At 46.4% G+C, this 118,962-nt stretch overlaps 2 protein-coding genes and 1 pseudogene across 12 annotated transcripts; 2 read left to right on the forward strand and 1 right to left on the reverse strand.

Annotated features, from left to right (window-relative positions):
• The first annotated feature begins 22,786 nt into the window (after positions 1–22,786).
• Positions 22,787–69,189, forward strand: ZMYM6 (zinc finger MYM-type containing 6). Of its 10 annotated transcripts, none has more exons than XM_008273706.5 (16): positions 22,787–22,977; positions 24,094–24,255; positions 33,304–33,388; positions 33,927–34,179; positions 38,964–39,138; positions 39,240–39,431; positions 42,908–43,058; positions 44,409–44,524; positions 46,024–46,302; positions 46,462–46,612; positions 47,507–47,679; positions 49,987–50,134; positions 51,646–51,783; positions 52,209–52,246; positions 65,112–65,256; positions 67,235–69,189. In XM_008273706.5, the coding sequence occupies exons 2-16, from the start codon at positions 24,163–24,165 to the stop codon at positions 69,064–69,066; spliced, it is 3,969 nt and encodes a 1,322-aa protein (XP_008271928.2). In that variant the 5' UTR covers positions 22,787–22,977; positions 24,094–24,162; the 3' UTR covers positions 69,067–69,189. The 10 variants fall into 10 exon arrangements, with proteins under 10 accessions (XP_008271928.2, XP_089157168.1, XP_051688116.2 ...); XM_070078778.2 differs by having other exon boundaries at positions 22,840–22,977; positions 23,859–24,255; XM_089301041.1 differs by having other exon boundaries at positions 22,841–22,977; positions 42,908–43,082.
• A 935-nt stretch (positions 69,190–70,124) lies between these two features.
• On the forward strand, positions 70,125–78,905 carry TMEM35B (transmembrane protein 35B). 2 transcript variants are annotated; one of them, XR_016211124.1, is made up of 4 exons: positions 70,125–70,261; positions 70,821–71,001; positions 77,255–77,490; positions 78,123–78,905. XR_016211124.1 is itself a non-coding variant. In XM_008273709.5 (3 exons), exons 1-3 carry the CDS (start codon positions 70,157–70,159, stop codon positions 72,053–72,055), a joined length of 468 nt encoding a protein of 155 aa, XP_008271931.2. In that variant the 5' UTR covers positions 70,125–70,156; the 3' UTR covers positions 72,056–72,404. The 2 variants fall into 2 exon arrangements, 1 of the variants encoding a protein (XP_008271931.2); XM_008273709.5 differs by lacking the exons at positions 77,255–77,490; positions 78,123–78,905 and adding an exon at positions 71,874–72,404.
• A 3,591-nt stretch (positions 78,906–82,496) lies between these two features.
• LOC127487242 (RNA-binding protein 7 pseudogene) lies at positions 82,497–83,170 on the reverse strand (annotated as a pseudogene).
• Between the last annotated feature and the right edge of the window lie 35,792 nt (positions 83,171–118,962).

Below are 118,962 nucleotides of genomic sequence, written 5' to 3' on the forward strand. Positions count from 1 at the left end.
TGTCTCTCTCTCTCACTGTCCACTCTGCCTGTCAAAAAAAAAAAAAAAAAAAAATAGGATTCTATAGCACACAATGTCTGGCCTGTGACAGCTACATAGAGAAGGTTTTTTTCCTTTTTTTTTTTTTTAAGATTTATCTATTTATTTGAAAGGCAGAGTTAGAGAGAGGCAAAGGCAGACACACACACACACACACACACAAAGAGAGAGAGAGAGAGAGAGAGAGAGAGAATCTTCCATCCACTGGCTCACATAATGGCCAGAGCTGGGCCGATCCAAAGCCAGGAGCTAGGAGATTCTTCAGGGTCTTTCATGCAGGTGCAGTGGCCCAAGGACCTGAGCCATCTTCTACTGCTTTCCCAGGCCATAGCAGAGAGCTGGATCAGGAGTGGAGCAGCCGGGACTCAAACCGGTGCCCACATGGAATGCCATCACTGCAGGTGGCGGCTTTACCTACTACACCACAGTGCCAGCTACCCTCCTTTTTAAAAAAGATTTATTATATTTATTTGAAAGGCAGAGTTACAGAGAGAGGGAGAGACAGAGTGAGAAAAAGATCTTCTACCCACTGGTGCATTCCCCAAATGATCTCAATAGCCAGAGCTGAGCCAGGCCAAAGCTAAGAGCCCAGAACTCCATCTGGGTCTCCCACGTGGGTGACAGGGGCCCAGGCACTTGGCCATCTTCTGCTGTTTCCTGGGAGCATTAGCAGGGAGCTGGATGGGAAGCAGAGCAGCCAGGCCTTGAGCTTCTGTGTCTTAACATAGGGGCCTTTCTCTCCTTCCGTAATCATCTCAGGCTGGGATAATGTTTCTTCCCTCCATTCTCCCACAGCTGCCCCCTTCCGTAATAGCCACTGCACTGTAGACTACCAATCTGTTTCGCTGTCTGTCTCTTTTCAGAAAGTGTACATGCCTTGGTCTTCCAGTCTTTCAGCCAACTCCTCATTCCAGTCCCCCATTTATTCTCCTTCTTCCTAAGAAATAGTAAATGCGGCCAGCGCAGTGGCTCGCTTGGCTAATCCTCCACCTGCGGTGCCGGCACCCCGGGTTCTAGTCCCGGTCGGGGTGCCAGTTCTGTCCCGGTTGCTCCTCTTCCAGTCCAGCTCTCTGCTGTGGCCTGGGAAGGCAGTGGAGCATGGCTCAAGTCCTTGGGCCTCTGCACCCACGTGGGAGACCTGGAAGAAACTCCTGGCTTCAGATTGGCCCAGCTCTGGCCGTTGTGGCCATTTCTGGAGTGAACCAGTGGATAGAAGACCTCTTTCTCCCTCTCTTTCTCTCCTCTCTCTATGTAACTCTGTCTTTCAAATAAATAAATAAAATCTTAAAAAAATGAAACAAAACAAATAAAAAGTCCTGAACCAGGCAGTGCTGTCCAAGAGCCGCTTTCGGGGCAGGCAGCCCCTCCTGGCTGCCAGGAGCTTTCTCTGCTTCCTTCAATAAGCTTCCATCAATAAGCTTCCATCACTTTGCTCACTCTTGCTGTCTGTGTGCCTCATTCTTCACGGTCACAAGACAAAGAACCTGGCAGAGAAGTTGCAACACAGAAGATTGTACCATTCCTTGAGGAACCTGGCAGAGAAGAGAGGTTCAACCCAAGAGGAGAGGGAGGAGAGGCAGTGACACAAGGATCTGTAACACACAGAGCTGTAACGTGGGAGTGTTGTCATTTCTAAAGCATCCAGAGAAAAGAAGACTCTGCTACATCTCTAGGGGTTGACACACAGACCCCAGTCATTGGAGTGGTGGACTCCTCCTGCAACAGTCTCACCCCAATCTGGACCTCTTTGTTTAGAGAGGTCAGTTACCCTGTAATCCTCAGATCCTTCCAATCACTGGTTGCTTTGGAGATGAGATAAATTACCTCCTTGGGAGATAGACCCAGGGGCCGGATCATGGAAGCCAGAGCAGATGTGCAACTTCTCCACCAGTGTCTCCCATGTACTGGGTGGTAGCTGGTGTCAAATGAAGACAGGTGCAGGATGGCCAAAGGAAGTCGTAACCTGGCCTCCTCTGAGCCAAAGCATGAAATGTCTTGCGTGTTTGTTCTTCACAGATAAACACATTATGGCCTATAGTCATCACTAAACAAACACCAGTTCAAATGCATACAGTCTTTCACTCTGGTAAATCTTTGGTCAAGATGGATATTTGGTGAGAGGTTAAGACATGACTTGTGACGCCCCGTCCTGTGTCAGAGTGCCTGGGTTTGAGTCTCTTCTACTCCCAGTGACAACTTCCTGCTAACATGCAGCAGGTGACGTGCAAGTACTTGAGTCCTGCCACTCACGTGGGAGACCCTTTGGAATTCTTGGCTCTTGGTTTCTGCCTGACCCAGCCCGTCTGTTGTGGACATTTGAAGAGTGAACCAGCAGGTGGGAGATCTCCATTTGTCTGTCTCTCTACCTTTCAAATAATTGAAATTAATAATACAAAATTTTAAAACAAAAACTGTTTCACCCATTGCCTCCAGGCCCAGTAAACTCTGTAGCTCGATCCTCTTGGAAATGGCCAGGTAGCCCTGTAGGGCGACAAAGGAAGGCCTGGTTGTCTTGTGATGGATGAGATTAATTTACTAAGTGGGAGAAACTAAATAATTAAATTCCTGATCACCCCCCAAACCAGCGAGGTCAGTACAGCCGTGGAAGGAAGAGTGTTCTGATTCCAGCTCAATAACCCAGAGAGGAGGCGGTATTGGGAAGAGGCACAGACAGAATCCACTAGACGGAGGAACACCAGCAGGGAAGCAGCCATGCTTGACCATGACCACAGCTGAAAACAGACAGAAAGCCATCTGCCATTGGCTGAAACAGGGGGAGGGGAGGGTCTGGACCCTCTTCCACCCTCCCCAGAGCACCTCCCTGGGGTGCATATGGGGCTGGTGTCCGGGACTCACAGACTGCGTGAAACCTCGGCTTCTGTCTGACACAGAGCAGCATTTCCTGGCATCCTTCCCAGCTCTGGTCCGACAGGCCTGTTTCCTGGGGTGAGGCGGGAATGACTCCTCCACAGTCCCCCTGCTTCCCTCAGAAAGTGAAACAGAGGAAGGTATTGGGGAGTAGAAGGGACAGAACTAAATTCTGATTGAAAATGTCTTCTGTGGGGCCAGCACTGTGGTGTGGCAGGTTAAGCTGCTCTGTGTTGGAGTGCTCATTCCAGTGCCAGCTACACTACGTTCCTGCTAATGTGCCTGGGAAAGCAGTGGAAGATGGCCCACGTACTTGGGCCCCTGCCACACACGCGGGAGATGAGGATGGAGTTTCTGGCTTCTGGCTTCAGCCTGGCCCAGCCCTGTCCGTGGCTGCCATTTGGAGAGTGAACTCAGTGGATGGGAAATCTCTTCCTCTCATCCTCTCTGTATCACTCTTCCTTTCAAACCAATACATAAATAAAACAAAGAAAAAGAAAAAATTAGCACATTTCTCCATGAGTTTCATTAAAACATGAATAGCGCCCAGGAGGGCACTCATCAGACAGAGGTAAATTTTAAGGTGAAAGGGAAAAAAAAAAACAAACGAAGACTAAGGATCAGGAGAAACAGTGAACAGAAGAAAATTACTTAAATGTTTACCAACTGTAATTAACATACTCAAAGAATTCAGAGGATTTATACTTTTATAAAACAAGAACCAATGCCCTGAAAAAAAAATGGAGCAAGAGAGTAATAAAGAGCTCTGGGAAATTAAAATTGTTGTAATCGATGCTAGAAATTCAATAGAGGTGCTGGGAAATAGAGTTAGGAAATCGTTGAAAAAGGAGAACAAGAAGATAATATCAAGCCAGCTGCATCTTCCCTCCCAGAGGACAGCCGTGAGGAAGGCTGAATCCAGAGCAAACTTATCCCTGTCAAAACCCCGGTGACTGTCTTTGCAGAAATGAGCAAGAAGACCTTAAAATTCATTTGGAAATGCAAGTGGATCCAAAATAGTCAAAACAATCTTGAAACAACAACAAAGTTGAAGGATTCACACTTTTTGATCTCAAAACTTGCTACCAAGCTGCAGTAATCAAGGTGGTGCTTAGACACACAGATCAGTGAAATACAGCCCAGAAAGAAACCCTCACTTTGCAATCAATTAATTTTGACTAGGATGCCAAGATAATAGGTAAACTGCTGTCTGTGGTGCCAGCATCCCATGTGGGTGCTGGGTAGGATCCAGGCTGCTCCTCTTCTGATCCAGCTCCCTGCCAATGTGCCTGGGAAAGCATCGGTGGATGGTTCAAGTGCTTGGATCCCTGCACCCACATGGGAGACTCAGAAGAAGCGCTTGGCTTCCAGCTTCAGACTGGCCCAGCTTTGGCCATTGTGGCCATTTGGGGAGTGTCTCCATCTCTGCCTCTGCCTCTCTGTAGCTCTACCTTTCAAATAATGAATGAATCTTGTAAAAAAAAAAAAAAAAGATGTCACTTGGGATATCCTCATCCCATATCAGAATAACTGGGAGGCAGTAGGTGATGGCTCAAGTTGGGTACCTGCCACCCACATGAGAATCCAGGATTGAGTTCCTGGCTCCTGATTTCAGCTGGCCCTGGCCTAGCTATTGTGGGCATCTGGGGAGTGAACTAGTGGATAGGAAATCTCCCTGCCTTTCAAATAAATGAAGTAAATAAATAGCATACTCAAAATTTCAAAAGATGCCAAGATAATTCAGAGGGAGAAATAAGTCTTTTCAATACATAGTGATGGGGGCCTGGCACTGTGGTGCAGCAAGTTAAGCCTCCGCCTACATTGCTGGCATCTCATATAGGCTCTGGTTCTAGTCCCAGCTGCTCCTCTTCCAATCCAGCTCTCTGCTGATGGCCTGGGAAAGCAGTAGAAGATGGCCCAAGTGCTTGGGCCCCTGCATCTGTATGGGAGACCCCGAAGAAGCTCCTGACTTCTGGTTTCAGATTGGCCCAGCTCCGGCCACGGCAGCCATTTGGGTAGTGAACCAGCAGATGGGAGACCTTTCTCTCTGTCTCTCCCTCTCACTGTCTATAACTCTATCTCTCAAATAAATAAATAATTTTTTTAAGATTTATTTATTTATTTGTAAGGCAGAGTTACACAGAGAGAGAGGAGAGGCATAGAGAGAGGTCTTCCATATGCTGGTTCACTCCCCAATTGGCCGCAATGGCCGGAGCTGCGCCAATCCAAAGCAGCCAGGATCCAGCAGCTTCTTCGGGGTCTCCCACGAGGGTGCAGGGGCCCAAAGGCTTGGGCCATCTTCTACTGCTTTCCCAGGTCATCAGCAGAGAGCTGGATTGGAAGTTGAGCATCTGGGTCTCGAACCGGCGCCCAATGGGATGCTGGCACTTCAGGCCAGGGCGTTAACACACTGCACCACAGCGCCGGCCCCAATAAACAAAATATTTTAAAAAATACGTAGTGGTGGGACAACTGAATATCCATATGCAAAAGATTTAAGTTGGATCCTCTACTTCAAACCTATTCAAAAATCAAATCAAATGGATCAATGGCATGAAGATAAGAGATAAAACTATAACAAGTTTAGAAGTAAATGTAGCCATAAATCTCTGACTTTGGATTAGGCAGGGATTTCTTTGATATTACACCAAAATCATAAATAATAGAAAAACTAAATTGCACATAACTGAGATTGAAGACTTTTGTGCTTTAAAGAAAACTGCCAAGAAAGTGAAAAGGTTACCTAAAGAATGAGATAAAATTTTTGCAAATCATGTATCTGGTAAGGGACTTGTGTATAGAATATAAGAGGAACTATTAAGTGTCGGTAATAAAAAGACAACCCGCCAGCACTATGGTTCACTAGGCTAATCCTCCGCCTTGCAGCGCCGGCACACGGGGTTCTAGTCCCGGTCGGGGCGCCGGATTCTGTCCCGGTTGCCCCTCTTCCAGGCCAGCTCTCTGCTGTGGCCAGGGAGTACAGTGGAGGATGGCCCAAGTACTTGGGCCCTGCACCCCATGGGAGACCAGGAGAAGTACCTGCCATCGGATCAGCGCGGTGTGCCGGCCGCGGTGGCCATTGGAGGGTGAACCAACGGCAAAGGAAGACCTTTCTCTCTGTCTCTCTCTCTCACTGTCCACTCTGCCTGTCAAAAAAAAAAAAAAAAAAAGACAACCCAATTAAAAATGGACAAAGATTGCAAATAGACATTTCTCCAAAGAAACAGATGCACGAATTGCAAATAAGCACATGAGACAATGCTCAACATCATTAATTATAAGTGAAATGCAATCAAAACCACAGATACACCACTCCACACTCACCAAAGTGATTGTAATAAAAACGAAGATAATAAAACTGTTAATAAGGAGAAAATAGAACTCTCATACACTGCCAGAGGGAATGTAAAATAGGGTAACCATTTTCAAAAATAGCCCAGCAGTTCTTCAAATGGCTAAAAATATAATTACTACAATGCCATTTCTAGGTATACATCCAAGAGAAGTGAAAACATGACTGCAGAAAAGCTTATACACAACTACTCATAGCATAACATGACAGCCAAAAAGTGGAAAGAATCCAAGTATTCATCAAGAAATGAATGGATAAAAATGTGGCATATTCATATGGTGAATAAATACAATATAGCAACTACTGTTTCTTTTAATTAGAACTGATGGATAAAAGGTATGCTCATTTTCTTTTTTAAGATTTCTTTACTTGAAAACAGAGTTATAGGGAGAGAGGGGGAGATACACATAGAGTGAGAGATCTTTGGTCTGCTGGCTCACTCCCCAAATGGCTGCAATGTCCAGGCATGGGCAAGGCTGAAGCCAAGAGCTACTCTTCCAGGTGCATTAGCAGAGAGCTGGATTGGAAGTGGAGTTACCAGGACTCGAACTGGTACTCATGTGGAATGCTGGCTTTGCAGGCCGTGGCTTAATCCACTGCACCATAACTCTGGCCTCATCCATATTGTTTGGTGATAAAAAGAAATAAAATACTGATATACACTATAACATAGGCTGAGGCATCCGTCACAAAGAAGAAATTAGTCACAAAGGATCCACTTTTATGAGATGTTCAGAATATACAATACTTTTTTTTTCCTTTTCAATTATCTTTATATAAAGAAAATTGATTTAGTATATATTAAGTAAAGATTTCATCAGTTCGCACCCACACAGAACATAAAGTGTAAAATACTGTTTGAATACTAGTTATAGCATTAATTCACATTGGACAACACATTAAGGACAGAGATCCCACATAAGGAGTAAGTACACAGTGACTCCTGTTGTTGACTCAACAATTTGACACTCTTGTTTATGGCATCAGAAATCTCCCTAGGCTCTAGTCATGAGTTTCCAAGGCTATGGAAACCTCTTGAGTTCGCTTACTTTGATCTTATTTAGACAAGGTCATAGTCAAAGTGGAAGTTCTCTCCTCCCTTCAGAGAAAGGTACCTCCTTCTCTGATGGCCCATTCTTTCTATCTTTCTACTGGGGTCTCACTTGCAGAGACCTTTCATTTAGGTTTTTTTTTTTTTTTTTTTTGCCAGAGTGTCTTGGCTTTCCATGCCTAAAATACTCTCATGGGCTCTTCAGCCAGATCTGAGTGCCTTAAGGGCTGATTCTGAGGCCAGAGTGCTGTATAGGACATCTGCCATTCTACGAGTCTGCTGTGTATCCCACTTCCCATTTTGGATCGTTCTCTCCTTTTTTTATTTTATCAGTTAGTATTCGCAGACACTAGTCTTGTTTGTGTGATCCCTTTGACTCTTAGACCTATCAGTGTGATCAATTGTGAATTGAAATTGATCACTTGGACTAGTGAGATGGCATTGGTACATGCCACCTTGATGGGATTATATTGAAATCCCCTGGCACATTTCTAACTCCACCATTTGGGGCAAGTCCGATTGAACATGTCCCAAATTGTACGTCTCCTCCCTCTCTTATTCCCACTCTTATATTTAACAGAGATCACTTTTCAGTTAAATTTAAACACCTAAGAATAAATGTGCTGATTACAGAGTTCAACCAATAGTATTAACTAGAACAAAAAAAATACTAAAAGGGATAAAGTATTAAATTGTACATCAACAGTCAGGACAAGGGCTGATGTCATAGTGTCCCTTTCACTTCAACAGGTTTCCTTTTCAGAATATACAATTCTAACAGAGACAGTGTTAGTGAAAATAGTGCCATCTTATCTGAAGTGCCATCTTAAATCTTGGTCTCCATTTTAGGCTCTGGCCCAGTTGCCATCTTGTACAATAAGTTTTTTTTAAGGATTTATTTTTTTATTTATTTGCAAGTCAGAGTTATACAGAGAGAGGAGAGGCAGAGAGAGAGGTCTTCTATCCGCTGGTTCACTCCCCAGGTGGCCGCAACTGCCGGAGCTGCTCCAATCTGAAGCCAGGAGCCAGGAGCTTCTTCCAGGTCTCCTACTTGGGTGCGGGGGCCCAAGGACTTGGGCCATCTTCTACTGCTTTTCCAGGCCATAGCAGAGAGCTGGATCAGAAGAGGAGCAGCCGGGATGAGAACTGGCGCCCATATCGGATGCTGGCTCTTCAGGCCAGGGCGTTAACCCGCTGCGTCACAGCGCTGGCCCCCTACAATAAATTTTGATCTCAGTTCCTAAGTCCAGTCTGGCTCACTAGAAGTCAGGTGACCAAATGGCTCAACCACAAGAGTGAACTCCACCCCTACTCTAACGGGATTCACTGCTCCCACTTCCTTACCCAGGCAAGGCTGGTTTTTCCACACAGGCTCTGTCTCTCACCCTTTCTCCTCAGCCTGTTGGGTTCTCCCCCCCAATAAACCTTTTCCCTTACTCTGGTGTTTGATGTGTTTTGTGGTGGCCTTTCAGGTAGGAAGTAGATTGGTAATTGCCCAAAGGTTGGTGACAAATGGGGAGTGACTTCTAACAGTTTTGGGATTATTAAAATGTTCTAATAATGACTGTGGTAATGGTTGCACAACTTCTGCCCATATAAAAGCCTATTGTTGTATACTTTAAATGGGTAAACTCTATGGTATGTGAGTTACAGCTCAGTAAAGAGGAAACCTTTGGGGCCAGCGCTATGCCGTAGCAGGTAAAGCTGCCACTTTCAGTGCCGTCATCTCATATGGGCACCAGTTCAAGTCTCGGCTGCTCCATTTTCGATCCAGCTCTCTGCTATGGCCTGGGAAAGCAGTAGAAGATGGCCTAAGTCCTTGGGCCCCTGCACCCACTCCTGGCTCCTGGCTCCGGATTGGCACAGCTCTGGCCGTTGTGGTCATCTGGGGAGTGAACCAACGGATGGAAGACCTCTCTGTCTGCCTGTCTGTCTGTCTGTCTCTCTCTCTGTGTAACTCTGCTTTTCAAATAAATAAATAAATATTAAAAAAAAAAGAAGAGAAGAGGAAGTCCCAGAGAGAGCCCCCCATGAGATCTTTTCTGGCCAGTGGAGTTAGAGGACAAAAAGGTTTCAATTCTAGGGGCCGGATAATGGAGTCAGTCTGGTGACTCCTCAGTCAGAGAAGTACAGCTTAATACCACAAAGGATCTCTAGGGGGTGGAGAGACTGGCATTGTGGCATAGTGGGATAAGCCACTGCTTGTGACACTGGCACCCCATACCGGAGTGCTGATTGAAGTCTGAGTTGTTCTGCTTCTGATCCAGCTCCCTGCTAATGGCCTAGTGGATGGTCCAAATACTTGGGCCCCAGCCACCCACGTGGCAAACTTGGATAGAATTCCTGGTTCCTGACTCCAGCCTGGCCCAGCCTTAGCCATTGCAACCATTTGGGAAATGAAACTGTGGATGGTTGATCTCTCTGTCTTTCTGCTTTCAAATAAATTGATAAATCTTAAGAAAGAAAGAGGAGCCAGCGCTGTGATGTTGCAGGTAGGTCCGCCGCCTGCAGTGCCAGCATCCCATATGGGTGCCAGTTAAGAGTCCTGGCTGCTACACTTCTGATCTAACTCTCTGCTATGGCCTGAGAAAGCAGTGGAGGATGGCCCAAGTCCTTGGGCCCCTGTGCCCACATTGGCGACCCGGAGGAGGCTCCTGGCTCCTGGCTCCTGGCTTTGGATTGGTGCAGCTCCAGCTGTTGCAGCCATCTGGGGAGTGAACCAGCAGATGGAGGACTTCTCTCTCTCTTCTTCTCCTTCTCTCTCTCTGTAACTCTGACTTTCAAATAAATAAGCAAATCTTGAAAGGAAGGAAGGAATGAAGGAAGGAAGGAAGGAAGGAAGGAAGGAAGGAAGGAAGGAAGGAAGGATCTCTGAGACCCAAGGGGGAAATTGTTAGTAAAATGGTGCGATCTACATCCTGATACCATCCTAGGCTCTAGCCCCCGCTGCCATTGCTGGAAGCCAGGTGGCCACATGGCCCCAACCCCGTCCTAATGGGATTCATTGCTCCTACTTACCTGCCTGCCTCCCTTCCACAAAGTTTTAAAAGGACCTGTTCCTGAACACAAGCCCCATTATCTCTGTCTCTGTATCTCTCTCTCTCTCTCACATTCTCCTTGCTCTTTCTCCTTCTTCGCCCCTTCCCTCCTGTCTGTCGGGTTTTCTCCAATAAGCCAAACTTTGCCTTGTCCGGTGTTTGGTGTGTTTTGTGGCGGCCTTACAGAAGTCATCTCCTCTTTCTGTGATGGAGGAGGTGACAAGGGCAAGGAAGTGCCTTCAGGCTGAGTGCTTGGGGGCCCGAAATCAAGAGAAAGAAATGATGGAAACCTCATTCCTGAGACCTGTGGGGCAAGGGAGGATGCAGGCAAGACTAGGCAGAGTTCAGGGGGGTTCAGGGCTAGGGTGTGCAGGTGTGTGCAGAGGCTGAGGACCTGGCCAGCCCTGGTCACAGGTGGGAGACCAATCAACGGTTGGGGCTAAGGGAGAGTATAGCTGCGAGAGGTCTCTGGGAATCAATGCTTCTGGATTAGACCTTGAACCAGTTCTGGGGATCATCAGAGTGTTTGTGGATGGGAGTGGTTAACTCTGAAACATCAGGACTGGGCATTGTTGACCCTGATGGAGGGAGGGAGAGACCGAGGCAGGTCAGGTGGTGGCTACTGAGAAGGTGCACAGGTCCTGGCACAGCAGGCAGTCAAGGCCCATCCAGCACTTGAGGCCATGTATTCCTAGCTGCACTCTTCCCCATTCTGGGTTGGGAGCGGGGCTCTGGGTCGATTCTTTGAAGTCTGGGGAATTCCTAGCACGGAGGCATGCTGAAAATATTGAAGGGACACACTCCTCTGGGGCTCAAGTTCCTGGGATGTTTCACATTCAGCGTCTTACTCTTCCTGAGATGCCTCTGGGTCCAGCCCTTGCACTGACCCGCAGCTTAGTGCAGAACTGGGCTCCTTTACCTGCATCTCTAGGGCCTGTGTTGGGTCACGTGACCTTTGTGTTACCACCACTGTTCCTCGATATTCTTTTTTTTTTAATAAAGATTTATTTTATTTATTATTTTAAAGTCAGAGTTACACAGAGAAAGGAGAGGCAGAGAGAGAGAGAGGTCTTCCATCCGCTGGTTCACTCCCCATTTGGCCGCAATGGCTGGAGCTGCGCTGATCTGAAGCCAGGGGCCAGGAGCTTCTTCTGGCTCTCCCACATGGGTGCAAGGGCCTAAGGACTTGGGCCATCTTCTACTGATTTCCCAGTCCACAGCAGAGAGCTGGATAGGAAGTGGAGCAGCCAGGTCTTGAACTGGCGTCCATGTGGGATGCCGGCACTTTAGGCCAGGGCATTAACCCACTGCACCACAGCGCCGGCCCCTCCATATTCTCAAGTCTCCTCCCTGATGTGGTTGCCAGAAGACAATGTATCTTCCCAATCTAAAATTTAGCACTCACAGTAGAGGGATTCCAAAGTTCTTTCCCCAGCAGTGGGGTTCTGGGTCAGGATATCCCATGTCTTTGTCTGGTCAGTGGTTAGGAGACAACTTCCTTTTATAATTATTTATAGAGCTGCACACTTAGGATTTGTGCACCTTTCTGATGATCCTGACTCTCCTACCAACATCTTCTGAACTTCTCTGTAAGAGACGCTAAGTTATTGCTCTCAGCTTGTCAGAAAATGGGGTTATGTAAAGTGATTATTAATGAAATCCTCATCTTTTCCCCTTACTGGTATGGGTAAAGGGAGGTGTTAATTTTTTTACTCCAGGCTCTTGTCATGCACAAAGACAAGAATTCTAAGTGCTGACATATATAAGGCAAATTTTATTCGAAAGTTGAACACACACACACACACACACATACACGTGAGCATGGGTTGCCCCACACAGAAATACCCAACACAGTGGCCAGAAGATTTGCCCCAAAGGAGATGGGATGGGGAAGGGGAGAGAGAAAGAAGACCTGACAGCCTCTCCAGGATGTTGTGAGTGCCACTTGTCATGCAGCTTGACAAGGCGAATGTGACATGTCGGAGCAGGGGGAAGAATCACCCAGAATTGTGATAGTCTTTTCAATATAATTTATTCTTCAATAATCAATACCACTCAATATATATATTCAATGCACACATCTAAAGGTCAATACCACGCAATATATGTCATTAGTCCACAGGTCATAAGACACATCTAGGAGTAAGGCAACTTCCAGAAATATCCAGCAATAGTATAACACATACAAAGCATATAAGCATAAAAGCATAACCAATCTAAGCACTCAACGCTAAGGGTGTAATATGAATGCTGCGTTCTCAAGGTTCATATCACGGTCACAAAAAAGTCAAAGTCCGAAGCCCAGAGTCCAAAGTCTCCATTACCACTCTGAGAGACCGATCTCAGAACAGTCACTTACAGGCAGGAGTTGTGGGATGACTGGCACTCTGGCAGTAGGCTCGAAGTTCCAAGATGGACAACAAGGTGAAGGGTTGGAAAGGTCACCTGATGAGAGGTCTGGTCCGGCTCCGATGTCAGGTCCTCAGCAGCTGGGATGTCCAGGCAAGGTGGCTCCAGCAGGGTGGCGAGCAGAGCTTCAGTCAGTGGAGACTCGGGCAGAGTTGCACTTTCACTGAGCCATGGTACCCCAGGGATGAAGAGCAGGTGTGAGGCTGGCCTTTTCATCCCCCCTCTGGGGTCGGGGGGCGGTGCAGGTGCCCTGGTGTGTCACCAATCACAAGCTCACCTTTTTAGGTGTCACCAACCAGATGTCAGTGTCTGGGTGTGACCAATGGTGTTTTAGGGGTCTTCTGGGTGTGACCAATCATGGTGCAGTGGTAAGGATGAAGTAATGCAGTAGCCAGCTGGTTAGCTTCTTGTAATGTAGTGTCCCGCGGTCCTTATCAGGCCTCACCACCTGTGTCTGTCTGACAGACGGTCTAGGCAGTTCCTGGCCTTAGCTCAAGTAACTCCATTTTGGTTTTGCTTAGGTTAAGTAACTCCATTTTGGTTTTTCTTTTTCTCTTTCTCTTTTGGGTTAGTGGTGCTCTTAACTCTTTTGGGACTCCTGTGGGATTCCCCACACAGGAGCAGTTTCCAGGGGAAGAGAGACCCCCCTCCCAGTTGTTGGGCTCTTCTATGAGGATAGGGTGGTGCCTCTCCATGTGTAAAACCAGCAGGGAATTTCATGGCACTTGCACAAGTTCCATGTGGAGCTCAATATCCATATTCTCAAGGTGTCTTTGAAGTCCAGGATGAAGCAGAGGCATTCTGGGAAAGGGGGTATTTTGATTGACAAACAGGAAGATAAGATTATACTTGGGGGCTTGTGACCTCCAGGTCAGCAACCCTAAACTAACCTCCTACCTATTTAACCCACATCATTACCATTATAAATAAAAACTTCACAAGAAAGTAGAAGTTTAAACTTGAATCCACAGGTCCATCATCCCACACTCCTGAATCCAAAAATTTCCCAACTGGGAAGATTTTCATAATTCAGCTGGCAGCATATGACCTCACTTGAACTCTTAGTGGCAGCAAAGCCTGATCTGATGCTAGGTTATTTTCAATTTTTATTTATTTTATTTTAAGATGAATATTCATTATATTTTGCTTTTAAAAACACCATATTTGGTTAAGAGTCCTTGCTAGTTTTTTTTTTTTAAAGATTTTATTTATTTGAGAGGTAGAGTTACAGAGAGAGGGAAAGACAGAGAGAAAGATCTTCCATCCACTGGTTCACTCCTCAAATGGCCACAATGGCCAGAGCTGGGCCGATCTGAAACCAGGAGCCAGGAGCTTCTTCCAGGTCTCCCATGTGGATTCATGGGTCCAAACACCTAGACTATTTTCTACTGCTTTCCCAGGCCATAGCAGAGAGCTGAATCAGCAGAGGAGCAGCCAGGATACCATCCGGTACCATGTGGGATGTGGGTGCTACAGGCGGAGGCTTAGCCCACTATGCCACAGCACTGACTCCGCATTGCTATATTTTAAAGAATGTTGTTGGGACATGTTGGACAACCCTTTAGTTCCTGAGCACAGTGCAAGGTGTGAGAGCAGCAAGTGTGGAAAATCCTAAAGGAAATGTGAATAAAGAAAAAGGCTTATAGGATTCCAACATGAAGAAGAACATTTTCCTTACAAAGAGAAGAGAATTAGACTGGCTTGGGACTTGTGAAATACTAACGGAGAGACCAAAATTCAAGAATCTCAGCTAAGACACCTTTCTTGGATAGGTTGCTGACATTTTTTGGAAATAACATAGAAGAAGAGGTAATGGGGATTGAAAACCTTTCTTTAAAATTCTATCTGTAGGGGCCAGCGCTGTGGCATGGCGGGTAAAGCTGTGGCCTCCAGTGCCGGCATCCCATATGGGTGCTGGTTCTAGTCCCAGCTGCTCCTCTTCTGATCCAGCTCTCTGCTATGGCCTGGGAAAGCAGTAGAAGATGGCCCAAGTCCTTGGGCCCCTGCACCCATGTGGGAGACTCGGAAGAAGCTCCTGGCTTGTGGCTTCAGATCCGTGCAGCTCCAGCCATTGCAGCCATCTGGGGAGTGAACCAGAGGATGCAAGACCTCTCTCTCTCTCAATACCTCTGCCTCTCTGTAACTCTGCCTTTCAAATAAATAAATAAATAAGTTTTTAAACAAAATGTGTAAAATTCTATCTGCGGCCCACAGAACAAGAGTTTGGGGGCTCCATTGCTCTGGGTAACCAGGCAAAAGAGCAACATTTCATCAAAACATTGTCAGCCCAGATGGAGGAGACAGGGGGTGTTGAATGACACATGAATCTAGCTGCAACCAGTCATGACCGCATGTGCAAATGAACACCGTCTGGGCCCCCCATGTGGGTGGCAGAAGCCATAGCACTTGAGCCATTACTTGCTGCCTCCCCGTATGCATTAGCAGGAAGCTGGATCTGAAGCAGAGGAACCGGGACTGGAACCAGGCACTCCGAAATGGGATGTGGGTGTCTCTAGTGGTGGCTTAACCCACTGAGATACAACACTCACAGTACTGCACTTCAAAAACAATTAGACCCTGTGACAAACGGGCGGCCCCCATGTTTGAGGACTGTGGATGCCACTTGCCTCTTACCGAGGAACGCAAAGCATTAACAACCACAGTGCTGATGATGAACCAGTCTGTGATGGCATGGACCCCTTGTCAGGTCTCTAGTCTGCAATGCCAGCATCCCACATGGGTGCCAGTTTGAGTCCTGGCTGCTCCACTTCCGATCCAGCTCTCTGCTGTGGCCTGGGAGGGCAATACAAGATGGCTCAAGTCCTTGGGCCCCTGCACCTGCGTGGGAGACCCAGATGAGTCTGCTGGCTCCTGGCTTCAGATCAGTGCAGCTCTGGCCATTGTGGCCAATTGGGGAGTGAACCAGCGGATGGAATACCTCTCTCTCTCTGCCTCTTCTTCTCTCTCTGTGCAACTCTGACTTTCAAATAAATTAAAAAAATCTTAAAAAAACCCATACAAGATATATTAAAATAACCCCTTCCTGCCCATTCCTAGTAGTGGCCATTCTTTTCCTTTTGAACTTTTGCTCTTCAAGCCCTGTATATTTAATTGCTTTGTATAGTTTGGGAAAAATAAACAACTTAAAGCTATAGAAACTACAGAGGTTTTTTACTCAGAAGCATAAACAATTAGGGGTTGTTCCTGGGGATCTGCAAGCCTCTCTTAGGATAACAGGTTAAATTTTCTACTCCTCTGCCAGGCCCTAGAATGCCAACCAGTTCTAGCAGAAAACAGCTACCAAACCATGGGCCTTCACCCCAGGTCTCTCAAAAGTGAGGAGCAAAGTAGCTCATGTAATGAGAGTGGGAGGAACCCCTCCTTCTAGGTAACCAGGCAAAAGATAACATTTCACTGGAAATTTTCTTCCAGGTCTAGACAGAGGAAGCAGGTGGCTTTAACCCAAGAAACAGGTGGCTTTGATTGACATGAGTGTAGCTGGAACCATTTGTGATCATAGCCAGGACAACTGAGCATGCGCACATGTCCAAAATGGACTGAGAGTAAATCCTTCCCCAGTTTTCATGTCAAGGTCTCCAGCCAGAGACTTCAGCATGGTTAGCATAACATGCGATGTATGTCTAAGCGTGTTTCTAGATTACACCAGTGTAAGCTTGTGCCCAGCCTTCCGTGGGTGACAAGTTCACCTCTTCTCTTGCATATCTACTTCTCCTGAGATGAAAGACTCACTTCTCTGTGCTTTAAAGGTGATTACTTATGGTCTCCTTATCTGCTGTAAATAAATTTCTTTGTGTGACAATAAGTTCTGATAGAGGTTTTGATTTCTACTCAACAAGAAGTGGGCCCACACCTTGGGTGAGTAGCAAATCTTCCCCTTTTCTGTTGAATTATAATTATAGCCTTGAACATGACACTTCAGTTCTCAGGCCCCTGTGCAGTTCCCTGTGGCCACATGGACTGAGCTGTGTCTAACAGAATGGGATCAGATGTGTTAGGGACCATTTCTGCTCCCTGTGGCTTAAGACCAGGGCAAGCCTCCTCTACTCTCAGGAAGATGTGCCTGGGACCTAGTTTCAATGCTAGAGAAACAAGATGGGAGAATATGGAGTTCATAAATGATCAGGGAGAAGAACAACTGTTAATGCCCTATAACAGATGTCCTGAACAGCAACAGGAGAGCATAAACTTGATGTTTTATTTGAGCCATTTCATTTTAGAACTTCATTTTCATTGTGTTTGTCAGTTTTGTTACTATAATGAAATACTTGAAGCAGCTAATTTATAAAGAGAAAAGGCTTATGTAGCTCACACTTTAGGAGGTTTAAAAAGTGCAAAGAAGGCCAGCGCTGTGGTGAAGCAAGTTAAAACCCTAGCCTGCAGCATTGGTATCCCATACGGGCACTGGTTCGTGTCCTGGCTGCTCCACTTCTGATCCAGCTCTCTGCTTTGGCCTGGGAAAGCAGAAGATGGCCCAACTCCTTGGGCCCCCGTAACCGCGTGGGAGACCCAGAAGAATATTCTGGCTACTGGCTTCAGATCAGCTCAGCTCTGGCCGTTGTGGTCATTTGGGGAGTGAACCAGCGGATGGAAGACCTCTCTCTCTCTCTCTCTTGCTCTCTGGCTCTATCTTTCTCTTAACTCTGTTTTTCAAATAAAGAAAATAAATCTTAAAAAAAAGTAATGGAATGATAAGTGGCCCTACTTTGAAATAAAAAGTGCAAAGGGCATGTGCAGGTTTTGGTTCTGGTGAGGGGCCCATGGAGGATGGTGGTGTGTGTGTGCAGAGATCACATATGGAGTCAGGTGGGCTCACACTTAGGCTCTGTAACAACCCTCTCACTGGAACTCAAGAGGTCACAGGAAGACTACTTTTCAAGGCCACACTTCCAACAACCTAAGTACCTCCCACTAGGCTCCACCTTCTACAGCAGTGGTAGACAATCTGCAGCCCACAGGCTATATAAGGCCTGTAAAATCATTTAGTTTGGCCCTGCCAAGGCAACTGTAGGTTAGACTTGAAATTTATTTAATAAATATATAGCAGGCTAATGTTTTTAAAAAGATGTATTTATTTGTTTGAAAGGGGGAGAGAGAAAGAGAAAGAGAGAGACATTAATCTTCTATTCATTGGCTCACTTGTCAAAAGGCCACAATGGCTAGGTCTAGGCCAGGCTGAAGCCAAAAGCCTAGAACTCTTCCCAGGTCTCCTCCCTGTCAGGAGCTGAAGCACTCGGACTATCTTCTGCTGCTTTTCCAGGCACATTAGCAGGGTGCTGGATTGGAAATGGAGCAGCTGGGACTTGAACAGGTGCTCATCTGGGATGCTGGCATCATAGGTGGGGACTTAACATGCTGCACTACAACACCGGCTCCCAGGCTAGTGTTTAAGTTGACGATTCTGTGTGGCTCCCAAATGATGTTATAAATATCCAAATGATCCTTGGCATGAGAACAGTTCCCCACCTCTGTCCTAAATGTTCCACTACCTCCCAATAGTAGGGGAAAAGGAAAGAGAGAGGATGGGCCAGGCTGAAGCCATGATCCAGGAACTCCAGTTGGGTCTCCCACATGGGGGGCAGGGGCCCTAGTACTTGGGCCATCATCTGCTGACTTCCTAGGCACATTAGCAGGAAGCTGAATTGGAAGTGAAGCAGCAAGGACTCAAATCATTGTTTCTGTGATATGGGACGCTGGTGTTACAGTGGCGGCTTAACCTCCTGCACCACAACCTCGGCCCCTCACCAGCACCTATTTACATGGTGGCTCCAAGAGAGGAAAGGCAGAAGTTCCCAATGCCTATGACTGATACAGTGTACTTTCTCTGCAATCTATTGGTCAAGGTAAGTCAGAGTCCAGCCAGATTCCACTGGAGGGCAAACTGACTCTTCTTGATGGGAGAAGCATCAGGTACATAAAAACATGGAGGAGGGCAATTGTAGGCAGTCTTCTTTATCAACGATCTCTCACCTTCTGGCTCTAACAATTCAGACTCCTTCCAAACCAAAATACATTCATCCCATTCACCAAAAACCTCAAACCATTATGGTACTGGAGCAAAGCCTAGGACCTCACCACCTACATCAGGCCCACGAAAAAGAAGCTTCTAATATGTATTTCATTGCATACAGACGCTCTGGTGCAATTTCTTCAGCCTAGATAGCTAGCAGTGAACTAAACAGACAAGTTACTGCTCCCCCTACTACCCAGTCCCTATCACTACACATCCAATACACTTGACAATGCAGAGACAAAAGGATTCATTGGACACTCTTGTTCACAAAGGAGAACAGAAATCACATTAATGGTCATTGATCAATAGTAATTCTGAAATCTACCTGGACGCCTATTGTCAGATTCTCCTACTCGGAGGACAGGAAATGCTCATGGACTTTTTTGTTCTCTAGGATTGATTTCATAATTCATTTTTTCAGCTTCTTGGTTCTGCCTTCTGGACTCTTGGCTTCACCACAGAGAGAACTTCCTTTTCCATAAGAAAAGCTGAGTCGATTTCTCCACTTAAATTCTGCCCATAGAAAGTTGGAAGCTCAAAGGCCTTTTTTGTTTCAAACTGTCTTTGCCTGCTACAGTCTATGGTTTGTTTTGTCAATTTACTTCCCTTAAAAACTTTGTGGGAGCTTTACGAAACTTACTGGGATTTGCTCAACCGCCCCCAAACCACATAGGCATCCGTCTGTTTTCCACTGAAGCTGGGTAACTGGTAAAGAAAAGAAGTTTATTTACAGTTTTTGGAGGTTCAAGGGCATGATACAGACATCTGCTCAGCTCCAGTGAGGGCTCCCTTGGCTGCATCACACGGCTATGTCATCCTGGTGGAAGGGATGTGGGGCAGCAGGTGGAGCGACCGCCTTTGACACTGAATCCCATATCTGAGTGCCAGTTTCAGACCTGGCTGAACTACTTCTGATCCAGCTCCCTGCTGATGTGCGTGAGAGAGCAGCCCCCACTATTCTGATGGGAAACCCGGATGGAGTTCCTGGATCCTGGCTTCAGCCTTGTCCAGACTTGGCTGTTGTGGCTATTTGGGGAGTGAACCAGTTGATGAAAGATCTCTTTTATCTGTCTCCCTCTTGCTGTCTGTCTCTCTCCCTTTCAAATAAATAAATAAAATTTTTAAAAGAGATCTTTAAAAATCTTTTAAAATAGATTATATGCTGAGACAAGAAATCGGAGAATAAGGAGGGGGGATCAGTCTTCTTTTTTACATAAACCCTATCTTGAGAACTAACAAAGGTTCCTTGAGAACTACATTAATCCCTTTCAAGGATGGTGTCCTCAGTGACCAAACCACCCCCCACTAGGTCCTACCTCTTAAAAAATATTCCACACTACCTCTCCACATCACCAAATGGAAACCAAGTTTCCACTACCTGAACCCTTGGGAGATATTTAAACCATAGCCAAACCTCAGCAACACCCACATTTCTTTCTGAGACGGAAGTCTCTCTCTGTTAGCTTGCTGGGACGCAACGCCTTCATGTTTGTCAGAAGCTCTTCTGTCTTGTCAATGGAGCACTGTTAATCTCCTTATGAAGTCTTATATCTGTACTCCTCATTCGATATTGGCCTTGAGGCCACTTCTTACCTGTAATGGCTTATTTTTTATCTTTGTTCTGAGCCCATTTCTTGTTTTGATGATCTTTTCTAGCGGTGGGCCTGTCTTGGGTCTAGTTTCTGTTTGAAAATGGAATATTTCCTTCTTTAGCTTATTTGTCTTCTGTAATAGCCTGTTTTTCTTTTGTGATTTGTCTTTTGGCAGATTCCATGTCTGACTTCAAGGTGGCATCTTCTTGCTGTGTCCTCTAGAGAGGAAGAACCCTGCACACACACGGTGGAAGGGCCCGAAGGGCAGCAGGGGAGCGGAAACCCCGTGAAGTCTTTTTTAAAAGGGAATGAATCACATTGCCTCCCAAAGACCCATCTCTCTCTTTTTTTCAAAAAAAGATTTATTTATTTGAAAGAGTTACCCAGAGAGAGAGGAGAGAGAGAGAGAGAGAGAGAGAGAGAGAGTCTTCCATCCTCTGATTCACTCCCCAAATGACCACAACAGCCAGAGCTGAGCTAATCTGAAGCCAGGAGCCAGGAGCTTCTTCTAGGTCTCCCACTCAGTTACAGGGGCCCAAGGACTTGGGCCATCTTCTACTGCTTTCCCAGGACACTGCAGAGAGGGTGTCAAACCAGCACCCATATGGGATGCCGACGCTTCAGGCCAGGGCGTTCACCTGCTGCGCCACAATTTTTAAGAACATTACTTTGGGTTTCATTTTCAACATACGAGTTTTGAAAGGGCAAGTACAGGGGCCAGGGCTGTGGTGTAGCTGGTAAAGGCGCCTCCTGCAGTGCAGCATCCCATATGGGCGCCGGTTCAAGTTCAGCTCCTCCACTTCTGATCCAGCTCTCTGCTTTGGCCTGGGAAAGCAGTGGAAGATGGCCCAAGTGCTTAGGACCTCTGCACCTACATGGGAAGACCTGGAAGAAGCTCAAGGCTCCTGGCTTCAGATTGGCGCCACTGCAGCCAACTGAAGAGTGAACCAGCAGATGGAAGACCTCTCTCTCTCTCTGCCTCTCCTTCTCTCTCTGTATAACTCTGACTTTCAAATAAATAAAAATAAATCTTAAGAAAAAGAGTGGACCGGCGCTGTGGTGCAGTGGGTAGTCTTCTGCCTGCGGCATCCCATATGGGTGCCGGTTCAAGTCTTGGCTGTTCCTCTTCAGATCCAGCTCTCTGCTATGGCCTGGGAAAGCAGTAGAAGATGGCCCAAGACTTGGGACCCTGTGCCCACGTAGGAGACCCTGAAAAAGCTCCTGGCTCCTGGCTTCAGATTAGTGCAGCTCTGGCCATTGCAGTCATTTGGGGAGTGAATCAGCAGATGGAAAACCTCTCTCTGTCTCTCCTTCTCTTTCTGTGTAACTCTTTCAAATAAAAAATAAATAAATCTTAAAAAAAAAGAAGAAGTAACTTCTCACCATCCATGTGTATAATGTAGGGATAATTTAAAAAAATAAAAAGGGCAAGTACATTCAAAATGGAGGACTCATATCTGAAACACACACACACACACACACACATATCCATAAGAAAACAGCCACAATTCAGTAACAGAAACTGAGTAAGAGACTTGAACAGGCACTTTACAGAGAGGTTAGCCAGATACCCAAAAACACGAAAATGGGCTCAACCTCATCAGTAACCTGAGAAATACCAATTAAAATCACAGTGAGATACCACCAGATCCCTAACAGAATGGTTGCCACTAAAAAGATGTACAGTAACAACAGTCAGCTAGGAAGCTGTCAATCGAAATCCTTTACTGTGAGAGCAAACTGAAACAACTACCTTTACAATTTTCCGATCTTATCTATTTGCTTTACTTTTGTGAGTATAAAATAAGCAATTTCACTGCTAGGTGTCAACTCAGTTGAAACGTGAGATACCAGCCACAAAAGATAAAAATGTTCACAGATACATGATTCTTAAGAACCCCAAACTGGAAGTAACTCTGTCCATCAACGGATGATTAAACTGCGGTCTATTTACAAGATGGAATGCCATAGGGCCGTCAAAACGACTAAAGGACAGCTTCACCAATCATGGCTCTATCTCCAAAACAAGGTCGAAAGGAAAATAACCCCAAATACTGACTGTGGGCAAGCTGATTAGTTCTTCATTTCCGTCTCGAAGATAAACTTTATACCTTTATAATTTATTAAATTTATACCTTTCAGGATGGAGGTGAAGATTAATGGCAGGAAGTACACTACGGGTTTCACAAGAACGTGGCTTAATCAATGTCAGCTATTATTTATTGTGTTCTCTTAGCAGGCCACCTTTCTGGAAATGACATTAAAGAATGGAGCAGAGCCCTTACTGGTCACCTAAAACCCCCATACCCTCCCCCAAACTCCTTCCTCCAACTTTTCACAACGGCCTCGGCCTCTTTAAGAAGTCAACCATAACTGAGGAAAAGGGCATGCCGGGAAGGTCCACTCAGCTCAGAGCTGGGCCTGACGGGAAAGAAGGGCGGAGCCCAGTGCTGCGCACGCGCACTGGGCCGAATGTTGCGTTTGGATGAGTCCCGCAGAATCCTTGGAAAAGCACCTGGCCGCCGTCTAGCGCGAGGGACCTCGTGTCTCGTTGCCTGATCCGCGGGGGGTGCAACTCCGGGCGCAGGAGACGGAAGGTGGGTGCGTTCCAGCGGCAGCGGGAGGGGCCGCGCCACGTGACGAGGCGGGCGCGGGGCGGGGGCTGCGGGTTGCGGGTTCCGCCGCGGGGACGCGCTGACAGGCGCTTGGCGGGTCCCGCGCGCCGCCTTCGCGAGGCGTGGGAATTCCTGGTGGAACTGGAATGTTGGGGACGCACGCGGTACCCGGGGGGGAGGGACGAGCGCCCGTAGCGTTGCCGTAGCTGCGGCAAGTGGTCAGAAGTTCTCGTGTTCTTCGGAGCGGGCTTCCTGACCGAGTTGTCCGTTTGCGAGCCTGGCTGAACCCTTCTTAGCCTGAGAGCTTGCTTCTGGCCTCGTGCGTCGCGGTCCCGCTGGGTCCCTGTACAGCCGGGGGAAGCGGCATCTGCGGAGTGGCCGCTGGCGTTGGTTGTTTGCGGGAAGACGGCCGTCCGGACGCGCTGGCCTGACCCCCGCTGGTGACCCTGGAAGGTGCGGGTGGTGCCCGCCGGGGGAGTGTGGGCGCACCTTCTGGCGCCCTGCGGCTGCATCTCGAGCGCTGGGCTCGCCTTGGGCCGAGAAACGGAGCCCTTGGGGAGGCGTCCGGTAAAGGCTGAGTCATAGGTGCGGGTCGGGAGGCTGGCGCGTCCCGCGGTGGGACAGGGGAGCCGACGGGGGGCTTCCACCGCCTGGTTCCCGCGGGATAGGAACCAGCGCTCGAATCCGCCCCTTGCACAGCTTGGTCACTTCCTCCAGGTCGGCTGGCGTAATGCCCGTCAGCAGCCTTCCCTCCATATGAGGGGACCTCGGAGAGTTCACGGGGCATGGAATGGCCAAGTTCATGTGGGTGTGCTCCTTCCGTGAAACCCGTGCGTAATTATCCCCTAACACCCATTTCCCAGGAATCAGGGAGACCCCTTGGAGAAGGTGCACGGGGTGTTCGACTTCAGAGATGTTTGGGAAACGGGAGCCACTGCCCGCTGAAAGCAGGAGGAAGCAGTAGTTAGTCATCTTCCCACAAGAGTTGTTTTCCGAATGCTCAACCCTGGAGCCTCCTAGCAAAGATCCACGTGAAGGGGAACAGTGACAGCAACAGGAGAATCAACCTGAGTCCTGGTCCTTTGTGTTGTGTTTTAGGCGTCCGCAGTGCCCAGTCTCAAGGAGACTATTAGTTTTTTGACTGGTGAATGTGTCTGAAAGCTTAGAATGAAAGAACCTTTGGACGTTGGATGGGACAAAGCAATGGCACCACAGCAGGGGCTTTTGGACAAAGTTAAAGAAGAACCTGACGATGCACAAGTAAGGATTTCATGTTGATTTAGAAAGGGTTTTTTAAAAATTCCTCCCACCTGATGGTTGAAACTTCTTTACTTAGGCAGTGATTGGTTTGGAAGTGAAAGCAAGCCCGAGTGTGTTTTCCCCATTCGGTAGATATTATGGTTTGAATGTGGAACCTTTTAATTCCCAACGCAGGTTTGTCGAGGAGTGGTACCTAACAAGTGGTTAGGTCAGGAGTGCTCGGCCTTCACCAGTGGACTAATGTTGTTATCTCGGAAGTGGGTTAGTGCGCTTTTATAAAAGCTAGTTCAGCCGCCTCTTGGACACATGCACCTGCTCCCTCTCACTCTTCTTATGCAGCAAGAATGTCCTCAGCCCATGTGGTCCCTTGACCTTGGCCTAGAACTGGAAGAGATAAATTTCTGTTTCTTGTAAATTATCTGGGTTGTGATGTTCTGTTATAGCAACACATATGGACTAAGACGATGGATAAACAAGTTTCCTGTTTTTTGAATCAAAGAAGTTCTTAATAACTGTGTTTTCTTGAAAAGAATGTAATATGTATTACCATTTTTTCATAGATAATTCTGTTGTCTGTGATAGTTGTTTTATGCCAGACTCTGGGGGTCCAGGACTGAGCTGTCAGCTATGTCCCTTTTCTTAGAGCTTCTAGGATGGTAAAGAAGACAGAGGTACTGGGGCCCTGGTCTGCAGTGCTGGCATCCCATATGAGTGCTGGTTTGAGTCCCGGCTGCTCCACTTCCGATCCAGCTCTTCTCTGTGGCCTGGGAAAGCAGTTGAGGATGGCCTAAGTGCTTGGGCCCCTGCACCCATGCAGGACACCTGGAAGAAGCTCCAGGATCCTGGCTTCGGAACGGCCGGGCTCCAGTTGTTTTGGCCATTTGGGGAGTGAACGAGTGGATGGAAGACCTCTCTCTTTCTCTCTCTCCCTGCCTCTTTCTCTCTGTAACTCTACCTTTTCAATAAATAAATAAATCTTAAAAAAAAAAAAAAAGACCGAGATTACACAAGTAGTTGATCAGGTAGTATACAGAGTCACACAGGGAGTGATTGGTTAGTGTTTAAGATGCCCCACATCCCAGAGTACCTAGGTTTGATTCCCAGCTCTGGCCCCTGACTCCAGCTTCCTGCTAATGCATACCCTGAAAGGTAATGACCGAAGTAATTGGGTTCCTGCCACCCACATAGGCAGCGTGGACTGAATTCTTAGCTCCCGGCTGCAGCCTGACTCAGCCTTGGCCAGTGTAGGCCTTTGAGTAGTGACCAAGCAGATGGAAGCTCACCCTCTCTTTATACACACACATACACAAACACACACACACGTAAAAATGTATATAAACTATGAAAAGTTCTTTGACCTAGTTTGGACTGGGGGCAGAGTGGCTAGGGAAGGATTTGTAAGCTGAATTATGACAGTGAATCAACTGTGCAAAGGGATTAGAGGAGAGTAATGTAGACGCAGGAAAGTACCCATAGGAGAGGCCCGAGTTGGAAGGAGGCATAGTTATTTGAAGAATGCTAAGACCTGTGGCCCTGGCATAGAAGAGGCATGAAAGGGGTGATGACAGTGATGATAACCGTAGTAGCTACAGGACATCTAGTATATTATAGTAGCATACGATGTTATTAACTAATTACTGCTAGTTATGCAGCTTTGTTTTACAGATGAAAAAACCAGTGCACAAAAAGGCCAAGGAGTTTACCATAGGTCACAACAAATGGCAAAGCCTGGATTCAGATCCAGGCAGTGAGACTCCAGAGCCCATGCTGTCCTCTTGTAAGTCTCTACGTGCGGTTTGGGGCCAGGTTATGTAGGTCATCGTGGGCCTTGTCGGGTCGTAAGTGGGTCAGTAGGATGAAGTAGATTAGCATTTGGGAAGAGCCTTCTGGCTTCCCCCTAGAAACCAAGATTAGAAGTCCAAGGTTCAATGTGGAGAGACCAATTAGTTATTTTGGCAAGAATTTTTCCTTCTTTTTAGACAGTTCTTCAGCTTTGTATCTATGGTTATTGACTTTGTTGTATAAGTAAAGCTATCACATTTAAAATAGTAAATAATGTAAACAGCAGAATAATAAAATAATAAAAGTAGTATTTAATTTCTCACACCATCTCACCGGCAGTGTCATTTGGGATAGGGATGTGAAGTGGGTTGCAGCTCTCCCGGGAACTCCAGACCTTCCTAGCCTGCTGGGCTGAGGGGCTGGTGGAAGGGATGTGGCATCCAGGACACTTAGGTCCCATACACATGGAACATTCTTCTTCTGCCAAAAGGAACCTTTCTTTTGCTCGGTTTTGCAGTTTCTACCTTTTAGGTATTTTTTCAATCTGTTCCTTCCTTTTCCTCCCTGATTTAATTGTTTCTCATCCGGACTTTTCTAAGTTTCTAGCTGTTCTTCGGTCACATAGTCCACCGAAGCACTGTACTCCAGAGCAGGTGCTGCCACTCCTTGTAAAGACCCCGCCTCCTGCAGAATGAGGCTCACACCTGTTGGTGAGATGTCATTGCTCCCTCTCACTCTCGTCGCTCACCCTTCCCACCACTGCTAATCTTTGTAGACTTTTTGCACTTTAAAGGTGTATTTTGTTGAGTTTTATTTCCTTGCCTTTTGCACAGGCAGGAGAAAAGTAAACTAGGTTCCCTGGCAAAAATACGCTCCTCTTGTAAGATAGTTTAACTGTCATTCAGTGTTGTCATTAATCATTTTCTTTTTCTCTATTGTATTCACTTTTTTATGCTATCTAATAGTTCAGTGAATTATTTTATATATATATTTTAAAGATTTATTTATTTATTTATTTGAATGTCAGAGTTACACAGAGAGAAAGAGAGGCAGAGAGAGAGAGAGGTCTTCCATCCATTAGTTCACTCCTTAATTGGCTGCAATGGCTGGAGCTGTGCCGATCCGAAGCCAGGAGCCAGGAGCCAGGAGCTTCTTCCAGGTCTCCCTTGCGGGTGCAGGGACCCAAGGACCTGGGCCATCTTGTACTGCTTTCCCAGGCTGTGGCAGAGAGCTGGATCGGAAGTGGAGCAGCCGGGACTCGAACCGGTGCCCATATGGAATGCCGGCACTGCAGGCGATGGCTTTACCCACTATACCACAGGGCTGGCCCCTATTTTATATATTTTTTAAGATTGATTGATTTATTTTGAAGTGAGAGTTACAAAGAAAGTGATTCACTCCCCAAATGGCCCAAATGGCCAGGACTGGACCAGGCCAAAGCCAGGAACCAGGAACTTTATCCACCCACATCTCTCACATGGGTGGCAAGGGCCCAAGCACTTGGGCCATATTCCACTGCTTTTCCCAAGTCATTATCAGGGAGCTAGATTAGAAGCGGAGCAGCCAGGGCATGAATTGGCACCCATAAGAGATGCCAGTATTGTAAACAGTGGCTTTAGGCACTATGCTACAATATTGACTCTCAATTTTGTTATTTTTAAAAAAATTTTATTTTTTATTTGAGAGGCATGAAGAGAGAGAGACTGCTTCACTCCCCAAATGTCTCTAACAACCAGGGCTGGTCCAGGCCAAAGCCAGGAGTCAGGAATTCAATTTGGATTTTCCCATGTGGGTGGCATGGACCCAGCCACCTGAGCCATCACCTGCTACCTCCTAGTGTGGGGGCAGAGTTGGCACTTGGATTCAGGTACTGCAGTATGGAATGCAGGCGCCTCAACCAGTGTCTTAACTGTTACACCAAAAATGCTTGTGCCTGAATTTTGTTTTTATATTGATCATACTAATGCTTCCATTCCCTCATCTTCCCTGCATCCACATTCACACTCCAGACTGCACTGTCTTTGAAGCCAGAAATGGTTCTTGTTGGACCTGAATCCCCAGTTCCAAGCACAGTGTCTAGTCCAGAATACATGGTCAGTTATTGGGAAAAAGAGCCTTTGTGTCACAGATGAGGAAACTGAGTGGTAGAAATAAGTGGCTCCACCAATATTCCATGCTATGTGGCTGGGATGCAAACTGGGGTGGTGGTGGTGTTTTTTTTTTTTTTTCCCCAAACCCAATAGTTCTTTTGTTATACCTTGCCTGTATTCCACAAACTTAACAAGTACAGTACTATAAATTAAGTAAGTGTTGTTTCTGAATATAGCAACATAGGTTGTGAATTTAAGTGGATGGGGATCTCCTTGATTCTATTTGGTTTATATTTTTTCATGATTGAGGATGTGAACTTTGGTAGAAACCACTTGAGCACGTTGTGTGTGCTATTTTCCATATTGCATGGATGAAATTCACAAATAGAAAATAAGAGCCAAGAAATTAAAATGTTTATAGCTTCTGTGCCCTGAGACTCTGTTCTGGATATTAAAGTCACAGCTGAGCTGTCCTCCACTCATTCAGAGAGTTTTTATTCCATTTACTATAGTTCCCAATCCTTGAACACTGTGTAAGCAGTTCGTGTAAATTAGTCCATTTGATGTTGGAATCCCTGTGTTAGATGTTATTTTTATTCCTATCTTACACACAAGGAAGCTGAGTCACAGGTGGTAACCTGTTGAAGGTCACATGGTACAGGAGCCTGTCTTAGTCTTTTTAACAGAGTACCTGGGGCTGGGGGATTGATAAAAGAAGAGGTTTATTTGGCTCTTGGTTCTGAGGCTGGGAAGCCCAGGAGCTTGGTGCAGGCATCTGCTTGGCTTCTGGTTAGGGCATCATGGCCGAAAAGCAGACGGGAAACGAGTGTGGTGGAGACAAAGCATGAGGGTGGCCCAGCTGGGTAAGAACCGGTTCTCTGGGTGACTAATCCAGTTGTCTGAGAAAGGCATGCATCTCTCTCACAGCCTACTCGCCTCTTAAAGGTCCCACCACCACTCAACCCTGTATTAATGGGTTGAAGCAGCAGGAGCAGAAGACAGTGGGATCATTGGCAGCACCCTATGTGTCAGAGGTCATGCAGGGTACAAGCCTAGAAGTGGTCGTGGGATTAGGCAATTATGGGATGATTGTTTCTGTTAAACCTTGTTTGTGTTGAAGCAGTGGCCTGAATGCACTGGATTCAGAAGGGAGGGAATCAAGCCTAGAAGTGGTCGTGGGATTAGGCAATTATGGGATGATTGTTTCTGTTAAACCTTGTTTGTGTTGAAGCAGTGGCCTGAATGCACTGGATTCAGAAGGGAGGGAATCTAAGTGAGGAAGCAGAGAAAGAGCCAAGTACTTTCCCTATAAGTTTGGCTAAGAAGGGAGGGCAGAGAGCAGTGCTTCCTAAGGGAACAGACTGAAAGAGGAGGGGAAGAAACCAGTGTGGAGGTGGAGAGAGGGAGGCTGAAGACTAAGAAAGATAGTGTGCTGGGAGAGGGAGAGGGAAAGCACTCAGGGCCCAGGCTCTGGTAGCAGTGCTTAAGAAAGTTGCCTTCTCCAATAAGAGGCCAGTTTGCTGGTGAATTTGTAGGGATGACGGAGGGAGAAATCAGAATGTTGAAAGAGATCTTGTTTTATATGAAATCCATAGGTAATTAGGAAGTATGTGGGGTTGGGATTTGTGAGTGATGATGTTTAGATGAGTTACTTTGTGAAGTAAAAGAAGCCAGGAAAAAATAACAGGAAAACAGACAGAAATATTAGGGAGTCAGTTGATAAGGCAGTCATTTTTAATGAAATCCAGAGCTTTCTTTTTGGTGAACTGAAGGTGAATTGAAGAATAAAGTTCTTTTAACTTCCTCCTCTTTGTAAATTGTAATAAGTAAATACTGTTTAAATGTAAACTAGTGTTTAAAAACATCTACATTGGATTGAAGGAACTTGGATCTGTTCATTCAACAAATATTTATTAAATGTTGTAATTACAAAGTATAAAATCTAGATTTTTGTGTGCATATCCTACATGCTTTTGGCTAACTGGAGGGCATCATACTGCCTGCTTTATTTGTATTAAATTGTCTATCCCCCAGGAATGGACTCTGGGCTAAGTAATATCTTTATCTTTATTTACAGATAAAGAAATTGAAACCAAAAAAGACTTTTAAAAATTATTTATGTATTTTTAATTTTATTTTAAAGATAGATAGAAGGAGAGAGGTCTTCCATCAGCTGGTTTGCTTCCCAAGTGCCCACAACAGCCAGGGCTGGACCAGGCTGAAGCCAGGAGCTTGGAACCCAATCTGGGTCTTCCATGTGGACTGCAGGGCTCCTAGTACTTGAGCCTTCACCTGCTGCCTCCCGGGGTGCCCATTAGCAGGAAGCCAGGTGGAAGCAGAGGAGCCAGGCCTTGAATGGTGTACTTCCAACCTGGCATGCGGATGTCCCTGGTGGTGTCCCTGCACCAGACACCTGCTCCCAAGAAAGATGAGATAACGTAAAGCCAGAGTCACATCTGTTTCTGTTTACTCTTGGAACCCATAGCCTTTTCTGTTGTGTTGTGTGATGGTGCTGGGCATTGGGTATGCAGAAGTGAAAACAGATAAAGAGCCTGTACATGGTAGACATGGTCCTTTCAGTCTCTAGTCTTCGTATGGTGGAGGGGCCTCAGGAGGAGGGTCTTAGGCATTAGTCAGATTATTACCCAAATCTGAAATGATGTTATGACTGGTATTACGAGAGAAAGGAAATGGGAGAACTACAATAGGGGAACTTAATGTCAGTTGCAGGATAGGTAGCAGTTATTTGTTATTTGATATCTTTGAGGGGCACAGCATGGATTTTGGAACTAAGAGCCTGGGGTTTGGTGCTCATCTGTGCAAATAGTATATTTGTGATCTTGGACAAGTTGCTGCACATCTCTAAGCTGTATGTTCCTCATCTGTATAGATGATATTCCTATCCTAGGTGCCATATTACCCATCGTAGGAAGTGGTGAATTAATGCAGTGGTTCCTAGTCTCTGGCATTCAGTAGTTGATAACTTTTTTTTCCCCAAGGATTTTATTTATTTATTTGAGAGGTAGAGTTACAGACAGTGAGTGGGAGAGAAAGAGAAAGGTCTTCTGTCTGTTGGTTCACTCTCCAAATGGCCGCAACGGCTGGAGCCACGCCAATCCAAAGCCAGGAGCCAGGTGCCTCCTCCTGGTCTCCCATGTGTGTGCAGGACCCCAAGGACTTGGGCTATCTTCTGTTGCTTTCCCAGGCCACAGCAGAGAGCTGGATTGGAAGAGGAGCAGCCGGGACTAGAATTGGTGCCCATATGGGATGCCGGCGCTGCAGGCGGAGGATTAACCTACTGTGCCACAGCACTGGCCCCCGTCCATAACTTTGAAAGTGACATAGCCAGTCATTAATTTTGCTAAGTGTAGGGAGATTGAAGATACAACTATCATTGATTATTACCATTGTTTCAGAAAAGGCTACTTTTAAAAAATTTTCTGTTTTGAAATATGTAAGGCTATTTTAACACACATATAAAAAGAATATAAGGTTGTATTCTCAGAATAAATGAATAAAAGATAGCTGTTTTCAAGATAGGTATATATGATTTAATTTTTTTAATTAGAAAAAATTTTAAAAGATTTATTTCTTTATTTGAAAGGTGTAGTTAGAGAGAGAGAGAGAGAGAGAGAGAGAGAGATCATCTATCTGCTGATTCATTCCTCAAATGGCCACAATGATTGGGCTGGACCAGGCCAAAGCCAGAGGCCAGAAATTCCACCCAGGTCTTCTGGGTGGGTAGCAGGGCCCTGAACACCTGGGCCATCTTCAGCAGCTTTCCTTGGCACATTAGCAGGGAGCTGGATCAGAAGTGGAGCACCTGGGACTCAAACCCAATAATCTTTTTTTTTTTTTTTCTTAAGATTTGTTTATTTATTTGAAAGTGTTACAGAGGGAAGGAGGGAAGGAGGGAGGAGAGAGATCTTTATTCACTGGTTCATTCCCCAAATGGCCACAGCAACCAGGGCTGTGCCAAGAAGCCAGGAGCCAGGAACAAAGCCAGGAGCGTCATCTTGGTCTCCCACATTGGTGCAGGGGTCCAAGCAGTTGGACCATCTTCTGCTGCTTTCCCAGGTACATTAACAGGGAGCTGGATCAGTTGTAGAGCAGATGGGACTCAAATCAGCACCCATGTGGGATGCCAGCGCTGCAGATAGCAGCTTAATAGTGCCACCCCCTGCCCCAATGATTTCATTTCATCTTTTGATTAATTAATTTTCCAAAAGATTTATTTATTTATTTATTTGAAAGGCAGAGTTACAGTCAGGTGAATAAGGGTGGAGGTTGGGAAAAAAAAAGAAAGGCAGAGTTACAGAGAGGCAGAGGCAGAGAGAGGGAGAGAGATTTTCTGTTTGCTGGTTCACTCCCCAAATGGTCACAATGGCCAGAGCTGTGCTGATCCGGAGCCAGGAGCCAGGAGCCAGGAGCCAGGAGCCAGGAGCCAGGAGCTTCTTCCAGGTCTCCACATAGGGTGCAGGGACCTAAGCACTTGGTCCCTCTTCCACTGCTTTCCCAGGCCACAACAGAGAGCTGGATCAGAAGTGGAGCCGCTGGGACTTGAACTGGCGCCCATATGGGATGCCGGCACTGCAGATGGCAGCTTCACTTGCTATGGCATAGTACCTCTCCACCAATGATTTTAAAAACTAGTTTTGTGGTTACATTAATTTTAAAGCATTTTAAAGAGTGTATTAAGGATAAAGCTGACTCAGGCTATCATGATTTTATGTATAAAGAGAAGATTGCATTGAAACTCTTGTTGTATCTTTTCTGCTACTGACAGATATGACTGTTGGTAAGTCTGTTGTCTAAAATTATGAATTTAGATCCAGACTCTAAATCATTCGGCTTTAATTGCACTCTTGTAAATAAAAATTGCCTCAAAAACGGGTAGTGCTCAGAATTGACATAGTTATATATTACTCCTGTGTATCAACACTGCATTTGAAAAGCAGAGACAGCTATTATAAATGGATCTCCAATTCTGAAAGATTGTCTTTGCTAAGATGAAATCCAGTCTAATAATTTGCACGTTTTGACTTCTGTGGTATTTGTGAATGTGATTATGATTAGAATGTGTAAGAGATGAAAAGATAGAATCATTTTTTGCTTGAATTTCTGTTTTACTAGACATGTTATAATAATTTCTCTCTCTCCTTCTCTCTTTTTAAAGGATTATGGACATACCCAACAGCCAAAAACTGAAGAAAGTGAACTGAAAATTAGTGCTGTGTTTTCAGTTAGTGACAGTCCTCTTGGTAAGAATGGAACTATGTGAGTTCATGGCGGTTAGTGTGTGTTGATGCTGACCATTAGAATTGAGAGCACCACCGTGTGTCCTTCCCTCCCTAACGTTAGAGCAGCTAGTCTAAGATAGGTATATATGATTTAATTTTTTTAATTAGAAAAAATTTTTAAAAGATTTATTTCTTTATTTGAAAGGTGTAGTTAGAGAGAGAGAGAGAAAGAGAGATCATCTATCTGCTGATTCATTCCATCATATATACCTATCTTGGATTAAGATTATGTCAGAGTTGGATGCACATAGTAAGGAATTGTATTGTTTCATGAAATTTCTATTTTAGGCATTCGGTTACACACATGCACAAATGTGTGCATGTGAGAGAAGCGGGTTGTAATGTAAAAGGTAGTTTTTACCATGAGTCAGGACCAAAGAAGTTTGAAGTCCTCTGTTTCAGTAGCTTATTTCCTTATTCATGTGGAGAATTTTTCCAAGAAGGAGAAAGTGTGTGTGTTAGCGTTGACACTAACACTGTTCTGTTCCTGTTTTGGCAGCTCAACAGTTCACCCCAGGCTTTCAGCTGCCTCTTGCAACTCCTGGCCCCAAAATGTTGCTTCCTGTGGTTCCAGCCATACCTCTTCAGGTTTTTTGTTCTGGTTGTAAAAAAATGCTTTATAAGGGGCAGACTGCCTATCACAAGACAGGATCTACTCAGCTCTTCTGTTCCACGCGCTGCATCTCCAGAAATCCTTCACCTGTCTGCCAGCCGCCGCCTGTTCCCAGGAAAACCTGCACAAACTGTTCGAAGTATAAAATTCTTCATAACATCCCTTGTTACTGTCTATTTTTTTTTAGTATGCATGGTTCAGATGTGTTATTGCTACCTTAAATCTGTTTTGCACATTACAATAGAAATAGCTTTCTAGCTGCTGGAGGCATTTGCGGGATACCACAGTTTTGCAATGTTGAATAAGTGACTTTGTATTGGAAGTATTGCCTAGACTAGATTTCACTGTCTTCCACTTGTGGAGAGAGAGGGAGAGAGGGGGAAAGGGAGAGAGAGATGGATCTTCCACCTGCTGGTTTACTCCCTAAATGACTGTAATAGCTGGGGCTGTGCCATGCCAAAGCCAGGAGTGAGGAATTCCATCTAGGTCACCTAGGTGAGTGGTGGGTACTCAAGGACTTGAGCCATCATCTGCTGTTTTCCGGGTGTGTTAGCAGGGAGTTCGATCCAAAGTGGAGCAGCCAGAACCGTAATGGGATGTGGGCATCCCTAGTGGCAGCTTAATCCACTGTGCCACAATGCCAGCTCAAGCCATTTTTTTTTTTTTTTCAATCTCAGTATACTGGCGTAAGTTCTCTAAAAGTAGATGGTGCTGAAATGGAATTCACCATCTAAGGAGAGAAGAATTTCTAAATGTTTTACTTAAAATTTAGTTTTGTTCTAAAAACACTTCTAGTGCCTTAACTTTATATTTTCTAATCAAACCAATCTGAAAGAATGAATTTAGTTTTTTGTTTCTGGATGTCTGTTATCCAAGTGTCTACAGTGTTATTTCCTTAAAATTAATCACCCTTGTCAGTAGCTTTTTTTTAAAAAATATTTATTTACTTATTTATTTGAGAGGTAGAGTTACAGACAATGAGAGAGGGAGAGACAGAGAGGTCTTCTATCTGCTGATTCACTCCCCAACTGGCTGCAACAGCTAGAGCTGAGCTATTCTGAAACCAGGAGTCAAGAGCTTCTTCTGGGTCTCCCGTGTGGGTGCAGGGCCCAAGCCCTTGGGCCATCTTCCACTGCTTTCTTGGGCCATTAGTAGAGAGCTGGATTGGAAGAGGTGCAGCCGGGACATGAACCAAATGAACCGGTGCCCATATGTGATGGTGGTGCCGCAGGCGGAGGCTAAACTTACTGTACTACAGTGCTGGCCACTTAAATAACATTCTTTGTTGCTGTGATTTTAGGGAAAAGTCTCTTTACAGAATTAATACTTCATTGATGTGAAGCATATCCACTTGGCTTCCAAGATGCACCGTCATGTTTGTAATGTTAGCTTAGTTGTAGAAAATTAAAATACTTTCTGTTACTGTTCTCCATGGTTTACTGTGGACCAGCCCTGTATGATGAAGAGACTGGGTGGGAGGCAGGAGAGTGGCGTGATTTCCTGCAGCCTCCCTAGATGTGTTTTCTGGCTGCACTGCCAGACTGCACTGTGACTCTGACTAGCCGTTTAACGTCTGATTTGGTCTCCTCATCTGTGAAGTGGTTGTTTGAATAATGCTCGCCTCATAGTGTTTTGTGATAAATTGGGTGTTTTGAGTAAAGAACACTGTGTGGCACACAGGCTTACTGAAGTGGGTAGCATTATTACCATTTTCTTCTCTACTTTGTAGCCTGCTCTGATGTTTCTAATCACTGACTTTGTTTTATGCTTGGCAGTGCTCAGCCTCTGATTTACCAGGATGTCGCCATCAGTGTTGCTTGCAATAATCAGCCCTTCTAGAATGGCTTCAGAAAGCTGCCAGCACTATTTAGTAATCTGTATTCTTCCTGTCCCATTCTTATTTCCATCTGTCCTCTGATAAAGTCTTAACAGCCCTTTTATCATCTATATCTTTGGTCTTTTCAGTTATAGCTAGTTTTATAAATCATGCTAATTTTTTTTAAAAGAGATTTATTTATTTGAAAGGCAGTTACAGAGAGAATGATAAAGCAAGAAAGCGTGATCTTCCATCTGCTGCTTCACTCCCCAAGTGACCACAACAGCCAGGGCTGGGCCGATCTGAAGCTAGGAGCTAGGAGCTTCTTCTGAGTCTCTCGTGTGGGTGCAGGGGCCCAAGGATGTGGACCATCTTCCACTGCTTTCCCCTGGCACATGAACAGGGAGCTGGATCAGAAGTAGAGCAGTCGGGACTTGAACCAATGTCCATATGGGATTCAGGTAGTGGCTCCACCTGCTACACCACAGCACTAACCCCAATTAATTTTTTTTATTAATCTTCAGTATTTCACCTGTTTCCCAAAATCTTGCACTTATAATTTTTTAAAAGTTTTTTTTTTTTTTTTTTTGAACAGGCAGAGTTAGACAGTGAGAGAGAGACAGAAAGAAAGGTCTTCCGCCGGCGCCGCGGCTCACTAGGCTAATCCTCGCCTAGTGGCGCTGGCACCCCGGGTTCTAGTCCCGGTCGGGGCGCCGGATTCTGTCCCGGTTGCCCCTCTTCCAGGCCAGCTCTCTGCTGTGGCCCGGGAAGGCAGTGGAGGATGGCCCAGGTGCTTGGGCCCTGCACCCCATGGGAGACCAGGAAAAGCACCTGGCTCCTGGCTCCTGCCATCGGATCAGCGTGGTGCACCGGCCGCAGCGCGCCGGCCGCGGCGGCCATTGGAGGCTGAACCAACGGCAAAGGAAGACCTTTCTCTCTGTCTCTCTCTCTCACTGTCCACTCTGCCTGTCAAAAATAAAAAATAAATTAAAAAAAAAAAAAAAAAAGAAAGAAAGGTCTTCCTTCCGTTGGTTCACTCCCCAAATGGTTGTTACAGCTGGCGCGCTGCGCTGATCCGAAGCCAGGAGTCAGGTGCTTCCTCCTGGTCTCCCACGCGGGTGCAGGGCCCAAGCACTTGGGCCATCCTCCATTGCCTTCCTGGGCCACAGCAGAGAGCTGGACTGGAAGAGGAGCAACCGGGACAGAATCTGGTGCCCCAACCGGGACTAGAACCTGGGGTGCCGGTGCCGCAGGCAGAGGATTAGCCTAGTGAGCCGTGGTGCCAGCCAATTTTTTAAAAGTTTTAACAGGCCAGTGCTGTGGCGTAGCAGGTAAAGCCACCACCTACAGTGCCAGCATCCATATGGGTGCTGGTTCAAGTCCTGGCTGCTCCACTTCCTATCCAGCTCTCTGCTGTGGCCTGGGAAAGCAGTAGAAGATGACCCAAGTCCTTGGGCCCCTGCACCCATGTGGGAGACCCAGAAGAAGCTCCTGGTTCCTTGGATTGGTGCAGCTCTAGCTGTTGTGGCCAATTGGGGTGTGAACCATTGGATGGAAGGCCTCTCTCTCTCTCCCTCTTCTGTCTCTGCCTCTCTGTAACTGCCTTTCAAATAAATAAATAAATCGTTAAAAAAAGTTTTAACAAATATTTATGTTTTTGTTTTGAAAGGCAGAGTTACAGAGAGGAGGGAGGGAGGAAGAGAGGAGAGAGAGAGAGAGAGAGAGACTTCTATCTTTGGTTCACTCCCCAAATGGCCCCAATAGCAGGAGCTGGGCCAGGCTGAAGCTAGGAATCCAGAACTCCATCCAAGTCTCCCACATGGGTGGCAGGGGCCCAAGTACTTGGTCCATTTTCTGCTGTCTTCCCAGGCACATTAGCAGGAAGCTATATTGTAAGCAGAGCAGCTAGGACTTGAACTGGTACTATTATGGGGTGCTGGTGTTGCAGGCAGTAGGTTAACCCAGTGTGCCACAATGCTGACCCCTCATTTTTAACTTTTAGGTTTCTTTCTTTTTTTTTTTTTAGAGATTTATGTATTTTTTTGAAAGAGTTACACAGAGAGAGGAGAGGCAGAGAGAGAGAGAGAGAGAGAGAGAGGTCGTCCATCTGCTGGTTCACTCCCCAGTTGGCCGCTACGGCTAGAGCTGTGAAGATCCAAAGCCAGGAGCTTCTTCCATCTCCCATGTGGGTGCAGGGGCCCAAGGACTTTCCCAGGCCATAGCAGAGAGCTGAAACGGAAGTGCAGCAGCTGGGACTCGAACCAGCACCCATATGGGATACCGGCACTGCATGCGGAGGCTTTACCCGCTATGGCACAGCACTGGCCCCTAGGCTTTTTTTTTTTTCTAAGAATTATTTATTTATTTGAAAGGCAGAGTTACAGAGAGGCAGAGAGAGAGAGAGAGAGAGAGAGAGAGAGATCTTCCATCCACTGGTTCACTCCCCAAATGGCCACAACAGCTGGAGCTGGGCTGATCCAACTCCTCCTGGTCTCCCATATGGATGTAGGGGCCCAAGGTCTTGGGCTGTCTTTTGTTGTTTTCCCAGGCATATTACCAGGGAGCTGGATCAGAAGTGGAGCATCTGGAACTTGAACTGGTGCCCATAAAGGATGCTAGCAGTGCAAGCGCCAGCCTCACCTGCTACACCACAGCGCTGGCCCCAAGTTTTAGACTTCCACATTTCTACTCTTGGCAGCTGCTGGCTGGGAAGAGGACAAGTATCCTGTGGTCTGTGGTTATGGCATGGCCACTGTATCTAGAGCTGTTGGCCCCAGTGGATGAAACTTGGGTGGAGCCAGAAGCCTCACTGTTTTTGTCATGAGCATCTGGCTGGCTGTATTTTCAATATAATTCTTCCTCAACACATGCCTGAATTAGATATTATTTACACATTTTATCTAGGAGAAAATTGACATGGTTGTTGCCTGCCTCACGTTCTGATGAGTGAGAAAACCAGTCCTCAAGCCAGGTTTGCAAATGCCTCACCCCAGCCTCTGTGTCTCAGGCAGGCGTTCCCCCTGGTAAACGTGCCTACGGCTCCCAAAGAGGAAAAAGGTACATTTGGGAGGAACACGGTTCATTTTGCCTTTCTGATTTGTTTTTAGAGACATTGTGAATCCAAAGACTGTGGTTACCACTCAGTTTGAGAATTCTACTCCCAGCAAAGATTTCTGCAGCCAATCCTGCCTGTCTTCTTATGAGCTCAAGAAGAAACCTGTCGTTACCATCTACACCAACAGCGTTTCCACTCAGTGCAGTATGTGTCAGAAGAATGCTGATGTAAGTTGCATTTGATCTTTATTGGGGTTCTGCTCAAAGACCGGAGACTTTGTTTTTTAAAATGACTCCTGATTGTGGATGTGTGTGTGTTTATCTCCTAGATTCGATTTGAAGTTAAATTTCAAAACGTGGTACACGGTCTTTGTAGTGATGCGTGTTTTTCAAAATTTCACTCTACCAACAACCTCACCATGAACTGTTGTGAGAACTGTGGGAGCTACTGCTATAGTAGCTCTGGCCCTTACCAGTCCCAGAAGGTTTTTAGTTCAACAAGTGTCACGGCATACAAACAGGTATGGATATCAGTCTATCGCATTTGTTGAGGCTCCCTCCTACTGAGTCAGTTGCACAGGCCCGAGCTGTGAAATGAAAGAGAGCTTCTCCCTTTAGTTCATCCTGGTATGTGATTTTCTCCCCGGGAAAATGGGGTAGATTCTGATACTGTGAGAGATGATTGTAGGGAGGTGAAGCAGGTGAACTTGGGTGGCCTTTGGAGATTCCTTTCATGGCTAAAAATTCCTACTTATTACTTCAAGATTTGCTGTAGAATATTTTGTGACATTCTGATCGTGAAGAAAACTCTGTATTGTACACAAACTACAAGAAAGAATTAAAACTTGATACAATTAGTGACTCTAAGGGAAAGCAATTTTTTTCATTTTGAAAGTATCCTGGGATGAATTATTATTTTGACAACAATGCCTTGTTGAAATACTAACTTATTTATTATAATGAATAAAAATGGATTAATCTGGTTACTAAATAAAACTTTAATTACTGAATGATTTCAAGTTAAAAAGTTATTTTTCTTAAAAATTGAGGTACATGAGAAGCATTTTTCAGTAAGCAGGTTTGGTTTGTTATTTCCTCTGAACAGTCTGATAATTGACATTCCTCGTTGAAAAGCATCGCTTCTGGGAGTTGTGCTTTTGTTTTTGCTTTCATAGGAAAAGACTTTGCTGTTTTATATAAAGGTACTTCAGAAAGTTCCTGGAAAATGGGATTAAATGGTGTTTACTTTTGGGCAGAAAAATTTCGAAATTATACATAGTTTGTTCATGTTCTACGTTCTTTTTATTTGAAAGAGCAACACAGAGTGAGGAAGAGACAGAGAGAGAGAAACAGAGGAAGACAATTCTTCCATCTGCTGGTTCACTCTGCAAATGGCCACAACAAGCAGGCCTGTTCCACACTGAAGCTAGGAGCCAGGAACTTCATTCATGTTCCCACATGAGTGGCAGTGGCCCAGATCACTTGGGCCATCTTCCATGGCCTTCTCAGACTTTTTAGCAGGAAGCTAGTTCAGAAGTAGAGCAGCTGAGACTCAAAGCAGCACTCCTGTATGGGATGAGGGCATTGCAGGTGGTGGCTTAACCCACTGGCCTTCTGTGAACTTTTTGAAGATCCCACATGGGCGTGCATTTCAAAACAGCTTAAAATTTTTTTAGCAGATTTTAGGCATGGGCATCCGGTGCAGTGGTTGATACCATTTGGGATACCTATATCCTGTATCAGAATGCTTGAGTTTGTGTCCTGACTCTGCCTCTGATGCTAGCTTCCTGATAATGGACACGCTGGGAAACAGCAGGAGGTAGCTTAAATTCCTGGGTCCTTTCCAGCCACTTGGGGGACCTGAGTGGAAGTCCTGGCTTTAGCCTGGCCTACGCCCAGATGTGTGGGCACTTGGAGAGTGAACCAGGAAATGGAAGATCCCTCTCTCATTTTTTTTTTTTTTAATGATTCATTTATTTATTTGAGAGTTACACAGAGAAAGGAGAGGAGAAAGAGAGAGGTCTTCCATCCGCTGGTTCACTCCCCAGTTGGCCGCAACGGCCGTAGCTGTGCCGATCCGAAGCCAGGAGCCAGGAGCTTCTTTCAGGTCTCCCACGTGGGTGCAGGGGCCCAAGGACTCGGGCCACCTTCTGCTGCTGTCCCAGGCCATAGCAGAGAGCTGGATAGGAAGTGGAGCAGCCGGGTCTCAAACTGGCACCCATACAGGATGCTAGCACTGCAGGTGGTGGCCTTACCCGCTATGCCACAGCGCTGGCCCCTAATGTAATCTTTTAATAAGATTTTATTTATTTACTTGAGAGGTAGAGTTATAGGGGGAGAGAGAGAGAGAGAGATTGGTCTTCTATCTGTTGGTTCACTCCCCATATGGCCTCTATAACTGGAGCTGAGCTGATCTGAAGCCAGGAGCTTCTTCTAGGTCTTCAGTTTGGGTGCAGGGGCCCAAGCACTTGGGCCATCTACCACTGCTTTCCGAGGCTACAAGCAGAGAGCTGGATCAGAAAAGGAACAGCTGGGATGTGAACTGGCGCCCTTATGGGATGCTGGTGCTGCAGGCAGAGGCTTAGCTCACTATGCACAGCACCGGCCTCGTTAATGTAATTTTCTTGCCATGCTGTTGGATGATAAAGTGCACATACAGATTATTCAGCATGGGGTGACTTATGCTGAGCATGCAGTAAGGGATAATATGTTGATTAGAAGATTGAGAGCCATTACTCTTACTCTTTCTTTCTTTCTTTCCTTCTTTCCTTCCTTCCTTCCTTCCTTCCTTCCTTCCTTCCTTCCTTCCTTCCTTCCTTCCTTCCTTCCTTCCTTCCTTCCTTTCTTTCTTTCTTTCTTTCTTTTTGACAGGCAGAGTGGACAGTGAGAGAGAGAGAGACAGAGAGAAAGGTCTTCCTTTTGCCGTTGGTTCACCCTCCAATGGCCGCCGCGGCCGGCGCACCGCGCTGATCCGATGGCAGGAGCCAGGTACTTCTCCTGGTCTCCCATGGGGTGCAGGGCCCAAGCACTTGGGCCATCCTCCACTGCACTCCCTGGCCACAGCAGAGAGCTGGCCTGGAAGAGGGGCAACCGGGACAGAATCCGGCGCCCCGACCGGGACTAGAACCCGGTGTGCCGGCGCCGCAAGGTGGAGGATTAGCCTAGTGAGCTGCGGTGCCAGCTACTCTTACTATTTCTTAAAACACGAATACACTTATAACAAGTTTTATTGTGAAACTCTGCTTGAAAGCAGGTAGTTCTGTAGGATCTTCTACTGTATCGTTAAACATTATTTCTGTCTCTTGCTGGAGTCTCACAACTGTTGCAGGTGGTTTACCCTCCTGTCCAAGTCTATACTGAGCATGGCCCTCTGGTTCAGGGGTTCCCTGGTCTTCTCTGCTTATTTGTGATGAGAAAAATATGTTAGAACCACCTGTCTCAATAGTTGTAATGTGTTTTATGGTTGCTAAGGTATCTGAGTGGTTACTTATTTTTCAGTTTCCTTTATTTTGTTGTGTGACAGATCTTTACCGACATCCCAGCTTTCTTTTTCTTTTTTTAAAAGATTTATTTATTATATACTTGAAAGGCAGAGTTACAAAGAGAGAGAGGTTGAGACAGAGAAAGAGATCTTCCATCTGATGGTTTAGTTCCTAAATGGCTACAATGGACTGGGCTAGGCCAAAGGCAGGAATATGGGACTCCATCTAGGTCTTCCATGTGCGTACCAGGGACCCAAGCACTTGGGTCATTCTGTCTGCTTTCCCAGACACATTACCTGGGAGCAAGATTGGATGTGGAGCAGTCAGAACTTGAACTGGTGCTGTCCCTGTCCACCTTTCAGAAGAGTCTAAGACTTGGTGTGCCTTGTTGTCATGCTCAGACATTTCAGCCAAAGGCAGTGGTTGTAGGTAGTTTTGTTTTTTCTTCGTATAAGCAATATGTAATAGTGTGTGTATGTCTTAGGTACCTAAATATTCTTTTATTTTCTTAATAGAATTCTGCCCAGAAGCCTCCATATGCCCTGGGGAAATCATTGAGGCCCTCAGCTGAAATGATTGAGACTACAAATGACTCAGGAAAAACAGAGCTTTTCTGCTCTGTTAATTGTTTATCTGCTTACAGAGTTAAGACTGTTACTTCTTCAGGTGATGTTTAAATTTGATAAATCTGTAAGTTTTGCAACTGTTGAAGAATGTACCTGCTTTTCTTTCATTTTGTTACAAATGAAGTTTGTGTAGTTCAATAAAGACCTAAGATTGATTTACTTTCTTTAAAAAAAAAAAAAAAGATTTGTTTATTTATTTGAAAGGTGGAGTTATAGAGAGGGAAAGGCAGGGGTGGAGAAAGAAGTCTTCCACCCACTGGTTCTCTCCCAAAATGGCCACAGTGGCCAGGGCTGGGCCAGACTGAAGCCCCAAGCCAGGAGCTCCATCCAGGTCTCCAGCGTGGATACAAGGACACAGCACTTGGGCCATATTCAGCTGCTTTCCTGGGTGCATTAGAAGGGAGCTGGATTGAAGTGGTGCTCATAAAGGAAGATGGTGCTACTACGCCATAGTGGCGGTCCCTGGTTAAGTTACTTTTAAATAACTTATTTTTAAGTGAAAATAGTTTTTCACAGATTTTCTTGGTTTGATGTATGCTTTATAGTCTGTATGGGAGAAGTAATTAAAACACAAGTTCCAAGCTGGTTTTTATGTAAGCGGACTTCGAGTTGTAGTTATATTTATAGATTTTGTGAAATTCTTTTTTTTTTTTTTTTCATGTCTCACATTTGGCTCCCCATGTCCATGCATTCCCCATCCATGGATGGAAAATATGCAAAAAAAATTGTGTAGTGAACATGTACAGACTTTCATTTTCTTGTCATTATTCCCTAAACAGTACAGTATAACAGCTGTTTATCTAGCATCTATATTGTGATAGGTATTATAAGTACTCTTAGAAATGATTTAAGGTATACAGGAGAATGTGTGTAGGTTATATGCAAATACTATACTACTTTGTGTATTTGAAGTTTTGTTTGTTTATTTTTAGTTATTTGAAAGGCACAGCAGGAGAGAGACTGTGACAGAATTCTTTCATCTGCTGGTTTACTCTCCCAAATGCCTGCGTCAGCAGTGCCTGGGCCAGGTGGAAGCCAGGCGCCTAGAAGTCCAGCTGGGTCTCCCATGTGGCTGGCAGGGACTCAAGTACCTGGGCCATCACCTGCAGCTTCTCAGGGTGTGCACCAGCTGGAAGCTGGATTGGCAGTGGAACAGGGACTTGAACTCAGGCCGTCTGACATGGGATGTGGGCATCTTAACCCGCTGTGCCGAACACTGGCCGCTGCGATACCATTTTACCTAAGGGACTTGGGCTTCCACAGATTTTGGTACCTAGACCACCATAGATGCCAAGGGATGAGTGTACTATTTGATGTTTGCATTCTCCTAATATGCTTTTGGATCATTTTGCAGTTGTGTGACTGACTTTTTAAATTTTTTGTCATCAAGGTGTTCAGGTGTCGTGTCATAGTTGTAAAACCTCAGCAATCCCTCAGTATCACTTGGCCATGTCAAATGGAACTATATACAGCTTCTGCAGCTCCAGCTGTGTGGTGGCTTTCCAGGTATGACCCAAGACAGTGTTTTATCCCTGCTCTTCTCTCAGGCATTGACTGGTGGCAAAGCGTTGACTGCCGAAGGTCTGTCTTACAAAAGTTCAAATTTAAATTAAAAATAAGAAGGATCCTGTTCACCTCTGGTAACAGAAGTTATTTCTACAGAGTGTCTGAGCCCAGATGTTGGGCCTCCGTGTTTTCTTCCATATGCAAGGTCCTTGCCTCCGCTCCCCTTCTCTTCCTTTCAAATGGATGGCATCTGGGCTTGGTTTGGGTAGGTGGTGTGGTGAAGAAGTGAAGGGTGACTTACGTGTCCCCATCTCATCCCGGGCCAGATGCCTAATGATGCCTGGCATGTAACTGTAAACAGCCACTGCCCCCTCTTCTCACTCTTGGCAGAGCACTCAGAAAGAGCAGAGCTTAGTGGTCCTGCTGGGTGGGAACATGCCTACTGCAGTGTCCCTGGCAACCAGGGAGAAAGGCTGCTGGTGGCCACTCTGTGTGTGTTTTTGTTTTTTAAAGATTGATTTATTTGAAAGATGGAATTACAGACACAAACACACACACACACACACACACACACACAGATCTTCTATCTGCTGTTTCACTCCCCAGTTGGCTGCAATGGGTGGGCCACGCAGAAGCCAGGAGCCTGAAACTCCATGCAACTCTCCTACTTGGGTGGCAGGGGACAAGCGCTTGGGCCATCTTCTGCTGCTTTCCCAGGCACGTCAGCAGAGAGCTGGGTTGGAAATGGAGCAGCTAGGAACTGGCACTCATGTGGGATGCCAGCATCACAGGTGATGACCTGACCTGCTGTGCCACAAGGCGGACCCCAGCCACGTGTCTTTTTTTTTTTTTTTTTTTTTTTTTTTGACAGGCAGAGTGGACAGTGAGAGAGAGAGACAGAGAGAAAGGTCTTCCTTTGCCGTTGGTTCACCCTCCAATGGCCGGCGCATCACGCTGATCCGATGGCAGGAGCCAGGTACTTCTCCTGGTCTCCCATGGGGTGCAGGGCCCAAGCACTTTGGCCATCCTCCACTGCACTCCCTGGCCACAGCAGAGAGCTGGCCTGGAAGAGGGGCAACCGGGACAGAATCCGGCGCCCCGACCGGGACTAGAACCCGGTGTGCCGGTGCCGCAGGCAGAGGATTAGTCCATTGAGCCGCGGCACCGGCTCAACGTGTCTTAATATATATCTGGAGCTGGGTGTTGATGGGAGTCAAGTGTAGGGTTGTCTTGGGGTGAGGGAGGCTGCTCTAGTTTACTAGAAGCAATTGCTGGGGTCTTTGTCCAGAAAGCATGCATGCCAGGCCTCAACCTGCTGGTGGAGTTTCTCGGGCTTTCTGTTCTGGACGGATGCCCTTTATTTAAAGTCTTTCTGTGAGATAGAAGATTTCAAAAGTGCTTGTGGGGGGGATTACTTTCTTAACATGAGGGATCGAAGATGCCTAAGCTCTGTTGTTTCTCAGTTGGTAACAGCTCTGCCTTGTTTTGTATCCGTTCAGAATGTCTTTAACAAGCCCAAAGGAACAAACTCATCTACAGCGGTGCCCCTGTCTCAGGGCCAAGTGGTTGTAAGCCCACCCTCCGGGTCAGCAGCGTCAGCAGGAGGAGGTAACAGCTCTGCAGTTTCCCCCAGCTCCGTCAGTGGCTCGGCTGCTGCCAATCTCCAGCCTCTTGCTAAACAGTCCCAGCAAGTTGCTTTGTCCCATACAGTTGTTAAACTCAAGTGTCAGCACTGTAACCACCTGTTTGCCACAAAACCAGAACTTCTTTTCTACAAGGTAAAGAGAGATCATGGAAGGATTGAATGTACGCTTATCCAGTAGAAGCATTTTTGTCTTTAGTCTTTGACAGTCACTTGGTTTATGTTGCAATGAGAAGGAAGAGGATTTCTTAAGCAACTAATTAATTAGATCTTAACGACTGTTGTTTCTCTGCAGGGTAAAATGTTCCTGTTCTGTGGCAAGACTTGCTCTGATGAATACAAAAAGAAAAATAAAGTTATGGCTATGTGTGACTACTGCAAACTGCAGAAAATTATAAAGGAGACCGTGCGATTCTCAGGAGTTGATAAGCCATTCTGTAGTGAAGGTAAAGACAAAAGTTCAGCTTTTTCCACGCAGCTGCTGGAGGTTAGGAAATAATTCGTGATAAGTTAGTTGGGTGATGAATCTGTGATTTTCAAGTAACTTTTGTCTTAAGAGGTATGGTTTGAGCATTTTTTATTGAGATTATACTTAATTCATTTTAAAGTTTACTGTTTAACATTGTATTTGTAACAAAGAAAACTATGAAATTATAATTGATTAATATGTTAATATAGAGAATCTCTTCAAAAGTTTAGCTAGATCATCAAGAGGTTGTCTTGTTCTTGCAGCCATTCGTAAAGAGGGAACTGAAGCAACTGCTCCTTTTTGGCTTTAAGAACCTGTTACACCTCTGATGTTTCTGAATCTAGATGATCTAATTTTTTTAATGTATTTATGTATTTGAAAGAGTGACTAAGAGAGAGGAATAAATAGAGAGAATGATATTTTTTCCATCTACTGATTCACTCTTCAACTGGCTATAGGAGCCAAGTCTGGGCCAGATAAAGCCAGGAGCCAGAAACTCCATCCTGGTCTCCCACAGTACTCTTGGGCCATCTTCTGCTGCCTTCTGCTGAGTAGCAGGAAGCTGGATTGGAAGCAGAGTAGCCAGGACGTGAATGTGGAGTGGCTAACGATGCTGGTATCACAGGCGACAGCTTAACCTGCTGTGCCACAGTACCAGCCCCCGGGTCATCTACCGTTTATATTTAAAAAGTGATGAAAACGGGTTTTGTGACTATGGAGACTATTCTTTAGAGGCAAATAATTATGTTTAGAATAATTAGGTGTTTAGAAGTTAACTTCCAGTTTTGTCCAAGACCGTAGACACTCAATTTCCTTCCTTGAAGTTAATGTATATTTGATGTTTCTTCCTTTCATCTCTTCTGGTTCTCAGTTTGCAAGTTCCTCTCCGCACGTGATTTTGGAGAACGATGGGGAAACTACTGTAAGATGTGCAGTTACTGTTCGCAGACATCCCCGAATTTGGTAGAAAATCGATTGGAGGGCAAGTTAGAGGAGTTTTGTTGTGAAGATTGCATGTCCAAATTCACAGTTCTGTTTTATCAGGTAAGTGTGATACGTGTTTTTTGGCTTTCTGAAGTTAGTATGAGTATATTATTGTCTACTAAGAACATGTTTGAATTGTGTGAAGAAAAATTTCAGTTAAGTTGGGTAAAGTAAATTGTGGGCAGGGTGGGCATTTGGTGTGGCAGTTAATATGTCACCTTCGATGCCCGCATCAGAGTACCTGGGTTGGAGTACCGGCTCTGCTTCCTGCGGTGGTACTCTAGAGTCAACAGATGACAGCTTGAATACTTGGGTCCCTGTCACCCATGTGGGAGACCCAGGTTGACTTCCAGGCAGCCCTGACTGGTGGGAGCATTTGGGGAGTGAACCAACTGATGGAAGATTTTTCTGTGTCTCATTTTGGGGATATGTTTCTTTTATTTTTGCTTTCTTACATATAAGGACATTGACCTTATTTGTAACTTCTAGCTCTTTCAGGTTACACATTTATAGACTGTTGCCTTGCATGGCTGTTATTCAGGTTATTCTGAAGAATTTGAAGTCAGACGTTATTCTCAACTCATGGGTCACATGACAAATACTGACAAACTTACCTATCTCCTTTTAAAAACATTACGTTTCTGAGGGGTGGCTGTTTGGTGTGGTGGTGCAGGCTCCACTTGGGGTGCCACATCCCATGTTGGAGTTGCCTGGGTTCGTTATGGCTCTGCTTCTAATTCAGCTTCCTGCTAATGCGTACCTTGGGAGGCAGCAGGTGATGGCTCAGGTTGCTGAGTCCCTGCCATCCTTGTGGGAGACCTGGATTTGGCCTGGCCCAGCCCTGGCTGTTACTGATATTTGGCGAGTGAATGAGCAGTTGGAAGATCTCTCTCTGTGTCTTTCAAATAAAATAAACATTTGTTTAAAAAAGGTTAACTTTTTGAAAGGCTAAAAAGACAGGTATAATTAAGTGAACCACTAATGTATATCTGGTCCTCCTTAAGTGTTATTTCATTTAATCCTCACGGCAGTCCCCAGAGGTAGGTGGTTATCATCAGTTAATAATTAGGGAAACAGAGGAGGTCCCAGGGGGTTGACTAAAGGGCCCTTGAGGAAGCTGGTAAGTGACAGGTAGAGAGCACCTGGAGTGCTGTAGTGAGGTGGCTGTGTACTTGTCTGCTTCACCCTCCAGACAGGATTTCCCCAGGGGGAGGGGCAGGGTAGTATCTTTTCCTCATTGTGTTAACTGTGCTCAAGACAAAGAATGTCTAATTAGGTGCTTGTTGAATGAGTCAAACTCATTAACTGACTCCAAAGTGCATGTTCTTTTTACTGCAATATGCTGCTACTTAATCTTTCTAATTAAGTATTTATTTATTTTTTTGAGAGACGGGAGAGAGAGAGAGAGAGAGAGAGAGAGAGAGAGAGAGAGAGAAAGAGTTCCTGGCTTAGTCCACAAATGCTTGTAACAGAGAGAGAGAGAGAGGGAGGGAGAGAGAGAAAGAGTAAGAGTTCCTGGCTTAGTCCACAAATGCTTGTAACAGCTGGGCTGAACCGGCCAGGAGCCAGGAGCCAGGACGTCAGTCCAGGTCTCCCACGTGGCTGGCAGGAATTCAGTCACTTGCGCCACCGCTGCTGCCTCCCACAGTGTGCATTTGCAGGGAGCTGGACTCAGGAATAGAAGCCCACTGTGGAACCCAGTTACTCTGATAGGGGACACAGGTGTCTCAACTGGGGTCTTTCTTAGTTTTTTAAGATTGATTTATTTATTTGAAAGGCAGAGTGACAGGGAGAGACAGATCTTCTATCCACTGGTTCACTCCCCAAAAGGCTGCAACAGCTGGAGTTGGCCCAGGCTGAAGCCAGTAGCCTGGAACTCCATCTGAGTTTCCAACATGGGCCAAGCAGCTGGGCCATCTTCTGCTTTCTACCGGGTGTATTAGGGAGCTGGATCAGAAGTGGAGTAGCCAGGACTGGAATCTACACTGTGATATGGGATGCCAGCATTACAGGCAGTGGCTTAAGGCTGCACCACAACACCGGCCCCTTAACCAGCCACTTAACTACTAGGATAAATTATCTCCTCTGCTTCTTAATATTTCAAAAGTAGAATTAATGTTTAGATTCCTTCTTTGGTAATTTTGAAAACATAGAGCAAATTTTATACTCTCTCGATTTAGGGCATCTATATGAAACAAATAAATATATACATATACTTAACTACAATATTTTAAGATGGGAACCTTACATTGTATAGTCTCAGCTGACTCATATATCCTGTTCTCAAAGTGCCTTTGGTTTTATGATTCTTTTTATTATTATTATTTTATGGCCTTAAGCCAGTCCTGTCTTATGTTTCTTTCCCAGATGGCCAAATGTGACGGCTGCAAGCGGCAGGGCAAGCTAAGTGAGTCCATAAAGTGGCGTGGCAATGTCAAACATTTCTGCAACCTCTTTTGTGTCTTGAAATTTTGTCATCAGCAAATTACAAGTGACCCCCTCTCACAAAATAAAGGTGAGAATAACCTTGGCTGATGAGATCTTTGTGTCAGTGCTTGAATATACCATGAGCACGCAATGCTATAAGCAGTATTATAAAAACAAGTCTTCCCTGGGTTCAAGGAGCCTGAATTTCCTTAGCTTTTCCTTTAAGAATCTTTAAAGGTTGCCCTTGAGGAGAAACTTATTCTGATGCTTTTTTGCCCCCCTGTTGAGATACACCAAGAAATCAGTGAATGTTTGAGAATGAATTTTGATAGAAAAATTAGATTTGATTTCTTTTCGTTGAAGTCTCTGTTCATAAATAACCCTAATGTATATCTATCTGTCTATGTCTATATGTGTTGTTCACTTAGTAAACGAAATAAAAACAGAAAATCGGGGCAAACAAAGGAGGAAGACATAAAGTGTGTTAATGCCATTGTTGTGACTGGTGTCAGATTTGATCCAGAGTTTGCCTGTACTCAGGGGAAAAAAGAGCAAAGCATTAATTATCTCAGAAAAAATAGACCAGTTCTTCATGGGTAGCAAAAGTTTCTCCTTACTAAGAATAAAACAGTCTTGCAAGTAGGACATCTGTCGTGGTCAGAATCGCCAAAGAGATAGGTATGTGGCATGGTCTTAAAGTAGCTCCCCTAAGTAGCACCTTCTGAGCGTTAGATTACAGCCACGCTGCACTGGCAGGATTCACGTTCTTTGGCTTCATGCGTTCTGCTCCTTGCCTACCTTTCCTAGCTTGTTAATCGTCACCTCAGTCACATATGCCTTGTGCTTATATGTTGTGTTAGCCATCTGTTCTGTAGGTCCAGTCTGGTTGGTGGTAGAATATTTAATATGGCCGGCGCCGCAGCTCACTAGGCTGATCCTCTGCCTCTGGCGCCGGCACCCCGGGTTCTAGTCCTGTTGCTTCTCCTCCAGTCCAGCTCTCTGATGTGGCCTGGGAAGGCAGTGGAGGATGGCCCAAGTGCTTGGGCCCTGCACCCACATGGGAGATCAGGAGGAAGCACCTGGCTCCTGGCTTCGGATCAGCACAGCGCGCCAGCCGTGGCGGCCATTTGGGGGAGTGAACCAATGGAAAAAGGAAGACTTTTCTCTCTGTCTCTCTCTCTCACTGTCTAACTCTGCCTGTCAAAAAAAAAAAAAAAAAAAAGAATATTTAATATGGGTTAAGAAAACTAGTGTTGTGCAGGCAGGCAGCTTCCTTGTCAACTTACTTTTATCATTGTTACGTTAAATTTTTTATTTAAAGCAAGCTTAGGTGCAGGAATCTGTTCATGTATATAGCATACAGCAACCCAGTTAATTCTGAGGTTAGTACCTGCATTTTTACCTGTTAAATATCATTTGAGGTTTGTAGTTCCTGTTAAGCCCTAATGAATGCTAATCCGATCAGACTTCCCAGTTCAGCGTTAGTACAGAGTCCGACCAATATTTTCGTTGTTCCTAGAAAACCTAGTGTTGGACAGGGATTTTTCTGTGTGACCCTTTCGTTATCCCGGGTCTTACCTTCTTATTTCTTTTAACCAGTAAATGTTTCTAAGGCACAAACTGCTTTGATGGAGCTCCCTCCTGCAAGGACTACCACAACCCCAGTTATAACCAAAGTAGTGTCATTGGCAAAAATACCTGCCCAGCCTGCCGTGGACACGAGCAAAGTTTTACAAGGTATGACTTGATATAGGGGCGTTTGGCTCGATGTAAGGTGAGCGTTGCCAGCTGAGCTGTTCTTGGCAGCAGCTAGCATTGCATTGGATGGAGAAGCATGCCTCTCTCGGCTCTGAGGCATGTGGGTAGCAAGCAAGGGAGGGTGGTGGGAAAGGAAGTGTGTGTGTAGTTTACTTTGTGAAGAACCCACCTGGTTGTAATGGCCCTGCTTCTTTTACCACCAGAGATTCCAATCAAGTAGGATGGGGTTGGGGCCTGCGAGCTGCACCCCAGGTGGTGTCGATGGGGGAGTTTCCTTGGACTGTTGTTTGAGAAATTCTGGCCTCGTCTGTAGCCCACATTGCTGAGAGGAAGGCAGCGCCTTGGTTTCGATGTTCATGTCTGTGTATTCTGGGGGTCATGGTGTATGTTTTCATTCCTAACAGATGCAGCTACTAAAGAGGCAGCAAAGGCCATAGAAGATGTAAGTTTTTTTGTTAATGTTTTTTCTGATGTTGCCATGTGGGTTTATTTTTACTTTAGGTATAGCATTCATACCTGATTTATTTTATATTTGTGTTCTATCATTTTGTTAATAACTCTGCTAATTCTGTTATCACATTTAAGTATTTTAGACTGGAAAGTCTTTTGAAAATTAATGTAGTTTGTTTGATACAATTATGTATCAAACTATGAATTATATGAAGCTTAAAATACTGCGAAGTGGAAGAATATTTGAACTGTCACTTGATGTCCCAAATTTGAATATAATGAAACTTCCTGGAACTGGATTTTTCAAGAAGTGTGTAATTTCCGATCTGTCAGTCTGAAGGGATTATAAACTATGTCATTGTTGCCTTGTGTCAGTGTCACTGTAGCAGGAAAACCACTTCCCATCACCCTTTTTCAGTATCATATGGCTCTGCATCAGCTCTTTGGTTCTTGTTTTGGTGATGGTTGTGCTGCTGTCTTAACATTTGCTCTAGATAAAATTAAACACTTTTTTTTTTTTTAAATACTGTGTAACAGTGTCATTCAAATGATTCTTCAGTTGTGGTTCCCAAATTTGGTAATTTTGAAACAGAAACTAGATATGATAGAAAGTCTCTGAAGATGACCAACCCCTGCTATGAAATCTCATGCTGTTAATTCAGGAGAATCTACCCCTAACACTCAAAAAATCAAAAGCAACATGAGAGTTGGTATCCCCCCCTGCCATAGTTCACAATATTATCTTATAACCAGGCGAAGATAATGGAATAAATGGGAAAAGTCCTGGCAGCATAGCTGTGAAATCAGTACTGCCATACAGGCCCCTAAGTGCCAGCTATCACATGTGCCAAGGCATGAAGCTTTTTTGACAGTCTGAGAGGAAGAGATAGACGGAAGATCTGCTATAAGTCAGTGCTGGCTCCCTGGTTTTCAAGCCCATTGAAGGTTTAAGAATGTGAAGGTGAGCAAGCAAGCTATGAAGGTGTCAGAAACTTTGAGCTTTACCTTAAAGAACTCGCTAATAAGAAATGTGTGAGGCCGGCGCTGCGGCTCACTAGGCTAATCCTCCACCTAGTGGCGCTGGCACACCGGGTTCTAGTCCCGGTCGGGGCGCCAGATTCTGTCCCAGTTGCCCCTCTTCCAGGCCAGCTCTCTGCTGTGGCCAGGGAGTGCGGTGGAGGATGACCCAAGTGCTTGGGCCCTGCACCTCATGGGAGACCAGGAAAAGTACCTGGCTCCTGCCATTGGATCAGTGCGGTGCACCGGTCACAGCGTGCCGGCCGCGGCGGCCATTGGAGGGTGAACCAACGGCAAAAGGAAGACCTTTCTCTCTGTCTCTCTCTCTCTCACTGTCCACTCTGCCTGTCCAAAAAAATAAATAAATAAATAAAAAAAAAAAAAAAAAAAAGAAATGTGTGAAAGTGGCACAGAAGGTCGAGTAGTCACACAGAATCGATGGAGGAGATGTGAGTTCCATGGGTTAAGAAAGGACACGTGCTGGCATTAGGAAGAAGGCAGCAGGAAGGGCGCCCCAGCAGTTGTCCTGGGTCTTCAGCAGGCTGCAGGTACAGGCTTTGGGCTGCATTTCAGCGGCAGCGACTGGTTTTGAAAAAGATGATCCAAATATGGTGGCAAGGCAAAGATGGGAAATGTGTTTGTGTTTAGAGTATATAGTAAAAGAAAAAAAAATCAAAGAAAAAAATTTCAATCCACATTAGATTCATTCTTTAGCAGATTTGAAGGAATCAGACCAGCTTTCATCATTATATGGAAAGAGATCTTGTCCTGGCAGTGCCCGTAACTCTCCCGTTATTTGTGCTGTTGGAAGGTGGTTTCTACTTAATTCTTTTCAGACAGTATACCACAATAGTTAATGAAATGTCATTAAATTACCTTTTATTTATGCGTATGTTAGGCATTGTACCTTAAATTATAAAATATCATTAATTAATTACCATATAATGACCAATTATGATAACTACTTAATTATATAATTAAGATATTGTGTTATATAATTAGAAAAACATTCTATATTGGCCGTATATTTGTGAATTGTGAGAATGAATCCCTCCTCTGCTTCACATGTGTGGGACAATTAGTCTTGAATTAGGCTAGTGTTGAATTATTCAGGTTTTTCAGGGACACATAACTCATATTTAATGTGACTGCCCTATATATGGTTTCCCCATGTGGAGTATTTCTATAATTCACTAGTCATTTAAACTGTGTTACAGAATAGCTCTGATTAATATTTTCAGTTTAGTCTATAAAAAGTATTATAATAAATAATGTAGTACTCTTAAGATATGAAAAAACTGACAGTTTTAGAATCTTTGCTTTGTTTCTCTGAGGACTTTATTATCAATCTCTGTCAAGTTACTTAAATGGTTGTGTTTTTTTTTTAAAGATCTGTTTTTATTTTATTTGAAAGGTGGAATACAGAAAGAGGGAGAGACGGCGATAGAGAGGGAGATTTACCATCTGCTGGTTCACTCTGCAAGTGGCTGCGTTGGCCATGGCTGAGCTAGGCCAAAATCAGGAGCTTGGAGCTCCATCCAGGTCAGCCAAATAGGGACAGGAGCCCAAGCATTTAAGCCTTTGTCTGCTACCTTCTGCCACAGCAGAAAGCTGGATTGGAAGCGGAGCAGCTGGGACTCAAACCATAGCTTATGTGCGATGCCAGCATCACAGGCAGCTTAACCCGTTGTGCCACAGGGTAGGTCCAAATGGTTTTAAATGTAAAAGTGAGGCCAGCGCTGTGGCACAGCGGGTTAACGCCCTGGCCTGAAGCGCCGGCATCCCATATGGGTGCTGTTTGAAACCCGGCTGCTCCACTTCCAATCCAGCTTTCTGCTATAGCCTGGGAGAGCAGTAGAAGATGGCCCAAGGCCTGGGGCCCCTGCAGCTTTGTGGGAGACCTGGAAGAAGGTCCTGGCTTCTGGCTTCGCAGATTGGCACAGCTCCGGCCGTTGCGGCCAATTTGGGAGTGAACCATTTGATGGAAGACCTCTCTCTCTGTGTAACTCTGACCTTCAAATAAATAAATAAATCTTAAAAAAAAAAGTATAAAGGTGAAAATAGAGAAAGGTACACAGAAGAAAATTACTGCAAAAATCATCAAACTGTTTCATTAAGGCCTAGATAGTATTTACTTATGTTACTCTGAGGCTGCACGGCCTCTGTTGTGACTGGAGACTGCCACTTAAGTTCCAGACAGCACGATAGGGAGCGTGGGTGTGCTCCAGTAAAAGTCCTCTCACAGATCCAGGAGGTGGGCTGGGCTTGGCCTGTGGAGCACTGTTTGCTGACCCCTGCTCTGTACTTGCATCACCCAGAATGAACTTTGTTAGCTTTGGGTCGTTTGCTCACAATGTCCACCCCTGCCCTCTGCACATTTTCTTTCTCTGTTAAAAAAAACATAATCATGACCACGCATCCCCTTCTCACATCTCCAGAAGCAAGCACTCGTGAGAGTCTGCTGTGTGTGCTTTCAGACCGGCTTGTTACCTTTCTACACAGACACTCGTGGAAATATTTAGTACTGTTTTTCCAAACACCTAGCCATGTTGACACTTCATAGGTTGCCTACGTTTCAGTTGGCTGCCTCATGTCGTCGTCTTCTTCTTCTTCTTCTTCTTCTTCTTCTTCTTCTTCTTCTTTTTAAAGATTTGTTTATTTATTTGAAGATCAGAGTTACACAAGGAGAGAAGGAGAGGCAGAGAGAGAGAGGCCTTCCATCTCTCCAGTTGGCTGCAATGGCCGGAGCTGCACCACTCCGAAGCCAGGAGCCAGGAGCTTCTTCCAGGTCTCCCACAAGGCTGCAGGGGCCCCAGGCCTTGGGCCATCTTCTACTGCTTTCCCAGGCCACAGCAGAGAGCTGGATCGGAAGTGGAGCAGCCGGGACTTGAACCGGTGCCCATATGGGATGCTGGCATTGCAGGCAGAGGTTTTACCAGAAGTACCAGGAAAAATATTTAATAATATGGAAGTGAGGGGAAGTATTTCTAAATATGTCACAAAACCCTAAAGCTATGAAGGAGTCAGTAGAGAAGTTCAACTGATTTCAAAGGCAAATGACAAAGTGAACAAAATAGTTTTCTTGTTGAAAAAAAAAACTAGTATTTTAAAAAAATACATAAGGCCGGCGCCGTGGCTCAATAGGCTAATCCTCCACCTTGCAGCGCCGGCACACCGGGTTCTAGTCCCGGTCGGGGCGCCGGATTCTGTCCCGGTTGCCCCTCTTCCAGGCCAGCTCTCTGCTATGGCCAGGGAGTGCAGTGGAGGATGGCCCAGGTGCTTGGGCCCTGCACCCCATGGGAGACCAGGAAAAGCACCTGGATCCTGGCTCCTGCCATCGGATCAGCGCGGTGCGCCGGCTGCAGCGGCGGCCATTGGAGGGTGAACCAACGGCAAAAGGAAGACCTTTCTCTCTCTGTCTCTCTCTCACTGTCCACTCTGCCTGTCAAAAAAAAAAAAAAAAAAAACATAAAGAGCTTCTGTGAATCAGTAGACTCACTACTCCGTAGGAAAATGAGTGTAAGTATGAACCAACAGTCTACAGGCCTAGACTGAAAAGTAGTTCTTAAACTAGTGCAAAGATGTGTAACCTCAGAATTAAAGAAATGTTGGGTACAGCAATAGTTTGGTCAGATTGGCAAAGATAGAGATGATGGACAGCACTTTACGGCCTCTTCCATATTAGCAGTAGGAGTGTAGATGAGTGAAATAGCACAGAGGGCAATTTAGGACCTGTTAAACTTTTTAAATGTAGACACTATTTACCTAGGAATTCTGTGTTTAGGTATTTCCTTTTCAGATATATTTTGCACATTTATAAAATGAAATATGTGCAAGGAAATTAATTGCAGCATTGTTTGTAGTAGCAGAAGCTTACAAACAGACCTAATTGTTTCATCAGTAGTCAAACCACAGGGAGTTCACTCTGAGTTTTTACATGAATTAGGAAAAAGAGCCCTATATGAGCAGAGCCTGACACGCGCTCTTTTCTGGTTCCATACCTGCTTACGTGGCCTGCTGCAGTTAATTTATGCTATATCCATACAGTAGAATACCATGCAGTTGTTAAAAAGGATGTGGCAGCATGTTTTTTGTTTTTTTTTTTTTTTTTAGAAAACTTTTTTTAATGAATATAAATTTTGAAAGTACAACTTTTGGATTATAAAAGTTTTCCCCCCATAACCACCCTCCCACCCGCAAATCACCCCATCTCCTATTCCCTCTCCTATCCCATTCTTCATTAAGATTCTTTGTTTTTTTTTGGACAGGCAGAGTGGACAGTGAGAGAGAGAGAGAGAGAGAAAGGTCTTCCTTTGCCGTTGGTTCACCCTCCAATGGCCGGCGCACTGTGGCCGGTGCACCGTGCTGATCCGATGGCAGGAGCCAGGTGCTTCTCCTGGTCTCCCATGGGGTGCAGGGCCCAAGCACTTGGGCCATCCTCCACTGTACTCCCTGGCCACAGCAGAGAGCTGGCCTGTAAGAGGGGCAACTGGGACAGAATCCGGCGCCCTGACCGGGACTAGAACCCGGTGTGCCGGCGCCGCAAGGCGGAGGATTAGCCTAGTAAGCCACCGCGCTGGCCAAGATTCATTTTTAATTATCTTTATATACAGAAGATCGACTTAGTATGTACTAAGTAAAGATTTCAACAGTTTGCACCCACACAGACACACAAAGTATTTGTACTATTTGAAGACTATTTTTACCATTGATTCTCACAATACATTAAGGATAAAGATCGTACATGGGGAATAAGTGCACAGTGACTCCTGTTGTTGATTTAACAATTGACACAATTGGCTGGCGCCACAGCTCACTAGGCTAATCCTCTGCCTGCGGCATCAGCACCCGGGTTCTAGTCCCGGTCAGGGTGCCGGATTCTGTCCCGGTTGCCCCTTTTCCAGGCCAGCTCTCTGCTGTGGCCTGGGAGTACAGTGGAGGATGGCCCAGGTGCTTGGGCCCCGCACCCACATGGGAGACCAGGAGGAAGCACCTGGCTTCTGGCTTCGGATCAGTGCAGTGTGCTGGCCTCAACAAGCCGGCTGTAGCGGCCACTTGGGGGGTGAACCAACGGCAAAAGGAAGACCTTTCTGTCTGTCTCTCCTCACTATCTAACTCTGCCTGTCACAAAAAAGAAAAAAAATAATAAAAAAAATTGACACTCTTATTTATGACGTCAGTAATCACCCAAGGTTTTCGTCATGAGCTGCCAAGGCTATGGAAACCTCTTGAGTTCACAAACTCCAACCTTATTTAGACAAGGCCATAATCAAAGTGGAAATTCTCTCCTCCCTTCAGAGAAAGGTACCTCCTTCTTTGATGGCCTGTTCTTTCCACTGAGATCTCACTCACAGAGATCTTTCATTCAGGTAATTTTTTTGAGAAACCCTCATGGGCTTTTTAGCTAGATCTGAATGCCTTAAGGGATGATTCTGAGGCCAGAGTGCTGTTTAGGGCATTTGCCATTCTATGAGTCTGCTGTGTGTCCTGCTTCCCTTGTTGAATTGTTCTCTCCTTTTTAATTCTATCAGTTATTATTAGCAGACACTGGTCTTATTTATGTGATCCCTTTGACACTTAATTCTATCTTTATGATCAATAATGAACTTAAACTGATCATTTTAACTAGTAAGATGGCCTTGGTACCTGCCAACTTAATGGGATTTGGAGTCCCATGGCACGTTTCTAGCTTTACCGTTAGGGGTAAGTCTAAGTGAGCATGTGCCAAACTGTACATCTCCTCCCTCTCTTATTCCCACTCTTATTTTTATTTTTTATTTATTTATTTATTTTTATTTTTTTGATGGGCAGAGTGGACAGTGAGAAAGAGAGAGAGACAGAGAGAAAGGTCTTCCTTTACTGTTGGTTCACCCTCCAATGGCCACTGTGGCCGGCACACCGCTAATCCGAAGCCAGGAGCCAGGTACTTCCTCCTGGTCTCCCATGTGGGTGCAGGGCCCAAGCACTTGGGCCATCCTCTACTGCACTCCTGGGCCACAGCAGAGAGCTGGCCTGGCAGAGGGGCAACTGGGACAGAATCCGGCGCCTGGACCGGGACTAGAACCCGGTGTGCCGGTGCCGCAGGCGGAGGATTAGCCTATTGAGCCGCGGCGCCGGCCCCCACTCTTTTTAACATGGATCAATTTTCAGTTGGATTTAAACTCCTAAGTGTGTTAAAGAGTTCAACAAATGGTATTAAGTAGAAAAAGAAAATACTAAAAAGAATAAAATAGTAAGCTGTTCCTTGACAGGACAAAGGCTGATCAAGTCATTGTTTCTTTTTTTTTTTTATTTTTTTTATTTTTTTTATTTTTGACAGGCAGAGTGGACAGTGAGAGAGACAGAGAGAGAAAGGTCTTCCTTTTGCCGTTGGTTCACCCTCCAATGGCCGCCGCTGCAGCCGGCGCACCGCGCTGATCCGATGGCAGGAGCCAGGATCCAGGTGCTTTTTCCTGGTCTCCCATGGGGTGCAGGGCCCAAGCACCTGGGCCATCCTCCACTGCACTCCCTGGCCATAGCAGAGAGCTGGCCTGGAAGAGGGGCAACCGGGACAGAATCCGGCGCCCCGACTGGGACTAGAACCCGGTGTGCCGGCGCCGCAAGGTGGAGGATTAGCCTATTGAGCCACGGCGCCGGCCTCAAGTCATTGTTTCTAATAGTATCTATTTCACTTCAATAGGTTTCCTTTTATGTGATCAGTTAGTTGTCACAGGTCAGGGAGAACATATGATATTTGTCCCTTTGGGACTGGCTTATTTTACTCAGCATGATGTTTTCCAGATTCCTTCATTTTGTTGCAAATAACTGGATTTCATTTTTGTTATTGCTGTGTAGTATTCTCTAGAGTACATATCCCATAATTTCTTTATCCAGTCTTCTGTCGATTGGCATTTAGGTTGATTCCATGTCTTCACTATAGTGAATTGGGCAGCTCTGTTTATACATAAGGCAATCTCATAGATCCTAAGTGGAAAAAGGAAGACGTAAGCCTGTGGAGCCTACTGCTGCTGGGCTTTGAGCACAGAAGACATGCACGCACACACTAGCACAAATGTCCAGAGCATCCCTGGGAGGCAACCACTAAATAGGTAATGATGGTTGCCTCAGAGGAGAATGGAATGACTGCGGGAGAATTTTAGGAGGGAAAGGATTTCTTTTTATTGTTTACCATTTGAATCTTTGAATTTTATGTCACATGACCCATTTAAAAATATGCATGGATTTAGTGTTTTTTAAAGGAAAGCAAGGCAAAGGATCTGAATAGATGACTCACAGAAGATGAAACATTAATAATAATAACAGGAAAAATGCCTAACAGCACTACAATAGGGTAATTTTTCACTGAAAAGTAGCAGAATGTACTACTCTGTGACTAGGATGTTGGAAAACAGCTCCCATATGTTGCTCATGGTCGTGTAGTTTGATATATCTGTGGGAAGCTCTCTGGCAGTGCCATTGATCGACTGGCAGCACTTAGCCTGTATTCTCTAGATCAGGGATGGGGAGCCTCTTTTCTGGGAAGGGCCATTTGGATATTTATAACAGCCTTTGTGGGCCCTACAAAATTATCAACTTAGAAATTAGTCTAGCATAGGTTTATTAAATTGGCATCCCTCCTACAGTTGCCTGGGCAGGGCCAGACCAGATGATTTAGGGACCTTTATACGGCCCACGGGCTGGATATTTCCCACTTCTGCTGTATTTATGTGTGTGTGTGTGTGTGTGTGTATATACATATATATATATATGGAATTAGATATGTATATATATGGAATTAATTTTTATGTAAGGACAGTCACTGTTGCATTGTTTATAATAGCAAAAGATTTATAACGTTACTTGAGTACATGCATTCAAGAATGGAACACCAGGAAGCTGTTACTAGGCAGCTTTTCACGAAGTTATGTAAATATACCTCCAAGTTGATTGGCCAAGTGACAAGAGCAAGGTGCCAAGTCCTGTTAATGTTATTATTTGTAGTTAGAAGCAACTTACGTTATTACATAATCCATCTATAGAAGGATACATAAGAAACTGGGAACAGTGATTGTATTCAGAGTTGAGTCTGGGGGCCGGCACTGTGGCTCACTTGGTTAATCCTCCGCCTCCGGCACTGGCATCCCATATGGGCACTGGTTCTAGTCCTGGCTGCCCCTCTTCCAGTCCAGCTCTCTGCTGTGGCCCAGGAGGGCAGTGGAGGATGGCCCAAGTACTTGGGCCCCTGCACCTGCACGGGAGACCAGGAGGAAGCACCTGGCTCCTGGCTTCAGAGTTGAGTCTGGATAGATGGTAGTCATGTACATAGACACTTTCATACCATTTGAATTTTTTACTGAATGCATCTATTAATAACTTTAAAAGTAAATTTAGGTATAACCTCCAGGAGCAGGTATTGGCCTAGCAGTTCAGGTGCCTCAGTCTCATATTGGAATGCCTGGGTTTGATGCCTCCCTGTGGTCATGACTGCAGGCTCCTGCTGATGCAGGCCCTGGGAGGCATGGGTGATGGATCAGGTGTGCTACCCACATGGAGAGCTGGATTGAGCTCCCGACTCCTGGCTTGGGCCTCAACCCAATCCTTGTCAGCTAAGGGCACTTGGGGAGTGAACCAGCAGGTGGAAGCTTGCCCTGTCTCTCTGCCTCTCAAATTAATAAATATATAGAACCGCCAATGGTGTCCTATCACATTTAAAATGCAATTCTGAATTTTTGTTGATGGTCACTAAGAACCCCTGAATCCTTAGTTTGGCTTCTGTCAGCCTCTCCGAGTTTCTAGTTTCCTCTGCTTACTCTGTTCCAGCCCTGTTTCGTTGATGCTCCTAAAGCAGGGCAGCCATTCTCGCACTTCCGGCTTCTGCATCTGCAGTTCCTTGCCTGGGCTCTTCTGAGCCCAGACCTCTGCTCTGCTTGGTCTTTGTTTTTGTTTTTTTTTTTTTTTTGACAGGCAGAGTGGACAGTGAGAGAGAGAGACAGAGAGAAAGGTCTTCCTTTTGCCGTTGGTTCACCCTCCAATGACCGCTGCGGCTGGCACACCGTGCTGATCCGAAGGCAGGAGCCAGGTACTTCTCCTGGTCTCCCATGGGGTGCAGGGCCCAAGCACTTGGGCCATCCTCCACTGCACTCCCGGGCCACAGCAGAGAGCTGGCCTGGAAGAGGGGCAACCGGGACAGAATCCGGCGCCCTGACCGGGACTAGAACCCGGTGTGCCGGCGCCGCAAGGCGGAGGATTAGTCTAGTGAGCCGCTGCGCCAGCCTCTGCTTGGTATTTTGACTCGTGCAGAGGATCCCTGCTTGGATGTTTCCTTCACGTCGTCGCCCTCCATTCCCTTCATGTTTCTTCGTCACTCTTCCCACCACCTAGAATTATACGTTATAGGTTTGTTTCACTTCTGTGTCTCCCTGTAGAATGTACAGGACTCTGTCTTATTTTCTGCTGCCTCCTCACGGCTTAGAACAGTGCCTGTCTTGGAGTAACCGTTCAGTAAATATTTACTGATTGAATAAACATGCTTTAAACACATTCTGTCTCTCTGTTGTTTATCCTTTAGCTTTGTTTCATAAAGACCTTTGTTTATACATTTTTTTTAAAGATTTATTTATTTGAAAGTCAGAGTTACACAGAGAAGCAAAGGCAGAGAGAGAGAGAGAGGTCTTCAGTCCCTGGAGCCAGGAGTTTCTTCCAGATCTCCCACGCACATGCAGGGGCCCAAAGACTTGGGCTATCTTCTTCTGCTTTCCTGGGCCATAACAGAGAACTGGATTGGAATTGGAGCAGCCGGGACTCGAACCGGTGCCTATGTGGGATGCCGGCACTGCAGGCAGCAGCTTTACCTGCTATGCCACGGTGCCGGCCCTGTATAAATGTTACACATTTTGATGTAGCCAAACAATATAAAACTATATAGGATACTACCATTTGTGCTTTAAACACATGCATACAGCCTTTACTTATACATACAAGGTACTTCAAACTTTGTGGAAAATGGAATTAAAAAGACAAGTTTGTTTTGGTGCAAAAAATTTTGAAATCCATACGTAGTTTTTTTTTTTTTTTTTTTTTTGACAGGCAGAGTTAGAGAGAGAGACAGAGAGAAAGGTCTTCCTTTTTCCATTGGTTCACCCCCCAAGTGGCCAATACGGCTGGCATGGACTTGGGCCATCCTTCACTGCACTCCCGGGCCACAGCAGAGAGCTGGACTGGAAGAGGGGCAACCGGGACAATCCAGCACCCCAACCGGGACCAAAACCCGGGGTGCTGGCGCTGCAAGGCGGAGGATTAGCCTAGTGAGCCGCGGCACCGGCCTATACATAGTTTTTTAATAATTTGCATTTTTTCATGATTTTTTTGAAGACTCGTGTATATTTCACATTTTTTTTTAAAAAAATATACTTTAAAGAATTTTTTTTTCCTGGAACCAGTGTTGTGGCATAGTGGGTTAAACTGCCAATTGCAGTGCTGGCATCCTGTATGAGCACCAGTTCAAGTCCTGGCTGCTCCACTTCCAATCCAGCTCTCTGCTGTTGCACCTAAGAAATTAGTGGAAGACAGACCAGTGCTTGGGTCCCTGCCACCCATCTGGGAGATCTAGATGGAGTTCTAGCTCCTGGCTTAGGCCTGGCTCAGCCTTGGCTGTTGCAGCCATTTGGAGAGTGAACTGTTAGATGAAAGTTTTCTTTCTCTTTCTCTACTCCTCTCCCCCATAAATATGCCTTTCAGATAAATAAATAAATTTTAAAAATTAAAAAATGTTGGGGGCTGGCATTGTGGTATAGCTGGTAAAGCTACCACCTGCAGTGCTGGCATCCCATATGGGTGCTGATTCAAGTCCTGGCTGCTCCACTTCTGATCCAGCTCTCTACTGTGATCTGCGAAAGCAGTAAGATGGTCCAAGTCCTTGGGCTTCTGAACCCACATGGGAGACCTTGAAGAAGCTCCTAGCTCCCAGCTTCAGCTCGGCATGGCTCCAGCCGTTGTGGCCATTCGGGGAGTGAACTAGTGGATGAAAGGCCTCTCTCTCTCTCTCTCTCTCTCTCTCTCTGCCTCTGCTTTTCTCTGTGTAACTCCGACTTTCAAATAAATAAATCTAAAAAAAAATGAGAGAGAACTTCATCGAGTCCCTCACGTGGGTGGCAGGGGTCTAAGCACTTGGGCCATCGGCTGCCTTCCCAGGCACATCATCAGGAAGCTACATTGGAAGCAGAGTATCGAGGACTTAGCACTCAGACATAGGATGCTGGTGGTTTCTTAGCCCGCTCTGCTCTGACACAGGCCACCACCTCCCATCGTATTTTTAAGAAATTACCTTCTATAAAAATAAACAACCAAACATTATTTATTTGAAAGGTAGAGTTAAAAAGAGATATTGATCTTCCATCCACTGGTTTATTCCCTGAATGGCCACCATAGTCAGGGCTTGGCCAGGCTGAAACCAAGAGTCAGGAACTCCATCCATGTCTCCCATGTGGGTGGTAGGGACCTAAGCACTCAAACCATCATCAGGTGCCCTCCCAGGTGCATTAGTGGGGAGCTAGATTGGAAGTGGAGCAGCTAAGATTAAAATCTATACTTGAATAAGGGAGGCTGGTGTCTCAGGTGGCAGCTTACCACACTGCACCACAGCACCAGACCTGCAGAATTTTTTTTAAATCAATAAATGGAACTGATGCTGATTAGGAGAATTAGCAATTAGTGTCTGTTTTCCAAAATGGCTTTTTTATTGCACCCACTCTTTCAAAGGAATTATATTTCTCTTGATACATATTACTTTTCAATTAATAGCAATTATGGTCAGTGATAAAATACTAAAAATATGTTTGATGTCTGAATTTGTTTTTCACCAGGAAAGTACACTAGCAGATACCCTAAAGCTCATGTCTTCCCAGCCTCTCATGGTCTTAAAGAACAAAGCCTTACTGTGCAAGCCTGTCACACAGACCAAGGCCACCTCCTGCAAGCCACACACACAGCACAAGGAATGTCAGGCAGGTATGTGTCCCTGTGCTGTCCCATGTGGAAAGTCTGTTTTCTGGTTCACTTTTTCTTTTCTTTTTTTTTTAAGAAAGGATAAGTTGACAATTCTTGAATATTCTTCAACCACATGGCTTCAAATACATAATTTATCCTTTTATAATTATTGTTACTAGTTCTAATAACTACCAAGTTGAATCCGTATGCACACAAAGCATGTGTGGAGTAGGTGAGCATTTCTTAGACCTGTGCACTTGCAGTTCTCACGTGTGTAGACGAGCTATTCTAACTATGATACAGATTATAGTTAGAAGTATTGCTGACTTAACCTTGGGAATGTATTTTTTAAACACTGAATTCAATTGCAGGTTAATAAAAGTACACCTCATGTGCTTGAGGTGCTGTTGATCAGGAAAATCATTTGAGCTCATTGTTGAAAACGTGAAGCATTCCCCATCCATGTTGACTACTTTTAAATCCTCCCCTTATATTTTCAGTTACTTGAATAGCCAGCTCTGCCTAAATCATTTTTTATTTTTGTTTTTAATAATTTATTTCATAGAGTCTACTGTCTTTAACCACTTAGTCTATCAACACATAGTCAAGCTTTTTATATAGGGACTTTTCTTTTTATGGGAATGAAGGCGAAACCTGTCTTCCTTCCTTAGGAAATTACCCTCTTATAATCCCATTAAGACATACTTTTGTGTACACGAATTTATGTTACACATTCACATGTGGAGGGGAATGGAATCTGTGTGGGTATGTGAACTCAGACTTCTTTGAACTTGCAGATTAAATATTGTATTGTTTTTATATACTGTTGTAAACGACTTTGTCATTTGACATTGCATTGAAAACATCATTCCACATCAGTATACATTTAAATATGCCTTGTGGTTCTTACTGGACAAAGATTCCAATATATGTAGCATAACCAACACCCTGTATATATATTTTAATTTTTATTTGTTTATTTGAGAGACAGGGAGCTACCATCTGCTGGCTCACTCAAATGCTTGCTTGCTTGCAACAGCTGGGTCTGGACCAAGCAGAAGCTGGGAGCCAGGAATTCAGTCTGGGTCGCCCACATTGAGGGGCAGGGACCCAACTGCTTGAGCCTTCACCTGCTGCTCCCCAGCATCTACATTACAGCAGAAAGCTAGAATCGGAGCAGAACCGGGACTGAAACCAGGCGCTCTGGTATGGGATGTGCATGTCTCAGCTGCCCGGCCACATGCCTGCCCCAGGGTTCTGAATATTGTAAGCAGTGTTGTGCTCGGCTCTGTTAATGGATCTTTGTCTACTTGTCTGATTATGTCTTCAGGATAAATCCTAAGCAGTAGAATTACAAATTCAAAAGCCATCATAGATTTTTAAGGCTTTTTGTACCTGTTGCTAAATTGCCTTGTGAAAAGTTCTGTCAATTATGCTCCAGTCAGTGGTGTTCGGGAAGATCTATTTCTTCACACCATCCCTGGTGCATGGTGTTAAAATTAATAATTACTGCTTATATTTTCCCCAGTTTAATTTAGAAAAATTCCACCTTTCAGAGAGGTTGGAGCTACAGCACAGTGAGCACTAGTATGCTCCTTAGCTAGATTCCCAAAATGCTGACTTTTTTCCAAGATTAGATTTTTGTTCTGAATTGTTTGCAAGTAAAATAATTTATTCTTTTTTTAAAAAAATAATTTATTTTTAATTTGATAGTGTTCCGTGGATTTCCGCCCTAATCCCGATCATCTTATGGATACTTAGGATTACTTACACATATATCACAACCTACTTTTTTTTAAGTCAGTTACCAAGCTTTGGGTAAAAGAGAAATTGTTTTTAGTGGCATTCTAGAAGTACTCTAGTTTGTGTTGAAACTAGTCTCTGCATCCTGATGAAAATAAATTGTTAACAAAATGTAAATTTTAAATGTGTAAGAAAAACCATGAAGAACATTGTTCATTTGTTTTTGAAAATAACATGATTCAAATGTTCCATTTAGATTTACCTGTGCCTAATGAGAAAAATGAAGCAGAACTTGATTCTCCACCTGCGAAGAAGAAAAGAATAGGTTTTTTCCAGAAGTACGATGCAGAATATTTAAAAGTGGGTTTTATTATCTGTCCTGGATCCAAAGAAGGTTCACCACGGCCTCAGTGTGTCATTTGCGGAGAGATCTTACCCAGTGAAAGCATGAAGCCCGCGAATCTTTCTCATCATTTGAAGACAAAACATTCAGAATTAGAAAACAAACCAGTGGATTTTTTTGAACAAAAATCTCTTGAAATGGAATGTCAAAACAGTTCTTTTAAAAAATGTTTACTAGTTGAAAAGTCACTGGTGAAAGCTTCTTACTTAATTGCTTTCCAAATTGCTGCCAGCAAGAAGCCGTTGTCCATTGCTGAGGAATTAATTAAACCGTATTTAGTGGAAATGTGTTCGGAAGTGTTGGGTTCAACGGCTGGAGACCAAACGAAGAGCGTTCCTCTGACTAACAGTGCCATCGGGCACCGGATGGACGAGCTGTCTGCCGACGTTGAAGACCAGCTGATCGCCAAGGTCCGGGGCTCGCCGTGGTTCGCCCTCCAGGTAGACGAGTCGGCGGAGATCTCAGACGCCCCCCTGCTTCTGTGTTACATCCGTTTCATTGATCATGATTGTAAAGATATAAAAGAAGAGTTACTGTTTTGCCTTGAGATGCCTTCTCAGATGACTGGTTTTGAGATGTTTGAACTCATAAATGCCTACATCGGCAGCAAAGCTCTGAACTGGAAACACTGCGTTGGTCTCTCTGTGGACGGGGCTGCGAGCGTGACTGGCAGGTGTGCTGCTTTAAGGGCAAAAATTCGAGAAGCCGCCTCGGACAGAGTGGCGTTTACGCCTTGTTTTCTTCACCGTGAACGTCTAGCTGCAGAAGAGTTGTCCCCAGGCTTACACAAAACTCTTTTGCAGGCGGCACAGATGTTGAGTTTTGTCAAGAGCAATGCGTTGAATTCACGCATGCTGACAATTCTGTGTGAAGAGGCGGGGTCTCAGCACATGCACTTACCGCTTCCTGCTGAAGTGCGCTGGGTGTCGAGAGGGAGAAGCTTAACAAGGTTATTTGAATTACGGCATGAAGTTGAAATATTTTTAAATCAAAAGCATTCAGATTTAGCCAGGCATTTTCGTGATGAGGAATGGGTTGCAAAACTGGCCTACTTAGCAGATGTCTTTTCATTTATCAGTGAATTGAATTTAAGTCTCCAGGGGACTCTGACCACTGTCTTCAGTTTGTATAATAAAATCGAGGTGTTTAAGAAAAAGTTAAAAACGTGGTTGAGGCGCGCACAGGAGAATGATTACGACATGTTCCCTTCGTTCTCCGAGTTCCTGCACTCATCAGAGTCAAACACGGGAAGCATCCCAGGCATCATTTTTGAGCACCTGCTAGGACTTTCTCAGATGCTCGAAGCTTGTTACCCAGCAGCGGAAGACTTTCGTTCAGGAAACTCGTGGGTCGTGAACCCTTTCCTGAAACACCAAAACAATCATCTCACCCACGGGGAGGAAGAAAAACTCACACGGCTATCTTCAGATTCAGGGTTACAGTCAATATTTAAATCAACGCCTCTCACTCAGTTTTGGATAAATGCAAAGGCAAGTTACCCAGAACTCCATGAAAAGGCAATGAAGTTTTTGTTACCTTTTTCGACTGTATATTTATCTGATGCTACCTTTTCAGCTTTGACTGAGTCCAAACAAAGAAATCTGTTGGTTTCTGGCCCTGCCCTGAGACTTGCAGTCACGTCTTTAATTCCAAGGATAGAAAAGTTACTGAAGGACAAAGAATAGCAACGTGTATATTTGCTTATCATCAAAGGCTCTAATTTTGCGTTAAATTTTGTATAAGTACCCTAAAATATAATTTCCTAATGTGGATTTGTGCTTCCAGTGATTAAATAAGTGTTTTAATAACTTTTCCTTTTTCCCTTGTGGAGGAGTTTAATAGTTGTGCATTTGTGCATGATTACATAAACCCTTTGTAACCCACTGTAGAGAATTCAGTGTTTGCTAAGTCTGGATGAGTGGCAGAGCGCAGGTGATGATGCAGTAGCACCACCTGGAAGCACATGGGACCGCAGTCTCGGGCCAGCTAAGAGAGGCACAGCAGCAGGGGAGTCCGGGGTCCTTGCCCGGGGTGGCCCACTAATCAGGGCCAGACAGGAAGTACATGAGGCTTTGCTGGCCACTGTTGCAGCTACTCAGCCCACACACAAACGAGTGTGGCTGCCACAACCCAACTTTATTTAGGAACACTGGCATAGGAGTTTAATTCAGATTTTCATGGGTCACGAAAGCGCCTTTTCAATCATTAAAAAAATAAGAGGTGGGGGGCAAGTAACAAAGCCCAGACAGCTGCCCGGTGTGGTCAGCCCATCCCCACCAACCCCGCGCAAGAGCAGGTGGCTGGGGAAAGGCGCTCACCCCCTGGCCCAATCTCCAAACACCTTTCACATTTTCATTTCATCCCAGAGGATCAGAGGGGAAAGACCTTCCCGGCGAAGACAGAACAGGACAACTTAACAATGACTGGTTATTGATCTGTTACTAATAATAAGTTAATTTACAAATGACTTTCTAAGCTCTTAAGCTACAACCTCGGCAGAACTGGTCAGGCCTGGTCCCATTTACAGATGCAGACAGGGAGGCCCCGGGGGGTCGGGCGGCACCTGCAGGGACAGCTGATGGGAACTCCTCGGGACCCAGGGGCTGGGCCGGCCGCTCACAGCCAGTGGGCGCCCGGGTCCTGCGGGGCGAGGGGAGGAGGCCGCGGCCCAGGCCTTCCGGGCGCCTTGCGGGGAGGAAACGAGCCGGGGGCGGGTTCTCAGCGAGCCCGGCCCTCGGGCGACGGAGCGCGGCTTCCCGGAGGCCGAGCGCGGCCATGGCGCTCATGCTGGCGGCGCTCCGCATCCTGCTGGGCGGCTTCTTCATGCTCACCGGGGCCGCCAAGCTCTCGCCCGTCGCGGCCCGGGTGTCGCAGCAGTTGGTGAGCGGCGCGGCGCTGAGGCCTGGGGCTCTCCCTGGGCACCAGGGGGCGGAACCTCTTCTTCCGGTGGGCCTGGGTGGCCTCAGGCACCAAGTGAGCGGGAGGTGGGAGCTGCTCCCCGCATTTGGGGGGCGGAGAAAGGTTTGTGAGACCGGTCCAGGCAGCTCTGGCCTGCAGGTAAACCTGTTTGCCGAAGGCTCTGCAAAGGGTCAAGAAGCCGGACCCACACGGGACACCGGCCCAGCTCAGAATACAGAGTGGGCCGGGGAAGCCTGGAGGCCACCTGTCAGCCCGCGCAGGCATTTGCCCAGCCCGGCCAGGAAGCCAGGCCTCCCCTCTTCCCCTCTACCCCTGGCCTAGGTGGGTGTGGGTGAGCCGCAGGGCGGAGAGGAGGAAGCAAGCGCACAGGTGCGGAGCACAGAGCTGGTTCCTGGTCCCAGGGCTCTGCTCCTCTCCGGGCTGTTGCTTTGTAGCGGGGAGCTGAAGGTGCAGCCGTGCGGCCTCTGGGCTGTGCCCCGCGGTGGGTGTGTGGCTGATGGGCATCTCCTGCCACCCCTAGAAAGTCCTGTTCACACGGTTCGCTGAGGTGTGCCCGCTGAAGTTGTTTGGCTACCAGCCAGATCCCAGGAGCTACCAGACCGCCGTGGGCTGGCTGGAGCTGCTGGCTGGGGCGCTGCTGGTCGCCGGTCCACCACTGCTGCAAGGCATCAGTACCTTGCTCCTGATCTTGCTCATGATGGGTAAGGGGGCCAGCTGGCCTGGGCACAGGGGTCTCCTGGGGAAGAATGACTGAAAGAGCTGGCTGTTCTCCCTCCCGCTGGCCACCCGCCTCATTTCTCTGGGACTTCTGAGTGCTTCCTGCCCTGCTGCGGTTTCCACAGCCTTCAGACTTGGACTGTGCTGTTGCAACTTCACCTGTGTAACACTGGCCCGCGTCGGGCACAGCTTCTGCCTCATCCCTTCCAGTGGCTGTGTAGTTGTGTGGATGTGGCCGTGCACCCAGAGCTCCTACTCCTCCCTCCACACACCCACTCCTGGGGTGAAGGATTGGAGCAGCCATGTAGGTGTCTGGCAGGTGGAGATGGGGAGTGGGGAAGCTGGGGCCCCTCCCAGCAGCTCTACCCACAGGTGCACAAGGCTAGCTGCTGCCTCAAAGGCCACGCACCCTCAGCCTGTGCCACCACCACCAGCCGCCCTCCAGGCTTGCTTTCCATGTCAGGAGCCTCCCTCATTTTCAGGTCTTTCCTGTACCTCCACCGCCAACTCCTGGGCCTCCTTCCAGGAAGTAGAGGTCTGGGAGAGGAGAGGATCAGGGAGAATTTGCTCCCCAGACTCCCTCTTTCCTGCCTCGGCCCCTGTCCTGTTTGGGTCGTTTCTATTTCTGAGGGCCCACATTAGTTGAAGAGACTCCTGACTCCTGCGCCTGCTTTTTCTGGGAGGCCAGAGATGAGTGTGGCTGGTTTGGGTGTGTGTGTGTGTGTGTGTGTGTGTGTATGCGTGCGCTGGGGTTGGGGGGGCCTAGGCTGCCGAGGGTCAGCTCAGGCCGGACAGCCCTGAGCTCCTGGTGATCCTGGCACCCAGGAGGCCTTAGGGACCTCACTTTCTGTCCCAGGGGCCATCTTCACTTTGGTGTCTCTGGAAGAATCCCTGAGCACCTGCATCCCGACCCTCGTCTGCCTGGGGCTCCTGCTGCTGCTGGATGCCTGCCTGCTCTTAGCCCAACCCCAGCAGGCACTCAGACCCAGCAGGAAGAAGACGGCGGCTCCGCGCGCGTTCAGGGAATCATGGGAGTAGAGGCTCTGCCTGATCGCGCCGTGCCACCCTCACAGCAGGAACATGGGACAGAGTCTGCTCCTTGTTACAAATATGCCCAAGGCCACTGGTGTGGAAAGAGACATCTCGTCTACCTGGCCCTGCACACTTGAACTTTACTGTTCTCTGTGGAGTACATGTTACATGGACTCACATTCCTCTTGTCACGTGAAACAAGCACCCCGAATAACCACCTTAAATCCCTTGGTATAACTGTACCGTTCAACTTTTTTCCTGTGCCTTTATACAGATAGGTATTTTTTTAAGGAAGGTGAAGCCATTATATCCCACTTCATTATCCACTTTTAAAGCCTAATACACTGCTACTGCATGTGGCGTCTGGTTTGTCTCATTGGCGGGAATGGCTACCTGGAATTCCACTGTAAGGATGACCCGCCACGTGTTTGTACTCCACCCCCCTGGGAGAACATTTGGGTTGTTGCAAGGTTTTGTGGGCGTAAACCTCACAGTGAGTCACCTTTGCGTGTGTCCTTTCCGTACCAGTGAAGGAGCCAGTTCAAATGGCATGCACGTTTTCAAGGTTTTTAAAGCACATTTGAGGTTTATGTATTGACTATGGCAGTCTTTAGGCACCTGCTTCTGCCCGAGCCCTTCCAAGCCCAGTGAGGGGCTCACCGCTCCCACCTTAGATTTGCGGAATTATCAAGGGTGGCAATGAGTCGTGGTTCCAGCCCTGAGCCCGCAGGCCTGTGGTGGGGAGGTGTGGCACCCAGTCCGTTACTCCTGCCCCTCCTCCTTGGAGGTGGGGAGGCCTCCAAGCCCGTGGGACGGCAGGACCGGAAGCCAGGGGAGCCCCAGAGGCCTTTGGCGGTGAGAAGGGAGTGTGTTTGTGGTAGGGTTTGAGGGATGGTGAACAACATGGCAGGGCACCATCTTCACTGTAGCCCCCTGGGGGCTTTTTGGGAAGTAATGTGCCTCCCAAGAGGGAAAACTGAGAATAAATGGAGTTCATTTATTTCTATAACCATTCCGGCCACCAGCCTACAAGTTGCTCTGCGGGTAGGGAGGCTGGCTTTGGGAGCCCTCGGGAATGGGTACCCCGGCTCTGACGCAGACTCCGTGACGCTCGCAGCTGATCCGCTCTTCTCGTGTCTAAAGCAGTGGTGCAGACTGCCCACAGCAGGGTACGTGGCGATCTGGCTAGAACCCAGGACACGTGGCTGGGCTCCAAGCTGGAGGGATGCCTCACCCGAAGAGGCCCCGGTACAGTGCGGCCGCGGTGTTGGTTAATTTGGCTGCTTGCTGACAACATCAAGGACCAGCGTTCGTTCTTTCTTTCTTTCTTTCTTTCTTTCTTTCTTTCTTTCTTTCTTTTTTTTCTTTTTGACAGGCAGAGTGGACAGTGAGAGAGAGAGACAGAGAGAAAGGTCTTCCTTTTGCCGTTGGTTCACCCTCCAATCGCGCTGATCCGAAGCCAGGAGCCAGGTACTCCTCCTGGTCTCCCATGGGGTGCAGGGCCCAAGCACTTGGGCCATCCTCCACTGCACTCCCAGGCCACAGCAGAGAGCTGGCCTGGAAGGGGGGCAACCGGGACAGAATCCGGCGCCTGGACCAGGACTAGAACCCGGTGTGCCGGCGCTGCAGGCGGAGGATTAGCCTAGTGAGCCGCGGCGCCGGCCCAGCGTTCTTTCAACTTTCTGCTCTGCTGCTGTCAGTTTATTTGCTATTCTCCTCAGAGCTGCAAAATAGCTGCAGCGACTCCAGATGGCACATTTGTGCCTGACATCCACAGGTGAAGAAAGGGCTCTTTAAAGACCTTGGATGGCCCTCAGATCTCATTGGTCAGACATATGTCACATTTCCGCCCGTGGACCAATCACCGGCAAGGAGAATGGAATTCCCAGCCCGGACATAGACTAGCTGAGATTTGCTCATGGCTGGCTGACAAGGAAGACAGGAGCGGGTAGGCAGTAGTTTCTGCCACTTGCCTAGCTCATTTGCAAATATGGGTAAGAGTGACTACTTCATAGGCTGGCATGGAAGAAGTGGTCAGTACACAGCGGGTATTATTAAATATCCATTTGTTCTGGGGATGAGGAAATGGACTTGGCGCGAGTGCCTGTGTCAGACCTGGCACTTGAGCTAAGGCCTGTCCTTGCACCTACTGCCCAAGCTGGAAATGGGCAGGGACAGCACCTGGGGTGGCCCGTCCAGCACGATTACACCTGCCCTGCTTCCCAGAATGCCCCTCTGCGTGGACACTTTGAAGCCCACGTAAGTAGAGCTTGGCACCCCCGGGACCCTGGCTACTCTCTTCACTATTCCCAGGATGCCACAGCCAGCCTGTCTCCAGCCAGGACTGTGAGCAGAGGCGTGGACAGCTGGCATTGCCTGGAGGGCTCTGAGGCTTTGCCTGTACGCCAGTGAGCAACTGGCACACTCCTCTCCCCAGACACCACAGCCAAGCCACAGGAAAAGCAGCGCACCGCGGGAGCGGGCTGGTGTCTGGTGTGTGTGCGGTGGGGAGTTGGGATTGACAAGATTGACAGTGCCTGGAGCCCCAGCCGTGGCTCCCCAGCAGCCCTGGGGAGAAGCCAGGCCGCAGAAAAGAGCGCCACTCACCCAGGTCAGCTCAGAGCCATGCTGCTTAGCAGCCTGGCCTCCCTGATCCCTCTCCTCCCCCAAGTGCTGAAGACCCCCCTGCCCTGTAACGACAGTCCCTCTCCCCGGGGCCCTCTTGTACCCTGGATCCTCAGCCCCTCCAGCTGTTGGGCCCATTCATGTCATGTCCTGGGCCCAGCCCACTGATGGGTCTGGAATGTGGGCGTGGGAGGGGATTCTGCTGTCTCCGCCTTTTTTTTTCTTTTTAAGATTTTATTTATTTATTTGAGAGGTAGTTACAGAGAGAAAGAGAGAGAGCCAGAGATCCCATCCGCTGGTTCACTCCCCAAATGGCTGCAATGGCCAGAGCTGGGCTGATCTGAAGCCAGGAACCAGGAGCTTCTTTCAGGTCTCCCATGTGGGTGTAGGGGCCCAAACACTTGGGCCATCTTCCACTGCTTTCCCAGGCCATAAGCAGAGACCTGGATCGGAAGAGTAGCAGCCGGGACTTGAACCGGCACCCATATGGGATGCTGGCATTGCAGGTGGAGGCTTAGTCTACTACACCAGCCCCTATCTCAGCTTCTCAGCTTCTTCTTCTTCTTCTTCTTCTTCTTCTTCTTCTTCTTCTTCTTCTTTTTTTTTTTTTTTTTTTTTTTTTTTGTTGTTGTTGTAAGGCACTTGCTCCTTAAAGCCAGGACCTGAGAGAGCCCCAGCAGCCAGAACAGCAGCAGGGAAGAGAGGACCAATCTGGTGGGAATATAGGGCAAGGTTCAGACTGGGGGGTCCCTGGGGGCTGTAGAGCCACTCAGGATTCCAGGAAGGATTGGAGCCCCAAACGCTCAAAGGCAGAAATGCAGATTTCGGAAGTGGACACCCGAGGGGTATGTCCATGTTAAAACTAACAGCAGGGGGCCGGTGCCCCCCCCCGCCGCATACACCCCCTTGGAGGGAGGGTAGGAATTGGGCCAGATGTTTTTGTGGTGTTGTGGGTGCTGGGGGCGTCTGTGTCTCTGACACCGTGTGTGTGTGGGGGGGGGGGTGGGGTGGTGGGGTGGTGGGTGTGGTCTGTACACATTTATCTGTGCACTGCTGGAAAGGGAAGGGAGCTAACAGTTATGAAGCATCTCCCCAGTGTCAGCCACGGGGCTCTGAGTTTTACTTATGTTTCCTCGTCATCCCTGCAACAGCGCTGCGAGGTAGGTATTTTACAGCACCAAGACAGGCTCAGTGAAGCTGAGTAATTTGCCCAAGGCCACATGGCAAAAAAAAAAAAAAAAAAAAAAAAAAAAAAAATTGTGGATCTAGAAGCTGGGTCGGCTTCCCAGGCCCGTGCTCTTTTTGTTTGGCTGCCGGAGGTTTCCACCCTGACTCGGGGCTCCTCTGTGGCCGGCAGGGGCAGGAAAAGGGCCGGTGCTGCGATGGAGCAACTGCCTGCGACCCCCACGGCTCACATCAGCCTGCCAGTGTGAGCCCCGCCCCTGTGCCAGCTTTGATCCGGCTCCCTGCTAATGCATCCTGGGAGGCAGTGAATGGTGGCCCAGGTGCTCAGGCCCTGCCACCCTCATGGGAGACCCAGGTAGAGTTCAGACTCCTTGGTCCAGTCCTGGCTGGCAAGGGAATTTGGGGAGTGAACCAGCGGATGGAAGGTGTCTCTCTCTGCCTCTCCCAGCCTCTCGGTAGCTCTGTCTTTCTAGCAGATGAAATTAAAAGCAGGGCCGGCGCCGTGGCTCACTCGGTTAATCCTCCACCTGTGGCGCCGGTTCTAGTCCTGGCTGCTCCTCTTCCAGTCCAGCTCTCTGCTGTGGCCCGGGAGTGCAGTGGAGGATGGCCCAAGTGCTTGGGCCCTGCACCCCATGGGAGACCAGGAGGAAGCACCTGGCTCCTGGCTTTGGATCAGCATAGTTCCGGCCGTAGCGGCCATTTGGGGGGTGAACCAACGAAAGGAAGACCTTTCTCTCTGTCTCTCTCTCTCTCACTGTCTAACTCTGCCTGTCAAATAAATAAAAAAATAAATTAAAAGCAAACAAATATTTAGCTACAACAAAGAGGAGAGTGAAGAGGAGACAGGCCTGGAAGCTGGAGAGAGGTGAAACCTTTGCAGCCCTGCCAGGGAGCTGCAGGCGAGGGCCTTGGCCAGGGCAGGGCCCAGGTGGCTGTGCACTGGGCTGCACCTTGGGGACTGCAACACATGGCCATTCCTCCACTCCTGCTTTGCTCCCTCCCCCTCCCAGCCTGGGTGGCACTAGGAAGGGCCCTGGGGCTGTTTCTAGGAGTGGTTTCCAAGCGGGCTGCCTGCACAGGGCTGTGCCCCTACACAGCTGAACCCTCCTCCATCTGTGACCACCACCCCCACCCTCCCTGGTCACCAGGGCTGGAGACTCCTGCCTGCCTCTTCCCCATTTCCCAGGGCTCACAGTCAGGAAGTCTGGAGTCCACCTCCTGTTCACAACCCGCAGCTGCAGGCCACGTTCCTGCCCCTCTCTCAAGGAAGTCTTCTTACCTCTGTGGTCCCCTCCCAGCAAGGGCTGAAGAAGAGGGGGCAGGGCAGGAAGAGGTGGGTTGGGGGCTTCTCTGGTGCTAGCCTCCCCAGCAGCCTCTTCCTCTCCCCATTGCAAGGTCAGTGATGAAGAGCAGTGTTGGAGACCTTGGTGCTGGCCGCTGTAGCCCCTGGGATGACCTTGACCGCTTCATCGTGGTGACTGAGGCTGATCGCTGCATGTGCACCTGCTCAGCCTGGCTCTAGCTGGCGTGCTCTGCTGCTGCGGCTCACCTACTACTTCCAAGAGAGGCTACTGACTTGCTCACCTGAGCGGCCGCGGCCTTCGGGGCGCTCGGCAGCCTGTGCCTCTGCGGTGGGTGCGGTACGCGGGCTCCGCTCTGCGTAGGGCGGTGGGGGGTGGGGGGAGGAGGGCCTCTCGCAGGGCACCCCTGCCCTGGTGGGGTGGTCTTTTTCGCTGTCTTTGCGAGCCTGGGCCTTGCTCCCAGCCGCCCGTACCCGCGCGTGCCAGGACCGTGGCGCAGGCGCTGTTGCTGGCCTCTGGCCTCTGCCTGTGGCCTCACACCTGCTGCTGGCGCCTGGGGCGCTGGACGTACTCCTCCCACTCATCTACTACTTCTCCCGGCCACTGGGCACTGAGCTGTAGCATGGGTCAGGGGCGCCCGCGGGCATGGGCCGACTCGACTTCCTCCTGGGCAGGTTCTGGGCCTCTTGGCCTGCGTCACAGCCTCGATTCCAATCCTGTGCAACCCCTCACTCGCCGTGCAGCTGTGCACCTCTGGGTGCGTCCGTGGCCACGGGCTGGGACGTTCTTTGTAACCTGGTGCTCCCACAGCTCTGCTAGCTTTGGGATGCAAATAACACACCCATGTTTGTACAGCCCTTGGGTTAAAACCTAAGCGCCTCAACATGACTGACAAGGCCCTTCCTAGTCCAGTGCCTGTTTCCCTTCCGGCCTCACCCTGTATTGCCCCTGCGTCTCTGCAGATTCAGTCACCTTCCTCGGTCCCTCCAACCTGCGACGTTCCTGCCCATCGAAGATTTGCACCTGCAACCGTTAAGCTGCCACTTGGGGTGCCTGCATCCCAGATTGCAGTGCCTGGCCACAGGCCCAGCCTCTCCGCTTCTGATCCAGCTGCCTGCTAAGGCACCTGGGAGGCAGCAGATGATGGCTCAAGTTCTTGGGTCCTTGCCATGCACAAGCGTGGCCCAGATGGAGTTCCTGGCTCCTGGCTTCAGCTTGCCCCAGTCCTGACTGTTGGAGACACTTGAGGGATGAACCAACGAATGGAAGATTTCTGTCTTTTCCCTCTCTCCGCCACTCTACCTTTCAAAAAACAAAAAACCAAAACTTAACACCCCTACCCCCTTATCCCAACAAATCTTTGCCTCTGACATGGCCAGGATGGTCTCTCCCTCTTCTTGTCTCAGTTAATTTCTCCTCAGGGGCTGGCACTGTGGAGTAGCAGGTACGCCGCCTGCAGTGCTGGCATCTCATATTGGCACTGGTTCAAGTCCTGGATGCTCCACTTCCAGTCCAGCTCTCTGCTATGGCCTGGGAAAGAGTAGAAGATGGCCAAGTCCTTGGGCCCCTGCACCCACGTGGGAGACCTGGAAGAAGATCCTGGCCTCGAATCGGCACACCTCCGGCTGTTGTGGCCAGTTGGGGAGTGAACCAGCAGATGAAAGACATCTCTTTCTCTCTCTGTCTCCTTCTCTCTCTATGTAACTCTGACTTTCAAATAAATAAATAAATCTTTTTAAAAAAAATTTCTTTGTTTCTCAATTCCTCAAAAGTAACTTACTTTAGAGAAGCCTTTCTTGGCTAGCAACACACACACACACACACACACACATACACACACACACAGAGTTCTTTTCGCAGCTGTAATCAAGCAATTAATTGGGTAATGTGCTTTTTTCTTCTCTTGCCAGAATGTATCTACCTTGATCCATAAGAAACTGCCTCTTTTGGAGGTGCCCAAAGATTGAATATTGGCGATTTTATTTTCACATGATTCTGCTTCATGAATTCCGCGTCTGCTTTGCTCGCGGCTGTATCTCCTGCGCTTGGTCCTGTGCGTTGCCTATAGTGCGAGCTCAGTGTGTCTGACGAGTGAACGAAGGCTGAGGATCGTCAAAGCTCTTAAGCACTCGGGCACTCCGGGCGCTGGTAACGTTTCCTCGAGTGTTTCTGGCGTTTTCCAAGCTTGTCTTGCCCCTGTGTGTTCCTGACCCAGGCCTGATGATCGCTGCCTTTTTGCTGGATTCCTGCGGCTCTGCCATCACCTACACTGTGCGCAGGCTCCTGGGCCAGGTCCTGGTGCTAACCAAGCCGGAGACCCAGCCTGCTGGCGGCTGAGTAGGGATTGGCCGGCCCTGCTGCCTTCAGCTCCAGCTGACCGGGGCCTCTCGCAGGTGCAGATCCCCGCTGAGGGCTCTGGCCCCCAGTGCTTCGATAGCTCAGCAGTCCGGCCCCTCTCCAGGGCAACAGAACCACACTCTCTGCTCAGCCACGCCTGCTGGCGTCTCCAGGAGTTAGAGCTCGGGGAGCCAATGGCATGGTCATGCAGCAGACTGGACTGGTCAGGCAGGGCCTGTCCCATCGGCCACCCTGTGCTACCTCCCTCTGGGTACTACTGCTGAGTTACCTTCTGATGGTACATTTCATAAATACCTTCTTTTCTTTATAATACATTATCTTTCACTGTCCCTTTATTCCTTCTTTAACATTTTTTCTTTTATGTTTTAAAAGTATTCATTGCTCATGAAAGTAAATTCAAAACTGTAGAGAAAAATGTAAACTAGAAAGTGAAGAGAGCCAGTGCTGTGGTGTAGAGGGTGGGGCTGCCACCTGCAGTGCTGGCATCCCATGTGGGCGCCATTTCGAATCCCGACAGCTCCACTTCTGATCCAGCTCTCTGTTATGGCCTGGGAAAGCAATGGAGGATGGCCTAGGTCCCTGGGCCCCGGCACCCACCTGGGAGGCCTGGGGGAGGCTCCTGGCTCCTGGCTTCAGATCAGCGCAGCTCCAGCCTTTGCAGCCAGTTGGAGAGTGAACCAGCAGATAGAGGACCTCTCTCTCTCTCTCTTTCACTGCCTCTCTACCTCTCCTTTTCTCTCTGTGTAACTGTGACTTTCAAATAAATAAATCTTTATTTTATTTTATTTTTAGATTTACTTATTTATTTTAAAGTCAGAGTTACACGCAGAGAGAAGGAGAGAGGAGAGAGAGAGAGAGAGAGGTCTTCCATCTGCTGGTTCACTCCCCAGTTAGTCATAACGGTCGGAGCTGTGCCGATCCGAAGCCAGGAGCCTCTTCCAGGCCTCCCATGCAGGTGCAGGGGCCTAAGGGCTTAGGCCATCCTCTACTGCTTTCCCAGGCCATAGCACAGAGCTGGATTGGAAGTGGAGTAGCTGGGTCTCAAACTGGTGACCATATGGGGTGCCAGCACTGCGGGTGGTGGCTTTACCTGCTATGCCATAGTGCCAGCCCCAAAAAAGAAATCTTAAAAACAAAAGAAAGAAAGAAAGAAAGTAAGGTCCCAGGGCCGACACTTTGGTACAATGGGCTAAGCCTCCACCTGCGGTGCCAGCACCCCATATGGGCACTGGTTTGAGTCCAGACTACTCCACTTCTGATCCAGCTCTCTGCTATGGCCTGGGAAAGCAGTAGAAGATGGCCCAAGTCCTTGGGCTCCTGTACCCACATGGGAGACCTGGAAGAAGCTCCTGGTTCCTGGCTTCAGATTGGATTAGCTCCAGTGAGTAAGGCCACTTGGGGAGTGAACCAGCGGATGGAAAACCTCTCTCTCTCTCTCTCTCTCTCTCTGCCTCTGCCTCTCTGTAACTCTGCCTTTCAAATAAATAAATAAATCTTTTTCTTTTTTTGGTTTTGTTTTGTTAATACATTAAAAAACAACATAGTACAAAAGTGGTATTAAAAGGATCCAATTCTTTAAGGAATTAATTTTTATAAGCAATTCAGTAATAGAAGGACAACTACATTTTGATGCATAAGAATTCAAAAAATTTTGATGCACAAGATTAAAAAATTTTAAAATCAGCAAAGTGTTTAAATTCTTCCCAATGTTCAAGAAAAAAAAGAAAATGTACAATCTCCATAACAAAATGTGTCCTTGTATGCACATCCTGGATACTCTGAAATGTTACATTTTTTAAAAAAATGTGTTTATTTATTTGAAAGGCAGAGTTACAGAGAGGCAGAGAGAGAGAGAGAGAGAGAGAGAGAGAGCGAGAGCACTCTTCCATCTGCTGGTTCACTCCCAAAATGGCTGCAATAGCCTGAGCTGAGCTGATCTGAAGCCAGGAGTCTCCCATGTAGGTACAGGGGCCCAAGGACTTGGGCCATCTTCTGCTGCTTTCCCAGGCCACAGCAGAGAGCTGGATTGGAAGTGGAGCAGCCAGGACTCGAACCGGCGCCCATATGGGATGCCAGCACTGCAGGCAGTGGCTTTACCTGCTACACCTCAGCACCAGCCCCAGATGTTAAAATTTTTAAAGTTTGAGACATACAAGGCAGCACTTAAATTCTTCATGGATGTTTTGTCCAGTAAGCATTTTTTCAGTCAAACGCTTTACCCTTTTATCTATGAATTGACATGTTTTTCTTCCTGAGAAAGCGAATTTATATTAACACTGTTAACTTCTAATGTAAAAATATACGAGATGCTCAACTTCCTATGTGACTTCAGTCGTACATCAAACGTGATTTATTGAATAAATTCCAAAGCTTTAGAATGACGTAGGGTGTGTTGATTTACACTTATGTGTTCAATTAGGATGAAACTGAAAGAGCACATCACAGAATTTATACTTAAATTTTCTAAGTTATGCAATATGATTTATCCCCAGAGTTAACCATTAAGCTTCATCAAATAAAATGTTAATAAAGTGAATCACTGAAAAGTCATGCCTTCTAATTTATTACCATAATCCTGATAGCCATTTCAGATGACGGATTTGCATATTTTCTTTCATACACACCAAAATCTGATTCACTAACAAGAAATTTCTTGCAATACAAAGGCATAACAGATAATTAAAATATTTGCTTTATAATTCAAACAATCTATGTAATCCGCCCTCCCTAACCTGTGTAAAATGATGCAGCATTTTCTTTTGCCTAAAACTCTGGGGTGAAAGGTTACTGATGTACTACAAGTGGAACCACAGTCCTCCTTCCTGTATTAAATTGCAACTAGCAGCTTTAAAAAATTATAAAGAAAGTTGGCAACTTGTAAAGCTGCTCTATACAGTTTCTAAAAAAAAATAGCTCCAGAGCAACTCGGTCAAAAGTGCCTAAAATGACCCTATGACACAAGGTCCTTTTAACACTCGTTAGTGTCGAGATGAACACCATTTCCTTCGCTACCACTGTCTCTCCTGTTATCACAGTCTTAGCTCCAGCCTTTGTGGCTCCTGTCTCCACAGCAGCCGTGGCCGCAGCTCTGACCCTGCTGCCCGGGGTGAGAATCCCGGCTGGTGTGTCCTGGCGCCCCTGGGAGCCGGAAGACCGGCTGCAAGGATGAGCCTAGGTGAAAAGCCTGACTGATCCACACCTGGAGACCCAGATTTCCCACCACGTGACATCTGTCTGCAAATGTCATCCATCCCTGCTGGCCTCTGATAGTTTTCCGGAGAAGAGAAAGTCCTCTGGTTCATCTGTGCCGATGGAGCCTCATTATCCACAGCCCTTTCGTAGCTGCTGCTGCGGGATGTGGAGGTAGGGCTTGAATTTCCAGCCCGATGCCGGGGCTGTGACACTGTGACATCCTGCGAGGCACCTCTGCCTCCTGATCTGAACTGAATTTTGATGGGCCTTCCAAAAAGTCCGATTCCGTGAAGTAGATTCATTGCATAAGGAACGGACACCTCGTGTTTGAAATTTGCAAATGTGAACGCTGTGGTTTACCATCACCTTTGGTACTGGGCCAGCCTGGCGGAAAAGCTCCAGTTTTAATCTCAATGTCTCCCACAAAGGGAGTGATTGCCTCTGTGGCCACTGCTCCCATCTCAGGGTCGCCCCCTCCCAGCCCAGGCCCAGGGATCCCAGCCGATGCCCCCACTAAGAAATAAGTCTCTTACAAAAAAAAAAAAAAAAAAAAGAATAAAGGTCTCTCAGTGATAGCCTCTGTTCCCAATTTTTTTTGAAGATTTATTAATTTATTATTTGAAAGGTAGAGTTACAGAGAGAGAGAGAGAGAGAGAGAGGTCTTCCATCCGCTGGTTCACTCCCCAAATGACTGCAATGGCTAGGGGCTGGGCCCATCCGAAGCCAGGAGCTTTTTTCAGGTCTCCCACAAGGCTACTACTACTGCCCTCCCAGGCCATAGCAGAGAGCTGGATCAGAAGTGGGGCAGCCAGGACTAGAACTGGTGTCCATATGGGAAGCTGGTACTGCAGGCAGGGGCTTTACTCACTCTGCCACAGCGCCAACCCCTGTTCCCAATTAAAAAAAAATTATTTATTTATCTTAAAGCCAGTGTTATAGAAAGAGAAGGAGAGAGAGAAAGAGAGAAAGAGAGAAAGAGAGAGAGAGAGAGAGAGAGATCTTTTACCTTCTGGTTCACTCCCCAAATGGCTGTAACAGTTACTGCTGGGAAAAGCTGAAACCAGGAGCCCAGAACTTCCTGTGAGTCTCCATCCTCCACTGCTCTCCCAGGACATTAGCAGGGAGCTGGATTGTGAGGGCAGCAGCGGGGACTCGAACTGGCACTCATTTCGGGTGCCGGAGTTTCTTCACCTGCTGCACCACAACGCCAACCCCTCTAGTCCCAATTTCTTGTGTGTCTTTCCAGATGTTTTCTTTCCCCACACAAATACACAGATAGTAATTTTCATCAAAAACCTGCCAGAAGGATAGTATTTCAAGGCTCTTCCACAACTTGCTTTTCTCACTTCCCGTGTCAATCTGTATCCATGCGTATCGATCTACCTCATTTCCTTTATCAGAGGCAGAACACTTGTTTTACTCAATTGGTTCCTTATCTGTGGGCATTTGTTTCTGCTGTTACTGTTCTAACAACGCTGCAAAGAATGTTCTTGTTCACAAACCATTGCATACTTATAAATCTGTAGAATAAATTCCTGGCTGTGCAATCCCTGTGTCAGAGAGAGAGAGAGTGAGAGAGAGAGAGCGAGCACTTTAACTGTTTAATGATTTCGCCGAGTCACCTCCAGAAATGCTGCACCAGTGACACATCCTTCAACAGCAGGTAGTGGTCCGTGTTGTAGCCACACGCTCACCAGCCCCAGGGTTGTCAGCCGGCCCCTTCTGGAACCTGGACTTCTGCCGGTGCCCTGCTTCCTCTGGGTGGGTCTGAATAGATCTGCATTCCAGCTGCAAGCAGGGCTAGTTTTTGTCTTCTTCCTAGAACACTTCCCTGTCTCTTTATACCTGTTAGAAAGCTAGTGGGAGGAGTGGGAAGAGAAAGGGTGTCACTCAAGGCTTCACACCAGCCCAGGCGTAGCGGATCTTGCATGCTGGGGAGATTAAGTGAGAGCCCACGTATCCAGCAGTAGGTTCACCAGGACCGGTCCCTCCTCTGCCTTGGGATTTGCACAGCTGGCCAGCATCTCATCTCAAGGGCAGGAGGCAGCCTGGTCCACATCATGGATTCATTTGCTCTGGTGCGATGAATCGCTCAGTCCCAGGGGCCGGGCACGGCTGAAGCTTTGAGAAATGACCTGGCGCCCACACTAGGGTCAGAGGAGTCTCCTGAGGCTGGATTTGATTCTGTCCAAATAAAAAATGGTTCCTGGGGGCCGTCTCTGCCCTGCAGCCTGGTGCTAGCATGCGTTTGATGTGACTTTTCCCTGAGTGAAGTAGCTGGTTTCCTTTGGGAAATGTCCAACTTTGTCTTCCGGGTCTGACCTAGAGAAAAAGAACTTGAGAGCCGATTGCCTCTGGGAGGTCAGACATGGCGGGAGCAAGGCCTCCGTCTAGTTACCGTGTGTGGGGATCCCCTGCTCCCTCGGTGTCAGCTCAGAAAAGGGGGACCCTGGGGTGAGGACTCAGGGCAGAGGACCCAAGCACTGAGAGACCCTCAGCTCCAAACCTTCCAAAATGTACCACGAGAGCCTCCCTCAATCCAGGAAGGAGAAGGGAGCCACGTTAGTCCTTAGCCGTGGACTCTCCAGGATTCAGGAGAAACGCACCTGCCTGCTGCTCTCAGTAGCTACCCATTGATGTGCCCCAGCCCCTTTGCAAGGCCAGGAGTGCCAGGTCCCTGCCCCTACCCCTGCCCTGCCATGCCTTGTGCCTGTGGGATGCGGACATGGTGCAGGGAAGCTGCTCTTGGCACACAAAGAACAAAGCTCCACTTTCTGGCAGACCCCACCCTCTCTCCCTCTGCTCAGTTCTGAACACAGCCGGACCTTGTTCTTGACCTTGGCCAGGACTGGTCCAAGTCCTTAGCTCTGCATCCATCAGCCTGGGCCCCACTGGGAGTCCTGCTTGCGGTGGGAGCCTGCCTGCTCCTGCCTGGAGCCTGCCCTCTAGCCCAGGTCCCACCTGCCACCCCCACTCCCCGCCTCTATGGGGAACCCTGTAAGACTGCAGCTTACTTGTGCCCGGTCTTCAGGCCTCCGAGTGCTCTCTGGTTCTTGGCTTCAACATCATCTTGCCTCCTTGTCCTTGACCCCAGGAAGAGGACAGTGCTTTCCCGTCTGGGTCCTACCGATCTCCCTGTGGCTGCAGCTTCTGTCATTGACCAGAAACCACCTCCTTGGATGATATTCCAGCTTCTGGGACTACGATCTGCTTCCCAGAACTGTCACTTCCAGGCTCCCCAAGGCCTACCCTTTCCTGTGTTAGTAAGGTGCGTGCCAACCACCGCACCCTGAGAGAGGGTACTTCCGTCATGAAATCAGGCTGCCTGACCCTACCCCTGTGTGAGCACAGCCTGGTTCCGAGATACACTCACGACTGGAATGCTGGGCTCTCAGGAGCCCCTAGCATTGGTGAAGTCCTTGGCAAGAGAACCAACAGAGGCCCGCATGCTCCAGGTTTAGGATCCTGTTTCCAAAATGCCTGGGACTAGAGGTGTTATGGATTTTGGGGGGATTTGGAGATATTTGAATGCACATGAGATATCTTGGGATTAGGACCCAAGTAGAAACATGAGAATTATATGTGTTTCATATACAGAACTCACATGCCTCATCCGCATAACCAGATGGCAGTTTTATATGATATTTTAAACAAATTATTCATGAAACAAAGTTTTAGTAAGTGGACTTTTCCATTTGTAGCATTTTGTAGGCACTGAAAAAGTTTAAAATTTCAGAGAATCTTGAAGTTTTTGGAGTCAGGATATTCAACTTGTGCATGTGTAAATAGTTGAAAGTTATAAATAAAGCTAACACATTGTTAAATAAAATACATTCCACCTCCCTGCCTTGGCAAATATACTTTTGTAACAGAAAAAGAAATAAACGTGTGTAAAGCTATGATTTCACAACTGAATTTCAGCAAATTATCAAAGATGACTGAATTTCATTTTATGTATTATGTTTGAACATTGTATTTGGGTCATGCATGATAAATTAGCACCACAGAAAACAGAAAATATTTTAATTTCATCATATAAATCATTGTCACCCATAATGGGACATTTTAAGAAACTATTTCTTCAAGCCATATTTATATTCATTTAGAATTTAAGGTCTTTCCTTAGAGATTTTCAATGATGGGCAATTATTTTTAGAAAACAGAAAATGGGCCTGTGTGTTGTGGGAAAACGAGTTACAGCATCTTTTGGGATGCTCACTTCCCATCCCGGAGTGCCTGGCTCCAGTCCAGGTTACCTCGTGCTTTCTGATCCAGCTTCCTGCAAGTGCACCTGTGAAATGGCAGCTGACGGCCCAATTACTCTCCCGCATGCGGGAGACCTGGTTTTGGCCTGGCCCAGCCCCTGTGGTTGCTGGCATTTGGGAAGTGAATCAGCGGATGGTGGATCTTTCTCTGTCTCTGTCTCTCCCTCTTTCTCTGTCACTCTGCCTTTCAAATAAATAAATCTTTAAAGAAAACCCATAAAATGACAATTTGTGATTAAATTTGTTCAGATCTTTCTTCAATCAAGATTATACAACTATCTGTCACAGTCAAAAAATAGTCTCTGTAGAAATTAGTTTTGAGACGGTCTGTGAATCTTATTCATTGTTATGCAAACATTTTCAATTGCCTTATGTTTTATTGAAATCTCACTTGGTTGTATATTTCATATGCAGCTTTTTTCAATTTAGAAAACTATTTTCTGACACAGAAATATTTTTAATTTAAAAACTGAATAGTTAAACTTAGTAACCTGTTTTTATAAGCTTTTATAAAAAATTTTAATAGCAAATGATAGTGCACATCAAGTAACTATTAATAATACATACTCAAAATGAATGGTTTTCTCCCAGAGACCATGATCTCTTCTCTATTTGAGAATTTGTTTTATTTAACTTTTCTAGTACATCTCATATCTTAAACAAATTCAATTTGCCTGGTTTAATGGCCTTAGTTACGATTCCCACAATGTGTGTGAGTGGTTCTGAGGTCAAGGGTGATGTGTTTCATCACTGAGTTCCATTTTTGGGCATATCCAGAAAATATTATGCCTAATCTTTGAATTATTCAAAATTCTGTCACTGCTCTCAGCACAAATCAGCCCATGTCTTATGGTCAAAGAATTTATCTGGATTCTTGGGCAAAAGTTTGGCTCTGGATTACCTTCAGAAGTCTGGGTAGCTAGGCCGAGGGCTTCTAAAAGGCAGTGCGAAATTGTTCACAACCTTGGAATACTTAGACACAAAGTCCAACTGGAAGAATGAGGCCTGATGCAAGAACATAGCCAGAATTCCCCCCAAAACAGAAACTACCCTTTGAAGTTGTGGGAGTGAGGAGGAGGTAGGAAAACAGCTAAGGGGCCAAGCTCAGAGCCTCCAGAGAGCAGAACTGAATCTCCCACAGGTCTTCAGGGCTGGGGAGGCAGAGAGCCATTAGATTCTCAATCAAGAGCCCAGAAAGGCCCCACCTGAAAACAGAAATGAAGTGGAGGCAGACTGAGTCATCCTGAAACTGAAGCGCAGCTCTGTCTTAGTTAAGTTCTGATTCAGTGATCAGTCCCTCATCTTACTTGCTTAACAGAGGAAAAGAGCAAATTTCTCTACTGGGAGGTATTGTACTGAGCCTCCCAGGTCTTTTATATCCAGGTCACTGTAGGACTACTTATTGTCTCTTTGGGTCTTCTTATTGCACGCCAGAGATCAATGTCTAGCATACAACAGAAACTAACTAGGCATGCAAAGAAGCAGGAAAATGTAGATGATAATCAAGAGAATAGACAATAGAAATAGACACATAAATGACCCAGATGTTGGAGTAGTAAGACAAAGATGTTAAAGGACTCCAATTAAAATGACTTAATAATAGAGGAAAATATAGAAAAATGAATTTAAAAATAGATATTTTCAATGGAGAACTAGGATTCATCAAAAGGAATTAAATAATTGATTTGTGAACTGTAGAGAAGGTAACACTGGAATGATGTGGGATTCTTTTACAAAAGAATAACAACTAATAAGAAGAATCTATTCTTGTACAATTTTACCCAGTCCTATACACACACATATAAGTACAAGTTAATTAACTTCTTGCTAGAAGCAAATATATCAATAAACAGGAGTAGTTTATGCTACATTTTCACCAGAGCTATCTTGGAAGAAAGAATCACTAGTATTTTTTTAAAAAAAGATTTATTTATTTATTTAAAAGGTAGAGTTACAGAGAGGCAGGGGCAGAGAGAGAGAGAGAGAGAGAGAGATCTTTCATCTGCTGGTTCACTCCCCAAAGAGCTGGGCAGATCCAAAGCCAGGAGCCAGGAGCTTCTTCTGGGTCTCCCACGTGGGTGCAGGGGCCCAAGGACTTGAACCGTTTTCTGATGCTTTTGCAGGCATGTTAGCAGGGAGCTGGATCAGAAATGGAGCAGCTGGGACTCCAACCAGTGCCCACATGGGGTGCAGACACTGCAGGCGGCAGCTTTACCTGCTATGCCACAGTGCCGGCTCCTGCTCCACTTCCTATACAGCTCTCTGCTAATGTATCTGGGAAAGTAGCAGAAGGTGGCTCAAGTGCTTGGACCCCTGCCACCCACATGGAGACTGGGATGAAGCTTCTGGCTCCTGGCTTCAGCCTGGCCCAGCCCTGGTCATTGAGGCCTTTCGTACAGTGAACAAGCAAATGGAAGATCTCTGAAACTCTGCCTTACAAATAAAGAAATAAATGTTTTTTTAAAAAAGAAATAAAATTCAAAGAGTAGGGGCCACAATTGTGACCCAGTGGTTCAAACTGCTGTTTGCAGCGGCTCAGTTCACGATAGCTAAGACGTGGAATCAACCCAAATGCCCGTCAACTGAAGAATGCATAAAAAATTATGGGATATGTACACCATGGAATACTACACAGTGGTGTAAAAAAAAAAAAGAAATCTGGTTGCTTGCAACAAAATGGATGAAACTGGAAAACATAATACTTAGTGCAATAAGCTAGTCCCAAAAGGACAAGTACCATATATTCTTCCTGACCTGAGCTGTGATAACTAATAGAGCACCTAAAAGGCAATCTATAGATTGTTTTATTAGAAACAAGTGAGGTGGATTGAATACAACAATTCATTTGGTATTTCCTCCCCCATCCTGGAAATGGAGCCCCCCACCCCCAGCTCAAAGAAAAGCCAAGACAGAAAGGTGAAGCTTCTGCCTCCATTCGCAGAGGGCACCTGCCTGCCAGTCAGGATTTTTGAGTTTGAGTGAACTTGTCCTAAACAGCCTCTAGAAGCAGTCCGTCTGCAGGCCCGGCCCCACCCTGCAGCAAGGCAAGACCGAGGCCTTGGGTCTCCTCTGGTGGGGAGCAGAGTGGCCGTGGGGTGGGCGCCGGCCAGAACCACTCCTGCCCCTGCCCTGCCGCAGTGAGGTCCTCTCCTGCTTCTACTCTGAATCCAGTGAAGCTGTCCCAGGCCCTGGGCCCTTAGGTTGGTTAAATGCTGGTCATCCCTGGGGAAAATCCATGCCCACAAGGACACCCATCTCTGGGCTTCCGAGAGCCAGCAAGTAGGGTGTGCAGTGCCAGTTAGAAGGGAGTGCAGGCAAGGCCTGGAATCTTCCATAAACCTGAGAGTTAAAGTAGCTTGGTGCGGGCCGGGCTTCCAAACCAGCATCTTCGGCAACAGGCATGCAGGGGAAACAAGCTTGGCATGGGCACAGCCCTGGCACTGGGCCTCCTTTCTGCCTGGCCCTCTCCCTGCTTGGAGACCGGCGTCCCTGAGGTCAAACGCAGAGGCAAAGGCAGGAAGAGCGGCAATGACTTTGAACAGCCCGTTTCTCGACTGTTGAGAAACAATTCTTTTTCATATTATTTGTTGAACTCTTTACTTAACATAGAGTTAATCATACGTGTATAAAGTTAACTGAAAATAGATCTTAGTAAAATGTGAGAATGGGAATAGGAGAGGGAGGAGGAAGAGGGGTGGGAGAGTGGGTGGGAGGGTGGATATGGTGGGGAGAATCACATGTTCCTAAGGTTGTAATTATGAAATACATGAAGTTTGCGTTCCTTAAATACACGATTTCTGGGGAAACAGTAAATAAACTTTAGACATCTATGTGAAAAAAAAATAAATAAAGTGCTGCTTGCTAAGACAGCATCCCATATCTAATGCTGGTTCAAACCTTGGCTGCACTGCTTCTGATTCAGGTCCCTGCTAATGCACTTAGGAAGGCAGCAAAAATATGGCCCACGTGCTTGGGTCCCTGCCACCCAAGTGAGAGACTGATAAAGGGTTGATAACCAGAATCTACAAAGAAATCAAGAAACTCCACAAGATCAAAACAAACAACCCACTTAAGAGATGGGCCAAGGACCTCAATAGTCGTTTTTCAGAAGAGGAAATCCAAATGGCCAACAGACACATGAAAAAATGTTCAAGATCACTAGCAATCAGGGAAATGCAAATCAAAACCACAGGGAGGTTCCACCTCACCCCAGTTAGAATGGCTCACATTCAGAAATCTACCAACAATAGATGCTGAAGAGGATGTGGGGAAAAAGGGACACTAACCAACTGTTGGTGGGAATGCGAACTGGTTAAGCCACTATGGAAGTCAGTCTGGAGATTCCTCAGAAACCTGAAGATAACCCTACCATTCAACCCAGCCATCCCACTCCTTGGAATTTACCCAAAGGAAATTAAATTGGCAAACAAAAAAGCTGTCTGCACATTAATGTTTATTGCAGCTCAATTCACAATAGCTAAGACCTGGAACCAACCCAGATGCCCATCAACAGTAGACTGGATAAAGAAATTATGGGACATGTACTCTATAGAATACTATACAGCAGTCAAAAACAACAAAACCCAGTCATTTGCAACAAGATGGAGGAATTTGGAAAACATCATGCTGAGTGAATTAAGCCAGTCCCAAAGGGACAAATATCATATGTTCTCCCTGATTGGCGACAACTAACTGAGCACCAAAGGGTAAACTTGTTGAATTGAAATGGACACTGTGAGAAACAGTGACTTGATCAGCTCTTGTCCTGACTGTTGATGTACAACGTAATACTTTATCCATTTTAGTATTTTTTTTTGTTCTAGTACCATTGGTTGAACTCTGTAATTAACACACAATTATTCTTAGGTGTTTAAATTTTAACTGAAAAGTGATCCCTGTTAGGAATTTGGAAAACATTATGTTGAGTGAAATAAGCCAATCCCAAAGGGACAAATACCACTTGTTCTCCTTGATAGGTGACAACTAACTGAGCACCAAAAAGGAAACCTGTTAAAGTGAAATGAACACTATGAGAAATGGTGACTTGATCAGCCCTCACCCTGACTGTTGATGAGCAACTTAATATGTTATCCCTCTTAGTATTTTTTTTGTTTGTTCTACTTAATACTTTTGGTTGAATACTGTAATCAATACACAATTCTTCTTAAGTGCTGAAACAACTGAAAAGTGATCGCTGTTAAATATAAGAGTGGGAACAAGAGAGGGAAGAGATGTGCAATTCGGGACATGCTCAAGCTGACTTACCTCAAACAGTAGAGTTAGAAACATACTAGGGGATTCCAATTCAATCCCATCGAGGTGGTATGTACCAATGCCATCTCACTAGTCCCAGTGATCAAGTTCTGTTCACAATTGATCCTAATGATAGGACTAAGAACCAAAGGGATCACATAAACAAGAATAGTGTCTGCAAATACTAGCTGATAGAATAAAAAAGGGAGAGAATGGTCCAACATGGGAAGTGAGATACACAGCAGATCCATAGAATGGCAAATGTCCTAACAGCACTCTGGCCTCATAATCAGCCCTTAAGGCACGCGGATCCGGCTGAAATGCCCATGAGAGTATCTCAGGCATGGAAAGCCAAGACACTCTGGGGGAAAAAAAAACCTAAATGAAAGATCTCCACGAGTGAGATCCCAGTGGAAAGAATGGGTCATCAAAGAAGGAGGTACCTTTCTCTGAAGGGAGGAGAGAACTTCCACTTTGACCATGGCCTTGTCTAAAAATGATCAGAGTCAGTGAACCCAGGGGGCTTCCATAGCCTTGGCAGCTCATGACAAGAGCCTAGGGTGATTACTGATGCCATAAACAAGAGTGTCAATTTGTTAAGTCAACAACAGGAGTCACTGTGCACTTACTCCTCATGTAGGATCTTTGTCCTTAGTGTGCTGTACATTGAGATTTAATGCTATAACTAGTACTCAAACAGTATTTTTCACTTTATGTTTCTGTGTGGGAGCAAACTGTTGAAATCTTTACTTAATGTATGCTAAACTGATCTTCTGTATATAAAGAGAATCGAAAATGAATCTTGACATGAATGGAAGGGGAGAGGGAGTGGATAAGGGGAGGGTTGTGGGTTGGAGGGACATTATGGGGGGGAAGTTATTGTAATCAATATTCTGTACTTTGGAAATTTATATTCATTAAATAAAAGTTAAAAAAAAACAAAAAACAAAACAAAACAAAAAAAACAGCTGGGAAAAAATAAAATTCAAAGTCTGGTATTGCAATTAATTCAGGTTATTTTGATTGCATTGTCATGACAAAAGCTTGGGGTACAGAGGGGAAAAACATAGGGTCGAAGCGGGAGGGACCCAGGATAGAGCTCCAGCTCCCTCACGTTCCAACTGCACACTCGCAGTGGTGCTGCCCAGGTTTCCCAGCTGAAACGGAGGAAACCGCATTCCTGAGGTATCTCAGGGAGAACTTGCAAATATCAGGGGTCAACGGACAGTGGCGATAATTCTTACAACTCCAATGAAACTGACATCTGAAGATAAATTTCTCATTGTTTTCTCTTATTTTTAAAGGCAGAGGGAAAGGTGGGTGGAGAGGGAGAGAGAGAGAAAGAGAGAACAAGAAACAGACATATTCCATCCAGGGATATCTGAATGGAGTTCCTAGCGCCTGGCTTTGACCTGGCCCAGCCTTGCTGTTGTGGGCATCTGGGGAGTGAACCAGTGGATGGAAGGCCTCTGTCTTTCTCCCTTCCTTCTTCCTGCCTTCTCTGTTACTCTGCCTTTCAAATACACACATACATAAAGACTTAAATGGAAAAAAAAAAAAACACCTCTTCTATCTACTGATTCACTCCCCAAATTCTGGCAATAGCCAGGGCTGGGCCAAACCAAAGCCAGGATCCTGGAACTCAGTCTGGATCTCCCATGTGAGTGGCAGGGACTCAAGTGCTTGCGCCATCACTGCTGCCTCCCAGGGTGTGCACTAGCAGGAAACTGGGTTGGAAGCAGAGCCAGGACTGGAACCCCGGGCACTCAGAAAATGCGATGCAGGTGGGAGCAGCATGTTAACTGCTGTGCCAAACGCTTGTCCTCGTTATTTTGAATTATTTTAAATATTTATTTATTTGAGTTACACAGAGAGAGAAGGAGAGGGAGAGGGAGAGGGAGAGGGAGAGAGAGAGAGAGAGAGAAAGGTCTTCCATCTGCTGGTTCACTCCCCAATTGGCTGCAATGGCTGGAGCTGCACCAATCCAAAGCCAAGAGCCAGGAGCTTCTTCCAGGTCTCCCACGTGGGTGCAGGGACCCAAGGACTTGGGCCATCCTCTACTGTTTTCCCAGGCCACAGCAGAGAGCCAAATCAGAAGCGGAACAGCTGGGTCTCACACTGGCGCCCATATGGGATGACGGCACTGCAGGCAGCGGTCTACCCGCTACGCCACAGCGCCGGCCCCTGAATATTTTGTTTTTAATTGTGCTTCCTATGAGCAGATTTGCTTCTACAGTGCTGTAGGAATAAAATGCAAAATGATGGGTATAAAATGCAACATCTAAGCATTGGTCACTGTTTGCAACAGAAACTGTCTACTTCTCAACATTGAATGGAAATCTGGATATGTAAAAATGTATTTACATTTATGTGTTTTTTTTTCAAAAGCAAACTAATTAGCAGAGCAAATGTCAGAAGTGGAGACGTTTGAGATTCGGTGCTATAATTTATTCTTCTGCACTGTGAATTTTAACTAAGTCAATTCAGGGGAATCTGCTGTTCCGAAAAAGGCTGCTGTTAGCATGAGATGGGAGAAACTATAGCAAACGGGAGACAACAGCTTGTTGTTGTTTTAAGATTTATTTATTTGAAAGGCAGACTTGCAGAGAGAGGGAGAGACAGAGAGAGAAAGATCTTCCATCTGCTGATTTGCTCCCCAAATGGCCGCAGTGGCCATGACCGAGCCAGGAACTCCATTGTGGTCTCCCACGTTTGGTGGCAGGGGCCCAACTCCTCAGCCCATCTTATAGTGCTTTTCCAGCCACATTACCAGGGAGCTGGATCAGAAGTGGAGCAGCTGGGACACGAACCAGTACCATATGGGATGCTGGCATCACAGGTGGCAGCTTAACCGGCTGCATGGTGCCACAATGCCAGCCCCTGCGGACAACAGCTTTATTTTGTGCTGAAAGAGGTGCACACAGATTTCCCCTGCAAATGGAACAGACAATGTTGTTCGCAAGGAGGATTCCTTCTAACCCTAGCTCCTAGCAACGCGTGTGATTGGCAATGGCTGATGAGGGTGCGGATCCCCCCAGATGTCACCATCTGCCAAGAAAACCAAAAATAAACTTGGGTTTCTCCCCCACTCCCTGAAAACAGAAGTAATCGAAACAGGTAATGGGCTCCTGGGATTGAAAAGTATAGCATCTTGGCCGGCTCCGCAGCTCACTAGGCTAATCCTCCGCCTGCAGCGCCGACACACCAGGTTCTAGTCCCGGTCCGGGTGCCAGATTCTGTCCCAGTTGCTCCTCTTCCAATCCAGCTCTCTGCTGTGGCCCAGGAATGCAGGGGAGGATGGCCCAAGTGCTTGGGCCCTGCACCTGCATGGCAGACTGGGAGAGGCACCTGGCTCCTGGCTTCGGATCAGTGCAGTGCACCAGCCGCAGCGGCCTTTGGGGGGGTGAACCAACGGAAAAGAAAGACCTTTCTCTCTCTCTCTCTCTCTCTCTCTCTCTCACTGTCCACTCTGCCTATCAAAAAAAAAAAAAAAAGTACAACATCTGAAATTAAGAATTCACTGGATGGGTTTGACAGCAGACTGGACACAGATTGTAAAATTAGTCAATTTAAAGACCAGTCATTAGCAAATATTAGAAATATCCAAACAGAATATAAGGAGAATAAAGACTAGATTTAGGGACTGGCATTGCTGCATTGTGGATTAGGCTGCCACCTGTGATACTGGCATCCCATGCTGGCGTGCTGGTTTGCCTTGGCTGCTCCTCTTCCAATGCAGCTCCCTGCTAATGCACCTGGGAAGACAGCAGATGATGGCCCAAGTGCTTGGGACCCTGCCACCCACCTGGGAGACCCAGATGGAGTTCCAGGCTCTAGGCTTCAGCCTGGCTCAGCCCTAGCAGATGTGACCATTTGGGGAGTGGACCAGTAGGTGGAAGCTTCTCTCTCTCTCTCTTTCCTTCAAATAAATAAAGCAAGTCCTTTTTTAAGAGGTTATAAATTTTAAAAGAATGGGGCATAAAAGACATGTAAGATCAATCAAAACAACAACATGCTTGGAGAAAATGGTAGCCAAGGGCACACTTAAAGAAATAAGAGCCAAAAACATCTCCAAAGTAATGAAAAGGCATTGACCTACAAAATCAAGAATTTTAAAGTCCCTTTAATGCCTGTAGAGACATGATGTATCCTCTTCCATTAAAAAATTTATTTAGGAGCTGGTGCTGTGGTGTGGTGGGTATGGGCACCATATGAATTTGAGTCCTGGCTGTTCCACTTTCAATCCAGCTCTCTGCCATGGCCTGACAAAACAGTAGAAGATGGCCCAAGTGCTTGGGCCCCTGCACCTGTGTGGGAGACCTGGCAGAAGCTCCTGGCTCCTGGCTTTGAATCGGCTCAGCTTTGGCTGTTATGGCCATCTGAGGAGTGGACCAGCGGATGGGAGACCTTTCTTTCTCTGTCTCTGCCTCTCTGTAACTCTGCCTTTCAAATAAATCTTTAAAAAATTTTTATTAGTTGAGAGGCAGAGAGATATACAGACGAAACGCGAGCGTTCCCATTTGCTGCTTCACTCCCCACATGCTTGAAACAGCTGGGCTAGGCCAGGCTGAAGCCTGAACCTGCGAAATCAATACCAGTTTTCACACGGGTAGTGGGAACCCAGCTACGTGAGCCATCTCTGCTGTCTCCCAGGGGCCACGTTAGTGGAAGCAGGAGTCAGGAGCTGGAGCTGGGGATCAGACCCAGGCAATACAACGAGGCGTGCAAGCGTCCTAGCCGCTAGGACGATGCCTGCTCCACCCTTCCTTCCCCCCTTCCCCCCTTCCTCCCTCTCCACTTCCGATCTTTTTTTTTTAAAGATTTATTTGTTTATTTATTTTGAAAGTCAGAGTTAGAGAGAGAAAGAGCGAGAGAGAGAGAGAGAGAGCAGAGCTGGGTCACGAACCTGCACCCAGGTGGGATGCCGGCATCACTGGCAGTGGTTTTACTTGCTATGCCACAGTGCCAGCCCCCTTGCCTTCATTTTTTTTTTAAAGATTTGTTTGTTTATTTATTTGGGAGGCAGAGTTACAGAGGGGCAGAGAGAGAGAGAGAGAGACTGACTTCCATCTGCTGACTTACTACTCCCCAAATGGCTGCAATGGCCGGAGCTGTGCCGATCTGAAGCCAGGGGCTTCCTTCCGGGTCTCCCATGCCTTTCCCATTAAAAAGCATTGAGAGCGGTATTGAAAATGGAGCAGCTGGGACTCGAACAGGTGCCTATATGGGATGCTGGCACTGCAGGCAGCGGCTTTACCCACTACGCCACAGCGCCGGCCCTGCCTTCATTTTTTATATCAATAAATCGTTTCTTCTCACTTTCTCCTGCTCAAATCAGTTTATACATTTTATTGCTTGCTTAAAGAGCAGCTTTAAGTTTCATTGTCCCCTCCCCCCATTTTTCTACTTTTCTGACTTCTGCTCTTTATTGGTTCTTTCTATTTCCTTTGGACTTCATACGCTTTTTGTTTTTTTTCCCCTTAAGGTGGATATCTTGGGTGATTGATTTGTGTTCTCATGCTCTTCCCTAATAGAAACGTTGAAAACTATGCCTTCCTTGCTACTTAAACTACGTCCCTGGACATTTTGACATGTTGTACTTTCATTTTCTTTGAGTTTAACATTTTTTCTAATATCTCTTGTGATATCTTCTTTGCTAATGAATTATTTATACTCACGTTGTTTACTTCCCAGACACTCAAGGGTTACTTCTACATATGGTTCTGTTTTTGTTTCTAATTGCAATATAGTCAGAGACCACATTCTGCATGACTTAAAGCCTTTTACGTTTATTTAGAATTGTTTTACGGCTCAGTGGAGGGCCTATGGTGGTTCCTGTGCACTTGAGAAGAATGCTCATTCTTCCGTATTGGTGGAGTGTGTTAGTCAGCTTTTTACCCCTAGAACAAATACCCGAGACAAGCTACTTGTGCAGGAGAAAGGTCTATTTTGGATCAAGGTTTTGGAGTTTCACAGTTCAAGATTACAAGGGCCGGGCCGGCGTCGCGGCTCAATAGGCTAATCCTCCACCTAGTGGCGCCGGCACACCGAGTTCTAGTCCCGGTTGGGGCGCCGGATTCTGTCCCGGTTGCCCCTCTTCCAGGCCAGCTCTCTGCTGTGGCCAGGGAGTGCAGTGGAGGATGGCCCAGGTGTTTGGGCCCTGCACCCCATGGGAGACCAGGAAAAGCACCTGGCTCCTGGCTCCTGTCATCGGATCAGCGCGGTGCGCCGGCCGCAGCGCACCGGCCACGGCGGCCATTGGAGGGTGAACCAACGGCAAAGGAAGACCTTTCTCTCTGTCTCTCTCTCACTGTCCACTCTGCCTGTCAAAAAAAAAAAAAAAAAAAAAAAAAAAGATTACATGGGCCTACTGATCTGGCAACTATGGAAAGAACATGGATGCCACAATGCCAATCCTGCAATTTAACTGTATTTATTTATTTTATTCAAAAGACGAGAGAGAGAGAGAGAGAGAGAGAGAGAGAGAGAGAGAGTCTTCTATCCACTGTTTACTCCCTATATGGTCTCAATGGTCTGGGCTGGACTGGACCAAAGCCAGGAGCCAGGAGCTTCTTCCTGGTCTCCCACGTGGGTGCAGGGGCCGAAGCACTTGGGCCATCTTCTACTGCTTTCCCAGGGCACAGCAGGGAGCTGGATCAGAAGTGAAGCAGTGGGACTGGAACTGGCAGAGGTGGTGGCTTAAACTGCTGTGCCACCACACTGGTCCCTAACTTTATTTTGATCACTCTTTGTATGCCATGTCTCCTCCCTTCTTTCACTTTTAGGCTATCTGTGTCTATTTCAAGAGAACAATCTCTACCCATTTATTGGAATGCTTTGACTATTTACATGACTCTCTACAATTAATGTACTTATTGATATGGTTGATTTTAAATTTGCCATATTGTTATTTATTTTCCAATTTTCTCATATATTCTTCATTTCTTTTATCCTTTTTTCTAGTTTTATTTTGGATTAGTTATTGTTTAAAAATTTTTAGTTAATTTCAGCTACTAGCTCAATAGCTATGTTGTTTTGTTTCATTTAGTTAGTGATTGTTCTAGGATTTACAATACGCATTTTTAACTTGTGACTGATTACTTCCAAGTAATGTTATCTTATTTCACATTTTACATAGTATGTAAGAACTTCACAACGGTAGACTTCCATGTCCTCTCTCTCAGCCTTCCAGTGCTGCCATGCATTTTATTTCTATGTATGTTGTAAATCCCAATTACAAAGCAGGATTTTTGTTATTGTTGTTTTAAACATTAATCATGTTTTCATTGTGGCAAAAACCCACATAACATAAAATTCACCTTCCTCCTCATTCCCATGTGCCAACCTAGCACATGGCTGTGCCCTGGATCCACAGAGCTCCCGTCTCGCCCAGCAGGAACGCTACACCCACTGAAAAATAGCTCCCCACTGACCCAGACCAGACTTTATTTTAAAATAAAAATAAAGTTTTTATAGCCACCATTTCCAGTACTTTTTGTTTTTTTGTGGAGATCCGGGTTTCCATCAAGGATCCTTTTCTTCTCTCCAAGTGCAAGTTTGCTGACACTGAGTCGCCTCATCTTGTTTGGGTTTGAAAAGAGCTTTAGTTTCTTTTGCTTTGCATGACAGTTTCATTGAAGTATAATTTACATATGATACAATTCACTCATTTGTCTTCACTTTCATAGAATATTCTCTTTGCATAGAGAATTCTAGGTTAATGGTTTTTTGTTGATTTGGTTTCCTTTCAACACTTTCAAGATGTTTATCCATTGTCTTCTGGCTTGTGTTATTTCCGATAAGTAATTTACTTCCATTCTTGTTTTTGTTTCTCTAGGTGTGCCTTGTATTTTTCCCTGACTGCTTTTAATGTTTCCCTTTATCACTGGTTTTCAGGGATTTGAGGATTCTGTGCCTGTATGTGCTGTTCTTGGTGTTTATCCTGCCTAGGGATCTTCGGGCTTTTGGGATCAATGATTTTGATCAGAAAAATAGTTTTTATCATATTTGGACAAGTTGTGGTCTTTCTAAAGTAGTTTTGTGCCTCCCTCCTCCTATTTTCCCATCAATCCAATTACAGGTATGTCCAATTACTTGAAATCATTCTACTGAATTTCTCAGTTCCTTTTTCCTCGACCTTTCTCTCTAGCTCTCTCCCTATGTCTTTCTTTTTCATTTTGAATAGCTTGATTTATGTGTCCCCGGATGCACTGGTATTTTTCTTCAGTATCTAATTTGCTATTAATATCATCCAATGACTTTTGCACTTCATATTTATCATGCCTAGAAGTTCCATTTAGTTCTTTTCAATGTTCATTTCTTTTCTCATTGTATTCATGCTTTGCTTCAAATTCTTGAATACATTGTACACATCTATGATAATTGTTTTTAGGTTTCCTAATTCCATACTCTTCCTCATTTATTTGTTTGGATTTAAACCATTTTTAAAAATTTTTAATTTGAAAGTCAGAGTAACACACAGGTAGAAGGAGAGGCAGAGAGAGAAAGGTCTTCTATCTGTCGGATCACTCCCCAGATGGCCACAACGCCAGAGTTGTGCTGATCCAAAGCCAGGAGCCAGGAGCTTCCTCTGGGTCTCCCACACAGGTACAGGGGCCCAATGACTTGGGCCTTCTTCTTACTGCTTTCCCAGGCCACAGCAGAGAGCTGGATCAGAAGTGGAGCAGCCGGGACTTGAACCGGCACCCATATGGGATGACGGCACAGCAGGCACGGCTTTACCTGCTACGCCACAGTGTGACACTTTTAAGATTAAAAAAAAAAAAAAAATAGGGTGAGAAAATAAACGGTGCTCAAGCCCAGCCCCCAAATCCACCCGTTATGTATATTCTGTTAAACCCCACCTCAGTCACCACCCGCTATGCCTCCAGTTCATCTAAAGGGACGAACCCAAATCCCGCTGAGGGCACCTCTCTGGAGCATGTCTGCACTCCTTCCTGAGTGTACTTTTGCTCTGCTTGCAAATAAAGCTTGCTTCTGTGCTGACCTTTCCCCACATCTCATCCTCACCTTCTTTCTCGCATCAGAGTCAAGAACCCAGACCCAGCCAGCCGACAACTGGGTAAGCATGCACCTTAGTTACATCTTCCTTGCTCAGAGTGGAAGTCAAGACAGATGCGACTTTAAGAGTGCGTGATTCAGGGCCTTAAGGTGGCACAGCAGGCGAAGCTGCTTGCAAGGCTGGCATCCTGGTTTGAGTCCTGGCTACTCTGCTTTCGATCCAGCTTCCTGCCAGTATGCTTGGGAAGGCAGCAGAAGACGGCCCAGGTACTTGGGGCTCTGTCACCCACATGGGAGACCAGGATGGAGTTCCTGGCTCCTGCCTTTGTGGCTGGCCGAGTCCTGGCTGTTGTGGCCATTTGGGGAAGTCACCAGCAGATGGAATACCCCTCTCTTTCCCTTTCTCTCTTTCTGTTTCTCCTGTCGCTTTGCCTTTCAAATAAATAAAGTTTAAAAAAAGAATGTGTAATTGGTCTGAGAATACACAAGTACACCAGGACAGACAAGGAACAGAACAGAGAGGAAGAAGCAAGTGGATGTGTGTGTGTGTGTGTGTGTGTGTATATATATATATACATACATACATATACATACATACACACACATATAGCTACTATAAGTCAGGAGGGGAAAAAAAGATCTTTTAAATAAATGATAGAGAAGAAAATGAAGAGTAAATGCTGAGGACGGGTCTCCGGAACCTTCCCCGGGTTGGGGCCAGACCTCTGGGTCTGAGGGTGACAAGTAAGGTTCTTCCAAGTCCTGGGAAAGCTGCAAAGGGGGTCTGGCTGCTGCCGCAGGAAGGCAAGGCTGCTGCAGGCACAGCACTGCCGGGGGACGCTCCAGGAGGGGGCAGCCTCCCTTCTCCCGCGGCAGTGGCTGGCTGAGTAGTCTCTCACTCTCTTCTCCCTTCATCTCTCCAGCGCATGCACACACCCTGATGTGGGGCCAGAGCACAGCACGGAAGGTGAGGCCTGAGAAGTCCCAGCCTGTGCTGTTCTGTTTTGGCTGCTGTGACAAATACTCCATGGATGGGGGAGGGAGGCTTCAGCAGCAAAACTTTTATTCCCTAGTCTGCAGGCTGCAAAGTCCAAGGTCAGTGTGCCGGCGGATCTGGTGTGCGGTGAGGGCTGACTTCCTGGCTTTCCGATGGTTGCCATTCATTATTTTCTTCACCCGGCAGAGGTGATGGTGGTGGGGGGGCTCTTTCTCATGTATCTTACAAGGGCACTAATCCCAGAGAGAAAGAGAGAAAGCCTTCCATCCACTGGTTCACTCCCCAAATGACCCCAACAGCCCGCCAAAGCCAGGAGCCAGGAGCTTCCACATGGGTGCATGGGCCCAAGCACTTGTGCCATCTGAGATGCTGCCCACCACCTTTGTGATGCCTGGGATTAACAGTGATCATGACCCAGGCCGCCCCATACCCGCTGATCAACTGAAAGAGCAGGCAGCAGACAGCCTGGGCAGGCTTCAGCCTCCGGGAGACTTCACTTTCACGCCTATCTGGCTGCTGTCCAGGCCCCTGTAGCTCCAGGCAGAAGCGCAGGAGCTGAGCCCAGCCTTGGTGACATCCCGAGGACTGCAGATGTTGACCGTGCTGGCCACGTGGTCCGAGCGCGGGAGCCCCACCGCTCTGGCTGGCTTTTGGCTGAGTGGGACTGCCTGGCCTTTTACTATCCTCGACGAAAAGTACATAGAGTCACTTGGGGACTTCACATCTCCTGCCTCCCAGCGCATCCGGGAGGAGGCACGGAGCCCCTTCTCTGATCTCCCGCAGGTGCTGGTTTGAGGTTTCCAGAAGACTCGCCGATTGTGTCAGGGGAGCTATTGTTCCCACTCCTGGGCCAGGCCCCTCTGCCACCCTGCAGACCCCAGCAGTGACTGCTCAGTCTGGTGGCCGTCTGGCTGGCCTACCTTTCCAGGTGGCCCCTTTCTCCCTAGGTGCTGCAGAAGCACAGAGGAACCTGCCATGAGCTATAGTCAACCAGTGTATGGTGATCTTCCTGCCAATTCTTTTTGGCATCTTGGTGCTGATCTCCATCTTTGGCTGTGTCATGGCTTCAAAGACTGCCCCCTGGTACCACCACTGCCTGATGGCTCTTGTGCCCTGGAGATTTCTGGAGTCAGGCCTTTGCCTACCCAAGCAGATGACCCATCTGGCACTCACAGGAATGCCACAGTGACAGGCCACTGGAGTTGGTCTTTGTCCAGGCCTTCCTGGCCAGGGCAGCCCGACTTGGGGCCTGGCTTGTCTCTACAGCCCCTCACCCTCGCTCTGACTCACTGTGTGGCAGTCACGCCTTGCCCTGGCCACCATTACCCAAGCATTCTTTCTTTTTTTAAGATTTATTTATTTATTTGAGACAGAGTAATAGACAGAGGAGAGATAGAGAGAGAGGTCTTCCATTTGCTGGTTCACTCCCCAAATGGGTCCTGGATTGATCTGATGCTAGGATCCAGGAGCTTCCTCCAGGTCTCCCACGTGGATGCAAGGGCCAGGTACTTGGGCCATCTTCCACTCCTGTCCCCGACCCAAGCCTTCTTCTCCCTGGTTGACTGAGCCTCAGAATGATCTTGACCAGGAGCAGGCCTTGCTCCCCCAGTCTCGTTCCCATCCTGACCCCTGGTCAGTCTTCTCACCTACCTCCTCTTGTGGACTCCAGTCTGGAGCTCTTCTATCTCCTCACACTCCTCACACCGTCTAAATGACTGTTTAGAAATAAAAGCAAATTTTTACACCAAAAAAAAAAAAAGTTTTGAGAGCAAAGACAGGATCGTGGTGCAGATCCTGGGGGAAGTGGCTGGAGGGGGTTTAGGGATTCTTACATACTCGGCTCATGCTCCTCAGACCCTCCACCCATCAAGGGGGAAGGCAGCTTTGGCTAAGACCCTGTTCTTCCAGAACACATGGCCAGCTCCGAGACCCCACCCAGCACTGCGAAGGTCAGTGTGAGGCACCTTGCCTGAAAACCACATTACTGGGATCTGCGTCGTGGTGTAGCCGGTAAAACCTCTGTATGCGATGCCAGTATCCCATATAGGCGCCGGTTCGAGTCCTGGTTGCTCCACTTCCGGTCCAGCTCTCTGCTATGGCCTGGGAAAGCAGTAGAAGATGGCCCAAGTGCTTGGGTCTCTGCACCCATGTGGGAGACCTGGAAGAAGCTCCTGGCTTCATCCTAGCCCAGAGCTGGCCCTTACAGCCATTTGGGGAGTGAAGCAGCGGATGAAAGATCTCTCTCTGTGTCTCTCCCTCTCTCTCTGTAACTTTGACATTCAAATACATAAATCTTCAAAAAAGGGTGCCTGCCTTGACCCCAGGCTCCCCAGGGGAGCTCTAAGGTGGAACTTACGTTTCCCATCAACCTATCCAATGAACATGAGCAGCCCTACTGAGATCTACTCCCACACCATCTTCTCAGGGAGCTCAGCTGGTTAAGAAAGGCAGCACTCGACTTGGGTAAAGGTGTGGATGGATTTAGCTTACTGGGGAAAGGCATTTCTTAGGAGGATGAAAATATCCTAACTTTAGCTTTGGTGATGGTCGTACAAATCTGTAAATGTACTAAAAAATTATACACTTTGAAGGGGAAGTTTTGGGACATGTCAATTCTATCTCAACAAAGCTGCTTATCTCTAGACACATCACTAAAAATTAGTAGGAGATGGAACATAGACCTAAACGTGAAAGGTAAAATGATATAGCTTCCAACAAACGAACAATCCAGAAAACCCCCAAAACCATTGGAAAATATCTTCCTAATCTGGAGGAGGGTAAAGATTTCTTAAACAGGATGGAAGAAGAACTAACTATAGAAGGAAGGCTGGTCATTTTGCTTTCATTGAAATAAACTTCTCTGCAGTAACTTACAAAATTAAGAGAGCATAAAGGCAAATTGCGACTGAGAGATGTCTGCAACACGTATTTTGGAAGTCTGATTCATAATTGGAATATATAATCAACTCCTTCAAATCAATCTAAATAAAGACTGACAACCCAAGTTTCAAAAGCATGAAATATGTAGGTGGGGGCCAGTGCGTGCAGCAGTAGGCTAATCCTCCGCCTGTGGCGCCGGCATCCCATATGGGTGCCAGTTCCAGTCCCGGCTGCCTCTCTTCCAGTCCTACTCTCTGCTGTGGCCTGGGAAAGCAGTAGAAGATGGCTCAAGTGCTTGGGCCCCTGCACCCGCAAGGGAGGCCAGGAAGAAGCACCTGGCTCCTGGCTTCGGATCGGCTCATCTCCGGCTGTTGCAGCCATTTGGGGAGTGAACCAACGGAAGGAAGACCTTTCTCTTTGTCTCTCCCTCTCACTGTCTGTAACTCTACCTCTCAAATAAATAAATAAATAAATAATATTTTTAAAAAATACGTAGGTGGACGTTTGGTGCAATAATTAAACCACTGCAGCCGACGCCGTGGCTCACTAGGCTAATCCTCTGCCTTGCGGTGCCTGCACACCGGGTTCTAGTCCCGGTTGGGGCGCCAGATTCTGTCCCGGTTGCCCCTCTTCCAGGCCAGCTCTCTGCTGTGGCCAGGAAGTGCAGTGGAGGATGGCCCAAGTACTTGGGCCCTGCACCCTTATGGGAGACCAGGATAAGTACCTGGCTCCTGCCATCGGATCAGCGCGGTGTGCCGGCCGCGGTGGCCATTGGAGGGTGAACCAATGGCAAAGGAAGACCTTTCTCTATGTCTCTCTCTCTCACTGTCCACTCTGCCTGTCAAAAAAAAAATAATTAAACCACTGCTTGGGACCCTGGCATCCCGTAACAGAGTGCATGGGTTCAAGTCCTGGATTCCAGCTTCCTGTTCATATGCACCCTGGGACACAACTGGTAACAACTCAAAAACTTGAGCCCCTGCCACCCACATGGGAAGCCTGAGTTGAGCTCTGGGCTCTTGGCTTCGACCTGATGTAGCCCTGTTGTGGGCATTTGAGGAGTGAGGCATAGGTGAGAGATCTCTCTGCCTGTTTTTTATTTTTCTTTCTCTCTCTCATCCCCATCTCTCTCTGTTTTTCAAATAAAATGAAAATAAGTAAATTTGCAAAACTATAAGATACTTGAATAGACAATTCACAAAATAAGATATCCAAATGGATCATGAGCATTTATTAAATTGTTTAAAATCATTAGCAATCAAGTAAAAGCAAATTCAAACTACAGTGCAATACCACCTCCAAGCCGTGCAATTTTAGAATGACTAAAATTAAAGAACTGGTAATTCCAAGAATTGGTAAATATGTAGACAAACTAGAAGTCTCATATATTGCTTATAAGCATATAAATTTTTGTAAAGATTTTTCCAGCCTCTGGTAAAGCTAAATAAACATCTACTGTATGAGTGGACAGTCAGTTCTTGGGTGTAGATCAAGATGAGTGTGTATGTCCACACAGCGTTTTAATAGCAATATTATTAAACAATCGGAAGCAAATTAAATGTAACCAAAGAGCAGAATAGATGACTAAATTCTGGTATAATCACATCTGGAATACTACATAGCAGTGAAAAAGACTTAGCAGCCTGTGAGGGCTTCCAAGGAAATAGACCCCTTTTGCCTCAACTGAGGGGGGCTACTGGCTGGAACCATCCAGTGTCTTGCCTAACATCTGGATAGTGGTAAGCAATTATAAGTTCCTAACTATTAAACAAAACTTCTAGTTAGTCCCAATGGTTCCTGTGTTCCAGGCCTTGGCCGAGCATTTCACATTTATTTACTCATTACTCAGTACTTATTCACAAGAATTCTAAAAAAGTAGATACCCTGGTCACCCCAGTGTCGCTGATGAGGAGCCTCTGGACAGAGAGATTAAGAAGATTGTCTGAAACATCAAAATATTGCAAGAAGATCAAAATGTTAGAATTAGGATTCTCTCATACGTCTGGGAGAAGTGCAAAAATCTACTGGAAACCCAAGTCTTGGTTCAGAAAATAGGGTCACCTGCCCAGCTCCAAATTTCCCCCGTGGTTCTAATCCTGCAATCCCAACCGAGCACTAGAAAGAGTCTCTTGTATGTTCCAGAAGCATCTCCAGCTCAACATGTTCAAAATTAAAGTCAAAATTTTTTCTTCCAGACTTGCTTTTCTTCCTGTTCCTTTTTTTAAAAAATTCGTTTATGTTCATCTTATTTGAAAGGGAGAGAGACAGAGAGAAACAGAGCTCTTCCAGCTGCTGATTCACTCCCTCAATGGCTCCAGCAGCCAGTGCTGAGGCAGACTGATGCCAGGAGTCCAGAACTCTCAACTCAGGTTTCCCATGTGTGGCAGGGACCCAAGTATTTGAGTCATCACCTGTCACCTCCCAGGTATGAGTTAGCAGGAAGCTAGGTTGGAAGTGGAGGAGCTGAGCCCGGCACTCCATCCAATATGAGATATCGGTGGCCTGGGCGGTGACTTAACCACAGGGCCAGATGCCCATCCCCGTCCTGTGTTTCTTATTTCAGTGACTGGCTCCACAACCCATTCAGTTGTCCAAGCCGCTCTCTGGCCTGAACCCAGGCTCTTCCTGTCCTTCCCCTCAAACTCTCTGTGTCAAAGCATACACTGTAGGGCTCACAGTGCTCTGTTTTTGATCAGGGTTGGTTGCAGGGCTGTGTTCTCTTTGTGACAGTCATCAGTGTGGTACACTTAGAACTTGGGCACTGTATGTAGGTAGGCAATTTCTGCAATACGTGTATGATGCAATTGCAATTCAATTCAATAATTTACATTTTAAAATTGTCTACTTAAGATTTCAGTTTATCTTACAGAAGAAGGTTCTTTGACAGTATACTTCTAAAATTGTTTTAAAATTATATAAGTATTGGGCCGGTGCTGTGGCATAGTGGGTACAGCGCCAGCATCCTATATGGGCACCGGTTCTAGTCCCGGCTGTTCCACTTTGGATCCAACTCCCTGCCATGGCCTGGGAAGGCAGTAGAAGATGGCCCAAGTCCTTAGGCTCCTGCACCCACGTGGGAGACCCGGAAGAAGCTCCTGGCTCCTAGCTTCAGATGGGCGCAGCTCACTCTGGGGAGTGAACCAGTGATAAAAGACCTCTCTCTCTCTCTCTCTCTCTCTCTCTCTCTCTGCCTCTGCCTCTCTATAACTCCACCTTTCAAATAAATAAATAAATCTTTAAAATAATTATAGAAATACAACAGAATGCTATGGTTGAGTGTGAATGAGGGCTAAGGTTTTTGGGAAAGAAGTTAGGCAAGTCACCCTCCCTTTGCCTCCATGAGTTACACAAGGCCTGAGGAACCCTAAAGAGGAGCCCTGACCTCTTTCCAGACACATACGGTTACGGCTGAAGGGCTGGGGTGACCCCAGCAGAAGCCTGATGGCAGGGAAGGGGAGCAGAAAGCACCGTGGGAGAACTTATTCTAAGCTGAAGAAGGGGCTGAACAAGTGACCTCTGATGCCAACAGCAGTCCCTGAGTGTTGGGAGAAGTCTTCTGGTTCCAAGTGCAAGGCAAGGGGGCTGACAACTCTGGTAAAGCTTCTCTGGTGGTGGGGAGTTAGAATTGGAAGAGTTAAATCAGTGGTCTCTAAACACGGTGGAGCAGGGGTGGGGGTGGGGTGGGGGGTTGGGGGGGTGGACAGTCCTCCTTGTATGGCTGCTTGCCTCTCTTCCCCTGAGTCCGCTTCAGAAGCTGAGTCTTTTTATTTGACTTCCAAGGAGTAAGGACATGGACTTTGTGCCCTGAATTCAGCACAGTCTCCCAGTGCTGTGGCCTCAGGCTGCGGCTGAATTCTAGCTGCACCCGCGCGCGGCAGGGCTGGCTTCCTGCTTCATTGGCTCCTGGTGTCTGCGGGGGTGATAACATGAGCAGGAATGGAGTGTCAGCAGGAGTGTGGCTCCTGTGCAATTGGTGGGTCCAGAGGTTATGGAGTCCCTGCCTGGATGGCCGCGGCAATGAGAAAGAGAACCGTATACCTAGCAGCTCAAGCAATTCATCGCAGGCCTCTCCAGCTGAGCCTGGCCTGTAAAAAGCATTCTCTCCAAGGCAGCAGCATCTCAACTCCACTATCACTAATGAATGGCAAGGATGGGGTCAACTGCCCGTGTGGAGTGGCCCTTCCATGAATGGTTGGGTCCTGAGCATGGAGACTTCTGGCTTGGTGAGCCAGGGTCTAAAGCTCCCCTCCACCCCATTTTGCTTGCTTGCAAAAATTCCACATTTTAAGCTATGGAGATTTAGTTGTATTAATGGATGATAATTCTATTGCCTGCCAAAGTTTGAGATTTCTGGTTATCTTCATGAGATTTTTAAAAAATATATCTTAGAATGAAGACTAGGATACAAGCAGTAATAAAGGAGAACAACAAAAACAGATACATTTATGAGTAAATGTAAATAATATTGACCATATAAAATAATGATAATGTCTATTTTTTTTTTGACAGGCAGAGTGGACAGTGAGAGAGAGAGACAGAGAGAAAGGTCTTCCTTTTGCCGTTGGTTCACCCTCCAATGGCTGCCGCGGCCAGTGCACCACGCTGATCCAAAGGCAGGAGCCAGGTGCTTCTCCTGGTCTCCCATGGGGTGCAGGGCCCAAGCACTTGGGCCATCCTCCACTGCACTCCCGGGCCACAGCAGAGAGCTGGACTGGAAGAGGGGCAACCAGGACAGAATCCGGTGCCTCAACCGGGACTAGAACTTGGTGTGCCGGTGCCTCAAGGCGGAGGATTAGCCTATTGAGCCGCAGCGCCGGTCTGATAATGTCTATTTTAAAAAACAGTTAAAGCAGAAGACAAGATCTATCAGTATTGGGGCCGGCTCTGTGCCGGCTGCAATGCCAGTATCCCATATGGGTGCCTGCTTGAGTCCCGGCTGCTCCACTTCTGATCCAGCTCCCTGCTAATGTGCCTGAGAAAGCAATAAAAGATGGGCCAAGTGCTTGGGCCCCTGCATCCGTGTGGGAGATCTGGAAGAAGCTCCTGGTTCCTGGCTTCAGATTGGCTCAGCTTCTCTTTCTCTGTATCTACCTGCCTCTGTAACTCTGTCAAATAAATAAATCTTTTAAAAAAATCTATCTGTATCTATCATGTGTCTATGAAAGGCTGGATAAATTTGTCTAAGTTCCTTATGTTTTGGGGGAGGAAGATAAAGGATTGATTAACTGTACAATTTGATACGTTAAGTATGTATGCTGAAATTTCTCGAGTAATCTTTAAAAGAATAGAAACAGATTATAATAAATGAAATTATTAGAAATATATTGCAAATCCTTGTAGAAAAGTGGAATTAAGAGGCACTCAGTGAAAATGGAAATCTGAGTACCATTTTAGGAAGATTAAACTATGTGGGGGTAGTGATAGGAGGTGAGGTTAATGATACAGGCATTAACCTGAGAGGTCATGACAGGCCAGATTTTGTGTGTGTGTGTGTGTGTGTGTGTGTTCGAAATCTGGTCCATATTCACATTGTTATTAGAAGGCTCATTCTTAAAAACAAGTCTAGGGACCGGCACCATGGGTAATAGGTTAAGTCACTGCCTGTGGCACTGGCATTCCATGTAGGTGCTGGTTTGAGTTCGAGCTGCTCTGCTTTCGATCCAACTCCCTGCTGTGGCCTAGGAAGGCAGTGGAAGATGGCCCAAGTCCTTGGGCCCCTGCACTCACATGCTCCTGGCTCCTGGCTTCTGATCGGCCCAGCTTCTGGCTGTTGAGGCCATTTAGGGAGTGAACCAGCAGATGAAAGACCCCTCTCTCTCTCTCTCCCTCTCTCTGTGACTCTGCCTTTCAAATAAATAAATAAATCTTTAAAAATAAATAAAAACAAGACTAATTGTGTCAGTCTTGCTTAAACTAAGCTCTTCACTGGCTTCACGTTGTTTGAGAGTTGATCCCCTCAGCCAGACATACCAGACACTCTAGACACCGACTCTTGCCTCTGTCACTACCCTCACCTTTTGTCACCGTCCCCACATGACTGGCTCATAGCTAAATGGATGGCGCTTGCATTCCCACTTGCATTGAGTATTTCAATCATTCTACGACTATTTTGGAAGTTACACAACAATCCGTAACATAGCACTGTTGTTCATGTCTGTTTGAATTCTGCCTTTGAAAAATCCACTGGACCTCACTACTGTTACACTGTAAAGGTTTCCTTATATGTATGTACACATTAAACATTGCGTCCTAGACCCCTATTCTGAGATAACCTCTTACACACGAGAACATATTTTGCTTAAGGAATTGCCTTTGTCATCTTACTTAACGAGGATCTACTGATGGCAAGCAATATTTTCCTCTCTGAAACATCTTTCTTTCACCAGGATTCTTGCAGAGTCTTTTCTGTGGGGTGTAGATTTCTAGGGTGACTGTTTTGTTCCTTCCACTCGTGAACACTGCTTTCCACCATCCTTTGGATGTGAAGTCGGCTGTCAGCTTATCTGGTGCTTTTTGAAGACAACCTGTCTTTTCTCTGGCTGCTTCTCAATTCTTCTTGTCTTCGGTTTTCCAGTATGTTGTTGTAGTTGTGGATTCCTTTTTAATTATCCTACTTGAAATTTGTTGGCTATCGGTAGTTTAGTATGTTCACTGATTCTGGAAAATCATCAGCCATTATTTCTCCACATATTGCTTCTGCCTTAGACTCTTCCTCTTGTTGGGGCTTCTAATTAGGGACAGTTAGGCCTACCATGTTTTCTTTCTTTCTTTCTTTCTTTCTTTCTTTCTTTCTTTCTTTCAGATGTATTTATTTATTTGAAAGTCAGAGTTACACAGAGAGAAGGAGAGAGAGAGAGAGAGAGAGAGAGAGAGAGAGGTCTTCCACCCGCTGGTTCACTCCCCAGGTGGTCACAATGGCCAGAGCTGCGCCAATCTGAAGCCAGGATCCAGGAGCTTCTTCTGGGTCTCCCACATGGGTGCAGGGGTCCAAGGACTTGGGCCATTTTCTCCTGCTTTCCCAGGAGCTAGGTCTCGAAGCGGCGCCAATATGGGATGCTGGCACTGCAGGAGGCAGCTTTACCTGCTACGGCACAGTGCCAGCCCCAGGCCCACCCTGTTTCTTGACCTTGCTCTGAGAGCTTTCTCTCTCTCTGATGCCTTCTGGGTAGTGTTTCAGCTTGATCTTCCTGTTCACTTATTCTGGTGGCACCTAAGTTCAGCTGACTTTTAACTCATTTACTGAGTTCCTAATTTGAGTTATTATATTTTTCACTTCTTGAGGTTATTTTAGTTACTTAACTGCTTGATCATTCTTTAAAATTCCTCATTCTCTGCTCACATTTCAAGTTTGTCTTTTATTTTTTAATGAATGTGACATACACAGACTTGGATAATTCATAATCTTTGTTTTATGGTTCACTGTCATTGGGCATAGCTTTCCTATTTTCTGTATAAATGGGTGTGCAAATGTATTTATAAAATAATCCCACCATCCCAACTCAACAGCCAGAAGAGCTACCCAGCTGTTTCCCCCTCCAACTTTACCTCTTCCTTTCCTAATTTATGATTACCATTCTCTTTGTTCTTATAGCTTTGTTAAATATGAATCTGACCTAAATAAATAGCTCAATGTAGCCATTTTTTAACTATATGGAAAGGACATTATGCTATATAATATTCTAAGACTTAATTTTTTCAAATTAACATTATATTAAATAATATTTATCCATTTTATGTATGCTTTATAGACTATTTCATTGAATACATATTTCATGGAACATCTCATGGAGTACATATTTCTTCATGTATTCCAATATTATTTTATCCATTCTTTGGTTAATGGGCATTTTAGTTATGACTAGTTTTTTTTTCTTACTGCAAACAGTCTTGCTATGAATATTCCTTCATTTGTCTCTTGATAAATATGATCAAGAGTTTCCAGTAGGGACATAGCTAGGGGTGAAATGCAGTGTTGTAGCATATATGGGAGTAGTGGTCAGCTAGGACATACCAGCAGAGCTACTGGATAGCATCCGGTTTGGCAAGTTAGACATCTGTTCTGATGGGTCAGAACCATGTGGTTCTGTTCATTAATACTTTTTTTTTTTTTTGACAAGCAGAGTGGACAGTGAGAGAGAGAGACAGAGAGAAAGGTCTTCCTTTTCCGTTGGTTCATCCCCCAGTGGCCACTGTGGCTGGTGCGCTGCGGCAGTGCACCGCACTGATCCGAAGGCAGGAGCCAGGTGCTTCTCCTGGTCTCCCATGGGGTGCAGGGCCCAAGCACTTGGGTCATCCTCCACTGCCTTCCTGGGCCACAGCAGAGAGCTGGCCTGGAAGAGGGGGAAGCGGGACAGAATCCAGCGCCCCGACCGGGACTAGAACCCGGTGTGCCGGCGCTGCAGGCGGAGGATTAGCCTATTGAGCCGTGGTGCCAGCCATCATTAATGCTTTGAATATTATTTTTGAAGCTCTAAGAATGGCAAACTATGCAAGCTAATGGTAAATTATTTTAAAATTGTGTTCTAATTTATACCTCCATGAGAAATGTGTAAGAGATCCCGCTGGTTCACACTCTGTTCAACATCTGAAATGGTCAGATTTCCCCATTTCTGGCAAATTTATGAGTGTAGACTGATCTTTCGTTCATTTTCCTAGTTACTAATGAGTCTGAGTATGCCTTCAGGTCTGTGAACTGTGCGTGTTCCCTGTGAGAAGTCCTTGCTCATGGAGCTTGCTCATGTATCATCTAATTTTCTAGTTGACTATCATTTTATTGTATTTATTAATTTTTTTAAGATTTATTTACAGAGTTTAATTTATTTTCAGAGTTACAAAAAGGCAGAGGGAGAGGTAGAGAGAGAGAGAGATCTTCCATCTGCTGGTTCAGTCCCTAAATGGTCGAAACGGCTAGAGCTGGGTCAATCCGAAGTCAGGAGCCTCTTGTGGGTCTCCTATGTGGGTGCAGGGGCCCAAGGACAGGCAGCAGCTTTACCTGCTAGGCCATAGCACCAGCCCCATTGATTGTCATTTTATTAGTGAATTGAAATGAGTTCATATAAAGAAATAAAAATTTATTGATAACAATTATTGATCAGTCACACTTGTGCATATTACAAATAACTCCTAAAAAATAACTCCTAAAAAGCTTTTCACTTTTTAAAGGATGATTTAGGAATATATTTTTTAAAGATTTTTTTTGAGATGTAGAGTTACAGAGAGAGGGAGAGACAGAGAGAGAGGTCTTCCATCTGCTGGTTCACTCCCCAGTTGGCCGCAATGGCCGGAACTGTGCTGATCTGAAGCCAGGAGCCAGGAGCCTCTTCTGGTCTCCCACGTGGATGCACTTGGGTCATCTTCTAGGCTTTCACAGGCCATAAACAGAGTGCTGGATCAGAAGAGGAGCAAGGGCCAGTGCTGTGGCGTAGGAGTAAAGCCGCCTTCTGCAGTGCTGGCATCCCATATGGGTGCCAGTTCAAGACCTGGCTGCTCCACTTTTGACCCAGCTCTCTGCTATGGCCTGGGAAAGCAGTATAAGATGGCCCAAGTCCTTGGGCCCCTGCACCTACGTGGGTGACCCAGAAGAAGCTTCTGGCTCCAGATCAGTGCAGCTTTAGCCGTTGTGGCCAACTGGGGAGTGAATCAGCGGATGGAAGACCTCTCTTTCTCTCTGCCTCTCCTTCTCTCTCTGTGTAACTCTGACTTTCAAATAAATAAATAAATCCTTTAAAATTATTTAAAAAGAAAAAAAAAAGAAGAGGAGCTGCTGGGAAATGAACCAGCACTCATATGGGATGCCAGTGCCACAGACCTTAGCCACATCGCTGGCCCGTGAATAGATTTTTTAAAAAAATGTTTTATTTATTCATGTATTTGAAAGGCAGAGTTTACAGAGAGAGGGAAATACACACACACACACACACACACACAGATCTTCCATCTGCTGGTTTAATCCCCAAATTGTCGTAACAGGATCACAAACTCCACTGGGTCTCCCACACGGGTGGCAGGGGCACAGACTTTCGGGCCATCTTCCACTGCTTCCCCAGGTGCATTAGCAGGGAGTTGGATTGGAAGTAGAGCAGCTGGGACTCCAACCAGCACTTATGGAATACTGGCATTGCAAGCAGTTCCTTAACCAACTGTACCACAATGCTGGCCCCATTCATAGAAATTCTTAAATTTTAGAAGTCAAATGTATCAAACTTTTCTTTTCTAGATAACACTTTTAGGAATACCTCATTTAAGAAAATCTCTCAGGGTTGGCACTGTGAGCAGTGGGATAAGCCGCCATTTGTAACGTCAGCATCCCATATGGGTGCCGATTTGAGTCCCAGCTATTCCACTTCCGATCCAGCTCTCTGCTGTGGCCTGGGAAAGCAGTAGAAGATGGCTCAAGGCCTTGAGCCTCTGCACCCATGTGGGAGACCTGTAAGAAACTCCTGGCTCTGGCTTTGGCCTGGCCCAACCCTGGCAGTGGTGGCCACTTGGGGAGTGAATCAGCAGATGGAAAATTCTCTCTGTGTCTCTCTTCCTCTCTCTCTCTCTCTGTAACTCTTTCAAATAAATAAATAAATCTTTGAATAAAAAACTCTAATCCAAGGTACAAAGTTATTTACCTTCTTTTTATTTTTTTAAAGATTTATTTATTTATTTATTTGAAAGACAGAGTTACAGAGAGGCAGAAGCAGAGAGAGAGACAAAGAGAGAGAGAGAGAGAGAGAGGGAGAGAGAAAGAGGTCTTCTATCCATTGGTTCACTCCCCAAATGGCTGCAATAGCTAGAGCTGGGCCAATCCAAAGCCAGGAGCCAGGAGCTTCCTTCAGGTCTCCCATGCAGGTGCAGGGGCCCAAGGACTTGGGCCTTCTTCTATTGCTTTCCCAGGCCTTAGCAGAGAGCTGGATCAGAAGTGGAGCAGCACTTGAACCAGCACCCATACTGGATGCAGGCACTGCAGGCAACAGCTTTACCCGCCACATCACAGCGCCGGCTCCTAAAACAGGGCCTTAAAACCTACATTAGCAGGTGGAAGAATGGGTAGCTTTGGCCTCTGCCTAAGATTTGATTAACTCAGATCTTACAGGAGAGCTTTTCTTTCTTTCTTTCTTTCTTTTTAATTTTGTTTATTTATTTTTTATTTGAAAGAGTTACAGAGAGAGGCAGAGACAGAGAGAAAGGTCTTCCATCCACTGGTTCACTCTCCAGATGGCCGCAATGGCCAGAGCTGCGCCGATCCGAAGCCAGAAGCCAAGAGCTTCTTCCTGGTCTCCCACGTGGGTGCAGGGACTAAGGACTTGGGCCATCCTCCACTGCTTTCCCAGGCCGTAGCGAGAGCTGGATCAGAAGAGGAGAAGCTGGGACTAGAACCGGTGTCCATATGGGATGCCAGTGCTTCAGGCCAGGGCTTTAACCCTCTGTGCCACAGCGCCGGCCTTTCTTTCTCTCTTTCTCTCTCTCTCTCTCTCTCTCTCTCTCTCTTTCTTCCTTCCTTCCTTCCTTCCTTCCTTCCTTCCTTCCTTCCTTCCTTCCTTCCTTTTTTAAGATTTATTTATTTATTTGAAAGTCAGAGTTACACAGAGAGAGAAGGAGAAGCAGAGAGAGAGAGAGAGAGAGAGAGAGAGAGAGGTCTTCCATCTGCTGGTTCACTCTCCAGTTGGCTGCAATGGCTAGAACTGTGCTGATCCAAAGCCAGGAGCCAGAAGATTTTTCTGGGTCTCCCATGTGAGTGCAGGGGCCCAAGGACTTGGGCCATTTTCTACTGCTTTCCCAGGCCATAGCAGAGAGCTGGATTGGAAGAGGAGCAGCCACGACTGGAACCAGTCCCCATATGGAATGCTGGCACTGCAGGCAGTGGCTCTGCCCTCTATGCTACAACACCAGCCCCTACCTATACTTCTGTGATGGTTTATTTTATGTGTGAACTTAGCTACAGAAGGTCCAGATATTTGGTTCAACGTTGTTTATGGTTGTGTCTGTGAAGGTGTTTCTAGATGAGGCTAACACTTGCATCGCAGTCTGAGTAAAGCAGATGGCCTTACCCAGTATGGATGGCCCTCCTCCAATCCATTGAAGACCAGACTAGAATAAAAAGACTGAGGAGGGAAGAATTCTCTATGTCTGATTGTCTTTGACCTAGGATGTTGGTCTTCTCCTATCTTTATTTTATTTCCTTTATTTAGAAGGCAGAGTTACAGAGAGAGAGAGAGAGAGAGAGAGAGAGAGAATCTTCTATCTGCTGGTTCACTCCCCAGATGGCTGCAATGTCTAGGGCTGTGCCAGGCTTTGGCTAGGAGCCAGGAGCTTTTTCTGGGACTCCCACGTGGATGCAGGGGCCCAAGGACTTGGGCCATCTTCCAATGCTTTGCCAGGCACATTAGCAGGGAGCTGGATTGAAAGTGGTGCAGCAGGACTCAAACTGGCGCCCATGTGGGATGCTGATGCTGCAGACTGCAGCTTAACCTGCTGCCACACACTTGCCCTGGTCTTCTCCCATCTTTAGACTTGGACTGGAACTACACTATTTCAGCTTGCCTATTACAGATCTTGAGACCTCTCATTTTCCATAATAGTGTATAGAATGAACTAATTCCTTATTATCTATCAATCATCTCTACCTCCATCTATTTACCTACCTACCTACCCGCCCACCCATTTATCCATGCACATGTGCACACACACACACACATACACCCTATTGGATCTTTTTTTCTGGAGAACCCAGACTAATACAACTTGTACGAAGAGTTTTTGTATTTGACATTTAAGTCATCGCTCAATCCAACTCAAGTTGTGGGAAGTAGAGATGCAATTAAGTCTTTTTCCAAACAAATAATCCCTTTCCTCCTTTTCCCACTTATCTGCCATGCCACCTCTGTCATATATGCAAGTTCCAAGTACAAGTCTGCTTTTGAGCTCTGTGGTATATTAGAGGGACCATTTGTTTCTCTCTGAGCCAGTACTACATCATCTTGATGCTGTATTTTCTTAATAAACCCCGATTTCTGATAGGGAAATTTATACCTCCTTCTTCTTCTCCTCTTCCTCCTTTTTCAAAAGTGTTTAGGGTAATTAATGATATCTTTTAGTTACCCAGTTTGGAGCTGTGAATACCATTTGCATTAAAAAGCACTCTGGTTCCTTGGGAAAATGGCTATTTCAGTCTGGTAGAAAAAATTTATAAAATGCGTCGAGATACTTTCTTATGTTAGAAAGCACAGAAATTACCAAACATTTCTTGATTTGTGAAGGACCCAGCAGCCAGCATGAAGAGGCCACCTTTGGCCAAAGATGGGAAAAATAGAGCCTAAGTGGAATAATAGCTTTAATGGATTAAACTACACCGAATATGTTTAAGTACGTGAGATCAGAATGCTACCAAAGTAGCCCTTATTGGTCACCTCTGAAACGTGCTAGGGAACCAAATCATTACCCTTACTTTACGTTTTATCAAACTTAAAAAAAAAAAAAACATAGTAAAGTAAATCTTAAATGTATTTTAATGTGTGTAGTCTAAAGTACGATCTTTAATGTGTGGGTTGATGAAAATTTACGTTTTATGTAATCATCACTCAAAAGAAGAAATAGAACAGCATTTCTCAAGCCTTAATGTGTATGTGAATCACCTGGTGAATTTGTTAAATTGTGGGCTCTGACTCGGTGGCGTGTGGTGGGGCCTCAGATCTGCACCTCTAGCAAGCCCCCAGCTGGTGCTGCTGGTGAGTGGACCATGCTTTCAGAGTCAAGCATGTAGTATTTTGCTATGTTGTTGTGTGCCACAGTAGAAGGTTCTTTTTTGTTGCTGTTGCTGTATGATTTTCTATCGTGTCAGTGGAAAATTTC

Source organism: Oryctolagus cuniculus, chromosome 7 (assembly GCF_051225735.1).
Source record: "Oryctolagus cuniculus isolate XC-2025 breed Fujian yellow rabbit chromosome 7, ASM5122573v1, whole genome shotgun sequence".
In the NCBI taxonomy this organism is placed as follows: domain Eukaryota; kingdom Metazoa; phylum Chordata; class Mammalia; order Lagomorpha; family Leporidae; genus Oryctolagus; species Oryctolagus cuniculus.

What these genes read in the sequence shown, in the direction of transcription:
- ZMYM6 (XM_008273706.5), top strand. Translation starts at nt 24,163, where the DNA reads ATGAAAGAACCTTTGGACGTTGGATGGGACAAAGCAATGGCACCACAG. An exon ending in GCTGTGTGGTGGCTTTCCAG is followed by an intron (nt 44,525 to 46,023) that starts GTATGACCCAAG and finishes GTATCCGTTCAG; the next exon opens with AATGTCTTTAACAAGCCCAA. An exon ending in CAGAACTTCTTTTCTACAAG is followed by an intron (nt 46,303 to 46,461) that starts GTAAAGAGAGAT and finishes GTTTCTCTGCAG; the next exon opens with GGTAAAATGTTCCTGTTCTG.
- TMEM35B (XM_008273709.5), top strand. Translation starts at nt 70,157, where the DNA reads ATGGCGCTCATGCTGGCGGCGCTCCGCATCCTGCTGGGCGGCTTCTTC. An exon ending in CCCGGGTGTCGCAGCAGTTG is followed by an intron (nt 70,262 to 70,820) that starts GTGAGCGGCGCG and finishes TGCCACCCCTAG; the next exon opens with AAAGTCCTGTTCACACGGTT. An exon ending in CCTGATCTTGCTCATGATGG is followed by an intron (nt 71,002 to 71,873) that starts GTAAGGGGGCCA and finishes TTTCTGTCCCAG; the next exon opens with GGGCCATCTTCACTTTGGTG.